General features: G+C 43.0%; 3 protein-coding genes and 1 long non-coding RNA gene across 10 annotated transcripts; 2 read left to right on the plus strand and 2 right to left on the minus strand.

Annotated features, from left to right (window-relative positions):
- Positions 1-15,834: 15,834 nt before the first annotated feature.
- On the minus strand, positions 15,835-26,655 carry LOC125321508. The gene is made up of 2 exons (XR_007201563.1): positions 22,643-26,655; positions 15,835-22,355 (listed from the first exon to the last, which is right to left on the minus strand). It is a non-coding gene; the product is annotated as an uncharacterized LOC125321508 (long non-coding RNA).
- A 139-nt stretch (positions 26,656-26,794) lies between these two features.
- RAB30 (RAB30, member RAS oncogene family) lies at positions 26,795-75,975 on the plus strand. Of its 7 annotated transcripts, none has more exons than XR_007201567.1 (6): positions 26,795-27,330; positions 58,906-59,006; positions 60,420-60,503; positions 65,196-65,379; positions 67,524-74,239; positions 74,906-75,975. XR_007201567.1 is itself a non-coding variant. In XM_048294489.1 (5 exons), the coding sequence occupies exons 2-5, from the start codon at positions 58,914-58,916 to the stop codon at positions 67,772-67,774; spliced, it is 612 nt and encodes a 203-aa protein (XP_048150446.1). In that variant the 5' UTR covers positions 26,795-27,330; positions 58,906-58,913; the 3' UTR covers positions 67,775-75,975. The 7 variants fall into 7 exon arrangements, 1 of the variants encoding a protein (XP_048150446.1); XR_007201566.1 differs by having other exon boundaries at positions 67,524-72,196; positions 74,106-75,975; XR_007201565.1 differs by having other exon boundaries at positions 67,524-71,613; positions 72,113-75,975.
- A 4,612-nt stretch (positions 75,976-80,587) lies between these two features.
- On the minus strand, positions 80,588-89,901 carry DDIAS (DNA damage induced apoptosis suppressor). The gene is made up of 6 exons (XM_048294942.1): positions 89,796-89,901; positions 89,562-89,686; positions 87,492-87,620; positions 86,338-86,499; positions 85,127-85,244; positions 80,588-83,337 (listed from the first exon to the last, which is right to left on the minus strand). The coding sequence occupies exons 3-6, from the start codon at positions 87,602-87,604 to the stop codon at positions 80,848-80,850; spliced, it is 2,883 nt and encodes a 960-aa protein (XP_048150899.1). The 5' UTR covers positions 87,605-87,620; positions 89,562-89,686; positions 89,796-89,901; the 3' UTR covers positions 80,588-80,847.
- Positions 89,902-90,261: 360 nt separating this feature from the next.
- LOC125321511 (prolylcarboxypeptidase) lies at positions 90,262-120,510 on the plus strand. The gene is made up of 9 exons (XM_048294494.1): positions 90,262-90,493; positions 105,961-106,101; positions 107,869-107,970; positions 108,292-108,473; positions 109,201-109,358; positions 109,967-110,139; positions 111,617-111,781; positions 112,924-113,111; positions 117,388-120,510. The coding sequence occupies exons 1-9, from the start codon at positions 90,365-90,367 to the stop codon at positions 117,590-117,592; spliced, it is 1,443 nt and encodes a 480-aa protein (XP_048150451.1). The 5' UTR covers positions 90,262-90,364; the 3' UTR covers positions 117,593-120,510.
- The last annotated feature ends 1,386 nt before the right edge of the window (positions 120,511-121,896 follow it).

Consider the following 121,896-nt stretch of genomic DNA (forward strand, 5'->3'; position numbering starts at 1 on the left):
TGAGAATGCCATGTGGTCCAAGGCCACCCTCAAAACCAGATTTGCTGTTTGCTAATCAGGAAAGGACCGAGCCTGATGTGCAGCAAAGCAGTTTGCTGCCTCCAGAACACAGTCTTCCTGAGACCGAGTACACCCAACATGCCCGAGCAGATCTCGTGTTTTAGGGTAAAATTAGTTTTCCTTCACCAGTCTTCATGTGAAGCCAGTGGTACCTCAGCAATGTCACCAGGTTGGTAGTGAGGAGTTGATCGTGAGGCCCCCATGTGCCAGTGAGTCGTGGGAATACTCTGTGCTCTAAGCAATTTTTGAAACAGCTCATTAAGAATGGCACAAGAATACCCATTGAGTATATCCTGGGGCTCTTTAATGAAAAGTTGTTCATTGGTATGAAATTGTTTATTATTTATGTTATTTACATTTGTTGTTACAGGAATCGTGTGGTACCAGCAGTGTGTGCAGAGTGTGGGTTTCTCTACACCTACAAAAGCACACTTCATACATGTGTTCTTGAACCTCCTATCTAAAGCATAGATTTGCTGAAAGCATCACCTAGAAATGCCTCTGGTGCAGCTGTACTCCACTGCTTCTTATCACAGTTGACATGGCTGTCAGATAAAGTTTGGGTTTTTGGGTCATTTGGGGTTTTTTTATAGATGCAGATATAGGTTCTTCTGGCATAAAACCCGCTAAAAAGCTTCTAAACTAGACCCACATATAGCACACATGACTTGAGAATCACCAGCAACTGATAATTAAGGAAGTTTTGCTGGATAGTTATGAAATTATAGTACTACATAAGAAAACATATCAAGGTAAGACACCTTCCAGGAATTTATTACATTCCGAAACATCTATAGTTGAGAATAGTCATGCTTGTGTTTATGTGTTTGTTATGAGATGAATTTTCTTAGGAAGTTTAATAAAATTCCTTTAAACTGTTTTCAATCTATATGAGGATGGGGGCGGGGGGGGGGAAGGATCTCTAGGCATCCAGAAATGTTCTTGCTGCTTTTCATTCTGGAAAAGTGAAAAAAAAAAAACCTAATTGAAAATGCATCCTTTTTGACATGTCTGGAAGAGGAAAACACAGACACTAGAGAAACAAACACAGTGTCGATTTTTAAATATTGTTTTAATGAGATGTAAATTACCCTCCATGTATGAGCTGAAGTCCTTTGTTCTCCAGCTGAGATTCTTTTAAGGAAGCAGGCCGTGTTTCTCGGTGGGCCTCCCAGACGGTGCGAAGCTTTACACTTTCTTCAAGCCTCTGCTGTCACCAGCCTTGCACTCTCCAGCAGCTGATTTCTGGAACAGCCTTGACTAGAGAGGTTTGCCAATGTAGCTGCAGTAGAAGACCTGGTAAACCCTCCTAGAGACAGGATCCAATTTAAATTGCTTTAGTAACTATCTCTTGTTTATACCAGAACTGCAAAGGGTGTTTTGCTGTTGAAACCACACCTGTGGATTTTTGCTGGCAAAGCTGTATTGATTGGCAAGAGTTGTTACATCCTGCTACTGCTAAATCAGCAAAACTTTTAAATGTAAACCAAGCCCCTGTTGTCTGCCAGCCAGATTACTCCTTCTGTGGGCTACACAGGTGTCAGGCAGCTTCTCTCACTTTTATTCACCTTTAGAGTTGTACCTTGGTGACCTCTATCCAAATAACCACAAGCTTTTTCTAACTGGATTATCTCCTGTTTACAGCTAAGCACCTGGGCTGCTCCAAATGAGGAGAGCCTAGTTTTGTTCACAAGGTCAAAATACAGGAAACACTGGAATTGTGGATTTGCGGAAGCACAAAAAATTGCAGTTTACTTTTCCAGTGAATAGAGGTGAATTGGAGATGCATGATGAAGGAACCCTCTAACATTTCTTTACTTACAAAATTCTAGGTATTGTAACTTTTCTTATATGGTTTGGGTTTCATAGCCTCAAAAATTCTTAAGACATGATAAATATATTTAGTAAAAGATCATTTGCTGGGTTGATTATTAGGAAAAATTCAAATACAGACATACTGAAAAATATGTTTAGTATGTCTAGACAAATATACTAATCTGTATTGCCTTTCACAGCTTTGCAAGACAGTCCTGGCAGCATGTAATCTCTGTAACATTTTCATTGCTATGGGTTCATCTTTACAGGAGAGCAGACAGACCTCAAACAGCAATGAGCCAAGATCAAAGACTAAGGATAGATAGGAAAGAAACTGTAGGATCTAAATATTACTGTCTTTGTCAATCTGCACTAAATACCATGGCAATTAAAAACAAACAAAAAAAGAAAAGTAGATGTCTGAGATATTTTGGACAGTATTATCAAACCTAGTATTTGGTATGTGGATATAACACCCAAAGATGTGACAGTAAGTTTTGTGAAGCACATCTTTATTTATGCTGACTTCAACTATGTGGGCTGCCACTAAAAGCCTGGCCCCAGTGCCTTGTGTTCCTGGTGCTAAAGACTTGCTGTGTTCCCAGGAAGGTTTGTGTAATCTTCGGAAACCCCATGTTGTCACAGCTAGATTGTTACTAGTACCCAAGTTGACATGCCACCCGCTCACCTTCTGAAATGACATCTTGGTGGATATTGGGAGACTGGAGGACTCAAAACCCAGATATATTTTACTCTGGCACATCTGTGTCATTTTCAGCTACCCAGACAGATATTTATTACCATCTTCTTTTAGCTGGGTGACATTTTGCTGGGCAAGGTTCTGGGTTGCTACAGAAACTGTCTCTGCAGATCCATTCAATCAAGCAAGGCTCTAGTGACAAGACTCATGCTTTCAGCAGATACATAAATAATTCACATTTTTGCTGGCCAGCTCTCTGTGCCTTCCCTACAAACAGGCTGGCAGCTCCAAGGAAAGCAGCTGCGATTAGCTGGAACTAATATCTAGAGAGTTAAAGGCATGTTTACTAAAGTATACTGTATTTTGGAAACATTTTGCTTCAGGGCCTAATTTCTTTCTCTTTTTTCTTTTTTCTTTTTTTTTTCTTTTTTTTTTTTTTCTTTTTTTTGAGAAGGGCATCCCCAGCAAGCCTCTCTGCCAACTGTTTTCCAGAAAGATAATGGGGAAGACTCCTCATTTAACTAAATCTGCTCCTATCACTCCCCATCACACTCCCCCAGCTACTCCTCGTGCAGTACAGCTGCCAAGGAGGCAGCTGGCTTTGTCACGTAACACCATGGAATTAACCTGGAAAGGATTCCCTGCTGTTTCAGCTCTGCCTGGCTGTCCCTGCCTACGAGCAGCCATCGGCACAGATAGCACTGGGTACCCACAGCAGTGAGGGACTCACAACATTGAGGCTCTGTTTACACAGGGCACCACAAGTGCTCGTTAAAACTTGGCGTTAAGCTGGATAACTGAAATGCTGCTTCTACACACAAATTCAAGAGGATTCCCTCTGTAAAAGTTGTAAACCCTTGTCACTCTGGCTTCTTCCATCTATGCAAACTATCTGTCCAGTATTTAATCCATCCCCTTCTCAACCACGCTTCTGCTGTTCGGTTCTGAGAGTTCGACTCTTCCTTCTGCTACATCAACATCACCCTTTACAACTATTTTCTATGAATGTGGGATGAATGTCAACAAATATGGGATGGATGTCAAGGAGTAGGGGATAAATGTCAATGAATATTGGATAGATGGAGTCTGCAGCAGTGTTTGGGTGAGCCAAGGTCTCGTCCATCTTCAGCAAGAAGAATTTGCCCAAGAATTTTCTGAGTAAATTCCATGCAGTTAAATAGTATTTGGGTTGTTTTAGTGTTTAATGTGGCTGCAGCTAGCCCAGCCTCTGCTCAAGTCATGGACTGACCTTTTTTTTATTATACAGTGTGGTCTGATAAGAAGTCCTTTAACACTTCAATGTGTGCTGGTTTTGGCAGAGGTAGAGTTAATTTTTTTCACAGTGGCTGGTGTGGGGCTGTGTTTTGTATTTGTGCTGGAAACACTGCTAATAACCCAGGGTTGGTTTCGTTATCCCTGAGCAGCGCTTACACAGAATTAAGGCCTTTTCTCCTCCTCATCCCACCCCAGCAAGGGAGCTGGGGGTGCACAGGAACAGGACACAGTCAGGATAGCTGACCCCAACTGATGCAAGGGATATACCAGGCCATAAGGTGTCATGCTCAGCATATGGAGCTGGGAGAAGAATGAAGGAAGTGGGGATTTTTGGAGTGATGACATTTGCCTTCCCAAGTCACTGTTACCTGTGATGGAGCCCTGCTGTCTTGGGGATGGCTGAATGACTACCTGCCCATGGGAAGGGGGAAATGAATTCCTTGTTTTGCTCCGCTTGTGTGTGCAGCTTTTATTTCACCTGTTAAACTGACTGCATCCCGACCCACAAGATTTCTCACTTTTACCCTTGTGATTCTCTCCCCCATCCCACTGGGGCAGGAGTGTGAGTGAGGGGCTGCATGGGGTTTAGTTGCCATCTGGGGTTAAACCACAACAACATCACGTGTCTTTAGCGGTCACCTGCATCTGCTGACGGTTGTAGGTGCCAGATCACTGTGCTGGGAGCTGCCACCTGAATCACAGCCCCTCCTGCCTCCCCTGTTCTCATCACAGCCGTTTCTGGCTGTGGGATATTCTGGGGGAGGGTTTGAGGCTTCTGTGCATTGCACCAGCTTACTAAATGTTTGAAGTTGGTATGGTAGAATGCATCTGATTTTCCTAGGTCCCTTTTTAGAAATATTCCTAGTCTGCCAACTCTGTGGAATAAAGAGACTGGAAAGCTGTAGACTTCTGGTTGTGGTTTCTACTCCAAACAGCGACAGCACACAGATCCACATGAGAGTAAAGACCTAATGCAGTCATATTCATGCAACTGATATTTCTGCCAAAGACAACAGTTGCAAAGTATGACAGGTGATGGAAGGTGTGTTGTGATTCGTTTTACTTCACAGTTCCTTGAAGATCTGTGAAATTGGGAAAACCAACTGCTCACCAGCTCCTACTCAGCCTATGTGTCCAATTGTTCATGCCTTAGTGTCTGACTTTGTGCTGGTCCCTACTGAGTTGCAGTCCTGAAAAGGTTGCTCTGGTCACTAAGTTTGCTTTGAATTTAAATCCCATCCTTCATTATAACTTCCCAGTAAACTCTCAGTAAACTTCAGGCATGTATTTTCTATTCCATCACCTACATTGTTAGTAAAATATTGCAAAAACTTGGATAGACCCCTGTAGCCACCTTTCTGTGCTGAAACTATATGAAACCAGATTTGTACTGGCCCTGTAGGGCTTTTGGCTAGCTTGTTATGAACATTCACCATGACAAAAATTTCACTGAAGTCCACATATCTGATGATATCTACAGCTTTTTGCTTATTTATGAATCTTGTTAGTCTATCATAGAAAGAAATTTGATTGCAGTTGTTGCTAGATATAATTTATACCTGATGAATCCATGGTAGCTGCTACTCCTCTCTTTGTTATTTTCCAAATGCTTACAAATAACTCTTTATCTACTCCAAATTGAAGGAACTGAAGGTGGCTGGTCTTTAATTTGTTAGTTCCAAAGACCAAACCCATCATATCCTACTTCTTATTGATGGTATTGAAGTTACACACCTTACAGTAACCCACTAGAAATGATAGAATTGATTTATATAATGAATTTACAGCCTGCACCACTGTGTGCTCACAGTGACTGAGGACTTGACTAACAGAGGAGCATCTGATCTTTGCACTAACACTGTAAAAATCAATTGGGAATGAAAAAGACAGTGTAAACAGCAAGCTCTGAAGAGGCAGAGCTACTCCCTTATGGCTTTATGGAAGCGGATCTGAGATGGATGCCTGCAGGTACACATCACTCTGCTCTGACAGTGAATCGCTGATAAATATTTTCTGAGTACAGTTACACAACCAGTTCTGCACCCCTTTAGAAGTTGTAGCTGCTTTGCTTATGGGACTGTTATGTGAGGCAAAAGCCCTACTCAAGTGGACATTTTCAGTGCTTTTTTCCTCTCCAAGAATCTGTTTATCCATGCAGGGTTTGCTATTGGTTTGATAAGATTTTTTTCAGATAAATCAATGTTGCCAATTATTAATGTCTTCGTTATCTACTGTGAAAAAAAAAAGAAATTGAAATGTTGGCAAAGATTTGCAAGACATTCTTTAAAATGTATATTTGTGGGGTTTTTGTTTGGTTGGTGTTTTCTAATTAAAAGTAAAGCTCTAATTTCTCTTTTAACAAAAGAACCCTGTCCATCAGAAAATGCTTCATTTGGCAGTGAGGTGCAAAGTAGTTTTCCCAAAATCAATAGATAAGGTAGGTGGTGTCTTTCTTTTTAGCGCTTCATTTAAATTAGAAGGAACACCTTCTAACTGAATTGAATTTTATACTGCTCCTTGGGCTATTTTTCTGGGAAGAAATGTGATTCTAGGCTAAAAATCTCCTTTCATTTGCCTGAAAGTGTCCATTTTTGGAGTTCAGCTTACACTACTAGCCCAACGATAGCTTTTTATAGTGGTGAAAAATCTTTTTGTGTGTATCGTATTGCAGAAGGTTTCCAGCATTCCTCTTGAAAGCAGAGCAAATCTGGTCTCAGGATAATGTTTTAACTCTTACTTAACACAGCTGTGGTTCCATCTTTAATGGTTCCAACATTAACACCCACGGAACCTTGAGTAGGAGGCAAGACAGGCACCCTCCCTCTCTTTTCCCACTCCCATGATGGATGGCTTGAAATGTTATGCATCTCCCCACTAACACAGCTCTTCCCTCTCTAATTTTCAGCCTGGACAAGAAAACCCATGGATCAGAAAACAAATTATTCTTTCAGTGCCCCCAAGCTCATGTATTCATTAAAATACAACTATCGCTAGTTCAATTGAAGAAACACTTCCCAGAAGCCCTTCTCTCCTTTTCCCATCCTGGACAGCCCCTGAAAAATATCAAACCACAGTGGGCTGGACACCGCTGCCACGGTAACCACATAGAGGGTGGGGAGACTGCAGCATTATCAGGACATTATCTCTTGTTATCCAGAATAGGCTCTTCCCTGATTCTTCAAACAGGATTTTCCTGTTACTGTGTGTGGGCTGGGAGGTTTAACTACATTCTGACACTTCCTATGCTATGCGTGCAATTGTCTCCCAGAAATCTTCAGGGAAACCTTTATGCAAGGAGGCGAGGCGTAAACCTGCTCGGGAGAGTAGTATCAGTACTCGACAAACCCAATCCTTCTAGGAGACAGCTGTCATCATCACAATACAGCCAAGTGAGCAACCACCCCCCTCAACCCTTTACATTAAGGAACAGTTTTTGACTTAAGCCTATTTTGTATCTTGTAAGAAGATTAAAAGAATTAAAGAGAAACCAAGTGACCTGTTCAGTCCATTTAATATTAAGCGTATGACACATAGCTTCATCTTGTACAGGGTCAGAATAAACAGAAGGACTTAATGACTGTGCACATTTTATGCTGCTCTTGAGGACCTCTAAGCTGGAGTACCCTGCCTGCATCCATCTCCAGAGGATCCCCAAAGCCTTGTAGCTGCATACAGATGCCACCAGCCACAGTTCTTGGAAAAACCACCCTATTTTGGTTATAGCAGAGTAATCACTTCAGTATACTGAAAAGGAAAGCTCCCTTGGCTGTGTTGCAAAGGCTTTGTGGAGTTAGAAAGTGGCTGGCGGTGGGTAGGATGGGGCTAAAGTCATGGCACCCCTGCAGACCCTGCCCAAAGGGTCCCACACAAGGTCCACATGAATCAGCACTTTCATCAAAGGTGTGAGTAGACCCTGCTCATCAATTGCATCAGTGCAATGGTAGCACATTAGTGTGGGGGACATGGTGGGGACAGATAATATGGCCTTGAAGCAGAGGCCCTGCAGCAGATCTGTGCCTGCCAGCCCATTCCCCAAGACTGAAAGACAAAGTGATACAAGCACAATGACTTCTTCCGGTACTGGCCATGCCTAAAGCCCTTGCCTGTCCCTCAGTAAATGCCAGACTAAGTGCAGTCATTTTGAGGACTCCATAGGCTCTACAGTAAAACAATTCACTGGCCAACCTAAATGGAATGATTACAGAAGTACTCACAATGTACTTCTTCACAACCATCATAAAAGTCCCGGGCTAATTCCCAACTGGTTTTACAATCTGTTTGCCTGAGTTGCTAGCAGGAAAAAAACTCCAGCTATAGTTTATTTGCATGGTGTAGGAACATACAGCTGCCTAATATCCCTATTTATTTAAGCACTGTGTTTGTTTGATATGTACATACAGTAAATATTGTCAATCATAAACAATCCATAATGAACTAACAAACTGTTGTTTTTACACTGGGAGCAGCTGGTATATTGGGATATACCATGAGAATCAGCATTTGCAGATGTGCCAGCTGAGATAGAATTGAGACAGGTCACTGGCCTCATCACAGCCAGTTGTTGCTTTGAGCTGGGTTTATATATGACAACACTGTGTTTGGGGATCTTAGCACATTTTTAAACATATGAAGACGAAGGTAAAAGTTATGTGTTTATGTGTCTAATTAACCACTTCAGTGCTGTGAAAGGAGACACAATCTAGCCCCATAATAAAACCAACCCACAATAATCCATATATGTATATACCCTACATTTTAAATTATTTAGGCTGCAATTTCACTTAAGTCAATAAATTTGCAGATTTGAATTATCCAGTCACCAAGTAAGTACAGCAAATAAGCAGCATATATACATACTGATGAGCTGGTTATTTACAGCAGAACTCATTAGCAAGCAGACACATTAGTAGGTTGCTCAAATAAAATCTTTTTAGATTTTCTCTATCTGCATTTTCTTCCTGATAGCAGAAATTCTGGCTTCCCCTTTTGTCCTTTCCCCCTTGCTGCTTCCATCAGGAATAAGAAAGTGTAAAGGTACGTATTTGTTTCACTCACACTATGTGAAACACTGCAAAGTGTACACACAGGCTCATAAACAGGTAAATATGCTTTGTTCAAGCTCTGCATCTGTTATAAAGGGCCCCATGGTGCAAAGTGTGCAAAGGCACAAGCATTTATAAGGGCAAAACTCAGACTGATTAATACAGTCCAACAGGGTACATCTGCTGAGGTGCTTTATGAGTCCTTCTCTTTTGCCTTGCCCTTTTATTGCTCTTTACCTCTGAACTCACCTTCTGTAAATGTGAGTGATCAGAAGAACAACTTGATGCTTCCAGGCCAAAGTTTAGCAATGGGTTTACATTCAAATCTTTATGTTCTGCAATTTGCTCTTGTCATGTAAGTGTGCAAATCTACTAAGTGCAAATCCACTAAGCATGGGGCAGAGGAACAGCATCTCCGGCAATTAACTAAGGAATTCACATTATAATCCTGCAAGACACCTTAAGGCAGGCACCTCCTCATTTTGGAGGTAATAAACATATATAATTATACTAGCACTCTGGTGGACTCAGCAGATCTTTGAGGTGGACCTACCTCCAGTTTTCCCTTGAAACAAACATCCCAAAACACAAAGCTCTTAACTTCAGAAATCAGATTTTGTTCAACATGAAGGAATACTTAAAAAAAACCCCAACAACAATAGAGAACTCTTCAAGTTAGGCAGAACAGAAACAGAAACTTTCTAAATTAACTCCTTGTTAATTTAGGTTCTTTCTTTCAAACGCTTCTCTGTTCATCTTATCCCTAAAGTGGTTCACCCAACTCATCATGCTTAACTGCACCAAAGAAAAGCATCTTGTCCCCTCTCCAGGGTTGCAACCACAGCTGCAGCATCCAAGACAGAGGCAGCATCTTTCCCGATGCCAAAACAGCCTGTATGTGTGGGGTATGCCCAGCCCCTGCCCTGGAGAAATCTCTTATCTCAGCAGTCCCCATCACCAGCTATAATATGTATGTTTTATTACACACCATGTTCCAGGGAACACAATAGATGGTGAATACAAAGAGAGCAGGTACTCCCCTTGCAAGCTGCAGAAGGAGGCCTGAAGGCGGTGGCTGCTTTGCCCTGCGGCGGCTGGTTTAGATGCTCTGTAATTGCCTGTTTTGTCCTGTTCCAAACCAGCTGTGTGTCCAGGTAGGTGTTCATTAGAGGTGAAGATATTTGGCAATTTTGTGTCTTGTGTTGACTTAAGCATGTAAATGAAGGCACGTTAGCAAATCCAGAGTGCACAAGCATGTTTATACTCTATATAAACAACTACATTGTCTGTATTGCAAGATAGGTATCTCTTGTGGTCACTTTTATTGGGGATGTAGAGCCTGTGTAATGTCAGGGATGTAGGTAGTCACTTTGGAGATGGGTGCAAGAGGCTGGTGATTTCACCCCAGAGCTGTATGCCCTCACAGACTGTGACCCAGGTTGTGGGCTGATGAAGTAAACACATCTCATGTCCCACGTATGCTTGAATCTCACAAAGCACGTTAACCCAATTTACTTAAAATTTCAACAGACTGATGAAAAACAAAGCAATGACCTATATTTTAGATGATTTAGACCGTGTTTCCAGTTAAATCAATAAATTAGGAGATCCAAATTATCCAGTCACCAAGTTACCACAGCAGATAACCAGGTCACATAATGAAAAAAGTAAAAAAAATTTAAGCTTATCTTGGAATATAATGAAGGTCTAGTTTTCTTTTAACCAGAAAAGCCCAGCTACTCTTTAGCTAATATTTTTTTGACACAGTTAACATGTCACTGGAAGACCCTGTCATTACTGGGCATAGGAGCCTGTGGAATATTAAGTGTATATTTTGGTCTTTGGCCAGTGAAATGATCCAAGCAGACAAGAGCTATACCTGAGCTCAGTTCAACAAGTGCAGTTATACAAATGCTTGTGACACATCCTTAAATCTCTCTGCTTTTACATGTTAGCAGTTTTACATTGTTTTTGCCATCTCTATGCAGTTACAGAGTATTTTAAAGATTTAACATGTAGACAGATGATGGTTGAATCATCTCCAACAGCAGTTTTCACATAGCACTGGCTTCTTCACTGAGAAGAACATACCAGTGGCAGTGTTTTCCTTTTTTAGCAACTGTAAGAGACACAGTTCATCCTCCTCCTCTCTGGCCATGGCTTAATGACACAATAAATCCAACGTCAGGGCCCTCGGCATTGGACCAGCTATACCATAACCTGCTACCCAAGGTGTAGATCCAGCTTTCACTCACACTGTCAGTTAAAATTTCTTTAAAATTTTGCTGATTTCTTACTGACACATTTAATGTGATTACAACTACTGCTCTCTCTGTGCCATTGTCACTTTATGTCAGATTAGATACCAGCTACCAGCTGTTACAAAACTCGTATGAACTCCATACCAGAGATACTTAATTCAATGGCAATGTGGTCGTGTGCCCACACTGAACTGGAACCAAACCCATATGCTTGGAGATCCATCACTGCACACATCCAGTAATAAAAATGATGGAAAGAGTCTCATACACGTACTGCTCACACTACAATTAAGACATCCTTTCGCTGAGAAAAAGTTAAAAAACATGAATGGTTCAAGCAGCTGTTTATTTCTTAGGATCTCTCTCTTTAAAGTCATTTTGGGATTTTACCAAATTAGGTGCTCCTACATAAGGGTGCAAGGCACGGTGTGTAAGGGTCATGGTTGCGAAAACAGCTGTGGCTCCTGGCTCAAACTGCAAATGCAGGACCTCCATCAGTATCAATTTTGTTTTACAGAAATAATCAAAATTTCTTCAGCACAGTATGTCCTTACATTCCTTCTTTTCTTGTCAATCACTGTCATGCTCTCAGCATTTTTAAAGCACTCCAAATTCTTACTGTGGAGGAACAGAAGAAGTAATAAGAGCTCACAGTTCAACTTGTTAGCTTTCGGCCTAAAAAAACCTAGGCCGTTTGGCATTTTGTAAGAGGACATTCCACTCATAGCTAAACAGTTTTCTTGTACCAGTTGTCAAGGGGATTTTAAAAAGCTTCCCATGTTCTCCTCCATGTGTGAATGAATATTGAGGCTTGAGAAGACATGGTGTGCTGTTGGTTTTGGTTGTAGTATTTCAGGGAAAGGTGAGGAGAGAGAAGTGGCATCATCACTGTTTTAAGTTAGTTCTTGAACTCCTGCTTACTTGTGCTTAGTTAGATTTCTGAAAGATAGAACTGCTCTGGGCACTACCTCACATTTTCTGCTGCTTGAAGTTTGATCTTTCAGTATTAAAAAATGGCATTTTTTAACCACTCAAGTTTTGCACTGTTGATTTCTCTCAGGAGAGTGACATGTCTGCCCCACACATGATTGTTGTACCAATATGTCCTTGTTTGCTTTGCCATAGAAGCTGCAGCATGTGTTGATTGAGTAGAAAAACAGACCCTGTAATAACTGTGAAGACTTCTAATCCTTACAGTCTCAGCTTGTTTTAATGCTTGCCTTAGCTTAACTCAATAGAATGACTGGCACTGCAATAGCATGTACAGGGTTGTTGTTTAATAAATCTCTTTCCCTTGGCTTTTCACAAGATGAAGCATCTCCATAGCATTGCTGCAAGGCAGAAACAAGACACATGCAGGAAAGAATAAAGCTTGTTTTGATGATAGGAAACTGCTTTTTGAAAGAGCAGACCCTCCTCTGAGCATGCATTCTCTTCAAACATATCACAACTTCCCTGTTTCTAAAGTCCATCCTGTCAATTCCTTCCTTGTTGATTTTGGCAGAAAGTTCAGACAAATCAATTAACTGGTGACAAATCTCTGCTCTAAGAAAGTAAGATCCCACTGAGAAAGCCAAGTATAGCCATTAAAATGTTCCACAAGAAAATGTATCATGTTGCATCTGTATTTAACTTGTCAAAGACTTTGCAAAATTCTGTGCCTTGATGAAGCAACTGTCAGTTGTCAATATCTAAAGGCATTGCATTTCAAATCTGGAAAACTGTTGGCTCTTTTACTCCACCGATGTAATTTGGCTTGTTCCACCTTCTTTCCTCCTTCTTTATAGGATAATAGCTAAAATGAGCTGCTTCTAGGAAGGCACGATGGCTGTAAACTGGCATATACATTACGCATGAGTTCACACCGGGTCCAGCCATGGGCAGGACCAATAAGTGACTTATGACACTGTCCCAGAGATGAACAGGAATGTCTCTCTGGCAGAAAGGAATTAACAACATAGCCCTGCAATCTCCAGCTATTTGGCAGCACACCCAGCAGTCTGCACAGCTACTAGAAACGCAGCTCTTTAGCAAAGACCTTATGTCAAAGTTAAACTAAAGTTAGCCACTGTAAGTTAGGGCCATCCTAATACCGTCCCTGCCCGGCTCTGTGGGGTCCCGCGTGCCCCCACAGATGCATGGGTGGGTTCAGTATTACAGTCGGTAGCTAAGAGTCGAGCAGGGCATTTACGTGCGTTCCAGCAGGAGCATTTATTGCTGCTACACTGTCGAAAGTAGCAGAAGCAAATACGAAATATGATCCCGAGGTTCACAGTTTTGTCCGGGGGCGGGGAAAAGGCAGGACTACGGAACGGGACCAGTGGGGAACTCTGGGGGAGTGACGATGGGTAGAGGCTGCCAGCCAACCGGGGAATCCAAACTGGGACAGATTAACAAAACAGAACAAGCATCCCGGGAGAAGCCCTTTCTGGTCACCCCAACATAACGTGGTTCCCGTGGTGCTAAGGACCCGTCTTACTGAGAACTCTCTGTCCCTTGTAATGTATGTTCACCGGCCACCACACCATCCAACCTGCTCTACCTAAGCTTCTGCTGTATTCTGTAGAGAAAGGATCAAATACCCAAGGAAATACCTCACGTAAGATTTTGTGTTATGTTTTCAGGCACCTACTCCATTTCATCCTTTGAAGGGACAGATGTCATATTGCTGAGATTTCACTGGCATTAGGGCTTCTCTCCAAAAGGCAGTGAAATATAACCTGGTGGAGCATTTCAGTATGTACTTTCCATCTGAATCCAGAACTTTGTGGACTGCTGGACTCATTACTCTACGGGAGGACAGTTAGGTACATACAGAAAATTCAAGTAATTAATCCCCCAAATCAATAATTCATTCATTCAAACCTAACTACATACAGATGATTTTTCAGTAAGTTATTATAATCAAATCAGCACTGATGTGGATCAAACCTTTTCCCTAGGAAAGAGCAGTAATTCATCCAAAACTGGTAAAACTGGGACCAGTTCAAGGGAAAACAGTTGTCCAGTATCATCAATCCAAATCCCAGGGGACAGGTCGCAAACAACAAAGAACTTGTACAGGGAAGGCTCGAGGGTTAGAGATGACTCAATATTTCACTGCATCATTGCAAACAGGAAGAGGCTATTTTGTAAGTCATGGGTCATTTCCATAACTTGAAAGCCCATCTGTATACAAACAGGTCATTACAGCAAGGAATCACACACAGGATTTTCCATGTTATTAACCTCAAGCAGAGCACAAGTGCTGGGCACGCTTAAATCCTGCAGAAAGCTTTGTATAGTCTGGTGTAGACTGGAAACTTCCAGAAGAACCACAGTGTATGCTGGTGTCATGAATACACCCTTGTGTCTGCAATAACCTTCTCTTATCCTGCTGACCCTTTTCCTCTAATCCCTTAATCATTGTTGTGGCATTTCTCTGTGTTTAAATACATCAAACACACTTCTTGCACCATGGACACAGTTTTGGAAACAGGTTCAAAAGGCTTGATACCTGCAGATGAGGAGGAGGTGAATCCTCTGCATGTTTGGTATTGCCTGTCTTTTGTGGAAGAGAAAGCCAGATGTCATCTGCTGTTTGCAGCCTTTGTGAAGATGCCTCTTCAATTTTTTGCTTGAGTTGGTCCCTAGGTTGCTCTATTTCTGTAAACAGAGAGGAGTTTTACCTACTCTAGTAAATACTAAGGCTGGATCTGTGCTGTTCTTCTGCAATAGTTCAATACCGCTGGTACCCAGGTGTTTGGGTTTTTTAATTAAAGAACTTTAGATAGGAATTCCATTTTGAAAATAATTTCTGAGTGGCAAATAAACTGAAATAAAGGACAGAAATGTTTGAATTTTTGGTCAAATCTTTCAAAACTACTTAAAGGTATATAGGAAAATTCTGAACACAACATCTAATTCAGAATATAAATCACGATATATTAGAACATGAAACATTTTCCATCATCATTTACTACTACTTTTTTGAATAGCTTCTCAACAGGTCTCCAGTCAACAACAGCCTGAACTACTTATTCACTCACACATGGTCCCATGTGGAATTCCACTGATTTCAGAAAAGTTAATGGCTGTCTACTAATTACGTGACTTTAACTGTCACACTTTATTCCCTTATATGTGAAATCAGATCCATAAAATCTATTAAGTGTTGCAGACCTTCAAAGATGAGGCAGAGTATTACCCAATGTTAGCAGCAGCAGCCTGCAGGCACAGCAGCTGAGCTGTATCTCAGCTAGATGTGGAGGTCAGATATCTAACTTTGAGCTAGTCTAACCTCTGCTTCCTCTGTGGTCAACGGAAAGGAACAGACATCTCAAGAGACAAATTAGTCTCCCTGCAATACAGGCACAAGAATTGAGCCCATTCCTACATAAGCTACTCACATAATTAACTATCTAGTCATTAACTGTAGCACGTAGTGGGACTCCATGTGAGAATAATTATGCACACACAAATGCTCTTTGGGCTCAGGCTCCTGCTAGCTTGTGTTCTCTAAACTTTCTTGAATTAGGGTAAGAGGTGCTGAAATCAACCTTGGGATGTGTGCAGTCCTCTCCACAGACTAAAAGGAAAGCCCAGGCACAGACTGGGTATCTGTTAGGTGTCTGAAGTTCAGGGAAACTACTTTGTTCACTACTAGTGTCTTACGTTTCAATCCCTAATAAATGCTAGAGCATTGACAACTTATGCAGTTATTTATTTCAAATACTTTGTTCCTAGGCAGAAGTAGTTCCCAATCAAGACCAACATTATTTCAAACCCATCTTTCTAAATTTGACTATATTTGGTTAGTCTCACCTGGAAGAATAATGCCAGAGGAAAAAAAAAAACCAAAAACAAAACAGTGAGGAAAAGCTGAAACTAAAATCTTTGCTAGACACTTTTTTCTTGTAATTACTAACTAAAGATGAAGTATTAGGAAATAAAGGAAGCACTACAGCCGTCACGCTCAATATTCACACTGTACGGTGTTTAAACATTAAAGCAATACATAAACGGTCTTAGAGCCACCCTCTGCTGGTGGACACCCACCGCTACAGTGGGCCAGCACGAACAGCAGCCTCTCCAGTTTCAGAGCCAGCAGAGATCAACGCCCCCGACGAGCATTTTGCAGCACCCCGTAGTGTTCGGGTACCCTGAAGACCTGAGCAGTGTCTCAGGGGAGCTGAGGGGAGCTGGGAGGGGGAGGGACCGAGGGAGGCCTCTCTGTGCCCGTTCGCGTTACAGGGTGCCTCGGGTTCTGCAGCGGGGAGCTCTGCCGTTCCCTCCCTCCCTTTACAGCTACATCCAGACCGGGTTTCACCTTACAGCCATGTCCCTAGGAGTCTGCCATGGAAGAAGACATGAGCAGGATTTATGACTGCTAACACAAACCGTGCTCTCTTTGCTAGTCTGCAAGCAAAACAGGTGGGCTAGGAAACCACAAACCCTGCCCAAACAAGCCCTGTACTGACTTGCACAACCACCTGCATGCATTCATTTTATTTAAAATAAAATACAAATCTAATGTTTCTGTTTTGAAAATTAGCACTTCTTTTATGTCCTTTACTGTTTTCTAAAGAAATAACACAAAGCCACGTATCTTGGACTCAGAAGTGTGAACACATCTGCTGATGTCAAAATCAGGCCATATGAAAATGGGTGAATAGTTAAAACTGTATCAAGAAGTTGCATTTATCTATGGATGGCTTCCAATATAATCCTTATTAAAGAAGGAGCAGTAGTTGACTATGATTATGAATCATAGAATTAGAGGAACCCTACAGAAGTACTGCTAAGTCTTTGATTCTCCTTGTTAAAATGTGTCAGCAAGCTTTCCAAGGGATAATAGCTTTCAGACAGAACACCGTAGACATAACGAGTACAAAGGGCTGGGTTTGCTCAGCCTGCTGATGGCTTTTTGCACTATTGTATTTCAGCTGTGACAGGTTGGTTCCCAGCAATACAGTGGGTCTGCATCTTCCCTGGGCATCTGCAAAACACCACTTCTGTACTGGAGGTATTTGAGGCAATTGGCTACAGAGATCTGTTTTTATTCAGGTGTAATCAGTTTACGAAATAGAAGGTACTACTTTAAAATTTTAAAATGAAAAGGTTAAAAATATGAAACTCAGCACATGAAGAGCACTTTTGGCCTACTTTTGAAGTGTTATTACATTTCTTTCCCCACCCAGATTCAAGAAGGAGGGCTCTTTCCTCCAAGCGTACTTTTTTCTTTATAATGATGGGATGCTATAGGCAGAATTCTGCAGCCACCAAAATCCCCATCTCCCCACAGCTAACAAATTATTACTATAGGGAATTATCCTAGGGTTTCTCACACACTAAACACTGAGTGCAATGTACTATGTATAGGTGACAAGGAAAAAGTAGAAAAGAAAAAAAAAAAAGGGAGTTGGGAAAACCTGTGTGTTGGCACACACCTACGTATTAGCTAGAAACAAAATGGTGATGAAAACCAAATGCCATCTGTGGATGGTGGATGTGAGCAAAATAATGCCTTGCTTTTCTTGCTATGTCACTGACTGCTGAGCAGTAAATTCAGGAAAGACTGGGATAGCTATCCCCTTACATCCACAGAGGTGAACATTACCTGGAGGTTGCACACATAAAGCACTGCCAGAGCACAGGGAGCATTCAGGGTGCATGTTTCCTTTGGGAGAAATAAGATGATAAATTGACAGTACCCAAAAGGCAGGGCCACTCATACCAGAGAGAATGACTGAGGCAGGCATATTCCAAACCTAGGATCTTGGCTGATGTGATTTGTACCTAAACTTACCTTCAGGTAGCAGAAAACTGACTATAGCAAAAGGCTGGGATATCTGAGGTACCATCAAACCCATGCGAATGAGGCTGCAATGCCACTCAGAATGAACAGTGGCAATGCCACCCATCCCGGAGAGCCACATCACTCAGGTGTTGACAGAAACTTGTGAGAGACCCCTCACATCCTTGCTTTCATGGCCAAGCCTGTCACATGCCTCAGTACTCATGACAAGGTTAATCCACCCTCTCAAGGATGAGAGTTTAAAAGACAGATGTGAGCAGACACTTTAACAAAATAGTTCACGCCAACTGTATCTGTTGGGGACCAGACATTTGCGTTTGATTTGTTATCAAGAGGGAATAGCTTCTCCATCCCATGAATCTGCCAACAACACAAAGCTCCTCTCCTCTTCCATGATTCTCCCAATTTACTAATCTATATTTTAAAAACTGCTAAATTATTAATTAATAATACATAAAACAATGTATACAAATGTATTTAAAATATACATTTTATATACATATATGCCTAGATTTCCAGATATGTAAACAATTTACACTAAAAAAATATGTATTAATTACTATTGTATAAATATTTATAATGAAGAATATTCATTTATTCTCATTTGACCTAGTAAAATAAACTCCATTTCATCACCCCTGTGTTTCCAGGAGGTAGCACTGGGACAGCAGTTGCTCCAGTCACAATCTGCCCTGGAGATGAGAGGAGCTTTCTGTGGGCAGGAATTTTCAAGCGGCCAAATGGACCTCAATGCTATGACTTAGTGAAGTGTGACTGCCCTTCATCCCTGGTGATGCACCGCACCCACCTGGCTGCCAACTCATGTGAGGATTGCACCTGCCTCTACTTCATGTTTGTTTCTCCAGAAAAGTTAACAGCAGCAACAATCTAATTCTTGGGGGACGCAATTACTCTCTTAGCTGGCATCCACTGAGGCAGCACATGTACGGTGAAGCCACCACATCTCTCTTAAACAGCTGCCACCTCATTGTCCTCGTCAGAGGGTAACACTCACCATCATCAGAACAGAAGAGTTCACAGCAGTGCAGCCTTCACTGGTAGCAGGAGCACTGCAAAGATGTTGATAGGGAAAACTGAGATTAGCTTTTCACCTATCATATGTGAAACATTTTAGTACCTCGTTCTCTCTTTTGCCGATCTACTTTGCCATTATTTATAAAATTACATTTGGCTATATGTGTAGGGGTAACATGCAACTCCCTATATGTAAGAATTAGTTCCATCAAAGGAAAATATATTGGTAGTCTCGGTAACAAAACAAAAAACAACCCCAAACTTAAAAGAAAACTGTTCCACATCTTACTCCAGCGCTGTTTGCACAAGGATTTGTCTGGACTACACCGAACAATCTCTCATGCTGCTTACAGACAGCAGCAACTCTTGAGCTACTGCTGCCTGGTCACAAGGCTACACACAGCAAAACCACAAAAAGGCTCTGTCATGAGACCTAAAACAGAAAAACATAGTTAACAAAAGCACCCACGTACACAAGGGACACTGCTGGTCCTCTTCCACAAAATTAACTACATCCTTAGATGCATGATTTAATGAGCCAGACACTTCAGCAACAAGCCCAAGGACTTCGGACTTCTGACTTCTGGCATGCACCCAGGTACCTGTTTTTTGTGCTATGGTGCAAATGCTCTCAACCAGGTCACAAACCCAACTCAGGTTTCATAAAGCCACAGAACTACAAACCTCCTCCGCTTCTACCATGACCCACAGAAAAGCATACCCAGGGCAGGGAGTGTGTGTTAACACCCTGATTAAGACACCGATAGCTCTGCATGCCGCTCCAGGTAGTTGCACTGGCGTGAAAGGGAATGGTGTACTACAGCATGGGAAGGCAAGGGCAGAAGGTAACACCAAACTCCTTAAACTGGCAATGCCACTGCTGCCGCTGCTTCGTGCAACTGCGTTTTTTGAAAGCTCAAAGCAGGAAGCTCAATACACCACCTAGGAATGCATGCCCAAAGAGACCCTACTAGAAACAAAGTAACTGATATGCATGACACCAGAACACGAGGGTAAGATACCTTGAGCAAGGTTGCTTAAGTCATCAGCAACCATCTCTATGCTGGTTTTGAAAAACCTTTCCTGTATTGTGGCATGTCAGCCCTATTAAGACATGAAGAACATAGCCTTCTCACCTCGTGAGCCCTAGGTGTTGTGCATGCAGAACAAGGTTCAGAAATGATTCTGGGTCATGCAACTCAGCAGGTAAAGTGACCAACGCTAACGTGACCATCTTTAAATCTCTGCAAGAGCAGTGTAACATTATCTTTTTCATAAAGTTGTGCATCAGGAAACCAAGTGCTGCAAGAGTAGCCACTGAATTCATGAGGAAGCAGATTTGTGTAAACCTGACCTATGGGACTGCAGCCAAGACATGAAGGTTAGCTCCTCACTAGCAGTCCACTAAACTACATCCTTAGGACACTGCAAGTAAATAACTTGACAGAATGGAGCAAGTGAAATCATGTGACTGGAAACTTGGCTAGGAACCTGAGATACTTACTGTTGCTGCCAGTTTTCCAGGAAGAGGCATTTGCAAAGAAACAGCAAAAAAAGCCCCACTCAAAAAATGAGAGAGTCAACCAGTGGTAATGTACAGAAAAACTAAAAGCTTCGTTGAAGAGTCCAAGGCAAGGAAGAGAGCAAACCAAGGGAACTGTGGCACAGGCAACATGATCAAATGCTGCGGTCCTAGGAGTTGCATGCTTTTTCACAGTGCAGCAGTACTTCCCAGAAGGAAATGGTTTGTGTGCACTGAGGAATGCTCTGACTGCAATACTGTTGTTTAGGTACTCACACTGCCCAAGCTTGTGTTTTAAGCTGAATCATATAGGAAACAACGTGCAATTTTGCACCACTACACTCAAACAGCTGAAGAACCCAAAGACACCTGCACACATGACCAGGGATTCCAGTGTATCAGTTTAGGTGCAGGACTGCCTTTGAAAATTAATAATGGTGCATCACTTCACATAAAAATATAGTTGTTAAAATTAAATTGTAACCTCTGGTTATGGCTTTCACTCTCGCTACATCCAACACTTTTCCCCTACAACCTCACAAAAAAAAAAGGGTCAAGGAATGGTGTTGGAAGCTTGCCATAACCACAGGCTCATATTGCCTTTGTCAAAGGAGGTAATTTCCCAAAACGTATTCCTTCAACAAAGGTACTTAGTGAGCTTTTAATTTCAGTAGAATTTATGTGACTCTTAAAAATCCTCTGCTCTTCCCCCTCCCACCTTTTAAATTTTTTTTATGTTGAAAGAAGTAAAAGCTAGTACCATGCTTGAATATGTCAGCTCATGGGCTGCTCTCCTGGCACAGATAAGCACATCAGCTGAGCAGTATCTATTACCAACTCAGGTTTACCACATCACAACAAAAATAGCCCTTCCCAGGATTAGTGGCAACTGAGTCAGGTACACACCAAGCATAACCTCAGTGTGATACCTCCACTGCTTTATGCAATACAGGGTTTGATCGAGCTTTGTGCTGAAGAGGGCAGTGCACACTCAAAAGTACATGTAAATATGCACTCCAAGTGTTTCTTGTTCTACATGGAAGTGCTTGGGGCACCCATCGTGTATATTAAAGCCAGAACAGTGGCAGCCAGAAGATTTATGCTCAGCCCTGGAGCCCACCTGAGCCATGTTTGTGTGCCATTATCCAGCAATCCAGGGGTGGGAATGCTTATCTTCAGTGCAGAGCTGCAGTCAGCCAGCTGGCTCTGCAGCAGTTAGGTGGACTGAGAAAAGCTGTTGTTCCAGGAACTAAGAGTATTTGACAAAAACTGAAGCTGTTTGGGTGGTTCTGAGCTGGGCAGTGGCATACATCCTTTTAAAAGAAATGTGGTCTGCCTACAGCCTTATGGTCTTCAGTGGTCATGTCAGGGCATCCCACCTTAAGAGATACATCCATGTGTAGCTAACAGCTGCAGAACTTTTGATTCTCCTTGTGTTTAGAAAGTTCTCCCCACTGCTAGTGCACCTTCCCAAAAGGCAGCTTCCCACAACTGGAGTCTCTGAGTCTCCTGTACTTGAGCTACTTGCAGTTTTTCAGTGTCCTGACTAGCACTTTTAAGTTCTGCATAGTGATTATCTTCCCCAGTATCTAAAATAAAATCAGTTTCCTGTTTCAGTATTAGATGAGCTCTCTTTTCAACTCAAAAGGGTTTGAAGTTGTGGAAGCAACAACCTTTTTCTCTCTACTGAGTTCTTTCAGATACCAGATATTAGGAACACAGGGACTTGCAGCAGCCTGCACACCCTTTCCCTTTGTGTAACTGCTATTGAACTGCTGCCATCTCTCAGTTGAAGAACATGTCCGTGCTAAGTTGACTCTTGACTGCTCTTACAGCACTCTTCTTTTTGCTGAAAGACAAAAAAAAAAGGGTAACACTTTATAATTAGTCATTAGAATTATTTCCAGTCGCTTTACGCTCTTTTGGCTATGCACAAATACTAGGCTCTTCCAAATATTGGTTTAACAGCTGCCTCCCCACAATTTCATTGAGAACACTTTAAAAAGGCACAGAAGCCTTCCACTCCCTCCTGTTTTTCCAGGCTCCCCTATCAAAGAACAAAGTAGAGTACACAACGTATTTTTAGCATTATCATTAAGATACTTGGAAACAGTAACATGATATACAAGTACTTACCTGTTCCACCCAGCTGAACTCATCCTCTCACCTTTCCTCTTGCAGCTCCGGAAACTTTTTGGCAAACAGCTCAATGGGAAACAACTAAAATCAACCAACCTTCATCACAGCTTCTTCATCCACTATCATCTGAGCAGTAACTTTAATGTGAAAGAATTTACACCCCTTCCCCCATAGGCTTTGAAATAAGCAGTTGGTCAGTGACACTTCCACTCCTTCCTCCAAGGGGACTGCAGACAACTAAGTTTTAGAGCTGGGGTAATTAAGAAAACACGATATTAAAACAGAATTTATGTGCCAAGACTAGCATAGATGGTATCACCCTTAGAAACCATATTCTACTTTCTGTTTGAAAGCACATGCAAATCTTTTCATCCAGTTAATTTTCCTACCAGGGCTGACATTAGGCCTGGTAGGAAATTTCCAAGAACTGAAACAACCCCAACAGCTCTCTGTGCTGCACTGACACAGACATTGACAGTGACAGCAGACCTATATCACCACACATCTTAAAACTAATGACATGATATATCTGTACACTTCATCTCAAAATCTGTGTTTCTCATGCAGCCTGGCTTTCTATACTACCCAGTAAGTACTCAATTTAGAGCATCCAAATGCTTGAAGTTTCTTTAAGAGGAAACTTGTCAGGACGAGCGCTGAGACACAAAGACAGGTTTCTATGTATGAACTTAGATTTCTTAGACTGAGCATTTTCTTCTTTAGGCAAAGTCATCACACATTCCTACTTATCTTCCTCATCCCTCCTTTGGGATCTTTCAACTGATTCTTCAGGTCAGCAAAAAGGGTGGTTGCTTACCAGAGTTCAGTGACCAGAATCACTTCAGTAGCAACGAGAAGCCATAGGTTTTGCAGTGTAGGATGTCAGCATAGTAAAGTACACACAAACCCATCAGCATCACAGGCTGAGGACCAGACACACACTGGACTAAGTTTTCATTAACAGCATTAAAGCAGAGCACACCAATCTTTAAGAAATGCCAAAGCGGGTTTTCAATGCTACTGTCAGCTTGTACCTCTTCATATGAACTGCAGACACGCCACTTATTTCTTCAATAGGACTGGAAGCTTCTTACAGACATTGCAACTAACGCCTGTTGGGTCAGGATAGATCTGGACAGTAGCACTTTCAGGTGAACAGATTATCCAAGTCTGAGACACTTAACACAGATTTCATCATTAACATCTCTGACACGTTGTGATCAACCTGCCGATCCACACACTGGCAAGTATAAAATCCCCCAAAACTGACCAAAGTGAACAACACACACAAAGAAAACTCTTTTACTTCTCTCTTGCATCAGGTGTTCATTTGAGTAGTTTCTGAAATTGTTTCCTTTTTCCTACCTCAGCTGAGACATCAGTGGCATCTACATCTACAGATAAAGAAGATATAAATAATGAAATACAATTATCTGTAAAGCGGGACGCACAGCATCCCCCCCAGAGCGGCAGCACTGACTGCAGGGGAATGGGGAGGGAGTGAAGGGAACACTGCAGGTAAAACCAATTGTTTCTAAACCAGTTTAAGGGAACATACTGCCATTAGGCCAGCAGACCATCTTGGATGAAGATTTCACATGCACTTTTTCTGGCAGTTATAGAAAAGATAACCAAGCTTGACCCAACTATTCCACTGCAACACTTATCAGCCTTACCAGGTATCAGCTGCAGAGATAAAAAGCATAGGCCTAAAGTCTACAGTGAACAACTGTTGTGACAAGTCATCATTCCAGTGCCCTTTATTTCACCCCCAGTTCACCTAATCTAAAGGTATCTGCGTAGAAAAGAAACAGAATTAGAAAAGAAATAAGAGGGGCTGTACTTATAATTCAGAATTCTCCATATATATGGAACTATTGATGCTATGAATTTTATTAACAGAGCCTTACACCCTCACCATTCATTTTCTTCAGAGAGGAATATGATAAAACAGGAGAACCTGGCTGTGAGGAGAAGCACCCTCAGGACACTGGACTATTTGCAGGACTGCATGCAACCAGTTCAGCTCCTTTAACTAAAGGGAGCTGCATCTAAAGTGATAAAGAACAGCACACATTGCTGTAGTACCAGCAAGTCTTGAAAGGCTGCAATGTTCAGGGGAAGTAACTGCACCAGAGAATATCTCACATCATCCTTTCTCCAACACTTTTGTATCCTGGGGCAAACACGCCATCTCAGTTATTGTGTAGCAATAGTTATTCTGCAGCAATACCCTGAGCAAATGCCTTGTACTTACCTCCAGGAGGAGCCAAAGTATCAAATAAACCCTTGTATCTCCGTTTTACCTGAGCAGTAACACCAGTGGTAGCAGCCAAGACTTCAAGCAAGCCTGCAAAACTCTTCACGACTCTTTTCAATTAAGTGTCTTCCTGGCATAATAAAGTGCTTTATTTCACAAGAATCAGCTGTAACTAGAAACGGTATTATTTCACAAGCTACGCAATACTTTGACCATCTTCCCTTCGGGTTTTGAGCACAGGCCTTCCACACATGGTTTCAGGGAACTCCAGTCACCTTAAGCCTCACAGAGCTTAGATTACTCTCATCTGGTGAACATGTATTTCCCATCCCCCAACACAAAACACTAGAACAAGCAGGGATAACATTCAGTACAAGAAAGCCTAAAACCATTGCTCAAAATTGCATCCTACTTCCTCCATGCCAGCCAGAGGGCTGAAACTAAGACAGCACCTAGTCAGGTGGCTAAGCCATGCCAACCTGAGACAGCAAGCACAAGTAAAATACGGGGGCAGCAAGTTGGCTTGGCTGCTCCCATACCACGCTGAGATGTCTTATACCATCTCGTCTGCCTTCTCAACTTTTTCAAACTTGTTTTATGTGTCTATGGACATAGAATTATACATTTGGGCTAGAAGTAACCTCAAAGATCATCTGGTTCTAACCCTCCCCTGCCATGGGCAGGGACACCTTCCAGTAAACCAAGTTGCCCCGTGCCCCATTCAGCCCGGCCTTGAACACTTCCAGGGATAGGGTGTCCACAGCTTCTCTGGGCAATCCTCACAGTAAAGAATTTCTGCCTTGTATCTAATCGAAACCTACCCTCTTCCAGACATACTAAGGCCTTTAGAAGGAAGCAAAGCTCCTCCTGCTGGTCACACCAAGAAGCATGTCTCTGACACCCAGACACCATTAGTGCAATTATCAGACCTCAGACAGAGCCACCCACAGCCCTTAAAAAAACCACTTAAACCAGCGAAGCGCAGGCTGTCACCTGGCGTACGACAAGGGCATGTCCCAGTCTGCTCCCTGCTGACGGCCACCCCACCAAGGCCAGCCCTGCTCTTTAACCCGCAGTCCGTACTTCGTCCAAGGCCCAGACACCGGAGCTGGTACAGCCCCGCCGGGCCCCTCTCCCCGGAGGAGGAGAGCGGGGGGCCACAGCCCCGAGAGCCACCGGACCCGCCCCAGCTCCTGCGCCACAGAGCGGCCTCCCCGTTCGCACCCAGCACCGCCCCAGCGCCCACACGCCCCGGCAGCCATGACCGGCCGTCGCTGCAAGGCCACGCCGCCCGCTCCTGCCACACTCCCACCGCAGCCGGACGGGCCCCTCCAAGTCCCGGGACAGACTCGCACCCCACGGCCCCGCTCCCACCACAGAGAAGCGCTGCCCCACCCAGAACCAGCAATCACCGAGTGACAATCGGCCGTGTCCTTCAGAGCCCCCCTCCCTACCCGCCGCGGCCCTCCGGCTACTCCTCCTCAGCCTCCCCCTTCTTCCTCAACCGCTCGCACAAGCTCTTTCTTGTCCCTTAAACCAAGACAGAACTACCGCCCTTCCCCCTTTTCCGACATCTTAACCCGGCTCCCCGACCGCTCCTCCCGAGCTAAGCGTCCCACGCCACCAACATGGCGGCCGCGGCCACCTCCTTCCCCACCCCGCTACCCAACGCGGCCGCACCGCACGGGATCTGCCGGGAAATCGAGTCCACGTCCTGAACGCTGCCGCGCTATTGCTATCCGAAGAAAACTACAAGCCCCAGAAACCCCCGCTGCCAAAGGGCGCCAGCCAATGGCGAGACGGCAGCGCGGGCAGTGGCCCCGCCCCGGCGGGCGAGAGGGGTGATGTCATTGCCCAGCGGGGCCGCGGGGGCGCGCCGCGCGCCGCCGCTCATTGTGCTCGGCCGGTGCCGCCTCCGCTGCCGGACACGGCGGGGGGGCCGCGCTCCCGCTCCTGCGCTGCCTGGGGCGGGCGGCCCTGCGCACATCCCCGCAGACTGCTGCCTTGCGCCGAGCCCTGCTGCTCCTGTCCTGGGCGTCCTGGCTCCAGGGTAGCTCGACACCGTTCCGGAGGGCTGCGCTGCTCTGCGCTGCACGGCACGGCACGGCACGGCACGGCACGGGCAGTGGGGACTGAACACCCATTCCCGAGTGGGACTGCCTTGCGCCCAACCCTGCTGCGCCCATCCCGGGGAGCTGCCCTGCGCCGGGAGGGTGGTCAGCACCCATCCCAGTGGAAGTGGGCTGCCGTGCGCTCATCTCCGGGGTCAGCACCTACCCGGGGCGTGCGGGGGCTGCAGCGCCCAGCCCCGCTATCCCCCGCGTGCGGCGGCCCGGGGCTGCCGCTTCTTCCCATCGCCGCTGACCGGCTCCTGGCTCCCGCCTCGTTCTATGGTCGTGGAGAGGGAGGAAAAATCCCAAACCAGGTGAGTTCTGCGCGCATCTTCTCTTTCTGTGTGCTTTTCCTTGTCCTGTTACCCCCTCCCTCCCAGGCCCCCATCTCCCGATGCCCTTCCCCGCACTGTGTGCTCCTCAGCGAGGAGCAGCGCTGCCGAGAGGGACTGCGCTGTCGTTCCCTGGTCCTGCTGAAAAAGGAGGGGCGCAGGGACGGAGGAAGCGGGGAAAAAACCCTAACCCGCTAAATGGTCTCATCCCGCGGAGATGAGTCCCCCTCGCAGCCCTTCGGGCCCGGCGGCAGCTCCGCGGCCGCGCTGCGCGTCGCGGAGCCCCTGGGAAACTCCCGCAACTCCGGGATGCTCCGGGCGCCCCGAAGCCGCGCAGTCCCGAGCCGGCGGGGAGCCGTGTCTGGTTTGGCTCCCTCGCTGGATAAGAGTGGAAAATAAGATGGATTTTGAATTGCTGTCGTTAAGCGCTGCAGAGCCTGCGAGAGCCGGGCTCCTGCAGACAAAATAAATACGAGGTGTGTTTTAGGATGGTTTTTGGGGCGTTGGTGTGCTGTCGTGCGGCTTCGTTGTTTTGACACCGCTATTCCTCCCCCCTTTCAGGGAAACGGGGGACATTTGAATCCAACTGACTCTCGGTCCTGGCTGTGTGCAGTTGGTCCAGGTTTCTTCTCCAAGTCACATCTTGAGTTAGTATCTTAAAAATTCTTGGTTGAGAGCCTGATGTTTTATTTCAGCTTCCAAACTACTGCTCTGATCTTTTTCAGTTTTATCGTAAATATAAGAAATGCCTATATTTTAAACTTTGTAGAAACTTTGTGGTCCAGCAGAGCTTCATTGTCGTGTGGCTTTTTATTCGTTTCACTGTTCCTTTCTGTTTGTGAGGTGAAATTTGGATTTTTACTTGAATAGTGCTAAGATATTAGTGCAACATACAGATAATTTTTCCTTAGTATATAACATCAGAAGGTTTTATCCCCTTTTATAACTGAATTACTTCTGCAGTTGCTAGTGGACTCTAGACTTCTCATTTTGTGCTGGTGGCAATGAAATGTGTGCACACAGAGGGGTCCTGCTTGCTTCAAGTCTGTCAGTATCTTTCAGTGCCCTTTAAAGTTAATCCTCACCAAAGCCCGACTTGGAGGCTGTTCTGAGAGCAGCAAGAGTGTGCAGCTGAGTTGATATTTTTAATTTTTTTTTCCTCCCCTGTGCTTCATATTTGCTTCTGCGCTTCTCTTGTGTAACTGGCGCTGTGTGTCCTCTGGCAGGGCTCTCCCTGGAATTGCAGTGCTGGGGCGTGGGTAACATGAGTGCAGTGGGGACAATGAAACTCCCTGTTTGGTTTGCTCAAAGTGTTTGTAAACACCCGCGCGGTGTTGGGGTGTCCGTGTGCAATGGATGGTGTTTTACAGCTTCCCCTCTTCGAGTGGAATAAATATGCTGCATCCACACCTCCTTGCATTTGTTTTATCTGTGTTTTTTCCTTCCTTCCCCTTTACTACTGACTCAAAGGGGAAGAACAACAGTGCACACAGGCGTTGCCTTTGGTTGGTCTTTTTTTAACATTTTTGTTTCCTGGAATGGCGTTTTCCTCTTTATTTTACAAGCGAGGGAACAGATAATCTAATAGAGGGTTTCCCATATTGGCTGTAAAAGGAGAAGTTTTATAGCACTGATTTTGTTAGCCTGGTATAGAAGGCACTGGATATGAAGTGATAATTTGAAACTGTAGCCTGGGAATTGTTCTGGGAAATACTGCTATAGAAGTTGGTGAGAACAAGCAAGGAATCCATGGCTGGTGATGTCGCATTTAAGTAAGACAATTTTTGTGATGCCCCTCTTTCTTTATCTTGTTTTCATCTTTCTGTATGTATATATCTTGAACAAAACAAGCATAAATAGCAATACATATTTTTATATAGTTCAATATTTATTACATTTGTTGGATTTAGAAATACTTGTGACAATGCATGCTAGCATTTTCAAGCTGTATTATACTATATCAGGAGGTAGATTAAAAATGTACCACAGAAATCTACACTGTATTAATCAGATTAAATTTTGCCTTTCAGCAACTGAAATACAGACACATAAGAAGGGACCAAAAGCTGAAAATCACTCAATCTTTGCTGTGAAAAAACTCAGATGAGCTAGGGGATCCTTCCTCTTGTCCTGCAAAGACCTAAATGCAGTGTATGTGTTTACTCTGATTCAAGAATTCTCTGAAATGCCAGCTGCTGGAAGCAAAGAGAATATCCCAGGAAGGCAGCACTAAATATTTCCTCAGGTCTTTTACTTTTTTTCCCCATTTCTTACTAGTGTCCAGTGTTTGAAGGGAAATTCAGGGTTCGGTGGTCTCATGGTCATATTCTGCAGAGTTTTCTTGCATTTTAGTCCTGTTCCTCATGAAATTGAGTATGATGCCAATTACTGGCTTCTTAGTCAAGCCAGAAATCACACCCTTGCAAATTGGTTTTATGAGTATCACCCGTGTGCCCTGAACTGTGTTAAATTGCCCATCCCAGAACTGTTGCTGCCCTGGGATGTTTGGGTGTCACCCAACCTCATGTACAGGGGAACCCAAAGACTGGTGAGATGAGAGGAACTGGGAAGAGCCAGAGCTGAGCCAGCCTTGCTGACTTTTAAGCTTAACTTTCCTCTTTGCTCCAGAGATGAGCTAGGAGAGGACAGGGATTTCTGTAGCCTGGAGTTGAGATCTGGTGAAAGAGCTGAAGTTCCTGAAGCAAGAGATGGATGGCTGAAGGTGGCTCTCCAGGGAGGAACTGAGCAGTCACTTTCCAAACCGGCAAGGGGAGAAAGGCATCTGCAAGCAAACAACCCCCATTTGTCACCCTGCTGTGAAAGAGCTTTTCTCTGTTGACTGATCTGTGCTGTACTTCCCATCTTCCCAGACCCAGCTGCAGGTGGTAGGTGTTGCTCACAGCCTGAGCTGGAGTGTGGTGGCTCTCTAATGCGAGCTGTGGAGAGCTCCTGGCTTCAGCTCTGGAGCTGTCTCTGTTTGGTCCTTGCTGGGACAGCCAAGCTGGCATCCATCAACTGGCAAACGGAGACACTTGCTCTAAGTTTTGTGGTGTGTCCCAGAGAGGTGTATTCGCAGCTGGGTTTTTTGTGGGTGGTATAGGTTTATTGGCCTTTTCTTATTTTTACATAAAATAGCCAAACAAGGAGTTACAATAGCTGGGAACTAGATTGATTCCGTTTCTCATTTTAAGGCTTATTGCTTTTTTTTCTAAGGACAGGACCAGCAGTTTGAGTGCAAGCCTTGCTCTGTGTGAGTACAGAAGGAGGAATGGGGAATGTGCTAGGTGCTAGTTCATGCATGTTGTCAAATAACCACCCAGGCAGTGAGAAAGTAAGAGAGATTCCTTTCAGCTGTGTGGCTGGCATGGCAGGAGTGTGGAAAGTAGCACAAGATGGGCATACCTTGCAGTAATGAAGCTGTTTAGGTACTGATGCTTGTATGGATGTTTGCAAAACTTTGGAACAGGAGACTTAGGAGTCAGTAAAATAATTTTCTATATTACAGATAGGTTTCTGACACCAAAAACATTGGCCCAGTTGGAGAGGTCTTGGCGCAGAGACGCTCAGCAACAGCTCTGCTTTGGCTGGAGGACAGATGAGATGACCTGAGGCAGTGTTTTGATTGACTTTCTAGTTTCCACAATTTCATTTTGCAGCAAGTCATTTAGCTTCCTGCTCCCTCCCAGTGCTTCTGTCAATAACTAACTAAATTCTCATTTTATTTTTAATGGCTCTTACAGTGGGAAAGAAATAATCTGTCATGTTTGTCATATAATCCTGGTTGGCCTGTGCATAAATCATGAATTTAAAGTGAGGGGAGGGAAGGGGTTGAGTCAAATATTCCTCAGGTGCTAATATGTTGAAATAATTAGGGCAGAACAAGGATCAACTTGTCCCTTAAAATCACTGTCAGCTTTTAAACAGAGTCAAGACCACATTGAAGTCTGCTGCTGTTGCAGTAGTTTTGTGACTAATCTACGCTATTAAACATTGGCCCTGCGTAAGGTATTGGTGAGATTTGTGTTGTAATGTAATTTGATTTCACCTTGCATAGATAAAAATAATTAGAGAGCTTTGTTGCTTTGAGCTGAGGAGAGATATTTAGGCTGTGAACAGCTTGAGACTCACACACCATTTATCATCTTGCCTCTCCTGGAGTTACTGCTCTCACTACACTGCAGAGGTACACTCTTCCCTAATATACTTAAGGCAAAATTTAAACCTATTTAAAACCTATTTAACCTAGCTATTAGTTTCCTGAGAAAATTAGGGAATACCTGTACAAACAGAGGAGGAAACCTTCAGTAAGGTCTCACAAATCTGCTGCCCTTTTAAACATCACAGGATACCCTGTTTATTTTCTTTCCTTTTAGCAGAAATACTGTCTTTTAAGCACTGCTGAACTAAAAGTTAACTGTAACCTTTAAGTATCTGAATAGTGTTTTCTTTTAGATCTTGAAAAGAGTAATGAGAAAAGGGAAGAGAGAAGAGGAAGGGGAGGAAAGGCTGTACCGGCATGAAAAAAGATGAGCTTGTGCATGGTTTCTTAAAAGACTGTATCCTGCAGGCTGAATTTAAAAGAGAAAAAAAAAAAACAAAAAAACCATGTTAGAGTTGCCAAAGTACAGAAGTTGAGCAGTGCTTGGGTTACTGTGTCCTGCTAAAGATGTCCTCCACAGAGAGAGGGACTTCATGCAGGGCCTCAGCAGCCCAACCCACTGCTGCACTGTGCTTCTTCTCCTCTGCAATGAAGGTTCCAAAAACTAAATTCTGCTTTTTCAATTAAGCAAAATCTCAGTTACTCAAAGGGCAGCATGTGTGCATTTAAAGTGGGAGTATTTCTTGATATAAATCCAGGCTGTTGTTTGCAAAAGAGAATTGTCATGGAACTACCATCCTGTAGGCTGGTGCTGAGCCTTGATGCCAATTTTTTTGGAACAGTGCAGAAAATGAATCCGAGTGCATATGAGAGTCTCGCATCCCCCACAGTAACAATCATTTGCATGTGCTTTCCTGAGTGTTTTGGACCAAAATCCTTGCAGCCAAAAAAAACCAAAAAGAGCTTCTATTGCTTTGGCAGGAAGGATTACCCTGTTACCTGGCTCTGGAAGGATGGGACCCCTGTCCAGAGTAATCAAGCAGTTAAGAATAGAATATTTTCTATTCTAAATATTGTTGGAATATTGGAAGTTGAAAGAGACCTACAAGGATCATCTAGTCCAGCTGCCTGAACAATTCAGGGCTGACCATAAACATGTTGTTAAGGGCATTGTCCAAATGTCTCTTGAACACTGACAGGCTGGGGTATCAACCCTCTCTCTAGGAAGCCTGTTGTAGTGTTTTGCCATGCTCTTGGTATAGAAATACTTCCTCATGTCCAGTCTGAACCTCCTCTGGTGCAGTTTTGAACTATTCCTATGCATCCTATCACTGGATACCAGGGGAAAGAGATCAGCACCTCTCTCTCCACTTTCATTCCTCAGGGAGCTGCAGGGAGCAACGAGGTCACCCCTTTTCTCCACACCAGACAAGCCCAAAGCCTTTGCTGCACTTCATAGTGCTCTTGCAGCCCTGATGAAGCTGTGTGGGGTTGTACAGGATGTTTCACTACTCAGTGGGACGTTGCTAAAGAGACAGCACCAGCTCCATGGGACTGCTAATGTTCTTGTTCCCACCTGCTTTCTCCCTGCTTGTTTTCCATCTGCCTGAGCCTCTTGCTCTAGTGCAGCCACCCCAGCTACACTTTTAGGAGCTTGGATACTCCCAGGCTACAGATAATTCTGAGGACTAGGTATAAATGCAGACTCTTAGCTGAAGAAGATGTGATGCCTGTAGGAAACAGATTATTAAAGGTGCTGAGTAGAAGAATTTGTGTCTGGTTAGAAGATCACCCTACCTCTACTCTTACCTGAGACAGGTGAAACTTTAAGCACAGGAGCTTGTCAAACCTTCCTGTCTTTTCAGTGGTCATTCTTTTGCTCCAAATAGTCATTTATCCGTAAATATGAGTGTGATGAGAGATCCAGAAAAATCTGTGCTCCAGAAAAATCCCAGATCCATGCTCGGGATGTAGACTATTAGTTGAGACACGAACACCAGCATTCAGATTTACAACCAATCAAAGAACAACTTAAAGGGATTGCCAGGATTAGAAAAGAGATTTTGGGTTTGCTATGTTGCAAAGAATGCTTTCAATAATGAAAAGCGGACTTGAAAAATAATCATTAGCACTTTTCTGTGATTTAAATTTCATTGCCTGAACTCAGAGAAATGGAAAATAGATCAGTCAAGGCTTTTCATCTAACAAGTTTTTAAAGAAAGCCTGATTTGTGTCTAATTAGTGAGAATTTCTTCATGGTGCTTCTAGGACCTAAAGCATGGTGTTTTCATGACAGCTGTGGCTGCATGGGAATATTTACTGAAGATAACACCCTTACTTGAAAATGTAGTGAGACAGCCTTGTATAACCTGATTTGACATCAAGAAATCCACTATGGCATCTCCATCCTGTGTGCTCTTATTTTCCTGTTGCTTTCTGATGGTAGGAGGGAGTTGTAAATTCCATCTTCTCCAACACTGGAGATTGAAACTTATTATAATACCTACTGAACTTGATTAACTGAGAGAGGGGACAACTGCCATTTAAAAAAATAATTATTTTTCTATTGTTCTTGCATTACATCTATTAATGCAAATACCTGAAAAGTAAATGCAGGCTTGAAAAATCTTTCCTGGCTCATTTGGTATCCCTGCTAGTCCTCTGGAGACATCAGACTATTCCACCCTGTGACGAGTAATCTCTAGACGCGAGAATCAGATAGCCTGAAATTGTGGTGGGGGTGTCAGCTTATTTTGGCATATTGAGAAGAAGGTTGAGAGAAGTAACATTAGCCTTTTTATTCTTGCATCCCCCACCCTGAAGTTCATGGTACAGCATGTCCTGTGGAGAAAAGGTATAAATTCATATAAACCTGTGGTAATGAGTTTAATTAAACCCCAGCAAAGACTGGAGAAATCTCTAGCTTTCACAAAAAGGTAAGGGCAGGTTTGGGGTGTCCCTGTATCTATGGACTGCTGAGGACCTCAGAATAGTTGAGTATCTGGTTCACTGGAGATACAGCAGCAAGTTTAACCTGTGTGATAATGGCTTTGGGCTCTGCTGTTCTTCTCTGTAATCCCTTTTTCTGTGGAATAATTACAGAAAGTGCTGTTACTCTGAAGGGGGTGTTTTAACACAGTTTGCAGCTAATTCCATTTTTTTCTGTCTAAAATATACTCAAGTGCAGTGAGTATCTGCACCATTGCAATTACTCCAGCCTTGTTGGCAATAGCTGTCTCCTGCCTGTAGCCAACAGAAGATTGTGGCACCCTCTGATTTCTCACATATAAAAATCCTCACTGTAAATATTTGCTCTTTGTGTTAGGTGGTTATGGGGGGATTTTTTAACAATGTTGGGTCTATTGAAAAAACCAAACATGTAAAGACTGCGTCAGAGCTGCATGTACCAGCAGCTTGAAACTGTAGAAGCAGAGTCGGTGCCTGATTTCTCTATTGCATTTGTCCTTGTTCTGAACAATTTGTTCCTTCTAAAAAGGGAACTGTGCCCATTCCCTTCAAGTCAGCAGTATTCACATTTCTAAAATGTGGTAGTAGCATTTTGCTTGGATTGATGTGTTTGTGGACACATAGAAACCCCCCAGATAAACACAGGTTTCTGTTAACTCTTTAATTTCAGCAGGCAAACAGGAGTCTAAAGTTGAACTCTTTAACTGCAGGATAATGGATTTCTGCTCGACTTATTTGGGAGAAGGAGGCATGAACATAGGACTCAGATGGAAATTGCTGTGTGGGATCTGTAGGAATGAAGTCTCATCTTGTGTTGTGACCTGCTGTCAGCATGCCCATAGCACCTTGTGCAGGGATGTAGTGCATGTTCAGTGCAGAAACAATCAGTGTCTTTTAGCAGTTGTTAGCTCCAAATTCTGTCTTTTGCCTACTACCCAAAATTGGAAAATAAACTTAAATATATCCATATCGTAATCCTGAGTATGATTCTCAGTATTTCCATTATGTTTGTAAATGACTTTTGCTAATGTAGAGTGTTTCCCTCTTCTAGGAAATATTTTTTTCCTTTTATTTTAAGTAGCAGTTCTGTTGTCACAATTCTGCAGGAAAGCTGTGTCTTGGTGCACTTGCACTTAGCTATGCAGGTCACTGGTCCCTATGTGTCACTAGGAAGCACCAGCAAAATGGTCTTGAAAAGCATGGCTTGTGAGAAGTGTCTGCTGGGTCACATTGAACATCCCTGTGCTGGAGATGCTTGAGATTGCCCTGTCCTGTGCCATAATACATGGTTGTTATGGACCACTCCTGAATTTTCTACTGCAGATGTGAATGTAGTATGGGGAACTTGTAAAGCTCTTTCTCAAGCTGCTGTCTGGCCTTTGTGCGTGCTTCCATCATGAGTAACTTCACCTTGCTCATTGTGAATGTTCAGTCTTTTGTCAAGGACTGTCACATATATATCAGTGTTGTCTCTAATCTATTGTGCCTCTGGATTGGGAAACTGCTTGAATAAGTCAGTCTTAAAATTAATCTTTTTTGTTAGGTTAACTTTTTGGGATAGTGTCCTCGGGCTGATTCATTTTCCAGCCATGTGGGTGGTTAGCTCGTATTTAATAATAATAAATAAAGGCACGTTTAAAACAAATCCCCCCTCGTTTAGAATTCGCAACTGAAGAAATTCAAAATAAATTGAGTATTGATTTGCACAATGAAATAACCAAGGAAAACATTCATTGTGGGCTGAAGCTAATTCTGTTAGAGTAAAGGAGGCTGATTGTGAAATAAATATTAAATAAAGTATCTCATTAAGTTCTGCAGTTTTGCAAAAGCTGTTGCCACAGGGAGGAAGAACCTGGCGTGAATGATTGTTTGTTTACTGCAGCTGTCAGTCATTGCGGGGGTGAGTGTGTTGCATCAATTTGTGGAGTAGCCACTAGTAACCAGGTCATTCTGCTTAAATGTCAGGCTTCTTGCTGGAAAATGTGTGAAGCTACATAAAAATTCTTTCCATCATCTTAGCACATCTCTCACAATATTTCTCATTTTGCTTGATGACATCAGTTCTTGGAGATACAGAGGAAGGTTTTAAAAATATCTCCTGGGCAATGCTGGGTGATGCTTAGCTAATGAATTTATTGATGTCTGTCTGATACTCCGGAGGGTTGGTCCATTTCTCGTTCTTCCTCTGATGCACTTTTTGAGTCATTAATCTCTTTATGACTGCTCCTGTATTGTGTGTATAGATTGGGTTTTATTATCCATGATAAGGTCTTTGGGATAGAACTTCTCTCTGTTAGTCCCCACTTTCTACAGTGAAAAATCTGCAGTTCTGTGCAGTCTGTAGGTGTTACTGTAATGTGAGTAACCAGTGCTGTAACTTGGGTGGGAATAGCCATTAGTGGTTTTGGGGAAAGACAGTCTCCTTAATTTCATTGCAAATCAATTTATATAATTCACAGTTTCCTCTAGTAATTACATATTTTGTACTTTGAAGGCAAGACAATTGAATTCTGCATCTCTCTTGTGTTTATTGGCAAGTTCCTTCTAAACTTTCTGTTTCTTGGTTGCCTTGATGCATAAAATCAAGATAACCTCAGAGGGATGCCTTGAATATGCACCAATTATTTATTGTATGCCACTGAAGAAAAGTGTTGCCAGCAATGCTAATGAACTTTATTACTCAGCCCCTCTGCTGCACATTGATTGGTATTTCAAAGATCTGCAGTCTCCACAGTGAGCTCGAGCAAATTCTTGACTGGACTTAGCCTGTAGATGACACTAATAACTTTGATTTATGTGGGGCTTTCCCTTTGGAAGAGCTCCAAAGAATTTTATAAACTGCAATGCAAGCCATAGTGTAAATATTGCCTTAGCAGCCACCAGCTATCAGAGGGTGCTGTGTGATAGATATCGCAGTGCAGCTGGCAGCTGGATGTGAGGGGATAGCAAGGAGGAAAAGGAATTCTGCAAGTGTTGGAGATGATATAGGGAGAGAATTAAGAAAAGAAGCAGGCACTACCTGAATTCTGATTTTTATCTTTGATGTGACCAATTCGTAGAGATCAAGGGACTCTCATGTGGAACACGGCATTTTTGTCACAGCCTCATGGTGCTGTGATACTGGTTCAGTTCAAGTCGAGCAGAAAGAGCCTTGCTAGCAACCAGGGTTTTCTTTCCATGCCGTGAAAAAAACCATGTGTGTTTCTGGATGTCTTAATTAAGATACTGGGGTGCAACAATGTGGTTCTTCAGGCTGGTGTGGTTGGCTCTGTGATGTCCTCTCTTGCAGAGGCAAAAAGCACAGTTGCTTGGAGTTTGCCGTGTATACGATCCAAAAGACTTGAAAGCATACCCTCTTACTCTTAAGCTGACGTCCCATTAACCCTAAATCCTTTTAGAAAGCGTAAATAATTTTGCAAAGATGTTGGGTTAGAATTTGCTGCGTTCAGTTGGATTTGTTCACTGAACGGTGGAGCCTTGGCTTCTCCCCTGAATCATAGGTGCCCAAGTTGTGTTGTCTAAATAACATTGTTGTTGTTTTAGGTCCCAGACACCATCACTGGAGAGAGATAGCAGAGTCAGAAGTGAGTCATTTTGGTTAATTCCTCAAAGGTGGGTGAGACAAAACAGTGCCACCCTGTACAATGTGATCTGCCAGACCAGTTAGGGTTTTAGTGAAACTAGGCACAGGGCTCAAGGTGTCAGATCACTCATTAGTAAAGGGGTGGTTCAGCTTTTGTGTCCCATGCAGGAGCATCTCTTTTAGAAAGGTTTTGAGCACTTTCCACTCTGGTAGCTGAGTGCTGCAGCTTCAAGGGCTCAGAAGCAGTAGACAGAGGCCCAGAAACTGGATAGCACAAATGAGTTGCTAGACTTGGAAGCTATGATTGGAACTGTTGGAGAAGAAATGCATAAGTGTGCAGTGTGGCTGCTAAGTGTGCTCTTGGTTGACAGGCATCAGTGTCCTAAACCACCAGGCAGCTGTAGCCAAACAAAAAATGGCAAGACCAGAAGTCAGCCCAATAGTGACAGGGTGGATGCTGATTCTGGCCTCATCCCAGCCACCTGGAGATCAAAAGAATTGCATAAATTATATTGTTCTTTGTAATTTTGCCAAAACACTCTTTCCTTCAATAACTTTTAGGTCTGTTGGCCAGGTTAGATGATAGCAAAAGCTTGTTTTCCTTAGAAAACAGGGCTAAAGTGTGTGTAATGCTTTGAGGAGCAGGAAGCTTGTTGAATTCGGATGCTTGTTTGGCAGTGCTTGTCCAAAGCTTGCCTGGCATGGAGAAGAGGTTGCACTGTATCATGTTTAGGCTTGGTCTGGGCAAATGAGTATTTCTGTTGGAACACCTAATGGAGACCTCAGCAGTCAACAGAGCACAGTTTGTGGCTTGGCTTTCTGCCTGGCTATAGGCTTACACCAATCTTCACAACAAGAACAAAATGTGAAGTGTAATTATAGCCTGATGGATGAATTTATATTTTTGGTATATTCTGTTTCTGGGACTATTTTAATGCCTCAGTGTCCAAGATTCTGGTCTTTCTAGATATTTAGTTCTGTATTTTCCTAGGCCATACCTTTATATATATATATAGATAACAGTCAATGAGTGCAGTACATTTAATTCAGTACATTTTTCAGTTTTAGGATCCCATTCATCCATATTGCTGTAATCGATTCCTCCTGGAAATGCTGTGGTAATTAGAGGAGAGAATGATTTGCAAGCAGTACTGTGACATGTGTAACCAACCTGTCTTGTTTAGAGCCTTTCATTATCTTAGCTTATGACTATAATTGTGTACCATCTCAAGGAGGAGTGTGAACTTTTCATTTGCATGTTAATGGCACTTTGTCTGGGAAGGTGCTACAGGGATTCCAGCAGTGCTATGCGGAAAAAATAACGTGTCCAGTAAGCAAATAATTTTGATGGTTAGTGGTTCAGACATTGCTAATAAATAAGGGTCTTTTTTTCTTCTGATGTAGCAAATGCATCTTTCAAATGGGCAAGGCAATTGGTATGGTTTAGGAAGAGAATTGTTACGGAGAACTCCTTCCTGTAATCGGCATCTGTCTCTTCTTAGGAAAGAAGAAAGTGCTCATTACTTGTGTACCCTTTTGAAAGGGAGAGTGTATTAATTGAGTCTTAATATGTGTTGTGATACACAGAGATACATTGGGATGAGCTGTGTGCTGAAACTCATTGGCTTTCTCATGTGCAAGAGATGTGAACCTTGTTTGGCATTTCAGGGCTTTGTCCCAGGCTCTGACATTTTGTTCTCCAACTTCTAGTTTTAAAAAGGAACATATGTGACTTTATCCTAAGCCTGAAGTGGGTTCCAGTGTGCCTCAGTGTGTGATTGAGGTTGCTTGTCCTCTTGCAAAGAACAGGCTCATAATGGCTATTTTGGTGTTCCTGGGAAAGTAGACTCTCCATCACACTTCTGCTTTTGCGTGGGAAGGGCTCCCTCTGAATAGTCACAGAAACCCCTGTAAATATCAAAAATGCATCTTGTGTCACATTTCAAATCCTTTATAATTCCCTACTCTCCTGCTGTTTGCAAGAAACCTGAGCCACATGCTTTCATCTCACCATCACCTCTCAGCCTGATGGATCCAGTAGGAATTGCTATTCTCTGTAGGTCAGACCTGGAGGAAAATGGGTAACATGGGTGTAACAGCTTAACATTTCCATTTAGGAACAGTTGGATAAGCCTCAAGAGGGGAAACCTGCTGCTTTACATTAAGAGTGACCACTCAAGCAAGATTTCTTCTGCCTCCTGCCACTGTGTGTTGCTGCAGCATCCCGTGGTCCATCGCTGCATCCTGAGTAACTGTCAATGGCAAAATGCACTTTCCACCTGGCAGAGCTCAGTGCTTTCTGATGGGTGACTACAGGTTATGATCAGTAACAGGTAGGGAAAGGCCAAATAACAGCAGTATTTTTGAGCAGGGGAAAGCTCAGTGAGTGTTTTCAAAGAGACCTGACCAGCTGTGAGGGAGAGCATGGTTGACAGGGCTGCTTTTGCTTTAAGAATAATTAGTGGGATGTAGGCTAGGCAGTAAAATGAATGTGAAAAGTAATAACAAGGAGTTGGAGCCATAGAAGAAAAACTGGAAACCCTGAAGATACAAATTAAGCAAATTGTGCTTTAACAGGATCTCATTTTTTGGGGGTTTTTTTTGAGTGGGGATGCCAGTGATGCAAGATGAGATCTATCAAGGCTAGAAAAGTACAATTGCAATAACTGAGATGTGAGAGGATGCTGGGTAGGATTAATCCTGAAGGAACTTTTTTTTTCTTTTTGGAAGGCTTCACTGCTGTACTTCTGCAGGAAATAACTCTCTTGCCGGCTGAGATTAAACCAGTTCTTCACATGAATGACCTGTGTGAACAGTGAAGTTGCAGGTTGGTGAGGCTTTGGTTGGCAAGGGAAGGGTTGTTCTGTGAGCAGAGGGAGGAGAGGGTTTAAGAGAAGGTGGGTGGTGTCTGTTTTAAGCTGGAAATCTGAAATCTTCTTAGGTAAGTATCAGCTACTTGAGAACTGCATCAACCAGTTCAGTTGATGCATGTAGAATGTTAAATTAGGGTAGGGAGCATTTCTGTTGGAGTCTGGGGACAGAGGTGGCACTAAGGCACTAGTGGCTAGGAGAGGATTTGGACAATTGCAGAGCAATGGGATGTGGCCTGTCTGCATGGAGAAATGGTGATGACCCCAAGAAAGGCTGGGCCGTCATGGGTGGCCTGTCCTCCAGCACCTAGGAGTGAGTGGGAAGAGAAGGTAGAAGAAAGTATTGTCTTCTCTATTTTGGTAGCTCTAGTTTTTATACAAAACTTTGTTAAAAGGGGAAATTTCCTGAATATGGCACAAAAATAGTTCCCATAGTAAAATACCATCCCTCTTACAACTTCCTTGGCAGACAGACAAAAATGCGCATAGACAGCATGATACCAGGGCAGAGGAAAGTCGGTATTGAGACTGCAGAGTGAAAAGATGATCATCAATGATAGTAAAGAAAAGCAAAGCAGAGTTGGGGACGTCAGCGGGGAAAGAGGCTGGAGAGGTAAAATAGTTCAACAAAGATAATATGAGGCACAGGTCTGGTTTACATGGGGTTATTCCTGAGTTCCTCTCTTTGGACAAGTCACCTGATCTGCTACTTTTTCCCCATTTTGCCTGTGTGTACAGAGTGCTCAGAGATTGACAATAATTCTTAGTAAGGCATTTTTCTATAGCACAGAGTATAGCCAGGCAACCAGCCTCTAATAAAAGTTTTATCATGGTACAGGCTTGAAGTTACTGTTAATGATGAGGAAAGGGGAAATATGTATGTACTGTCTATGTGCAACTTGCTCTCCCTTTAAAATTTAAAGGATGTACGAGGGGGTAGTGTGAGGTGGAAAGTGTGCTCTCAGTAGTTAAATGTTGAGTGAAGCTTTTGACCTCAACCTTTTAAAAATGCCACAAGCTTCTTTCAGTGTGATAGACCAAACAAAAGTAATATATTCCCTCAAAGCACAACTCACATATATGTTGTTGGAGTCAATACAACCTTCTGTGCAACCTAGTGTAAAGAAAACTCGTGTCATTAACAAAAAGGAGCAAATAACAAAAGGGAGAACAGTCTAAGGAAGTGTGTGAAGCAGACACACCACACAAATAGGGTCTGTAACACTCCTCTGGTGCTCTTACATAACTCAGCTAATGTTCAACTTAGTTTCAGGTTCAAAGTGTTGTTTGTTGTAATGAATGAAGGAATACCTTACCTTTATTCTATATTACTTATTTAATTGTGGCTTCCTAATTCTTATGTGCTTATCACAGCCAGGCTCTGGATCTGTCCAGGAGTGTATTTGTGTTGAGGTTGAAGGGGATCATGTTTGTAACCATGCTGAGGCTTTATTTTGCTGGCTTTGGGGCAGACATGAGTGGACGCAGACCTGCTCTAAAAAGCACACACTGTCTTCACTGACTTTGTAAGTGTAATTAACGTACAAAAAAAAGCAAACATGGTGCTTTCCATGTGACTCCCATTATCTGCAACTCTTGTGCTGTACCTGGGAAGTCTCCCTTGGTGCTTGTGCAATTTTGTGGGAAGGGAGAGAAGAGGTTAATAGTTGCCAAGAAAAGAGACCCAAATCAATTTCAGGGAGCACTTGGAGCCGCTGGCTGTAACTTTGGGCAGTATGTGAGGCTCCTGCAGAGCAGCGTTGAACGAGCTGTGAACCAAAGCATGGGGTTAGCAAGCCCACAGTGAAAACTTCTATCTCCCCACTGGAGGGGAAGTTCTTCACTCCAAATGCTACATAGACTTTTTTGGATGTGGAACACTTGTCTTTGCCATGAGCCCACCTACGTGTCTATGCCAAAATGATACTCAAATCTGTCCCCTTGCATTGCACCACAAATGGGATACTTGACCTTTAATGCCTAATATTCCCCGATTGTCTTGGATTGTTTGGTGCTGCTGACAGCAAACCAAAAGCCTGTTTGTGACTTACAAATGCATGTTCTGTTACAGATGGATGTGTTAGCTGGGGCTGTAATGACTGTTGTTCAGGCTGGCACTGAGATTTGCATTGGAACCTGATTTGTGCTCAGGGTTTGAATTTGGATTCCCAGATCCAACACACAGTCTTGCTAGGATATGCACCTCCTTTGCAATCTTAAAAGCAGAGGGTGTTCTAACTTTTGGCAGCGGTAACCCCATTGCTTTTATCTCTGTAGGTAGCTGGCAGGTGTCATTCCAGAGTTAGGGATAGTTTTTGCCATGTGTTCTTCCCATCTTCCCCTCTGGGCAGTATTTTTCCTGCCCTTTTTTGCTGTGCTGGGCAGGGATACTCCTCTCTGCAGTGCAGCTGGCTGGGCTCATGTCTTGGTCCTCCAGGAGCATCTGCCTAGACATCCTTAGCCCAGATTCATCCCATATTATTCTGTTCTTCCTGTTTCCCCTGTCTTTTAAACCGATAAATTTTATTTCTTCCTTTTATAATCATAACCTAAAATTGCCTCATGGGTTTTTTAAACCACCTTTTTTTTTTTCTATTTAAACCTAGATTTTTACAGCTGTAGCATGTTTCCTTTCACCATCATGTGTAGCAATTGAGAGTACTGCCAGCTAAGCAAATATCTCAATCCAGATGAAGCCAGTTTCACAAGCCTTGTTACCCTGCCTGGATTCTTTACCACCACAGCAGCTTCTCTGTTGCTTTTTATCATACATGTATCCAGTAGTTCAAGTTGCCTCCATTTAGGTTGCTTTTCACGTTACTATTGCAGAGACACTGGGGTGCTTTGGCTACAAGGGCGCAGCAGCACACGTTAAGAGGGAAGGTTTTTTTTTTCCTTTGGAGAGAAGCTAAATAGGTTGGAGGACAGAGTAGTTTTAAAAGGTGGTTCAAAGCTCGAATTCTTATGTTCTTGCTGGAGTTAAATGACTGGAATAAAATTGTGCAAGTCTTTGTAAACCCTCTGTTTTCAGAGAGAAAACCAGTGATTTTTAATAAATCTGCTTTTAAAGTTTAAATGTAATATAATGCTTCTGTACAAGTTCCTTGCACAGAGCTTTGCAGGATGGGTAGATTTGGGCTTGCAGTGCCATTTCAGGACAGTGCTGATGACTGTTGCCTTGGAAAGAGTAAAATCTAAAGTGTCGTATAGGACCTGTCCTGCAAGCAGTCATCAGCAGAGCCAAAAATCATCTTATATTCTGACTTGTGGCCTTGGCCTTCACCTCTTTTACCTGCTAAGAGGATAAATATGCACCAAAGAAAACCCCAAAAAACCAAACCCAAAACTATTCTGTTCTCTGCATATCCAATTTCAGTCACATGTAGTATAGAAATACATAGAGAAGGAACTGGAAATAAATATAGAGCTTCTACAGAAGTCTTGTCTTTGGTTTACACAGGCTCTGTTAGACATGAAATCTCTTTAACTTGTGGCAATTTGCTGTGCAATAGGAGCTGTTTTTCGTGCATCGCTTTACACTTGGTGGGAGCATGCTGTGCTGGGGGGCAGCGAGACTGTGCTTGTGTTTGAGGGGATAAATGGCAAACTGAAACATGATGTGAGGGAATTCTTTATTTTGCTAAATAAAAATGCCTTATGTTGAGTTTTGAATTACAAGTAGTATTTTTGGCTAGACTGCCCATTTTGTTAAAGAACAAATGGTGCTAGTCCAAATAGTTTTGTGCAAATTTGGGAAAATGCAAGGGATGAACAAATGTGAAATGTGCCTTACCCCCATAAGCACAGTCTGTCTGGCTCATACCATCTCAATTGTCAAGCTCTGTCCTAAAGGAGAATGTGTAAGTATATAAGTATTTTAGAAGCTGAAAATGCAGTCTTTTTTGTGACTGAAGCACTTTTCTTCCAGGGCTGTGTGTCAAGATCTTGAACACCTGAGTGTAACTAGCTGTAGCCTAACTAAGTCTCCTAGTCAGGATGGAAAATATTTGCTTTGTCACATCCTTTCAACTTAAAGCAGTAAAACTGTGTGGTGTCCAATAGTGCCAGCCTGCTCTGCTGTAATACCCAGAGAGAATTATTCTTGCTTGGTTTTGGTTTTCTGTTTCCCTTTTTCTTTCGCAGCCTGCCTTCTAATTTCCTTTTGGCCCATGCTCTCTCCCTTGCCCATTCATTCCTGCATCCACCCATGTGCACAGCAATCCAGAAACACCCTGGACCCTGAACCACCAGGGGACTGAGTGTGCAAGCCAACAACCCTTGCAGGGAGGGGATGCTGCAGGACCAGTGTGATGAGGGGTAGTCTGGCTGGAGTCTTCCATGGAAAAATCATGTTTTCTGTGTATTTGACTTACTGGATGGGTGAAAGAGCCGAGTTCTTACATCCCTTGGCTTGTGATTGCACTCCCAGTAACTTCAGTAACCTGAATGTTTCATCTCCGTGGTGTGGGTAAGGGTGAATGTACCAGGCTTGTGATACAATTCAGTGTTGCAGCTGAAGTTATTGTGGTAATCTATTTATCTCACAGTTGATACAAAGTGACCTCGTTTTGGTACATGCAGGCTGTAAATGAAGGGGGGTGTCTCACCCGCAGTCCTGCAGGAGCGGCCTGGCTGGGGAGGAAGGACGATGATGTCTTGCCTTCCTTCTGCCTTGTAACCAAAAGATAATGGATCCAAATTAGTTATGCATGCGTTATCTCATTACCTTTAGCTTATTTGTATGGGCATCCCTGATTATGGATGTGATTTGTGCAGGAGCATGGTTTAGCTGTTGCTAAACATCCAAACATGGATGTGGTTTGTGCAGGAGCATGGTTTAGCTGTTGCAATGAAGGCTCTGCAGTGCAAAGTCACTGAGGCTGGGGACCTTGGGAGGATGTGGCCCTCAGTGTACGTACACAGCCAGAGTTGGAGTGCCGTGGTGCAGGTTGACACAGAGCTGCTTTGTTGGGAAGATAAGGGAAACAGCTTGTGGCTTTCCTTAGAGGAGGGGCTGCTTTCCAGGCAGCTGCCCGTCCATGGTGGTGCAACTTCTGGTCCCACCCCACAGTGGATGGGGGTGTTGGAAAAAACCTAACCCACAGGGGAGCACTGCTTACCGCACTGTACAATAAACGTTATTCCTTGGGGTCCTGTTGTTCCTTCTAGACAAAAGTACTGCACTGAAGACCAGGAGGGAAGAGCGATTTGCAGGAGAGGAAGGGCTGGAGACAGACCAATGAACTAAAACCTGGTAGTGAAATGAGTGATGTAAATCTGCTGTGGGGCTATTCTCAGCCTCCCGGATTTTTAGCATGCAGCCAAAAACAAAAGGCAGTGTGACTGGAAGGTGCAGGCTCTCTGGGGACCTGCTCTTGAAGTTACAGCCAAATTATCTCCCTATATTTAGAAAACCTACTGTAATGAAAGATGTGTGATGCTGGTCATGCAGGCAGGGTGCAAGGTGCTTTGGATTGCCTGGGTGGGAGCAAACACCGGGGTGTCTTTTCTGCTGTTACCTGTCTGGCAGATTAAAACTCGCACAAATATCCATGGCTCTGTCTTGCTTTGAGAACGCAGGAAATGACACCCATTGTTGGACGTGTGGCAAGAAATGGCAGGGTGATGCTGAGTGTGGGAGCAGAGGAGGGGGCTCACGCTGCTGCCAGCTTCTCCTGGCCATGCTGTGCTGGCAGCCTCCCCTGGGCGCTGGTGGCTGAGCCCTCGTGGAGCTGAGACCCCCCTTGCAGCTAGTTCAGGCTCCTTTTGGCAGGCAAGAAGTCACCACATACAAGAGCACATGATTTTCATTACCCACGCCTGAATGTCTGCTGGGGCTGAATTGCCTGGATCCCCGAGAGCTGCTCAGTAAGAAACAGCAAACATTTTCCCTGAGAAGGAGCAGCTGTTTATATATAGTGTGCAGTGGGTTCATGAGTGATTATTAGGAAAACATTCCTTTCTAGTCATAAAAAAGGGCATTTTTGTTGTCTCCTTTCCTCTAAAACAGGCAAGTTGGAGAGTCAGGGATTTTCATTTGCCATGACAACCAATGAAACTGCCAAGCCATATGATATCTTTATCCTTCCTATGATTAAACCTTTTTCTTTTTTTTTTTTTTTTAATTTTTAAGGCCATGTTGCTAACAGTTGGGAAACATCAGGTGTTATTTGCTTTTCTCATGTAGATTAGTCAGGATTTAATTTGCATGTTTTTATTTAAGAGCTGTAGAGAGCTGGGGGATATTGATATTTCCATGATTTATGGTAAGGGCGGTATCTTAGTTCAGAATTGCTGTATTGTACTGAAGTCTTCCCCCCTCTGCCCCTCTCCCCCTTTGAGACAGGACCACTCAGCTACAGCACTGTCTCCCACAGGACAAAAATTATCGTGGGACCCATCAGTGGTGCTGAACAGTGATGAGGCTCAGAGCCTTGGAGATGTTGGTTTACATAGGACACAAATGGCTTAGAGACTTTATGAGCCAATAAATCTTTTCCTGTTCTTATGCCAGGGCAAGGTATTGCAAAGGCAGAAATTGTGAGGGATATGACTCTTGATGCTTGGTCCACGTGAGGGCTTCCCTTGGCTCCCGGTCTGAGCACTTCACACTCCAAGAGCCAAGAGCCTGGTGTTGGTGTTGCTGTCAGCAAAGCTGAGTGCCAGCATTTATCCTCCCTTTTAAAAATTGCTATCTTCTGTTTAGGAATTTCCTCAGGGTGCCAAATATAGATTCAACACACAAAAGAAAGTCCCACAAACTCAAAGCCCAACCCCAAAAGCTGCTCTGTTGCTAAGGAATAAAAATAGATGGTCACAAACACGGTGTTGACGTGCCAAGTTGTGTCCCCATGACCATGCAGCTGTGAGTGCAAAGGTCCCTGTCCCAGTGGCAGCACTGCCCAGGCTGCACACGTCATGTTGGCGTCAGTGTCTACGAAGGACTGGCTGCTGCTTGCTTTAAGTGAGCAAGAGGAAGTAACTTTGTTTCCTAATCTTAGTCCCAAAGAGGTAAAAACTTCAGAGGGCTGCTGCCAGGAGATAGTAATTATAGAGGAAAATATATATATTATATTTTTGGGTGCTATTATCTATAATACAGCTATGTCTATACTGGAAGAGCCCTGGGAGATGGGACCAGATTTTTGAACAAAAGCCCCATTCTTTGGGAGATCCTGGGCTGTGTCACAGAGTTGCTGGTCATTGGTGACATCAAAAGGGTGAATATCGGTGCCGCAGAAGCTGCAGTTGTGCCTTCACCTTCTCCCCAAATGCAAATCTCTCTCTGCAGATCTCTGCAATAATGTATTAACCCATGTGGCTGGAGATGGGGAGTAGCTGAGCTGGGTGTGGAGGTGTGCAGAGGTGAAGACATGATTTATCTGGGCTGGAGAGCTGCTGTGACCAATGCCATCTTTTAATATGTGTGTGCATGCACATGCGGTGCTTGGTTTTGTGAGGCCCTGTCTGCTTAGTCCTTAAGGTACTGCTTGCTGCATCAGCTCTAAACAGTAAATCTCAAAGACCCTGGAACACAATTTTTTAAATTATGTTTTCAGATTTTGTACTTTTAGGTAAGCTATTTGAGTAATATCCCTGCAGTGGTAGGAGGCCTGGAGCAGAAAGCTTCTGCTAAAGAGCTGCTTTTTTTGTGTTTAAGGCTTTGTTTTAGTGCCAAATTTTCCCTGTGCAGTTTCTTGAATTGCAGCTGGTCCAAAGCTGAGATGAGGTTTTAACAGCAGTTAGCTGCCCTAGAAGACTAACTGCACATTTGCAGTGGTTTAGGGCAAATAAAAAGTACTGTAACCACCTGAAACTATAAGGGGAACTGAAAACAGGCTACGTGTTAATGTGTGAGCTAAAATGTAACCAAGACATGAAAACTGTTCCTTACCTTCTAAGAGACCTGTGATATCATCATAGAGATCTTACTTGGGAGCCATGATATGAAGTTACTGTTACTGAGATACTCGAGATAGTAAACATACTTCTTTACAAAGTTAAATTCTGTAGCCCAGGCTGTAATATCTAATTCTGCTGCCCCACCCTCGGGTTTTTTTTCCCATCTGGCTTGGGTCCCTCCTGCAGATGTCTGGAGCAGGCACGGCTGGAAGCCTTCCCTTTGGAGACATCATCTTAAGCCAGTCCTGAAGCTACACGCAAGTCTCTATTGTTTCTTCTTTCTTCCCTCTCTGAACAATTTGTTTTCCTGAAACATCTGCTGCTCTGGCAGATACCCACAGTTAAAGCTGTACCGCAGTGTTTCTTTGCAGAAATGCAAAGAATACTCCCTGCCAGCTCAGTCACTTGCCAGACAGGATGGCTGATCCCGGCTGAGGGGTTTCCATCAGATGAGGCCATTTTTAGAGGGGAAAACTTCTTAGAGGGCACACACAGTGCTTGTGCTGGTAGTGTAGTTCCATTAGGAAGCTGAAGCATATGTGCTTGTGTGCCACGAGCATGAGTGTTACAGGTAAAATGTGCTTCCCACCTGGAAATAGGAGGTGGTAAATTGAGGGGCAATAATCAGCCTAGGAATAGCTGAGAACTTATCACCCCAAACTTGACTTTAGTGGCAGAGAGGGATTCCGAGCTCATCTTTGGAGGCAAAAGCCTGTAACACTCAACTGTGTTTTATTCCTCCTATCCTATCACTTCATGTTCAAAAATGCTACCACTTCTAGATAGGAATCCTTCCTTTAAAAGGCATAACAGAGGCAGAAGTTCTTCTGAAGTGCAAACGTGCTGTGGCAAAGTGCTGCCTTTCCTATTGTGGTGGCATGGATGCGATGCACAGCTCACATATGGCTCACACACGATGTTGCATGTGTGCTTGTAAAAAAGGAGCCTCCAGCCGAAACACAGGGTCGCTTTTTAATTTCCTCATGTAAGTTGAAAAACAACCACAACAAAGAACCCTTTTCTCTTAACAATCCAACTCTGTAGTAGTAGGCTTGCACTTGAATTAGGGGGCATGCCTGAAAGTTTTGTCTGGGAGTGACAGCCACCTTCTTGAGTCACCAGGAAGAAGCTGCCCCTGTAACCCAAATGCAGATGCCTGACTGAAGGTGGGTTACTTGAACTTTGCAAATTAATGCCCTGATAATTTTTTGTGCTTGTTCCTGGGTAAAGTTCTTTTAAGCAATTGTCTTGAGGGGGCTGCATCACTGCACTTCACGCCGTAACAAAATGTATGAGAGGAGCTGTTTAGGGGTTGACCTCCTCTCAATGAAGTGTTATTGTAGAATCCTAGAATGGTTTGGGTTGGAAGGGACCTTAAAGATTAGCTGGTTCCAGCTCCCATGTTATGGGCAGGGAATCTTCCACTAGATCGGATTACTCAAAGTCTCATGCAACCTGGCCATGAACATTTCCAGGGATGATTTTCACAGGTCCCTTCTAACCCAAACTATTGTATGGATCTATGATTTTTATCTTTCTTTTTGCCTCTTCCTCTGCTGCTGGTATTGCTAATTTATTAATATTTAAATTACATATTTATGATATATATAAAATATGTACTATATATTTAAATATATATATATAATGTATTTTGGAATATATTTATATATTTTATATTCAGACTTTAGGTATGATATATCTGTCCTGAGCCAAAAGCGGTTTTTTTAGCTTTTTGATTGCTATTCCAGGATGCTGTTGAGTAGGCACAACCTGGCTTTCACCAGTGGTATGGCATTGGCATGGCATGGCAGAGGAGCATCATGCACAGGGCTGCATGGAGCCCACAGCCCCAAGCTGTGAGGTACCAAGCGCAGCCCAGACCTCAGACACCTGAAAGTGCAATTAGCTGAGGTTTAATTACTTGTTACTTCTAATAGGTTTGATGGAGAAGTGATGTAAATCCCAGTAAATCACAAGCTTACTTAAGCAGAAGTGAAGAGATGGAAATAATGGCTTATTTTTTCAATTAAAAAGCATTCTTGCTAAATAAAACCTTATCGAGCTTTTTTTTATTTTGTTCATACCCCAGTCTCTGACACAATGAAAACAAGAAGGTCAACAGCAGTAAGATATGCCACTGCAGTTAAAACTCAAGAAAATTTTCTTGGGTAGGCTGGCTTATGAAAGTGTGTCTAAGGCTCATATTCATATTTTACAATACGTTTATGATTCTTATGTCACTGCTAAATGGCGTAGTTACACTTGTGCTAATTCTGCACTTGCAACCTCATTTGAGTCACGATGTTCCTGTAAATACTTTATTGAAATTCCTTGGTTATGATAGCTTTTCTCATCTATTTTCAAAAATGATGGTGTCAGTCTGTCGAATCTTGCCAGTTTTTTAGCAGAGTCTTGTCACCTAGTTTCAAAACTTCTCCGTGTATGATCATGATGCCACTCAAACCCATGCCAGCCCAGCAAACTAATGCATCAGGAGACTTCTTTGCTTTTTATATATTTGACATGCACAAGCCTTTCTTCTAAACTGAGGATTGGTTTCTCCACTGGCTTTGCCTCCTTGCGAGTTGGGTGCTTCGCTGCTTGTAGGTGCACTGTCCCCAGGAACCTCGTGGGAGACACCTGGGGTTCAGCCTGATCCTGCACCTGGTTTCTAAGGACACAAAATCTCATGTAAGTTGCTGATGGGTTCCCCATTTTGGTGGGTCATGTCTTGGTGTGGGAGCTTCATTTCACATAGAGAGCTGGATTTAGTAAGCTTTCCTGGCTTTCCCATGCAAGATGTGTTTCAGTTACCTCTTGGCTGTAGCTTAAAAAAATAATTCTGTTGGGGTTTTTTTTTGGTTTTTTTTCCCTTTGGGAAGAGGCTGTTGTTTTTGAGTGGATGAAACAGCATTTTTTGGCTGGATTTCTGGCAATGCAGTTTTTTCCACACTTGGAAGTCAGCCTGTCTGCTGTGCTGGCTGAGTGTGACTGCTTCAACACACAAAAACATGTTGCTTCAGAGCGTACAGCTTGGTGGTCGGATGATGTGCTAAAATGTGGCCAAGACCAAGGGAGTGTTGTTTTGAGCATGCAGTGCTGTCTCCATCTCCAAGCATGTCTTAAAAGGTGTTTATAAAAGCATGTGTTAATATTGCACCAACTTTTTTTGCAGTGAAAACTCAGATTCTGACAGTAAATGGAGTGTCAGGCTGTTCTCATGCTTCTGAAGCTGGTGTGTGTCCTGGGGGTGCTGGTGTGTGGTTTGGTCAGACACTGTTGAGGCATTGTGGCTGTGCATATCAGCAGGATTTTTTTTTAATCCTAAAGAAATTAATTTTCTATTTATCATTTTGTAACTACGGCGTGTACCTCATTATTCCTATGCAACACAGAAATCTGATTAGTTTATCTGTGCGAGGAGAATTATCATTGATTAACAGTTCAGTCCTCAGATGTGTTTGATGGAATATAACTTGCTGTCTGCATGTGATATTTAGCACTTCCATGGCCGCTCCCAATGCTGACGTGCACAAATGTCAATGACTCCCCTTTCCCTCCAGGAGGTGAGAAAGTTAGATGAGGACACTGCACCAGGCAAGCTCTGAGTTGCCTGATCTCTCCTGAAGGATCTTTGGTGGTGCTGATCCTCGAGGATGTGTCCAACCCAAACACATCTTTCCACCATCCAACCAAAAAGGATTAATCCTGTGTGCTAATGCCGCTCTTGACACCAGCAGTACCAAAGCCCCCCAGAGGACTTTGCCCAGAAGTGGACAGACTGGACACGAAGCCTTTTCCCTATCAGGGGATGTCAGTAATATGTGAAAATCCAACGATTGCTCCTGAATGTGAGATCTGTAACCTCTAGTGTTAAGCAAAGCAGGCAGATGGAGAGGGCAGTCTGCAGGCAGTTACGTCTGGTGTCCAGCCAGAGGTAAGGCTGGCGCGTCTCATGGTAAGTGTGAGCACCACAGCAGAGCATCCTGTTCTCTGGAGCTCTGGCTCCAGGCTCTTCTTGGGGATGATATTGGTGCTGGATTTACCTGCTTGTTCCATGGTGAAGCAGCTGTAGTTGCTGGTCAGTGGGTTCCTCTGTAGAACTTGCACAAGCTCCTGGAGGCCAACTCATGTGTGAACCATGACCTGAGCAAAGTAGTCCAGTGAGCTGCAAATTTTCCATGGTGGCAAAAGAGGTAAGGGCTGTGTGATCTGTATGGTCATTGATCTAAAGCTTCAGCTTTTCTTTTATTTATAAAAATGTGTCTGTGGGATAGAACATACATCTGATACATGACAAGTTGTACCTACTCAACCTGCTTGGTTGCTGTAAGAGAAACATCCTGAGCAAAGTGTTGAGGAGCAGGAATCTCTCCATATAGGGTAGGGCTGAGGTTTTTGTGATAAGCTGGTTTTTTTTCCAGATGCACTTTTTAAAATGTGTCCAGACTTTTCAATGATCAGGAGCTCATCAGCCAGTGTTGCTGGGCCTGCTGTGCACGGGGAAGCCCCATGCCTTCCTACACTATGTGCATAGTTACTTGATGCCTCCTGGAAGTGTTGGATGGCTTTACTGAGCACTGTTTGGACCTTCTCCCTTCCTTGAAGAGGTATGTTTAGGATTGCCGGAGCACAGGCAACTGGATTTAGCTCACCTGCAATGGCAAGTGTGATGGGGGAGGAGTTGAGAGATGTCAAGCTCTGCAACCCCAAGTGCCTACAATACATCTTCCTCCTTTGATTTTGGAGAAGACATTCCCGGAGTTTTAATGTTGCACCACGCTGAGAGTGTGGATCCCATGCATTTGTGGCTTTGTCACCATCAGCACAGAGGCGTGCATGATCCAGACTTTCTTGGGAATTAAATCCCTCTTAATTTTTCTAGTGTGAATGGAAGTGAAATTTAACCCCGTGGAGATGAGGAGTGAGGAATATGGGCAGGGAAGCAGAGGGAAATCCAGGCTGCTCGAGGGGCATGAGCTGGGCTCATGCTTGCTGAGTGCAGGAGCCTGCTTGGGTTGGCAGGTGCTTTGGAAACTAAAATATTTTATCCTGAGTTACGTAATGCAGCAGCATGTCCAGACCTGAATTCCCTGCGATTTTCTGGCCTGCAAGGAATAATTTTCTGCTTGAAATATTAGCCTTAGCTTTGAATTTTGTGGCTCATATGGCATATGCAGTCAATGTAATATCTATATACACAACTGCTGCTCTTTGAACTTGAGATGTTTGGGTAAATTTGTTTTTGTTTATAGCTGTTGGATGATGAAAGACAGAAAAGACTTGTTTCTTGAGAACTGTATAAATACATCAAAACCTGCCCTGGCCTACTGGTTAGATCCAACAGGTGAAGAGGCTGCCGATCCTTCTGTGTCTAATTGCAGCAGTAGGTTGTAATGGGATTTTGAGGTGGGATAGAGCTGAGGTGCAAGTTATCAGTATTCCTGGCTTGATATGGTATTGGTATTAATCCTTAAATGTGGAGAAACCTTTGCAACTGTGGATAGTTTGGTTTTAGTTCTGTTTTTCATCCAGCTCTTTACTGGGAAAAAACTGGCTGGATGTCTGAGCCCAGTGAGAGGTGGTGAATGGAGTTGCATCCAGCTGGAAGCTGGTCCCAAGTGGTGTTCCCAAGGGCTCAGTTTTGGGGACACTTCTGTTTAATATCTTTATCAATGGTCTGGAGAGAGGATCAAGGGCACCCTCAGTCAGGTGGCAGATCACACCAAGTGGAGTGGGAGTGTTGATCTACTGGATGGCAGGAAGGCTCTGCAGAGGGATCTGGACAGGCTGGATCTGAGGCAAAGCTGGATCTGAACCTCTGTGTGAGGTTCAACAAGGCAAAGTGCTGGGTCCTGCATTTGGATTGCAGCAACCCAGGCAGCACCACAAAGTGGGGGCAGAGTGGTTGGAAAGCTGCCCGGTGGAAAAGGACCGGGGGGTGCTGGTCAACAGCAGCTGAACATGAGCATGGGAAAAGCAGCCCACAGCTTCTGCATTCCTTTTTCAGGTGTCTCTGTGGGAGCAGGAGCTTGTTTGTACAAGCTTGGGTGAGAGAAGGAGAGGTGAAAGCCCCTGGTCCCCGTGCTTTTGGTTTGGGTGGATCTCACCAGTCTTTTGGTTGAATTGGAATTAATAACTGAAGAACACCAAGAGCATTTATTGCACTGTCTTGCCCAAATGGAGAAACACTGAGGTTCTGGAGCATGTCCTGAGAAGGGCAACAGAACTGATGAGGGAGCACAAGTCTGATGAGAAGTGGCTGAGGGAGCTGGGGGTGTTTAGCCTGGAGAAAAGGAGGCTCAGGGAGACCTTCTCACTCAACAACTGCCTGAAAGGAGGCTATAGTGAAGTAGGGGTCAGTCTCTTCTCACATGTGAAAAGCAGTAGGATGAGAGGAAGCATGAAGTTGCATCGGGGAGAATTAGATTGGGTATTAGGAAAAATTTCCTCATAGAAGGGTGATGAAGCACTGGAACGGGCTGCCCAGGGAAGTAGTGGAGGCACTGTTCCTGGAAGTGTTTGGAAAACATGTAGATGTGTCAGGGAAATGCTGTAGTGGTGGACTTGGCAGTGCTGAACTTGATGATCTTAGAGATCTTTTCCAACCTTAATGATTCTTTGAATCTGTGAAAACTAGCTAAGTCTAAAACATGTCCAGCTGTCCTTCAGTTGCATTCCCACTGACAGACCACCTCTCCAGGTGGTCACCCTGCTTCAATTTATCCCTCTTGTTCTGTCCAGAGTCACCATGTGCGGGGTTGCATGATGGAGTGAAGCAGAGCAGTGACACAAATGAAATAAAACCCCGCAAAACGGATCCCTTGTGAGGCTGGCAGGAACAGCCCATGGAGGCTGGTTGGGATGCCAGCTGCATAAACTGACTTGGGGAAAAACAGCTGTGAAACCAAATTTTCTGCCCTGCTGCCAGCCTTGGGCTCTACTCCTGCTTCATCTCATGACAGGGCATGTCTCTGTGCTGCAGTGTTTGTGATTGAAGTTAATGTGGTGAGGGGTGGCTGAGGCGTGGACTGGCATCCCATCCCCTGCCCTCACTGCAGGGTCTTGTCTCCTCCAGAGGGTGGGACAGGCAGCTGCATCCTGAACAGTTTAAATCACTGCAGGGATGCGAGGCAGAGCCCTGCACCTGCAAACACAAGAAAAGAGAGGGGAAGAAAAAACACAAACCCACACCAAAAAAACCCAAGAAAACAAAAAACAAATAGAAAAGTTGTGCTCTGCATTTGTTTTGGGTTTTTCTTTTTAAGCATATAATTCAGTGTGCTGTATTGCTGAGATGCACATTCCCCAGCTGTGGCCAGTGGGGGAGAGGTTGAGACACATCTTCTCTGGGGAGAGGGGAGGGGAATGTGAGCCTGAGTCAGCAGCAAAGGTCACTTGGCTGCAAGGCTGGGCGTGTGGCCGAGGCTGTGCCTGTGTGTCCAGCATCAGTGCTGGGGTGGTGTGTGTGCACTCAGAGGGAGAAACACCAGCTGGGGTGGCAGGGCAGGGATGGTCAGCTTCACCTGCCCACTCTGCCCCACAAAGCACTTAGCACTCTTCTGTGCTGCTTCCTTTGCTTGCTCCCTTCCCATGCCCTGACTGCTTGTATCTCATCATTGCATGGTTTGTTTTATGGTCTTGGCTCATCTTTCAGTTCCCATTTGGGGTCATTATCACATGTGATTAGTCCTAGAGCCTAATGAACGGGATCAGACATAACTCTAGGGTATGTCTGAGCCATTTAGCATTTCTGACCTCTAAGATCTGCAGAGAAAGTTTATTTTTAAGCTTCCTAAGAAGATAAATTTGAATTTTGGATTGTTTAGGGTTCAAGTAATGGAACTGATATCTCTCCAGGGGGAGCATACTCTCTGGCATATGAAGAATCCTAGGAATAATTATGCGGTGCTGCGTGAGTATCATTAGCCTTGAAATAGTTTTTAGTGGATGATCACATTTTTCTTCATGGAAGAAGCTAGTGTGAAACCTTGTATTAACATTTAGTCTTCATTTAAGAGCACTGTCAACATGTGTTTAATATGCTGTTGTTATCCATTCCCACTCTGGGAAAGCCAGACACAGAGATAAGAAATTATTACACAAAATAAGAACCCCAGAAAATAAAACACTGTGCTTTTTTTTTTGGCTATCCTTTAAGGTCCCACTCTTTCACTCTGCTGAGAGGAAGGATCTGCAAGGACATGTGTGTTGGAACAAGGTGAAGTCAGAGCATCCTCAGGACACCTCCAGCTGCTACTGCTTGGTGGCACTTTGCTGCACTGTGTCCCTGACCTGGTGAAGTGACACGTCTATGCAGTGACTCAGCCGTGTTCCTACTAATCATCTGCTGATGTGATGCAGCTCATTAGTCACTAACTGGTGTGGTTACCCTTTTTTCAGGCTGTTGGAAAGGCCAAGGGCCACATAGATGTGAAGGAGCTGAGTCAGTCTTCTACCTCTTTTGCCCTCAGATCCACCAGACTCTTGGTGGTGCTTGGAGAGCTGTTTCAATGTGCCCTGCCCGGCAGAAACAGACTGTCTCAGCTTTATCTTGTGTTCTCTGGTTGCTTGACTATAAGCCTATCACAGCTGTTTGGTGGGACTGTAGCTGGAGCCTTCTGGTGTGTGTTGTAGTGAACCCTCCAAAGGAAGGACCTCTGAAGGCACTGGGAGACAGCACCCTGGCTTTAGACTGAGCGTGAGAAGCTGGTTTCACCCAGGCTGCATTTGCTCCCTTCATCAGCTCTGTAAAAATCCTCTAAGTTATCTGGGGATTTGCTGAGGATAGGACTTTCATAATACATTTTTTCCCCCCATTCCCCACCTATCTGCCCCATACTTCTGCTGCACTTACCATCTTTGACTCTATCACCTCACTCTTTACCTAGTCTATAGGTACTGGTGGGTTAGGTACTGATGTTTTGGTTTTGCCTTACATGGTATCCAAACTTTACATGGCATGTAAATCTGTCTCTTTTCTGTTCTCTTGAGGACAGGTCTTTGGTGCCATGTGTAATAGCTGGATCCTCCTGGATGTAGCTGGGTTTGGACACTGCCCTTCTGCTCCCTTGTCTCTGAGTTTTTCTTTCTGCCTAAAGTCTCCAGCTGAATCTCTTCTGGCTGTTGTTGCTTTCCTGGAAGGTTACAGACCCCTTCTCTGGCACAGTGTTGGCAGCATCCTTGGGAGCACTGGAGATGGAAGCGTGGATGCTCATCCCTCATGACTTGCTCAGCTGCAGCAAACTCTGCATTTGTCTTTTTGGTCCTCCCTGTGCTGTGAGTGGTGTAGGAAGCTGTGTGGGTCTTCCCCCATGCAGGCAACCCTGCCCATCTCCTGTGACATTGCTGAAATATCACTCTCTGCATCCTGCCAAGGAGCTTGGATTTGGGCATGGAGTATGCTGGATAGTTCCTAAGCACCTCTCTGTTCACTTCCCATTTGAGAAATCTAAATATTCCTCACAAAACTAAAGAAAATTATCATAGTGTAATGTTTCTATTAGTGTCCATTATTTCTTCTCTTCTAAAAACCTCTTGTACTTCAGCTAAACTATTGCCCCACTTTTCATACACTTTTAGCACATGAACTCTTCCTGTTTTTAAGGCAAACACTGCTGCTTTTGCTTAAAAATGAAGTCCCTTACCTGTTCTGCCCTCATGTGTGCCCAATCTCTGCTCTGTGTGCACCCAGTGTGCTCCTGGAGGAGCTCATGATGAGGTTTGGGATATTTCCCTAACAGGAGTAAATTACATGATCCTCAGAAAGTGTGACAAAGTCCATGCTGTCCTTTGGAGCTGGTGTAGTTAAAAGCAAAACAAACATTTGGGAACATCTGGGAATCACTGTCTCAGGTTTGTGGAGCACTGCTTGGAAAGCTGACAACCAGCATCTCTAATTTGTTGGCAGCCAGGTGAGAACCAAAATGAGGCCAAGGTTTCACTGCAGCTGACTTTGACTATGTGGATGCCCCGGCTCAGAGTGAAAAGTGCTCTTCTCTCTTATCTGAGGAGCCATGTGTGTGCCAAGAGACCTTTGTTCTGAATATTTGGAATAATAAAGTTCAGCAGGGATAAAAGGGCATGTCCCCACTGACTTGGTTCACACAGTGGTATGCTCTCTGTCTCTCTTGCAGCTGCGTAAATGAGTATGGAAGATTATGATTTCCTCTTCAAAATTGTTTTAATCGGCAACGCCGGTGTGGGGAAGACCTGCTTAGTCCGTCGCTTTACTCAGGTAAGGCTGGCCACCTCTTGGGTTGTGGAATGTTGGGATGGTGGGGACAGCACAGGGATGGGAGCATGGAGCCTGTGGCTCTACACTGAGAGCTCTGCCAGCATTGCAGGTCCGAAGCATTTTGTTGTTCGCACCCTTGGTGCATTCATCACATACAGTGACATACTGGCACAAGCAGCACTTCTGTGTCTAATGCTGCACCTGGCCCTGTTCTGGATTTTGTGCTGGAGAAAGCTCATTCGTCTCTGAAGGTGGAAAGTCCCCTCTGAAAGCCACTGGGACAACTCTTCCTATTTTGGTGGTGTTCTGGACCAGTACAATGGACCAACAAATTGCCTGGTCTCCCCAGCCTTTGCTGCACAGAGTTCTCCCTTTACTTGCCATTAGTAAATAGATAATCTGGGTCCTGAGCTGTCAGTCCAATGTCTTTTTTTTGTGGCAGAATAGCAGGGAAAAGACCATGCTTCTGTGATCTAGGGGAAGGGAAGGCTTTACGTGATGCATCATAAAGCACAAGTTGCAGGGTTTTGGTTGCACTCTCCACTAGGAATTGTCAGCAATTTTCTTCTTCACTGTTAATTTTAGTTTTAAAGCTATAGTGATTTTAGATGCTCTCCAAAAACATGTGGCAGTCAGTGGCACTAAAGCTAGTCAAACCCAAAAGGTTAACAGCAAAAATCTTTGGCCACTTCTGCTGCTTATTTGGTAGCACAGCTGCTGTAGGGGGTAGATGTGTCCCAAAATCAGCATGACTTGGTAGACCAGAAATCAAAAACTCCAACTCTCATTTCGTTTGCTGCTGCTCCTTTCTGATGGTGCTGCAATCAAATACCACCAGCATTGTGCTGTCCCTTGCCATGACTGTGGCACTGGTGATGGCTGGCTCTGTGCTTCACTCCTGAGATGCTGTGCAGAGATTGACCCTGTTGTTGAGAGCTGCCAGAAATGCCTGTCGGTGCCATGGGGTGCTGTGGAGGGAAGAGGGAAAAAGTGCTGTGGAGGTTGCAAAAGGTTGCAAATGCATCTCATCCCACACAGATGTTCACACGTCTTTCAGTGCATTGGGAAGTAGGATGGAAGGTCCTCACCCTTCCCCTGCCTCTTCCAACTGCACAGAAGTAGAAGGGCTTTTCCTCTCTCTTTTTTCCTTCTTTTCCTGTGTTCTTACCTCTGAAGTCAATGACTTGCTGCATAACTAGGGGTGTATTAGGCAGGGAAAACACAACAGGGTTGAATTTATGGTAACCTTCATGCTGGGGAAATGTCACACTCTAAATGTGATGGAAATAAGTGTCATGGGAAGGGGACAACGGATGAATAGTTTTGAAGATGGAAAAGGGTGGGGATTGACACTCAGTGAGAGTTTTGTCTTGCTGTAGACATAAGTTTAATCAAACTCTTGTTTTCTTCCAGGGGCTTTTCCCACCAGGGCAAGGAGCCACGATTGGGGTTGACTTTATGATTAAAACTGTGGAGATAAACGGTGAAAAAGTAAAGGTAGGAGCCTGATGACTTTAAGTGGAAATTCATGTGGCAGTACTAGAGGCGAGGTTTCTTGCTGCAGCCTTTCCACTGCTGGAAGACACTCAAGGAAGTGCAGAACTGTCTGGCGTGGCTTAGGCAATGCAGGGTCTAACAATCTGTATGCCCCTCTCCACCATTACCATCAGGATTGTAACAGTGAACCTACTGGAGGGGAGAAAATGGAACAGGGAGATCTTGCAAAGCTCTTGTCCTTGCTTAGGACACGGTAAGGTCATGCCTGGCTGGAGGTGAGGAAGCCCGAAGTGTTTCAGTGCAGCATCTGCTCACTGTGTTTCTGGTAGGCAGAAACTGGGCTGTGCTTGAGGAAAGTCTTCTCCTGTGAGCTCCAAGATGGCCATTGGGGAGAACAGGCTTCTTGTATGGTTCTGCACAACAAAGGCTCATCTTCCACTTCTGCCAAGTTATGGATTTGGGAGAAGCAGAGATGATTACAGTACTTGTATTTCAGCCAACAGGTTGAGCTGCAAAGGGCAAAGTTCTCCATATTTTTAACTCTTTCACCCTCTAAAATAGGGTGGTTGCAATCAAACCACTGCTGGGAAACTGTCCTTGTCCTGAGCTAATTCCCAAACTGAGCCTGAGCATCACTTGGCAGAGGACTACTTTGCCTGGGCCAAAACACACTGGGGACCAATCTCATGCTTTAATGGGATCCATGGTTGGGTTCCAGAGCCCAGAAGTGTTGGCTGCTACCACTTTGCTCATTAGAAGAGGTTTCACTTGAACTACTGTGGTGTCTGAGATGAGAGAAGAGTATGGTTGTTTGAGCCTCTAATATCAAGGTGTCCACGGTCCCTGACCTGCTCCTGGATTTACTCTGCCTGCATGAAATTCAGGGGTATCAAAGTGAAAACCAGCAGTTTTCCCCTTGCTGCCTATATCAAACCCAATGTGAGAGTGGCACCAGTGTGACAGTGGCTGGGTGTGCCATTGAGACCTGTTTTTTAGGCTTGTGTAAGTAATGGGATGGAAACAGTGCCCTTGGGCAGTTTTTCAGCCCTGGGGTTTTTTTAACCTGTAACACAGCACCACAGAGGGTTTTTAAGAAGAAAATGGGGTGTTGTGTTGCTAAGTTTAGGACATATTTTAAGAGCCATGGTCACATCAGCAGGCTGCCACTCTGCTGAATGAGGACCTTACAAACCTATGGGAAGTGGTGGTGTGTCACCAGGAGACCTTCCCACCTGAGGAGGTGAAGGACAAGATGTAGAAATCCCTCACTGGGTAAAGACCAAGTTGATACTCAGCACATGGCTGTGCAGGTGGGTCAGAGCAGCAGGCAGGGAAGCAGTGAGGATCACGTGTAGCCCCTGCAGTGCTGGTGCTCAGCTTGGTGGTTGTGATTAGCAGGGCTGGCCAGGACACGAATGCTGCTTGTCCCAAGCTCATAGACAGCAGAGATGTTTCTCTCAGCCAAACCCAGTTCCAGTGAAGCAACTCAGAGGATCTGAGCTGGTAAATGGCTTAATCACTGCACTGGAGGTGGAATTCATTCTTTTCCCTTATATACATAGTTTAAACCAGCAGTCTCAAGACTGTCTTGATCATTAGAGGCAGAAAGGAAGTCCTGGAGGACATGAATCCCATCTACTTCAGGTATCTCTCCTTTTCAAGCATCTGGCTGGAGCCTTAAGAACATCACTTGTACATGAGGTCTGGGGTTTGTACTGGTGAACTTGCCCTAAGGATTTGTCTGTGTTTGAAGTGTTGCTCCTGTGATATAATCCTGTTTTAAGACTAATTTGGACTGAGGGTGCAGAGTTCCTCAGAGAGTATTGGCAGTAGTTGTGCCAGTGTGGGCTGTCCCAGGGGCATGGATGAAAAGCTACATGAAAAGTCCCTGCTGCCCTGCAGATGTCTGATGAATGCACAAGTGTCCTCTCTGAATCACCTTGGGGCAGGATTGTGTGTCACAGAGCCTCAGCAAGTGCTAGCTGGTGTATCAGCTGTAGTTCGCATGGCAAATACTGGGTTCCTAAAGTCCCTGTCCTGCCCCTGCCAGTGCTGTAAATTGGAGTTGCTGGAGCTCAGTTTCAGTGACCAAGACTTAATAGGAGCTTAGTATGATACATCTGGGCACTGGAATGAGCCTTCTGGTGTCTGGAAGGCAAACAGATTTCTTTCAGTGGTCTTGTAGCTGAAACTTTTTGAGTAAGCAGTGCTTGTGAGAATAAACATTTAATGAGAGGGAAAAGCAGAAAGGAGTCAGAGCAGAGCTGCTCTGGCTGTCAGCTCATTTAGCACTGCCCAAGCCATGACTCTTGCCTCTGTTCTGGGCAGCCTCCCCTGCATGTCTGCTGAGATCCAGAATGAGGGAGCAGAGCTGTTTACCAAAAAAGTTTTCAGACTTGAAAATAAATTATGGATTTCTGGGGAAAAATACTTTCCAGCTTTCAAAACAGCATTATACAGTCAGTGGAGAGGAACTTCCTAGTATGAAAGCTGTGTGCCAGCTCCTCCAGATATGAGCAGCTACCAAAGCTGACTGCCCAATGAGCTGAGAGAGCACTGTGCAGTTGTGGGGGATTTTGATCTGCCTGGCTTCTTCTAATAAACTCCAAGAATGTGCACAGCACTTGTACCAAGAGAGCCCACAAATTGAAGCAAAGCAGATAGCAGTTACTGTGCTGGTCAAAGCTAAGCACCATCAGTGCTGCAAGCAGGGGGCTGTGCTATATGGACCAGTGATCTCGTTAGTGGAAAGTTAAATGTGTGTGCAAGTGTTGGGAGGGCAGGAAGCATCGGCTGACACCAAGAAAAATAAACATCTAGATTTTCTTCAGGCTGAGTCAGACACTGTCTTTGCTTATTCTAGGGAAAAAATACTGTACAAATAAAATAAGTGCTGTGAAATATTTTATTTGATGGAAATGACCAGTGAGGGAAAGTGTGAGATGGGTATTTTGTGTGCAGGAAGAGTTTATCAGTGACTGTAAGACTGGGGGCTCTTCTCTGTCTTCTGCACCCAGCTCACAGGTGGACTCATGTCTGCTCTCCCCAGCACAATCTCTTCTGCTTTCAATGTCTTAGGTTAAAGCAATGGAAGAACACATTCACATCAAATTTTTATCAATTTAGAGGTCATCTCAGTACAGGCAGAGCATATATAGGCTGGAGTTAGCCAGTAGACAGTGATTAAATGTTTTTCCCGGGAAACAGCTGAGTAACAACAGAATTATCTGTATCTTTCCATCTGCCAGAGTTTGGAGGCTGGTTTGTTTTAAGGAGGACTCATTCATTATCTGGTTTTCATGTGCAAGTGATTTCACTTACGGTTTTGTGTGTCACTTTACAGATACCAGATTCAGCCATTTAAGTACAACTATGCCAACAGATTAAAAGCACAAAGGTGCCCAGGAGCTGTGAGCCAGCCACAATTACTTTCTCTGAAAAAAAAAGTGGGCTTTTTTTTCAAAATTATACGCCACATCTAAAAGCTGCTACTGAGAGCTCTCGTTTCAAACTAACATATTTATGATGATTGGCTGGCATAGCTCAGCTTTGGAACTGGGCAAGAATAAGTTTTTCTCTGTACAGGCTGCTGAATATATGGAAAAAATCTTAAATACTTTACCTTTTTCGTCCCAAAGTACACAGGATTTTGGCTAGAAATCATCCTTCCACATATTTAATTCCAGGGAGAGGTGCTTTAAAAAAATAAAAGCTGAAGCAGAGAAATAATCTTTTATCTTGAAATTATGTTAATCATGGGTGTTTGTTTCTTGGACTTCCTTTTTGAAGAATTGAGGTTTTGGTGACCCACCAAAAACTGTCAGATGGTTAAAATATAAAACCAGTATAAGTCTAGTTTGTATTGGGAAATATATGTTGTCTTTGTGGATCCAGAGGGTTTGGCAAAAATTCATGAGTTCTTTGATGGTGGTGAGACACAGGAACAGGCTGTCCAGAGAAGCTGTGGATGCCCCATCCCTGGAAGTGTTCAAGGCCAGGCTGGATGAGGCTTTGAACAACCTGGTCTAGTGGAAGGTGTTCTGCCCATGGCTGGGGGGCTGGAACCCAAACCATTTTAGGATTCTTTGATGTAGTTAAGGACATGTCAGCCAATTCTACATGTTGGGAAGGCAAACAGTGAGCAGCTGGATGAGATGGCTGAAGCTGTAGAGAGGAAATGTGTTACCAACCTTAGATAAGCCTTCAGCTGAGCTCCTTGTTCAGTCCTGTGCTTTCCATCCATCACTGCATTGTCTCTGGATAACTGTAACCAGATCTGTGGGCTAGAGGAGAGGCATTCCTATTCCTTCTTGGGAATGGAAGCTGCTGTTGTTGGACTTCAGGGGTGGGAGAAGTGACTTTCTCCCTCTAGCCCCTCCAGGCTGGCAGTTCTGCCCTCTGCAGAGGGAGATGCTAGAAGTTGCATGGAAGCTGACAGACCTGCAGCATCCAGGGCTGTCGGCCTCAGTGCCAGCTGACTTTGTGCCTTGCATTTCAATCCACAAGTGCAGGAACAGAAACAAATAATATTGGGGGAAGGGAAGCTGAAGGGAGAAGAGCTAAGTGCTTTCCCAGGATTGGTTTTGCCCTGAAGGGGATTTTTTTAGGTCAAAATGGTGCTGCTATCAAATAAAAAAAATGTAATTAACTTTTTCTTTTGCCTTTTGCTGCCCTTCCTTGCCATGGCAAAAGCTGCAGATCTGGGACACGGCAGGCCAGGAGCGGTTCCGGTCCATCACGCAGAGTTACTATCGCAGCGCCAACGCGCTCATCCTGACCTATGACATCACCTGCGAGGAGTCCTTCCGCTGCCTGCCCGAGTGGCTGCGGGAAATCGAGCAGTATGCCAGCAACAAGGTCATCACCGTGCTCGTGGGTAAGCACCACGGCCCCTCACCACCAGGAGGTGTGCGAGGGGGCGAGCTGTGCGTGCCTGGCGTGGGGGGCAGGTGGAGATGTTAGCAGGAGGAAGACCTGGCATCTCTGTCCCCTGGTGGTGCAGGGTGCTTGGACTGGTGTGCTGGATCTTGTTGCCAACCGGTTGTAACTGCAGTGGGCACAGTGTGCGGCCTTGAACCCAGTGCTTGGAGCGTTCCTTCTGTAAATAACCCCAGGATGCTGGTAGTGGTGTTCAGGATGCCATGGCCACTTCTTAAAATGTGGTCCTGTTCTGGGTCTAAGGCTACTGCCTGCAGAGGGGGATGGGACCACCAGTTGGTCCCATAAAGGACTGAAGTGTAGATGGTGCAGCTATCACTGAGCTAAGAATAGAGCAGTTCCCCTTGTGACTCCAGGATCAGATCTCTACAAATATGTGAGGATCTGCTCGAGCTGGTGATGTCTGCAGGTTGCTATAGCCCATAGGTATGGAACAACCAGTCTTGGCTTAAGTGGTAAGGATCTGTGAACCACATCAGGATGCGATGGTTGTGTGGATCATAGCATTCATAGGTGGGGCAGAGCTGGAAAACTGGATGTTCTTGCATGGGTTTTAGGGAAACTAAAAATAAATAACTGAATGTTATATTAATCTATAGAGCTTCAACTCAAGGCAAAACAGACCTCAGGCCATCTGTCTGCTACAAGCAAGGGGAAGGTTATTTTGCCTACCAGTGCTTTTCCATGCTCTGTTTTCAGCATCTGATAGTTGGGACTTGGCTTTTAAAGGTCCAAGAATATATAAAGAACAGTGGAAAAATAACTTGGGGAAAGCTAAGAAGTTTCCTGCTACAGTGTGACCTTTAATAGTTTGCTATTTAAATGAAAAAATCTAGGTCATTGTAAGAAGTGTCTAAAAGTGTATTTAAAAAAAAAAAATCTTTTGAGTTTTATATGCCCCAGTGCTACTTCAAGTGAGCTGTCGGTTTTATAGAGCTTCCATACAAGAAACTCATACTCCTTGAGTATGGCCTGGGTACAAATGATTAATACAAATTAGTACAAATAATTAATAAGTGACTAACAAATGCATATTAAAATTTTCAGTGAACATTAAGCTAATTGCTAGCATCTACAGCACAACATATAAATCATATTTTAGTCATAACGCACACTTCGAAGATGGTGACACCCATAAATCACTTCTGTTGAGTGATAGTCTGTTTAGAAGGGTAACTTCAGTGCATGCAGTGGGTCCAAGACACTGCTTTACTGGGAAAGAAAGATATCTTGGATCTCCTTGGATCCCTCTTGGATAAGGGGAAGGCAATGAGACAAGGCTTGCCAATGGAAACACCACCTTTTCCCACGAACTCTCACAAAATTGCTGGTAGGAGTGGGGCCGGGAGATGTTTCCTCCTGAGCCTGCTAAGTCCGGGGGCAGAGCTGCCTGTTATTGCAGGTCCTGGTCTGTTACCTTTGCTGTGAGATTAATTTATGGCAGAAACACCATGTTTGAAGTTAAGTGGCCAGCAATAGGGTATAATCATATCAGATGCTTGCTTGAAGCTTTAATCAACTCTCTGCTAAAGAGATCTCTCTGAACCAAGGGGTTGGTTTCTCACCCCGCCTTGCTGTGCAAGTGCCCTCCAAGCCCATCCATCTTCCAGCCTGCACAGCCAAATCCTATACTGGAATATTGAAGTAGGGAAGCTTCCTTCCATGCCAGGCTTTTTTAAAAGGTTGTAACAACATGATGAATATCACATTTAGTGTCTCATATGCTATAATTGACATTTTAAGTGCTCCTCAGAGCAAGCACAGGAGAATTTTCAATAGATGCTAGAATGGAAATCCTTTAATGTTGGTTGATAGCAGCAAACAGATGCACTGGTACTAAATTAAAGCAAACTGACTTGGATGCTCACAGGGCATATTTCATTAAATGAGCTGATATTAAGTGGACTTGGGTGTTTCAGGGAATCCATTATTTAGAGGGGAAAGCAAGCACTGGGAGTTTCATATCCAAACCACTGTCCATACATATATTGAACCAAACTCTTATTTATCCTTTATAGACCTCAGTTTCTCTTGGTTTTGAAATCAAATTAACTCCTTTTCTAAAATATTTTATCAATGCAGGTAATAAGATTGATTTAGCTGATAAGAGGGAAGTCTCCCAGCAAAGAGCTGCAGAGTTTTCTGAAGCACAGGACATGTACTATCTGGAAACGTCAGCAAAAGAATCGGATAATGTGGAAAAACTCTTCCTGGACTTGGCCTGCCGGTTGATCAGCGAGGCACGACAGAACACCCTTGTGAACAATGTCTCATCCCCCTTACCAGGAGAGGGGAAAAGTATCAGCTACTTGACTTGCTGTAATTTTAATTAAAGAGCTGGCTTGTGATTGCCCCTTCTGCCATGGGCCAAGTGGATTTTTTTTTTTTTTCCTATGCTGGGATTTATCTACTTGAAGGAATTCCTGCCAATCTGACCCATCTGGTTTACTCAGAGTCAGGTTACAGTTCTGGAAACATGGCAGGCTGATGGCTCCAGCTGCATGGCAATGTAGCAGAATACAATAGGGTTTAAATTTCATTTTTCTTGCAGTCTGTGGAGCAAGTCAGAAAAGGAAGAGTTACATGAAGCACAAGTGCTTCATGTAATGCAGAACAGGAGCTGTTTTGTTTCCTTCTGGGGGAGAGTAGACCAGCCTTTCTTGAAGATACTGAAGAGATCAAAATCTCTCTTGCAGAACAATGTGTTTTGATCCTTTTTAAAGTAAAACAAAGTAAGAAAAAACGCAACAATGAACACTGACTTTGGACTACACTGGCGATCTCCTGGGCTGTCAGCGAGCAAGCTCTTAGGACGTGTACATAACGTCTGCCCCTGCGTCCTCACGGAGGACTCTGGTGTTTGAAATAGTGTTATGTCTCTCATCTACCGGCACTTTCATGAACGTGGAAGAAACAAAAAAGTTACAGACAGCAACATTTTCAAGATTGAAGAAGACATGGATACAGCTCAGTTGCTCCCTTTGGTGCTAGCAGTTCAGCAAATATTCCATAGGCCAAATGTAGTCTTACCACATTACTGTCTTCTGAATGTGTAACTTAGACTGGTTAGGAAAAAACACTAATTAGCACTGTTCATAAAAATAAAAAAAATGTCATTACCTCTTTTTCTAGGCCTGAACATAGTGGGAAAGGACTGTGTGCTTCTTTGATATCCAACAAAGGATAAAAAGACTTTCCAGAAATAAAAATAAATAAATAAATAAATTAACCATTCCTCCTCTACTTAGTCATGTCCTGATGTAAAAAGTTAGCCTTGGGAAAGATTATTGGTGGACTTGGCAAAAGTGCACCAGACATGACCAAAGTCTTGTGCGTGCATGGATTGTGTATAAGGGTTCAAAGGAAGCACGGTGTGAACTGGCAATCTGCAATATGTCCAGCTGAAAAACAAAGCTTGTAGATACAGCTCTTGTTGACAGGCAGGAGTACAAATCTGCAGAGGGTTTGACAGTAAGTGGGAATAGCACTGGGTTGCAAGTGGTGTCATTCCATGTCTGACCAATCCAGCTCTCACCATGTGGAACTGCTCTCAAAGATGCTCTTGAAGGTCTCTTCTTGGCATCTAGTCTCTCTGCTAGGGTAGCTTATAGGTTCAGGGCTGTAGAGTCATTCTGTTTACCTGATGCTTGCACCCTTAATCCCAAACTCTGGTACACGTAACTGTTTAGGCAACTTCTTCCTGCAGAACCCCTGAAATGGAAGCACCCTGGAGTTTGTGATGTTACTCCACCTCTAGTGCCATACAACGCATTGGAAATTTACACGTTGGCATGGAAGCGAAATCAGAAGATAGTGAATGTGCACATAATTATATTTAGGAGTTTGAGTTCAGTTTAGCTAATCTGGATAAATCTCTCCTGGCAATTACATGGCTATGATATGCTGCAATTTAGAGGTAATCAATTTAATATTATTTGGCTTTTACTGAAGATTATAACAGAGCTTTTATATTGACATAAAAAGCTGCCAGTAAGTACATCTTGAAAAAAAATAGCAATTGAAAAAAAGAGGCATTTTGAAATGCTTTTTTTGTTTCCTGGAAAGATTTCTTTGGGCTGTATCATATTGTGCCTTTGATATGTAACGGGGAGTTGACTGTGTCAGAGAGAGGGGGGATTGGTTTGTCATATGGCCATTTTTAATATTTTCTTGTTATTTTTAGGTCATTTTCATGACTAGTGGTAAAAGGAAGATGTAGAAGTTGTGGTATGAAGTTTGTCATTTAGGTAACATTTAGCAAAGAACTTCTGTAAGTGTGAGAAGTTGGGGAACATGTCAGCTGCTGCTCTGCTCGGGTTCTTTTCAGTCTCTGCTCATGTTGTAATCTGGAGGATTTGGAAATGTGTGGGACTTGGTGGCTTCTGCTGTGCTGGACCATGTGATACAGCCTATGCTGAAGAGCAGTATCTTTCTTCTTGAGCATTCCCTAAATCACCAAATGCAGCTTAATTTGAGCTTGTGAGGAGCACCCAACTGCAAGATAGCTGATTCTGCACAGCTCTTAAGTAGTTCTCTAGAGCTGGGCTCAGGGTGTTCCATGGCAGGTAGCACTCAAGTTAAAAATCAATACCACGTGTATTTAATTTGTAGTAGCCCTTACTCCCCAAAGCTGGACATGTCAGCACATAATTGATAACAAATAGGGCAGGGCTCTTTGATCAGCTTAATCAGGGAGGAAGGAGACTGCCAAATAAAAAACCCATGGGTTACTCAGCCTGGTTTCCAAAAAGATCAAAGCTGGGCAGGTATTCTTCATCCCTGCCAAGTGTACTATAAATGCATTTTAAAGTGCTCCTTGCATCACTTCTGGAAGTGGAACTCTGATGCATCAACATGACTGAACAAACTGAGCTGGTCAAATAGCAGAAACTGCTAACTTTATTTTCTTGGATATTTACTTTGAGATTTCTAGAAGCCTAAATCTTTTCCCAGTGCTTTCCTAATCTGTAGGTGACTGTTTTGGAGACTAGCTGCCTACTAGCAACCTCAAAGCACTGGTTCTTTTTATTGCTAGGGAATCTTTGTGTAAGGACTCCATCTCCAGACAGTGATGTGCTTTTGTGGCGGGGTGGAGTGCTGTGGTTGGGCTGATGTTCAAGTGAATTACCTGACTTCTCCAGTCAAATTTGAACTGATTTCTTTCAGTGTTTATTCTGTGGAGACTTAAAAAGTTGAAAGGAAACAATGGTGGTATGTGCAATTTTTACAAGGTCATAAACCAAAGCTGTAGTTTTGTACACCTCTGAATATCTCTGTAGTGCATGCAGCCAAACTTTCCTTGTAGCACTGAGGGCTTATCTTCTCTTCTACAGTCTGATCTACTGCTGAAGGCTTCCCAGCTGGAAGAGGAACTTTATCAACTGCAGAGTCTTGAAAAATAAAAAGACATAAAATAAGTACAAATTCCAATTATGTGATAATCAGCTCTCCAACTGAACACTTTTCTAGATTTTTGAGAGAACTGTCAGTAAAAGCCTTGTGATGCTTGCTGGATAAAGTATCAAAAACCCATGCAGAATTGATATAATGGGGCCAAATTTGACTGGGAATGTTCTCTACTATCATGAGAGCCAAGCTTTTAGTGTGGTTGCTGGATTTGAATGTGTTTTGATGATGGTGATATATTCACAGCCATGGAGTAATCTTATTTCTGGCTGAATGTTAATTTTTGTTGTAGTCCTGTAATGAGGCCCTTTCTTGACATTTTTAGCGCAATGATTATGTCCAAACAGAAGCCAATACTGGATGATCAGCAGATGTTTGCTTAATCTAGCAAGCCTGTTTGCAGAGATTAGTAAGAGCATCTCTGAAAACTGGATGGTCTAAACTCTGATTTCCAGTGGGAGTCACTGATTCAGTCAGGCTGATCTTGAGTAAACCACCAAACATTCAGTGCTTCAGATCATGGGTGTGAAGTACTCGCTGTGAAATTTTGCATTGGGTGTTGACACCGAGTGTTTGCTGACACAAGCCATGACTCCTTTCTGTCCATACTTGTGTTCCCCCATGAAAGGGAAAAAAACTCAAATAAAAAAAACTCTTCAGGTCAAAGAAATAAGATGGAAAAAGTGAAATTAGGAGCTCTGTAATGAAAGAGTGTGCTGGGTGCCTCTTCCTACCTGGACCCCTGAAGTCTTGATTTGACCTCCAGGTAAGCTGCTTGAGCGTGTAGTCAGATACGTGTTTGTGCTGAATGCTAAATGGCCCTGTGATCATTATTTAATGAAAACCACACATGACAAATTGTCAGGCAATACTTTGTTCTTTGCTGTGGAGCACGTGAAACAGCCCTTAAAATCTGTCAGCCTGCTGGTGCTGTTTGTGATTTTTTGGAAATGGCTGTATTGGTAACAGTTGGCTCCCGCTAGTCTAGGTTTAGCAGTTAATGGCTATCCAATTCCTTCAGCACCAGTAATAACAGCAGCAGACTGAGGCTGACACAGGAGACAGTGATTTGAAAAGCAGGAAAGTCAAAGTTAATGATGGCAGAAGCACGGTGGGGGCACGCACATGGGACAACAGGCTTTCCAGAGCTTTTGCTGACAAGGGATGCAATTAGTTAGAGTCAAATCCACTGGGTTTTGCCTTGTTTGTTATCCCTAAGGACCACTGTTTGTTCAACTGCTTTTCCACTTGTCTTCTCTTTTCAGTATGAAGGACTGTCTGTAAATCAGGCTGAAATGTTGAGCTGGCATGATTCCTGCGGTCAGAGGCTGAATTCAGTTGGAAAATAGGTGAAGTTCTCCAGCTATTAAAGTAGGCTGAGCAAACATGCAGGATATGCTGCCCTTTGGGAACCTGTGGTGCCATCGGGGTCAGATATGGTTGGAGACACTGTCACAGAAACCCTCTCCTGGCTGTGGGGCAGAATGAATGCTACAGCCCTTTGTGCAAGGGAAAGATGACTCTGGAGTAGAAAATGCAAGTAAAGTGATGGTTCCACATGCTCAGGATTTTCTCCATACCATCCTCTTTTAAAATTGCATCTATGGATTCGATATTAATTGCTCTGGGCTTTCGTAAGGGTTTGCTTTGAAATTTAGTCAGAAATTCTGCATTCTTTTACTTTTAGAGTCAAAGCACCCAGTATCCTCATGTGTTCGGCTCCTACCAACAAAGTCCTTTTTGAATTAATTCAGTTAGAAAAAGGTGTTTCTAGAGGATACTTTGTGAATTCCCAGTGAGCAATTATGGAAACTCTTCATCCTTTTAAAAATGTCTTTGTACATAAGGGCTCACCTCTGGAGCCAAAGGAAATAACTAATCAATTCTAGTAGCGAAAACCCAGTTAAATCAAAACCTTTTCTTCCTCTTTTTATAAACTTTGTTATCTCAACAAGTTTGGGGTTTGACATCACCCTTTTTCCTTGCATCAGTTCTGTCTTCTTGTTGCTGTGGGTAAGAATTGTAGCTGCTGTTGGCAAGCAGCAAAGGATCATCATTTTGAAGGACAGTCTTGTCTTATGATGATGAATGGTGGGGAAACAATAGCTTGATTTCTTATAAGCAAGTAGTGCATCCTAAGCAGAGCAGCCTCAACTGGAACCGGTGATGTCTTTAAAATGCAATCATCCACTTGAGCAGTAGCTAAATGTACCATAAATGTTACTGATCTCACATCTGCCTCAGTTCAGGATTTAGCTTGGCTATGAAAGCAGACAGCAGGGTAGTCATCCTCACCATGATGCAGGGCTCCCAAAGCAGCACGCTGCCTTGCTCTGACTTACCCCTCTGATCACCACTTCACTCACCTGACCCAAAGTCACCTTTGCTGTACTAAACCATATCCAGCTGGGATAGAGCACCAGCTGTCATCACTCACAGATGCCATCACAACCTTCCCCCTCATGTAAGTGAGCTGTAACTTAAACCAGAAGTAAAAACTATGCCATGTGAGTCACAGGTGTTTGTTTCTTTCCGAGTGGGAGCCACATATCCAGAAAAAACCCCCGTATCTCTAAAGCTTGCTCCTTCAAATACAGTCAATGGAATAACAGGGGGAAGATAACCCAGACAGAGCAGAAAATGAGATGGCAATGAGTGTAATTTTGACTGTAAACATTGTCAGTGAAAAATTAGACTGGTTTTAAGAGCACAGACAGGGTCAACAGCTCAGCTTATCTGTCTGGATGAACAGGAGCTGGGTTAACAATACTTGGACATTGTCTCTCTTTTCACATTAATAACTTGCAATTAGGACTTGGTGGATGTGACCACATTTTTTGAACCAGTTATCCTTTTCCAGTAAGCTCGATAATTTTAGCTCTGGTTAGTGCTACAATATTACTCAAAAACAGATGCCAGCTTTACATTTGCACTTTTGCTTTTTCCACTTCTGCTTATCTTGGGATAACATTCTCAAGGACCTGCACATTTGTGAGTACACTGTGGTGGTGTCCCTGGTGAGCATTTTCTGAATGCCTGGTCCTCAGGCAAAAAATGACATGGCCAAAACCTGTGTCAGTCATGGTTTTAGCTTTGCATGGTTCCCTGGGGCAGAGGGGATGTTAAAAGTATTCTAATGTTTTCATGGGCAGCAGTCAAGGGCTCGGGAGTGTCTGGTGTCATATGAATGCAAACCTTGGCACTTTTCAAAGCTTGATTCCTCTAATACCTCTCATCAATGAATCTGCTCTTCTCTAGTTACTGTTCATGCCTCAAGCACTGTGGAGGGATGATCTGATTGCATGAACCACTGGATCTGACTCCTGCTTTAGTTAGAAAGAAGAGCATCAGAGGCTCATCTTCTGTGCCACCTCAAGCTTCTTACAAACTCAGTAAGTCCTTTCCAGCCAGGACACCCTGTAAGGAATACTTCCCTTCTTACAGGATCAATACAAGAGATTCAGACATTAAGGATTGATGGGAGTTTGGTGCAAATGAGTTGCTCTCCAGTGAGTAGGTGGGTGCTGCTCTCCATCCAGTGAGACTTGGGGCAGTGTGGAGGAGGAGCTGTCACTGGGGGATGCTGTGAATGTCTCCGAGGGCCGGGGTTGCATCACTGGCACAGAGCTGTAGTAAATGTAGTATCCTGCAGTGTCTCAGCAGCTGAGTCTTACAGAAGGGCAAGCAGAGGAGAGAGAATGCCATTTTTAAATTTTAATAGAGGGGGAATAAAATACCTGGTCTATGGTGGAGAGAGCTGCTATGATTTCAGGCACTACCATTGCCTCAGCTCTTGCAGCCTGTTGGGAAGAAAGGGTTACTATTCATCCTCACACACAGCCAGCACTGAAGGGGGAAAAACTAACTTCTGAAGCCAACATTTTAGTGGAGAAAAGGCCCTCTAATGAGAGTATGGAGCAAGCCCAGTGCTTGTTACTATGCTGATTTGGAGTGACAAGTATATCTCTGGATATTAGGGAAGTAGTTTAAAATATGCCATAGTTTTTAGCATAATAAGATGCACTGCAGATATGTCACATCCATTTTATTCTCCACAGCTGTTTACAAAAGGAAAAAACCCCAAAACCCTGAGACTGGAGCAGCTGCAGTCACTCAGCTGTCAATATAGGACAAGGCTCTTTCTGCTCTTTTATTTCCACTTCACTCTGTTCTGCTGCACATATTTGGCTGTTCTGTGAATTTGCAGATCATGAGATTTTTTTTCAAACTGCCTTTGATCTATACAGAAAGACTCACCCAGTTCTCATTTGAATTCATTAATACTTTGAGTAGGCATTTTGATTTTATGTTTACTGGCTTGTTTCCCTTTGTAATGTTATCTAACTGACAAGTTTGTCGTGCTCTGCATTACCTTTAGACTTTTGAATCTAAAACATTTCCTCTTTCCTGAAAGCTATGATAATTTTTAGAGATGCTACAAAGGCATCTTCATTTCCTCAGGAGAAAACCTGAATTACCCTCAGCTTTGATTACTATCAAATCAACATTGAAGCACGTAATTTCTTTTACAGTGTGAACAAAGTATGTTTTATACCATCAACTATAGTTTGAATTGTAGTTTAAAAATCTGCTTAAGCACTAACAGCAGCATTTTGTTTGTGATTTCCATGCCAGGGAAGTCACAGCATTAAAGGAATTTCCTGTGTTGGAGTTTTTCCCCACAAAAGTCTGTTGTCTTTTCCCCAACAATTGTGAATTTAGCACAATGTACAGAATTTTAGCAAGAACTCTGATTCCTAGACATGTGGCCAGAAGGATGAGGAGAGGATGTGGTTTTTGTTGATCAAGCACAACCATTTCAGTGGAAAAAATGCACTACAGCTGGTCAGACCATTGATCTCGTTACTGGGGTAGTGCTGTCTTTGGGGACAGTATAGGTGTTAGAAAATCACCAAACTGTGAATCATTCACTGTCAGAAGCATTTGGCTTGTCTCTTCTTTAAGTTCTTGTGGTCAAGTTTGGTACAGTGGGCTTGAGAAAGGAATGTGTTTTGGATGACCAGGATGATGAATGTATGATGCTTCATGTTTATTTGTAATGTCCTTTTTATACTTAGAAATTGCTTACATGTGTATCTGTATGTAAATAAATGTTTAATCCTTTCCACTTGGTGTTTAAAGTGTTTGATTTTTTTTTCAATTTGGACTGCAAAGCAAAGTTGCCTTAAATACAAGGCCTTCAACTGACATATTTGATAGTAGACCAGCAAATGAATGGGTGCTAAGGATTTGCTGCTTGGGCTGAGAATACTGAGGCTCTCACAGCACTGAGACCTCACAAGAAGAGCAGATGTAGAGCTGCTGCCCATGGGAGCAATGTCCCTTTGTACTAGAAGAGAAAAAAAAATATTCAAAGCAGGAGAAATTACAGAGGTTTGAAATGCCAAAGAAATGCCAGCATCGGGCACTAGAGGGTGGCCTTTGACAGAGGCACCATCCACTCACTGACCTTGCAAACCTGTGGCAGGTTGAACTCTTGTCCTAGCAAGCTGCTGGGTTTGTGTAGGATAAATGCTGGATGATGGTTGGATGCTTCGGTTGTCTTTTATTCTTTGACCCAGTCACTTTTTTTTTTTTTTTAATGCTATTCCTTCTGTTCAGCCTTCAACTTGCTGTTTTCATTCTCATTGAACTCCACTGGAGTTCCCTAATGACCCGCCTTCCTCAAGGCCTAGAATCCTTTTGGACAAGATCTCCCATTTTAGGCCTTTTGTCTTTTGGTAAATATATAAAGTTTGTGCTCTGACTCATTCTGGGGATCAGCTTTCCTCCCCTGTGCTCTGCTCCACATCAAAGATGACTCCTGTTAACACACTGAGAAACGAGCTGTGAAGCTTGAAGACACCATGTGTCTTTTATTGCCTTTTCTACTGACCTTGAAGCTCCTTCCTTGGTAAATGTCTGACATGAGGGCTGGGCCATCTGCTCTTCCTTCCCCAGGAAGCTGGCAATTTGAGTCAGTGAGAGAACAGAGAGGTATTTGGATAGGGAAAAGTCCCTGTATGCTTCTAGGTAGGAACAAGGCAAAAGGAGAGGAAGGAAACATCCTTCAGATGCTCAGACCACTTGGGAAGTGAGGGCTGGAGTGTGTTGCTTTTGGGGGTGAAGGCTGGAGGAAATGGACCAAGCTGTTCCTGAGGAAAGGTAAGGGGCAAGTGTAGAGTAGCAGCTCTTCCTTGCAAGGAGCATGTATCCAGTGGGATGTGCACCTCTTGTTCAGCAGGTGTAGCAGCAAGGGTACAGCCTGTGCCAGGCTTTGCTGAGGGTGAAAGGAATGTGAGCACACAAAGGCTTCCTGCAAAAAGGGAACAAGCTACCCAGGGGAAGAAATGCAAGGCTGACTGACTACAGGAGCAAAAGCAAGAGAGCTTTTTCTGCCTCTCTTCCATCTTCTCATGGTCAAAATCTCCCTACTGAGCATGTGGGGAGCTCTGCCCAGAAGGTGTCATCCTGCTGACAGGGGCCTGTCACACAACAATACTTTTTGCTCTCTGTGTGCAGTCCTCTTGCACAAAGCACAGGAGATCTGAGTGTCCTGCTTTAATTTCAATGGTATGGCACAGACAGTCCTGCCTAATTTAAAATCTAGTCTTGATTTATGGATTTCTATGCATAGGGAATCAATCACAGACCCAGTATGCATTTTCAGGAGTTTTATTACCCTCAGAATTAAACATGCTGAGCTTTAGTCTTTTTGTACAAGCTTATAATTATAATCACATCAGCCTGCACCAAAGCTATCACTTACCGTAGTATGTGAATGAATTGTCTGCTGAATAAAATCACTCATGCTGGACCAAACGCTTCATGTCAAGATGCTGTCAGGTATATGATGTAGAAGCTCTGGCAGTGTTTCATAGCTAGCTGCATCAAATCTCTGGTGTCTCACTTGGGTCAGGTCTAACTCCTGGTGATAGAGTGGGTGTCTGTCCAGTTCATCACAAGGGAGTGCTTAAAGAGCCAATGATAACTGCAGTACCCTATTATGTGCTTCAGTAGAAAAAAACCTAGTTTCAAGTGTTATAATGTCTTAAAACCTTTTCTGTATTGCCTTCCTTATGCACAGTGCTTTAGGTGTGAGTAATGCTGTCTTTCCCTTCATTTCTTCTACAAGAACTATACATGCAGATTTATAATTTCCAGGCAGGCAACATTTCCTACTCCTTTTCCACTTGCCCCAAGGGTTCATCAAGTAGGATTTTATTTGCAAGATATAAAATCTTTTCAATAGGCACAGCACTTGGCAAATGCAGGCACAAGCCCAGGTCTTTTCACTTGGCCTCATGCTGGAGTCCTGCCCTATCCTGACTGAAGCAGCCCTGGTGTGGTTTTGGTGCACTGATTTGCTGGGCTAAAGCTCAGCTGGGCAACTCAGCAGCAGCTTGCAAAGCCCATACGGCTTCTGCTCTTACCTCCTGCCCCTTTGGCTGTGCCAGGAAGCCTCGCACAGGGAGCTCTGTGACCTTTACAGCAGAGCCCTGCCATGTTCTGCGACAGTGCTGTCACTGGCACCACACTTAGCAAGTGACTCCATCCGCAGGTTACTTTGGTCACAGAACCACGGAATGGTTTGGGGTTGCAAGGGACTTTAAAGATCTTGTTCCAAACCCCTGCCATGGGCAGGGACACCTTCCACCAGACCAGGTTGCTCAGAGCCCCATCCAACCTGGCCTTGAACACTTCCAGGGTCGGGACATCCACAGCTTCTCTGGGCAACCTGTGCCAGTGCCTCACCACCCTCACAGTGAAGAATATTTTCTGCGTATCTAACCTAAATTTCCCCTCTCCCAGTTGAAAAACATCATCATCTTATCAATTAAACGTTGTTAAAAATTGTGATGTCTAATTCTGCTCTTTTTCTGTCTCTTTCTTTGCTCTAACAAGATGTTCCTTTTTCCTCTGTTTATGTCTAGGGTTCAGGGACTGCAGGGCTCTAGGCTTGGACCTGTCAGAAGAAATCTTGCACCTCTTTCCACTGCCATCTGCTGTTGCAGGATCCTTAGACACCAGGAAGAACTTTTGCAGTGTGCTTGAGTATCTTGCTGGGGACAGCAAGAAGAGATGGTTTGCTGGTTAAGGTCTTTCAGTGATCTTCAGAGCAGTGCTCCATGTCCTTTCAAAGTCAGGCAAGCCTTTGAACCTGTGCCAGGATTTCAACTGTAAATGAGGAGGGGGAAAAAAAAGAACCAAACCAACCAAGGCTGACTTGGAAAAGTTTCTTTGTAGAGGGACTTTACCTGTGCAGACCTGCTGCACAGCCACGTGTAACTTTTTCCTGGGTCAGCCTGCTGGAATACCTGCAGCCTCAGCACATCCACACCCTTGGCAGGAGAGTCCATATCCCATTTATACCCTGCTCAGCCACAGGAGAAGCTTGTTTGATGCCAAGTACTCTTCTCTCCCGCATCCATCAAAGGGAAATGCATTTGATTAGAAGGTGCAGAACTTAGGCTAGAGACTGAGAAACTCAAAAAGTTTACCTGTATGTTCTGTGATAGAGATCCATGCTAAAAATCATGGATAAGGAACAAGGTGGTGAGAGTAAATGCCTTCATTCCTGAGTTTCCTGAAATTTACGAGCAGGTACATAATTATTTTGTAGAAGATATATGAAGACATGCAGATTACAGCTCAAATTCTAAAGGTGTTTTTTTCATCCACCCCGAACATGGTTTCTGTTGGCTGCCTTAGGAAGGTCCTGCCTGCTGGTCTGTGTGGGTGCCCCACTGAGGCACCTATTGTGGGACCGAGGGACTGTGAGGTTAGAGAAGCCTTTCAGTCACACAAGAAGCCCTTCTAGCCCTGACTCCAACAATGATCAACAACATATAGTGAGTAAAATGCACAGGAACAAGATCAGCACCAAATGATACATTCCCACAATGCTCCTTTAACTTGCAGCAACTTCTGCCTCTCAGGTTTCCTACAGAAGAAGTGGCGTCTTTATAACCTGAAAGCCCTTTAGACATCAGTATTGATACAACTTGTTCCTTGCATGCTGAGACATAAAACTCTTCTGAACATAGAGTGAGGCTTAACGAGGTGCTGTGGAAATTATATGAGGCCTCAAACATAGGAAGATAAAAATATCCACCTTGCAGCTGAGAATGAGTCAAGTAACCCCTCCCTGTCACCAGTCACAATGCAAATGGTGCATATTCATTTTATACCCCAAAAGGAAAAAAAAAGTCACAGCAGGTACTTTTAGGTTTGTTTCTGGTTCTACAAGTGTGGTGGTGCATCCCCTCTACCCCCTCAGGCCACACTGTAACCTTAAAAACACTCACAAGAAAATGTCAGCATTTTCAGGCTGCTCAGATACTGTGCCACCAGATTCCCACATCCTTCTGCAGGGCCTGCCTTACAACTTACAGCAGCAGATCCAAGATTTCTCTGTTCAATGATCCTAAATGCAGCTGTTTTGGATTGGGGATACGGAAGACGTTAAAGCAAGGAGAGGAAAGACACTGTCAGGAATCTGCCACTAGCAGTCTTTAATTTGAAAAAGCCTATAGGAAAACTGGGAGCTGCTACCAAGCTCTTGGCTCCCTTCACCCAACCCAAGGCTGTGACAGGATCCCAAATGGGCTCAGATAGAAGACACCATCAAATCTTTAATGAAAACTTGGCCCTTCTCCCCAGAGTCATCAGGCAAGAATCTGGAGTGGACGTGGATTCCAGTGCTGCTCTTGTGATGAAAAGACAACAGTGAACATTAAAACACTTCACCTACTTGTACTTTATTAAGTGAGATCTATTCAATACTCACACATTTACGAAAGTGTTTATTGCACATCCTAATTAATTTTCAATAAAATATAGTAAACTGCTGGTTCTGATTTCCAAAACTCCTCTTAGCAAGACATATGCCAACAGGTGTATACAATTTAACTTTTAACTAGATCTTTTCTTTCACTGGCTCCTCCCCAAAAGTTTAAAAAGATATTTAAAAATAACACAGCATAGAAATGTATCATTTTTAGTGTTTTGGCTTACTGGAAAAAGGGGTCCGTGCTTGGAAGAACAGCTCAGGAGACCAGACAGTTGGCCCTTCCAATACTACCCCTGAATGATTTCCACGTGAGAGGTGATTCTTGCCTTCTGAAGGGGAACAAGTTTCCAGGATTTTATCATTTAAAAACGAGGTCTTGGTGACACTTGCAGATACAGGAGTTGTTAGAATCCTAGCTCTATCCCCAGGGCTTATTCTCTCATTTTGGATGAGATTTTCATCATTTTCACTGTTCTTTCTGCTTTCAGGAGTAGGGTTCCTGCCAGTGTGCCCACAGGTGGATTGCAAGTCAGCAGCCCAGCTAACTGTTTTTAAATTTGAAGATGCAGTTGGTTTCAGCCTCTTCTTTGAAGATGGAGGGATCCACTCCTCAAAGCTGGCAGGCACGTGGCTGTTAAAGAACTGCTGTGAAACGGGGCTACCACTTTCTTTGTCTTCTCTGTTCCTTGGCCTCCCATGTTTCACTAACTTGCTGGTAAGCTGCTGCAGCAGAGTGTTCTGAAAGGAAGACCTAGATCGCTTGCATTTGGAATGGATTTTAGTAGGATTTTTAGGGGTGAAGATGGTGACAAAAGAACTTCTTTCCCTAAGAGGCCAGAGTTTCTGCAGAGGTTTTGTCATAGGGGTTGACTGTGAATAAGGAACAAAGTCCTGAGCACAAACTGAACTGCATTCTGAATCACAAAAGGAGTAAGCTACAGGTGTGCTGTGCTTGCTAAAAGCATGAGGGGATGTGTGTAGGGATGAGCTCAGTTTTGAACTGTTACAAGGAACACCTCCAGCAGAAAGTATCAATTCAGTTGTGACCTTCTCCATCAAAGTATCTTCCTGTATTAAAGAATTACATGATTTATTTAAGAATTCCACAGGTTTTGCTACCTCTCTTACACTTGCATCAAAGAGATCAGCAGAAGCATTGTAGCTGCCTTCAGCGGAGATGATGTTCCACTGCAGCTCTTTCCTCCTCCCAAAACTTTTGAAGGTATTATCTGACAGTTCTGTCAATGGTTTTAATTCTCTCTTATATATCCTTCTTGCCTTGTTGGGAGTTGGTGGATCAGAGACCCAGGCCCCTGTAAGATCTGTTTTTTGGCTTGTTACAGAATAATTTTCTTTATTTTCACAACCGGCTAAACAGCTTTCATGTGCAGAATGCACACAGGTGGCTGTCTTGCTCTTATTTAAACAGGAGGTTTCTCCATGCAGCCTAATAAAAGACCAAGAAGAATTTGCAGGGTCACTATTTGCTTCTTTGGACTGCACACATATGCTCTGAGAAACAGAAGGCTCTGGTGTAACTGGCAAGGATGCCCCACATTCCTTGAGCGTTGAAGATAAATCACTAGGGGAAGACTCACATTGTGACACATCACTCAGAGGGTCTGCATTTGACTGAAGACAAGCAAACACTGTGTTCTCTGAACTATTGTTCTCTGCTGGCAGCGAGAGCCTCCCTGAGACACTGGCTGCAGGCAAATCAGGCGGGGCTTGCCTGGGATGCGATTCGTTAGGATTTACACCCAACTTGCTGCTTTCAAGATGCACACATTTGCCTGCATCAAGGCCGGGTGATGCTACAACACTCCTGCCCTCCTCTATTCTGGCTAACAATTGATTCAGGCTTTCTGAGAATGGGAGCTCTTCCCAAAGCATAGAGTCCATCTGAGACACTCCAGCTACATTTACGTGATTAGGAGCTGAGGCATCTCTCTTGCAAACAAGGGAGTTGTGGGATTTTTCTGGGTAACAATAATTTATACTATTAATTTTTGGGTAAATGTTTTTTATCTCAGATTCCAAGGGATGTTGTAACAACTTAGAAGTGTTTCCACGTGAACATTCGCTGCTTGAAGAGGATGCTCTCTCCAATTTATCAGTTGCAGAGGTACCGTCAGTCTGACTAAGCTGTGAACTCAATTCATTACCCTTCTCTTTATCCCCTTCCTTCACAGATGAGATGAGAAACTGTGAGTCCCAAAGAGTTTGATTGTTGAGGCTTACACTACCCAGTTCTGCAGAGACAGGCCTCTCCTCTTGTTCATGCTGTTCACTCACCAGCTTTCCCACTTCCAGAGTGGGAAAGTCTTCCGCTGTTACCCAAGCAACAGATGAAGTCAGACTGAAGGACTGCTGCCAGCACCCTAAAAAACTTTCCCTGCCACTAGACTGAACAAAACAGGAGCTCCTGCTCAGGCTAGACAAGCTGCTGAGCTCACTGAGAGGTTCATCTATGGGAGTTGATGACGCATCAGGTAAATATGAGCTGTTATTACAGCTACTGAATTTTGCCGACTGCAGGAGACGATCTAAGTAGCTGATAACAGTAAAGCCAGTAACAGCAGCATTTGGCAGGAAGATCTGGCAAGCTACAAGGTTTTTCATACTTCTATTAATTCTGGAACGCTTCTGCAGGATGCTGCTGGCAGCAGAATGCCCTCCATCTTCCCTTGTACAACCCTGGGGGGGGGGGGGGGAAGAAAACAAAAAAACAACCAACTTAGAGAAAAAAAAAAAATTAACACGTCTTCTAAGTCAGGCGTAAATTTAGGACTCACTTTTTGTCAGGATCTGCAAGGAAGAGAATACAAAACAGTCTGTCACACAAGGCAGTCCCTGGGAAATAAGCCCTGGCAAGGGCTATAAAGGGCATCACAGTGAGAGGTTCTTTGCTTGTTGCAATTACAGAGTTTTGGAGCTGGAAAAACAACCAAGAACTCTGAGAAAGGACTTCACAGAAAATGTCTTCCTCCCTTTAGGGCACTGGATGCTTCCGGGCTTCCTCTGGAGCAGTTCAGTGTGAATGGCTGGCAGCCTAAGGCCAGTGCTTCTCTTTCATCCAGGAGGCACTGGGCAGCACTTGAAGCAAAGCACTCTGGTACCAGCTACTTGACTTGGCAGCTCAGCTACCAAAGCCAGCACAGTACTTTCTGTGCACTACATCTGTGAAAGGGAAATAAGCTACAACTGTTATCTGCTCAGATTTTTTTTAGAGAGCAGTGTTTCAAAGGAGCTTCAACTGCAATTCTTTATAAAACCTGCTTCTCTCTACATAGAAATTACAGGTGAAAAATGATGTTAAATGGAGAGGGAATTAGCTAATATTTTAAGAAGTGGATAAACTCTTTCTCACCTACCCCTTAAGGTCTGGCAAAGCCAGAGTGGCCAAAAAGCAGATATAGTTATCTCCAACAACCCTCCTCCTCCCTGAGTCTTTGCAAGGGTTGAGGCTGAAGGCTGTTAGCCAAGGACAACACCCTTCTAAGTAAGTCTTTAAAAAGTGTGTTATGCTGATTCTGAGGAGGGTACAACTGTATACACAGCTGAACACAACTATACAGAAATGTCTACAGCCAAGGGCTGAACAAAGAGTCTTTGAATGTGTGTTCAGCCCTTGTGTGTGCAGGAGCAGCCACAAGGCTGGTGATATCTAGGATTAGTTATCCTTGTCAAGGCATCAGGCCCACAGACCTGGTCAAAGGTTCCAGGTAAGTAAAGTTAATCCATTAAGTCCTCCACGTTCCATTACTTAAGATGCTGTACATCAGGAAAAATCTCAGTTCAGATACAAACCTCATCGTACCTATGGGAGAGGCAAAACACCTGCCAGGTAGGGTTTAGTTCACAGATTTCATAATATGAAAGGCTCACATAAGCACCACTTGAAGAGAACCTTGAAGACTGTTTGTATAGAAATATTGCTAAGAACTAATATTTAAAAGTGTGTTAAACACATAAAAGAGCCACCAATGCAGATATTGAACAGCTGTACTTAAACAACATTTAAGAGCATTTTGAAAATGCTCTTAAATCCAGAAATATTAAAATGCTACAAGGGTTATGTGCTTCTTGTTACATTTCAGACTGGAGAGGAGACTACACAGCATGGGAAAGGTAGGGCAGTGCTTGGAAAGAGAGTCTGTTTCTTGCTCCAACCGTACATGGTTTTTTTTACAGACTCCAAGCTGTTACTGACATGCACAGGAGCTGGCATTGCTCAGGCTCTCCAAAAAGCACCCTGACAATCTGTTAAGATGACTACTGCCATTCAAGATGATTTCTGGATGTGACTCATTTAAAAAAACCCACAGGAGTCTTGGGGGAAAGAAGCAGAATCCTTCTCAGGTCCCAGCCTTAAATTTTCTCAAATTTCCAAAAAATGTTGTACATGAAGCTTTGATAGCTCAGTCTATACCCCTAACTGGCTATAAAAACTCACTAAAAGGCCATGATGTGGATTAAAAGTTACCTTCACTCCAAATATGAACCTTCTTCCAATGAAACAGATTTCCACTGCTTGAACTAACGCTCTTGTAGATGACTCTGTGTTTGTTTCTCCTGACAGCTGATTGAAGTCTTGAATATACCTTGAATAAAAACATACAGAAGTATTGGACCAACAGAGGAAGCCTTACATAGCATTTTAGCTGTAGTACAGTGCTAATGAGGACACATGTTAAGGAAAAGATTTTGTGGTAGCTTCAACTAAACATAGAATGAAAGCAGTAAACCATGAACCTATAAATTCAATTCTTTAGTTCACCTAATTTGTTAGTGAGATAAAGTAAACAAAACAACCACTCTGAACAGGTTTAATACACACACAACTTTCAGGCGTTCCCCACGTGGTTGTGATTTTTCTGCCAAACCCAGTGACTGTACAATGATGTCAATATGCTCCTATTCCTTACACATCCTTCCTGCCCAGGCCTTTACAGCACAGTAGTATCCACGTGAGACATGGAAATAACTGCTTTTCATGGCTGACAGCAGTACAGCAATGTAGGGCAGAAGGCCTGTCATGACCAGGTTATTAATGCTGCTAATATGGCATTAAAAACGATTCATCTTTGAGCCAGTGATAACACAAGGCATTGGAAAATTATAGACTAGAGAAAGAAGCAGGGAATCTATCTGAATATCCCATCCTGGCAGTTTCACATTTCAGAAAATCTGAAGCCTATAATGTGGGTGGTCAGGCTCTGAGGACTGACAGAACTTTCTCAGAAATCCCTTCTTTCTTCAGGAAAATTTGGTCATATTGAAAAAAATCACAAGGTGCATTCAAACTGTTAAAAAAGAAAACTCAGAGGCTCTATCTGGAAAAGCCAACTTACTTACACAAAGGAAATTCAATCATCTCCAAAAAAAAAAGGAGAAAGGATATGAGGAAGAAGCCAAACCAACCAACCAGTGAAGCTCACTTAACAGGTAGTAGCTGCCTTCAATAGACAAGTGGAGCATTTCTTCTACTACCTAGAAGTAATCCATCTCAAAGCATCAAGATTTCAAGAAGAAACAAATTTTGGCATTTTCTCAAGGTGAGGGGTACCAAGGAAATGCTGGAAGGAAGCACTTTAGCAGTTACTTCCCACTCATCTTCCAACCATCTAGGCTCATTTCAGTTTTTTAGGCTGAATAAACAGCAGCAGCTATATGGTCAGACAATCTATTCCTTACCTCTGCAGATTTTCTGCAGTGACCCCAAAGAATGGATCTAAGCAACTTCCAAAAACAGTGATGTCAAACAAATCATTAGTGTCAGCAATCTTTAGGGACAATCTGTATCTGTAGCTTGCATCTTTAGCTTCACCTGTGCAGCCACATTTTAGACAGTTGAAGCTGAAAAAAGACAGAAAAAGGATAAAAAAGATTGAATACACAAGCTTCTGTTAATCACTGCTGAGGTAAGAACTTATCTGCAGTCATAAGTATTACTACCATAATGTATCAAATATTCCATAAAAAACTGTAAGATCTTTTTCTTATTCTTTATTCCTTGAGGCATTAATCTTACCAAAGGCTCAGAGCAAGATGTGTATATTATGACAATGCCTCTGGCTCCTTTTACTGATTTATTAAATGCTAGCCTGTTGTGAAATTGAAGGGACAGTGGGCTTTGAGAGATGGTTCAGGTGCAAGTTTGAATTCCCTGCACCCATTTTTTTCATGTTTCATTCTGGTTTGGGATTTTTCTTCCTGCAGCTTGAGTACAAATACCTAGGTTCAAAAAAATAATCAGGAAAAAGCACTGTTATCTTGTAGTTCAGCATTTGAAACAACAGATATCCTTGTTTTACAAAGTCAGCTCCTTCCATTTAGTGCTGACATTCATTGATTTACTGTTCTTCTGTGTGTCAGAGATTTCACCCACCACTGCAATTAAAAAGGAAAGCTCATGCATTTCTGGACATGCACTCACTGAAGAGTCATACAGGACTTCCAGGTGTGCCACACATGTAGAATGAGATGAAAAAAAATAAAATCAGGGTTTGATCTGGAGGGGCTTTCAGACAATGTCTTCCAACTTAGGAACAGCACTGAGGGACTGGGTGGACCGCAGGGGATGCACTTGGAAGCTCTAACACGCATCATTTGTTCTGCTAAACCATTTATTGCTATTGCATAACACTGAACACAAGAGAACTCTCGATGCATAATGACCTCCAAGCTGCTCCTGGAATACAGAGATCTAAACAGGCATAAGTAACATAAGATCTGAAATTAACACTTAGTTCTACAGTGGCTGGATTTTCACTGTTTTGTTTTGTGTTCAGCTAACAGAGATCCCAAGTGAATGGAAATCAGTAAATGATCCCCAAAACAGGACGTACCTCCTGGAATCCAGGATCAGCCTAGAAAAGCAGTTTTGACAGGCAGGATAGGTGAAGCAGGAATTCTGGATGGAAATCACAGAGGCAGCCAAGAGTCCCTGCACACTATTCATGTGCTCACCGCATCACCTGAAACGAGTAAGTCAAAATGGTTCAAAGAGTTCTCATTCCATGAGATGTTAATATTAACTGCTTTCAGTTGGGTTATTTTAACATTTTGAACAGCAGTCTTCAGGAAATGATGATCTCTGTTTGAAAATAGAAATTCTATTAATTAACTCTTTAAAAAGGAAAAAAAAAAGGATGAAGTTATACAATAAGAAGGAAGTGTTCCTGGCATTTGCACACCATTGCAGACAGATCATGCAAATTCTCACTTGCATTTACGGAATCTTTATTAGAATTATTCTTGGGTGCAGCACTACAGCAAATTGCTTTCTGATTCTTTTCCTTAATTTAGAGTGAAGTCAACACAGGGTTAAAAACTGAAATGATTCTGCACTTGTAATTCTGCAAATGCTTCAACATCAATGACTTGCAAAGGATACTCAGAAAATCTCGAAGAAGGCTCACAATAGCAACTATATTCCTCTTATATCATGCTCTTTGAGCTAAAGAGGCGGCTCCAGGTGTTTACTGCTGATTTCAACAGAGGCTGTATGGATTTGACAAATAAATGATGAACTAAACATTTAAATAAATAGGAATGAATTAATTTTTATTCAGTATTACTTTCCTGCATATTTATTTTGGCTTTATTATACTACACTGCCCAAAACATCAAGTTTTAGGAAACTTCCCCTATTTTAGATAGACAACTTTTTTCTCAGGAGATGTTAGAAACAAGTAGCCAACAATCATAGAATCCTAGAGTGGTCTGGGTTGGAAGGGACCTTAAATATCACCTAGTTCCAGCCCTCCTTCCATGGGCAGGGACACCTTCCCCTAGACCAAGTTGCTTGGAGCCTCAGCCAATACCTCAAATCACAGAGTTCCAACTTAAATGACCAAAATGTTCTCTACAGCTGAATTAAATGACTCCTTAAAAGTCCATACTTGCAAAAGCTCTTTTATCATGGTCATAGCTAAATATAAATCTCTCTTCACTATAAGCTGCAGAATAAATTCAGAATAGGAAGTGAATTCCATATCTTTATCCCAAAGCTCTCTCAAAGGGGCAAAAGACCAAACAGACAAAGGAGACTCAAGTCTCCTTTTTTTTTTTTTTCAGGTTTTATAGGTTAAAACCGCCCCACACTCAGTAATCAACAATTACGTTTTGTTACACTTACAGGCTACTATTCCTTTGCCCTTTGGGACACCTTTCTCAGCATTTTGGTAAAAACAAGATCGTAGCAGTGAGTACTAGAAAAATGTGAGTGACTAAATTCATTACTCTGAGTAGCTCATATGTTAAAAAAAAAATCCCAATATTTCCTACATCTGGAAAAGAGAGGTAGGGAAAGGGGAAAGCTTTTACAGAGGGCCAAACAAAATGAGAAAAAATCATGTCTTCAGAACACACATATTAACAGAGACTCATTTGACTCAGTAAATTGAATGGTGCATGCCTTCAACTCTTGCCAAAAGGGAACTATTTTGTTCTAGTACAGTACAAGATAACAGTAAAAAGTACATGGAAAACACATCAATATATAGAAAAGGAGTAATAAAGTTAAGTCTGATTTTTTTATTGCCCAGAAAGGTGGGTTTGGAGAAACTAGCAGGTGCTTCACATTCCCACCTGTTTTCAACTCAGAACTCTAGAAACAAAGCTTACATAGTTTGTGTTATCCGCACTTTTAAAAGACATTAACAAAACAAAAAAAACCCAAAAGCACACCCCAGAAAACACAGAACACTGCAAGTATTCAACTGAAATATGGAAGATAAAGCACAGCATCTAAGTGCTCACACAGGTTCTGGCAAGAGCAAACAGACTCAAGATCTACACCTCTGCTTCTCTTTGGAAGAAACACAGAACTCGCTATCCGGCCGCAGACTGAAAGAAGACAGCACGAACAGCTCTGTTTTACTTGAACTTTTTGTAATAAACAAAACAACCCAAACCTCAGCGCCCGGCCGGGGAATCGCACAGCCCTGGAGATGCGCTCGCTGCCTTTCAGCGGCCCGGCTGCCGGCGCCGTTCCTATCGGTGCCTGGTGCGCTCTGGTGATCCCGCTGCCTCGCTCTCCCTGACGAAAAGCAAAGCACGAGTCGTTAACACATCTCACACCCGAGTTTTCACCTCTGAGCCTCCCCGAGGCCGACAGCGAGCGGCCGGGCCGATCCGGTCCGACTCACCCGGGCGCGGGCTGCGCTCGGTGCCCTCAGGCCGGGCCGGGGCAGCAGCGGGGGCTCGGCCGGCGGCGGCTCTGGCAGCCCGAGGGCCGAGCGGAAGGGCGGAAGTGCGGCTGCTGAGGGCCGCCGCGGGGGCGGGACGAGGCGGCGCTCAGCCAATCGCCAGGCAGTCCGGGGGGGAGCGCCGCCCCGCTTGCCCAATCACAAAGCGAGCACGTCGGCCGCGCCCCGCACGGAGCGGAGAGGCGACGCGGGAGGGTCACGTGCTTCGAGCAGCCAATCGCTGCCTCCCCGCGGGAGGCCGAGCGGCCGAAGCACCTATGGAAGCCGCCTCAGCCAACGGCGAAGGCGCGCGCGAGCTGACCTCCGACCGGCAGCCAATCGGAAGGTGCCGCTGCTTAGGCCCCGCCCCTCCACGTGTGGGGCTGGCCCTGCCCCCAGGGTCCCGCCGCTGCCCGCGGGGCCGCGCGGGGCAGCCCCGGGCGGGGGAGCCGGGCTCGTATAAAGCGGCGGGGCCGGCGCCCCTCCTGCTCCTCCTCCTCCTGCTCCTCCTGCTCCTGCTGCCCGCGGCGATGCTGCGGCTCCTCCTGCTTCTGCCGCTCCTCGGCGCGGCCGGCGCCCTGCCCTCACCGCTCCTCCGCCGCCGCCGCAGCGCCTCGCTGCCCGTCGGTCCCTACCTGACACGCTACCTGAGCCAGCAGGTGGGAGCCGGTTGGGGAGGGAGGGAGCTTCCCTGGGGAGTTGGGGGGTATTTTCCGCTGTCATTAGCCTCACTCGAGCCACAGGCGGGACAGGACTACCCGCAGGTTTTTAGAAAGACACTCAGTTCGTTTGGTAAAACGTTCCAAGCCTTGAGTGTTCCGGTTATCTGCAGCTGTTTAACCTGTCAGGTCGTCGGCTCTCTTTGGTGTCCGTGCACTGAATCCTGGCCCTGGAGTCCGTATTCCCGCACACGCTGCACGGCGTGTCAGCAGCGAGGGGCCGCGCTCCGCGGCTGCACCCTGACCGTGTTTGCAAACAGCAGCTGCGGGACTTTTTTGTTCGTTTGTTTGATCACGGAGTGGTTTGGGCTGAGAGGGACCTTAAAGATCGTCTAGTTCCACCTTCCCCGCAGCCATGGGCAGGCACACCGTCCCCTGGATGGAACAGGGAACAGATTTCTGTTATACTAACTTGAGCTTTGTCATTCTGTCTTCTTCAACAATTCGTTGGTGAAATCCATGGCATGTGGATAGAATGGAGGGTTCTGCAGTGTTGTCTTTAAGTGTTGGTGTGGTTTCCTTGCATATGACTTGAAACTCCCCATGTTCATGGGTTTTCATAAAAACAGTCAGTAATTCCTTTGGTGTGTTGGGGAGTGTCTGCATCATCGCGGTTCTGTACCTGAGTTTCTCAGGGGAGGCAATGGCTCTTTTTACTGGGAGGCATAGTAAGGGAGGAGGACGTTTTTCTAGTGTTCTCTTGGTTTGTTTAGAATCAGGCTTTTAGCATGCATCTGAATTTAATGCCCTGGTCTACATAGGGAGTGATGGGAAGAAGGTGTTTAGTTTACAGGCATAGAATTGTTTAGGTTGGAAAAGACTCTTCAGATCATCGAGTTCAACCTTTAACCCAGTACTGCCAAGTGCACCACTAAACAATGTTCCCAAGTGCCACGTCTACACCTCTTTTAAACACCTCCAGGGCTGTTGATTCGACCACTTCCTGAGCAGCCTGTTCCAATGCTTGATAACTGTCAGTGAATATATTTTTTTTTGTTAATGTCCTATCTAAACGTCTCTTGGTGCAACTTGTGGTTGGGCATCTTGGATGATATGAGGATTTAATATCTCCTGTTTCAGCTTTGTACAAGGTGGAGTTATGAGGGAGTGAGCAAAATGGGAAGATTATGCTGACAGAGAGAATAGCTGTAAAGAAAACAGATTACCCTTGTAAGATTATCCTGAATAGCTATGGAATAATTTTAGGGTCAGGGTCCCTGTCATTTGAGGTGAGAGATTGGGAAGGATTTTAGTGAGAAATCCATCCACTGAGATTACAATCTTCTGCAGATAGTGTTACTGGTTTGGAAATGCTCCTGTTCCAGGGGTCTCCCTACATAAATAATGAAATTCCTGCGTCTTGAAAACATCTCTGCCTAATGTTCACTCGGGTAATGATTTGTGATTTGTGTCCCTGCGTCAACTCCTTTAACAGCTCTGGAGCTTGTTTTGTGAGCATAGTGCGGATACTTTCCACAGTGTGTGGCCAGCATTGGCCAGGATATCGCTCCTGCAGTAGTGGTGTAATTAACCCTAATTGTTGTGGTACACTGGTTGTTACACATTGTTATCATAGTATCAGTGATACTAATTCTGTGCTGTGGTCTGAACCACCCTTTGTCAACATCTGTTGCACCTCTGTCGTCATCTCCTCCCGGGGCTGTAGTGTCGCCTGGCTTTCCTCCTCAGCTCTGGCACAGACAGCCCAGGTGCCATCCAGCTGCCAGCAAAGCAGCAGAGCTGCTGTGTGGTTGAGATCTGTGGATTTTGGGATGTAGATAGGTGTTGAGAGAAGGAAGAGTCACAGTAACATCCTATTGTAAATACTGATGCCACATCTTGTTCTCTTCTGTCTCTTATATGTTCTCTTCCTCTCATACATACAAAGAAAAATCACATTGGCTGAGAGTGGCTGCTCCAGGAAAGAGGGAGCCCATTCACAGGCCTTGAAATCCTTGCTTTCCTTATCCAAAGACTTACTAATATTGTTGAAGAGAGTGTGAGAGGTGTGTTCATCAAAGATTTGAATGCTGCTGCCTGGCACTTGAAAGATAGAGGTAGCATGGGAGGTCTAATCACACAGAGAACATAGGACATGCTATCAGTAGCACAGTGTGTAGAACTGATAGCATTCAGCCCTCATGAAACATGCACTCAGTGCTGTTGTCTGGCAATTTGTAATTGCATTGTTATTCTGTAGTGCAACATAAAAACGATGATTAACATGTTAAATATGGGCAGCGATACTTTGCCACCTCTCAAGATTGTTGAAGTTTAATTACTTACATTATATTTACTTATGACATGGATTATCTGCTTGTGTTCCTTGCAGCCAAGACTTTCTTCTTAGCTAAGGTTCCTGTTTTCTTGTTTCTCTCTTATGGTTTTCATCATAAGCTGAAATAATTTATATAAAAGCATTCAATATAAAAAAATACTTTATAATATGGCAAAATATTATGCTGTCAGAAAGGAAACAGTTTTACACCTATTAATATTAAAAATCTCTTTAAATAGAGCCTTTAATATTTATTGGTTGTACAGAAGAAAACTTTGAAAGTGTAAATAGATTCCTTATGTGATTTGTTGCCTAAAAAGTTACTTCTTGATCACTGTGAATAATTTATTACTGCTGCACATTGGAACATCTAGGCATGACAATCTATAGATACGTAACATTGTTTGAGGGTTTTAGTGTCAGCTTTTACTGTGAATTAGCAACATTTAAGTCTGTTTTCATAAAAATGGAGAAATAACAGGGTCAGAGTTCAGTGCAATGCTCGTTTGCATTAAACTTCCTCCTGTTTACCATTTTAAGTGTCAGACATCCACGATGATGGGGCTAAAGTCTAGAATATTGAGAAATCAGTCAAGCAATGCCTGTGTCAGTGTGACTAGCATCTTAGCTTGTTTGCTGACCTGTCTGTGTATTTAATAACTATTATTTCGTCTTGGAGGTGTGATTTTTTTTTTCCCTCTCTCTTCAAAAGTAACTGATGTCTTTCAGCCCTCTACCTTTCCTATGTATGAGTGAAATTACCACAGTGAAAAGGTACCTCATTCAGACCGAGAAGAGTAGATGGCCCTTGAAGCAAAACTGTCATCAGCCACATCTTTACATCAACAAATTTTATCTATTTAGGGGATGATTTTAGGGGTCTCCTTTATAGTTTTTCTGATGTACTAATGTGACTTTTGTAGGCAAGTCCACAGTAATTTGCTTGCCTGCTAAGTGGTTTGTTGTGATTTGTGTGTTAAATTAATCCATCCAAAATGGAACTTTACAGAGAGAATGATGTGGAGAATGTATAGAGCTGTATCAGGATCACCACTGTTGGGATGGCTTCTTTGTAAGCAGCTGTGTCTGTGACCACAGTTCAAATTCATTGGAATGACTTGGTGAGGCATCCAAGATCCATCTAGTTCTCTTTATCCAAGTAGAAATAATCTTACAGCATACTGGGGAGAGTCTGGAGTCAGTCAGTTCTGACCTTTGGGGAGCCTTGTCTTGTACCTCTGTATCTCTGTCATTGGCACACGAACCAGTGTTACAAAAACCGTAGCCTGAGAACTTGTTGTGCTTTATGTGCAGTACTGCTGAGAGCATGATGTCTTAAAATTCCTGATATTTGAAAGCTTCTCAGTGATCAACTGTTGTCTTAGAGAGTGGGTGTGGTGTCTCTTCACTCAGTTTGATAATTGCTGGCTGTGTGAGGGTCAATGTGCTGGTGAACCCTTCACTTGTGAACTGCTATGAGTTTGTCTAAGAACCAATGTAACAAGTACAAATTAATTTTTGTTCGGCAACTTACTGAGCCTGGTCCTTCAATCAGCTTGTCTTTTGATTTAATACATGTCAATTGTGTCACCCCTTCCAAAAGAAGGATTCTGATTGCATTTAATAACTTTCTAGGTTTCACACCTCTGTAATTATTTCATAGTAAATTCACATGCAAGTGTTCATGCTCTGAAATGCATCCACACTTCGTATTGTGTGTACATAAAAGGAAGATATGTTGAAGCTTCAAAGTGATGAAGTTTAAAAAGTAACGCAATTTGATCATTTCTGGCTTTATCAGGATTCTTTAATACCCTATTTTGTATTACAGACTGAAATTCTGAAGTGTAGAAAATAAAAGCCCTGATTGAAAATGTAAAAATTAGAATGTAAGTTTCAAGCCAGAAAAGAATTTGAGAAGAACTGCAAAGAGGAAGTGAGAACATATATATTTTTTAGACATGATTCTCTCTGTTTTACAGAAAAGATCTATGAAAGAGGAAGCAAGCGAATACAAGAATGTAATGCTTTAATTGTAAATCAGTACTACATCAAAAACCTATCTGACTTCTGTCAGCTTACTTCATGAATGTGCAGAGTAGAGAAAAGTGTGGTGAAGAGCTTGGCTCACATTTTTATGACAATGTTGTCCTAATTTATCAAATTAGTCAAAACTAAGGGTGCAGTTTTGCTCTTAAATGCTGCATCTCTTGAACTCACAAGAAGGAAGTTTCGTTTGTGGAGCAAGGTATCTTTAATCCAATTCCGCATTTTTCAGTATTTTAAATTTTTACTGTTGTATGTAAATGAGTGTCACTAAAAACCTGTATACAACAGTCACATATGGAGGTCTTTTAAACCTAATGAAGTAGTTTTCAATCATGAGTCTAAAACTGGCTTAGGAAGACAGAGATGGATTGAGGTTATAATTTTTAATTGTGGTTAGCATCTCATTTAGCATCTTATTGTGACTCAAGTTGGTGTCTCAGAATAGTAACAGATGTTGGGAATGGTTAAGATGGGTTGTTTTTGATGCATAATATAATAGCACTCTTGGCTTCTGGTGAAGGAAAAAACAAAGTACTTTTTACAGAGCCCCTTGGTACCAATTAGAAGTTACCGGTGTTTAGAGAAGTGATGCTGATGTTTGTCTCTGAGGTGAATTACTTGGAATATGTTTTACTCATCAAGTAGTACAGGAATACTTGGCAGCTCTTACTCTGTGATTTCATAGCATGGTTTAAAATGGGAACTGTAAGCTATAAACCAGGTCCACACGCAGGAACAATAGCTCTTTTTCAGTGGACAGGAAAACGGGGAAGTACTTGTTAAAGCTTGTCAGTGAATTTTTATTTTTATGCACTACTTATCTGCGAGGTCACAATGCAGATATCAGCTTCTCAAATTAAGCAGGAAACAATTTCCTCACAACTTGCAACCTCTTCCTTCAAGTGAGCAGTTAATACTAGTGACTCAAAAAACATCAATGATCACTACTACTCCCTCACTGAAAGTGAGCATTTCATATCTCACTAGCTTTAATCATTAAAAGCTGTAATAGGCCACTGACAGATTTCTGATAGACTGTCTAGATTAATAAAAGTCTAAAGAACAAAACATTGAGCAGAACTGCATATGGTTGAAGTAGCAAGCTGATCACAAGCCAGATGTGCATGAGAACTCCATTAACTTCATTGAATTTGACTTGTACCATGAGCTTCTACAAGTTGAGGCAAAGTCTTAAAGCTGATTTTTTTTGTTTGGTTTTTTTTTTTTGTGGAGGGGATTGGGTGGGGAGATATGGAGGAAAATGAAGTTCAAAATGAAATTTTATGCTGATGAGTTCTGTATCTATTTCTTCATCTGACTTTGGGGCGATCAAGTGGTTTGAGTTGTTGTAGATTGTGCAGATAATTTGTGGCATTTTGCCAAGTTGGTGAGAGACCAGAAGTCAAACTTGATCATTTTATTTTAAGCTTTCAAAAACGGAATACCTTAATTTATTTCATCCATCCTGTCATATTTGGATTGTGTATCTAAAGCAGTGAAGATTATAAGAAATTTAGTGGGGTAAACCGGGCTGTACTGGGCCATCTTACTAATACTTGCAAAATGGTTAATTTCTTTGTTTGTTAATTCAGAGAATTAAACAAAGACAGAAGAATGGGAATTGTGTTTCTTTTAAGCACAGTGGTGTAATGGGATAATTTTCTTTTTTTTTATTTAAAATTTCTATTTGCTGTCTCCTATGCTTTAGTTCAGCTCTAGCACGCATGTAGTATGTTCTGACACTCAGAGCTGTTTTAGTGCTACTGTCAGCTGTGCTGTGTGTGGTTGTTGTTCTCTAAACACACAGAGCAAAGAACAAAACTTCTGATCCTCGTGGGTTGTTGTTTCTAACTTTAAATTGATGTAACAGCTTTTTCCATTATTTGTGCCCGCAGCCAAGACACAGTTTATATACAAGTTCACCTTTGTGTCAGGCTTAAAGCCAAAGTGATTATGTGAAGATTAGCTGGAAAAGGTGCTTGTAGAGTGAAATTTGAGATGTGTCTCTTTCCTGAAGAGGAGATGGCTCACTGAAAAGCCTACCTGCATGGGATAGCAGGGAGCTATGATACTGTGTGATGTCCTTTCCCTCTGATTACTGATATGGACACATTTGGTGGTACAGGGAGCCACAGATGATATTTCCCTGAATGCTGCTGATTTCCCCATCACCCTGTCTACCAATATCTTGCAGCCCTGCAAGCAGAAGTTGTTCCTTGGTGTTGCAAGCTTGCCAAAGTAGCAGTTGCTGTGGTATTTTTGCTATTGCATCAGGGCTGTAGAAGTAATTGCTGCTTTGATGCTTTGTGTTCTGAAGTTTTCTCTCCCGCCACCTCGATGCTCATCAAATTTGGTGGCTGTTAAATACATGATCCACAGTGGCACATGTAAAATACTTAGCCTTTCAATACTGATAAACTGCCATCCCTGCTCTGAGCTGTGTCATTTTGTCTGTGCTCTGCCTAATTAGAAGATTATCTGGATAGATGACAGGACAGCTTTCCTGTTTGCTGTCACTGTTCATCTCTACTTCCTTGGATCCTCTGTCTTTTGTAGGATTAGCAATAAAAAATAAAATACAAGTAATAGTGGTTGAACTAAGGCTGCGAGAATGATAAAGCAAATTTAATTGTAGTTCTGAAAACCTGGCAAATAAAACAATATGCAACCTGAATTAAACCTTTTAAAAATATTTAGCAAAGTAGACAGTTCTAGACCTTTTTGGGGTAGGGGTAGATCTGGTTTAAATATTTAATTTGACTAAATATTCTCTTGGATCTGAAATGCTTTTATTCCCCTTGTCTTTGTTTAAAAAGAAGAGTTGAAGTCTTTCAAATGAAAACTCTGTTCATCAGAGAAGATGAAACTTCGCAAATTCTTTTGCTTAAACAATTAGTCCTACACAGAACTTTAGTTCAGTCCTAAAACAGCCTGGCATGTTTTTATGCTGCTTAATCTGTGACATATTGATATTTCACATCCAATTTTTTCCTCTCCTCTGAAGTTAATCCTCTGAATGTGATGGATTTGTAATTCAATCTGGCAGGCACATGGAAAAAATTAGTGGCCTTTGCCTGTTAGGGGTCTGAGAGACCTTGCACAAGGGTAAGTTTGCTCTTGCTGATTTAGTGCATCTGTGTGCTTTTTTCAGCCTTGTGAAATCACACCTCATGAAGTACAGCTCTGAGCTGGTTGTTCCCTATGCTTCGCCCCATCCCTTGTCCTGAGGAAGAATTTCACCAGGAAAATAATGCCTTGGATGAAAACAGCAGTGGTGTGAACATTTGGGGTGTTTATTGCCGTATTGTTATGGAGTTATGTAGCTGGTGGAGTCTGAGCAGCACGAGCCTCTTCATTTCTCTGAGAGGAACTGGGTGGCAGGAGAATGGAGACTGTGGTTTAAGGAGTGTCAGCAGTAAAGCAGATTGAATAGATTCTTGCCTTGGTCAACCATTCTCCCCCTTGTGCTGGAGCTTTGTGGCTCTCAAGTCCGGGACAGAAAATGTTGAGAATGCCTGTGGTACTTCTCCTTCCAAATGGAGGAGTTTTAACGAGGAATAGCATCTTCACTGTGTCTGCTGGAGGGCTTTACACCTAAGTAGTTAAAGCCTAAATGTGTTTATGGAGTTCATTTTTACATGATAAGCAGAATCTGGAGATTCAATTGCAGCACAAAACTGTTAATGGTTTGTGGAAGTTGAAATCAATTTGTTTGTGTTCTTATTAGCCAGTTGGGCTTCCGACGTAAAAATAACCTTTCATCATGTACTGTTTGTGTCTAACAAGGTCTGACCTGAGTACCCTGGTGCTTTCCTACAGCATATCCTGTAGCTTTTTAAATGTTCTTTGGTCTTTTCAAGTGCCTGTCCAAACTGTGTGACTCAGGGCAGGGGTAGATTTCCTGTCTGAAGTTTTTCTTGTCCATGTCTTTTAATCAGTGAAGAGATAAATCAGTGATAAAAATCAGACTTCCTTAAACAGCATCACCAAGAGAAGGTGCTGTGATTTCTGCAGCCTAAGAGAAGCTTCAGAAAGATACATGAAGTGTAGAATCATAGACACAACTGGGGTGGAAAAGACCTTTAAGATCATCAAGTCCATCTGTAATGTAACACTGCCAGGTTTATCACTAACCCGTGTGCCTCGTCAAAGGCCAGTGTATTCTCAAGGACACAGTTGAAATGATAGATCCTTTCTATTACAAGGATCCTAAGCTTGCATTGGCTTTGGGGGCATATTTGGCTGGAAGCTCATTACAGTCAAGGAAAACTTGATAACAGGTGCTCTAGACTACATCAGTAGTTGAATAGAAGTTGGAAACAGTAAATGATCAAAAATCATGTGTGTTATTATCTGTATGGTTTGGTAAATGTGATGGATTAACAAATAAAATTAAATCTGGTGAACAAAACCTTGGAATTATGGAGCTTGTGGAAGATGACAATGACAGAGTCAGTCTTGGCTTGGATGCGCGTACTCTTTGCTGGGTAGAAAACTGGCTGGATAGCTAAGCCCAGAGAGTGGTGGTGAGTGGAGTTAAATCCAGCTGCTGGTCTTCTGGAGGGCAGGAAGGCTCTGCAGAGGGATCTGTACAGGCTGAATCAATGGGCTGAGGCCAACTGTGTGAGGTTCAACAAGACAAAGTGCTCAGTCCTGCCCTTGGGTCACAACAACCCCAGGCAGCACTTGGGGAAGAATGGCTGGAAAGCTGCCCAGGATAAAAGGATCTGGGAGTGCTGGTCAACAGCAGCTGAACATGAGCCAAGGTGTGCCCAGGTGGCCAAGAAGGCCAGTGGCACCTGGCCTGTATCAGCAATAGTGTGGCCAGCAGGACAAGGGAAGTGATTGTCCCCTATACTCAGCACTGGTGAGGCCACACCTCCAATCCTGTGTTCAGTTCTGGGCCCCTCACTACCAGAAGGACATTGAGGGGCTGGAGCATGTCCAGAGAAGGGCAACGGATCTGGGGAAGGGTCTGGAGCACAAATCTGATGAGGAGTGGCAGAGAGAACTGAGGTGTTTAGTCTGGAGAGGAGGAAGCTGAGGAGAGACCTTAATGTTCTCTACAGCTCCCTGAAAGGAGATTGTAGGGAGGTGGGTTTCTGTCTCTTAGGTAACAAGCAATGGAATGAGAAGAAATGGCCTCATTTTGCAGCAGGGGAGGTTTACATTGGATAGTAGGAAATCTTCCTTCACTGAAAGGCTTGTCAAGCACTGAAACATGATGCCCAGGGAAGTGGTGGCATTGCCATCTCTGGAAGTGTTCAAAAGGCGTGTGGATGAGGCACGTGGGGATGTGGTTTAGGGGTGGGCTTCTCAGTGCTGGATTAATGGTTGGACTCAGTCTTGAAGGTGGTGTTCCAGCCTAAGCAGTTCCATTATTCTAATCTGTGATTCTGTCTCTTTTAAATCTTTGGTATTACTTAAGTCTAAGACTTTCCAGTTAGTGGGTTACACAGCCTGATGCAAGAAGGTGCAGTTTACATCTCCCTGCTCTTCCGCAGAGCTCCAAATGATTATGCATTTCAACAGATGGGCACAAGTCTTCAATCTCTGCTGTCCCTTGCACAACTATCAGCCTTGAAAGCAAGGAAACACCTCATTACTTGCATTTAAAATGGAAAAGATGAAACAAAGCTAAGCTTGATTTTCTTGTCTTTTTTTTTTTCCCCTCCCTTTTCTGCACTAAGTGAGCAGGGACAAATAGAATCTCAGCAGGTACTGGTGGGATGAAACCTCAGTCCTGGCAGGCTCAACAAAATCTGCCCCCCAGCCTCTTCCCCTTTGAACATGGTGTTATACAAAGATGACAAGAAAGTCGCTGCCTTTGTGAACTTCAAATTTGAATAGAGGAAGCAAAGGTTATAAGAGGAAACAAAACTAATAGGGCCCACAGCCCATCAGGAGTAAAAGCAGGAATAGAAATACATCAGTGAAATCCCAAGGAGGCTAAGGTCCACACTGCCATTCACACAGGAGGATATCCTCAGGCTATCCTGTATCTTCCTGTCCTCAGGAAATAATTCAGACAGGATGAGCACTCAAAACAACTCCATGGACATGTGGAGAGTAAAGCATGACTTAAGGTCCCCTGGCTTCTCACCAGTAAAACAACTGGTTTGATTTCACATGGAATATCCAATTTGGGAAAATAAAGCTATCACGTAGTGGATTGAAATTCAAGGCATCACAGAAAGGCGTTCAGACGCTCACAGTCTTGCCAGAAACTTAAAAGCATAAAACCATCAGGTGCTGATTTATCACCTCAAATGGTATTAGATGCTTTTGGTTAGAAACTGCCCAGTGAATTACAGTTTTTTTGGAAAAGGCTTGGCTTTGCTGCCCAGTCCCTGTAGTCACTGATGACCTTACGGTGCTGCTGAGAAGGAAGTGGGTTTTAGCCCACATATCCTGTTTTGTATTTGTACTCTACTCATTGCCCAAGTTCCTGAAGTACATTAAGCAGACTAACATCTGTACAATAACTAACATCTCTTGTGCCTTTTTTGTCTCCTCCCCAGGGGAGATGTGTGGCAGAGTGGCTTGTTTTATTTTAAATGGACTTTTAAAATAACAAAAAAGCACATTACAAAAAAACTACCATGAGATAAGTAATCTTTGAGAGCTCAACAAAAGCACATGGTACATGTGCATAAATAAGATAAAGATACAGAAAGGTGCTGTATAGTTCAAACAGAAGGCACCAAGGTGGGGTTTGGCCCTTCTTCCCAGTGTGAGTTTGTTCAGTAAACCAGTCTGGGGAAGGTCCCTTGCACTGAGCTGATGAGCTGCACTTCCCTGTGGAAAGTTCCTCTGAGCTGAAGGATTAAAGCTGCTGACTTGAGCCTTCAGTCTGATGCTCTCATCAGCCTCGTGGGCTCATTGCCTTGTGCTGCCCACTGATGTTTGTCATCCAGCTCAGGGAGTTCAGTTCCCAGTAGCCATGCCATGGGTAGTGGTTACCGTCTTCCATCAGAGCTGCCTGCCTCTCAAGCCATCTGCTAAATGTATGGTTTTATTTTGCCCAAATGCTTTGTGAGTCTTTGGACTCAAAGATGTGCAGGAAAATACAAGGCTTTCTTAATTGAACAATGTTCACAAAGGTTTTCGTATGTGCAACTCAAATTTTGTTGCTCCTTTTGCCATCCTGCCTGCCTCAGCTGACAAGAGTTTCTCTTAAAAACTTACTCATAACTTATGACTTTCAGTGCTGCTTTTTCTAATTTTGTCCTTCCTCTTACTAGTATCAGAATGACTGTTCCTGTGTCAATAGATCATACTTTGATCTGTAAAACATTTCTGTTGCATTACTGATGATGACTGTGTTATTTTTTATCAAACCTGCTGCATAGTCCTCTTTGCAGAAGCTTAGAACTTTGGTAACTGGTTTGCATTAATTCTAGAATAGTTTTGTTTTAGAAGGGAACTTTGCCATCATCTCATCAAAACTCCCACTCAAAGCAGGGCCAATTTCAAAATTGTGTTGGACAGCTCAGGACCTTGTACTCACTGCTGACATCCTGGCCGCAGTTGTAATTATGAAAATTTTAATTGGAAAAACCACGTATCTGTTAGTATACCATTACCATTGTTTTAACCAGCAGTTAAGGTATTTTAAATGTGTAATAAACTGACTTTTTCTTTTTGTTGTTGTGGTCTGTTCTAATCAAGTCTGATTGTAAAAGTCATTGCTTTTACCTTACTCCTTTTGCATAAGCATGGGGAAAATCCCTTTCTGGTTCAACTTTTTAATGACATTAAGGGAAAAAAGCTGCAAAAATACCTGGTTAATTTGAGTTGTACAGTATGCTTCACACGGTTGCTGGGGTTTATTACTTGTTTGCATACCTGTTCTGTAAAGAATGGTGAAATAAAGCAATTGTTTGAATGAGACCCAGCAGCTCCTGTGCACAGACCTGCACACTCCTGCTGCACACTTTGGCTACACAACAGCTCCATCTGCTGTTCCTGAACTGCAGCTTTCCCTCTGTGTCCAAACCTTTCACTTCACGATTTTATGTTGATTCTTGGGCTTCTTCCCTCTGGCTTGACACATTTTCGCAGAGTTTTTACTGTTGTGAGAAGATACTCCTTGGGACACCTCCACACTGTGTTTTGATGTTCTGGTTTTAGAATGTCTTTGAATTTCTTTGAAATAACCAGCATTTGTGACACTTTCTTCTCTGACTGCTTTACAAACATTAGGTGTTGTTTTGGTTTGGATTTCTGTTTTTACTCCTCTTGTATGTCATACCCTTGCAAAGACAAGTTGCTACAAGGTATGAAGCCCCACCATCTAGTAATAAAGGAATTTCTGCTCTTCAGCTGAGTAATAGCTACTTGTGATTTTTTTTTTTTTTTCTGGAGAAGTCTGGACTTGTCCGTTCTTCCTGGGATCTTGCACTTGCCCATGGTTGGATGTGCTATGAATACGATGAACAGAGGTGATTAAGTTGTTGTGGGACTATCAAATTTCTACAGATTGAGGGAGGAATAGGAAAGAATAACATGGCTGATGGCAGTGAAGGGGGTGTACAGCATGTCAGAGTCAAGACAGAGAATCATGTCACTTTGATCAACATGGTTACTAAAACCACCAAAAGAGAACTTAAATGCCTGTATTTTTCTCCCTCTTGGTTTTGAGAGACAGACTCACTAGAGCATTGTGATGTTGTGGTTTGTTTTGGGGAAGTGGATTTGCAGATCAAATGAGGAAAACTGTGGTGAATCACGTCTCCAAAGAAAACTAGCCATAATTTGGGAAAATATATGCATGTTGGAGTATCAGTATCCTAATTTTCTAACTTCTGTGAAAGAGGAACAGTAAGATGGGCCTTAGAATCTGTTCTGCACAATACTCCATTGGATAAGCTCAGCCTGGTGTCAAAGTTTTTCTCTGGTTTTTTTTGTTTGCTTGGGATTTTGTTTTTGCTTAGTTTTCCCTCTGTGCTCTTTTTTGTCTGTTGCATGTTAAGCTGCCTGCACTGGTATATATCTTTGTAGTTAGGAAGGTTGAATACTTTTTGGGGTGTAGTCCTCTAGTTGTCACTCTGGCTTCAGGCAAGAAGGATGCAGAATCAAGCTCTAAATCTAAGTGTTTAATTTTAGGTGATTCCATAAAAGACAAACCAGACACATGGGCCTGTTTTTCCTGTCTGTGACAAGCAGCCTAACCAAAAATTTTAAAAAGAGAAAGAATTTCTCCCATTTACAAACAGACATGGAACAAAAGATGTATTAGTTGTATTTTTCAATAGTGTTGGAGTTTTTTAAACTATACTGTGACTTTTTAGATGTGCCTTAACTGATCCTTCTCTTTAATTGTCCCAAGATCATATGACCAAAGACTCTTTCAGTTGCTGAGCTTTTTCTGCCTTTCTACATTTAATCACTCTTAATAGGTGAAACTAAAATTAATAACTGCAGATGAAAAAAAAGCAGGTGAGTTATCAGTGTCAAACAAGCCCAGCATGTGCTGTCAGTACTGAAGTTCAGTGAAAGAGCCCTTAAATATGCACATGACATCACCATGTGCTTATGAGTAAGGAGCAAATGGCCTCCCTGAGGAAAACTGTGAAAGTACCTAGAATAGTTTTATTTGGGTCTGGAAGCAGTCACTGAAGTTACTTATTGAAGGCAAAGACCTTGTCTCTGCCCACACCATGCCCAGACCTCCTCCTGCTCCTGCTGTTGTAGCAGTGAGCTGCAGCACACACATTCTCCCACTAGAGTCCAAGAGGGAGTAACCTTTGAGAGAGTTCAGAAAAGACATTTTGCAGCAGATTGTATATCTGAAATAAGTTCCTGTGCTCTCTTTGACCCAAAGCAAATATGAGTAGCTGGATCCTGCAGGTCAAGAGTTAGGCTTTTCTGAGGTGCCTAAAGGAATCTGCCTAGCAGATGTTACTGTGATAACAGCAAGTGCTTGGATTTGTGTGTGATCTGATGTTTTTCAACAAACTTGCAGATGTTCCCAAAATAGGGAATGTGAAAGTTTGGTTCCTGTAGCATCTGAGAGGTGTGGCAGAGTTTTGGGTGTAGAGGCAGATGGATGGGTGAGCAGAGATCCTCAAGCCAGCAGATGTCAGGCTGTTACCACCAGCAGGAGCTATGAAAGGAAAGGTGAATTGATGCGCTGATGAAAGTCAAAATTGGGAAGCTACAGGTTGTCTTCAGCTGACGAATAGAAATAATGAAGAACTGTGAATACATGGTAATTAAGTAGGATAGGTCTTCTGGGGTAATTCTGTGGTTTGGTTTGATTTTTTATATTTCATAATAAAAGCCTGCATGGGTATTCAAAAATAAGATTATGTCTATGCAGGGAGATACTTGTAAAAGCAATTGATAAACTTTCCAGTGTGGATGAATTCTAGGGGAAGGGTTGAGGTGGATAGTGAATACAAAGCAGTGTGAGTAAAAGCTGGAAAAAAATGACCTTAGGAAGTGAATTTCTAGTGAGGGAATAAATCTAACACTGTGGAGTTTGGGTTAAGGGGTATGATGTATAGGCTGGCAATATTTGTAGAGCAGTAGAAAGCAATAAAAACCCACTTTCTAACAAGAATCTGTTTAAATTTAATTCTTATGCCAGAAGGAGGAGAGAAAGAAGAGGTGGGGGTTTTGTTGATTTTAGTTTTAGAGTTCTTTTTTGTTTAGTTTGCTGGTTTTTTCAGTTTTTTTAATAACAAGGCTAGTAAGGTTTTCCTAAGACTCAAAACATCTTGTAATGACTCTTTTTACTTGTTGATACAGTTTCATTGCATGAGATACTTTGTGGCCTCTCAGCAGGTTTGTCTGACTTCCTAAATATATTTAAAATATCTGATGTGAAGTAGGATGCTATAAAAAGGGCAGGGATGTTTTTTCTTAATGGCTGAAAATAGCATTTCTCCTTCAGTATATACACCTGTAATTTTGACTTTTTTTTTTTCCACAAAGCAGAAATAATGTGATGAATTAGGAAGGTAAATTAATGATTTTTTTTTTTTTTTATCTGCAAAGTAACTGTCAGCACTCCCAGTGGACTCCAGGATCAGTTCTAGCTTTCTGAACACGTTGCTGTTCCTTGTTCTTACAGATTGATCACTTTGGATTTGATGAAAATCGTACCTTCCAGCAGCGGTATCTGGTAGCAGATCAGAACTGGAAGAAGGACAATGGACCAATACTGTTTTATACAGGCAATGAGGGAGACATCACGTGGTTCTGCAACAACACGGTATGTGGGAAATAGGGGAATTACAATCCTACCTGCCAGGAATGACATACTGAACAAGTGAGGAGGAACAAGAAGACAGTCTCAGAAGGTTGTTGAAAGATAAGTTTGTAATGATGGTTATAGGAGGAAGAGGAAGATGAACAAAAGCGCAGAAAAAGTTTAAGGTGGTTCAGGGTCCTGTTTGAAGCCCAAACAAACCAAAGGGATATACTTGTATTAAGTTCCTGGAGCAGTGAAGAAAATTTCTAGAGGAAACACCATAAGGCGCCTTGAACTAACAATTCAGAATTTTGGACCAAATTAAACTTTTCCTGGTATGTTAGGTTCCTCGAGTAAAATGGGAGGTTTTCAGGTTTGGATTTTTGTTTCTCTGTTAAGAAAAATATGAAGGGAGCTGGAAATCAAAGCTAGATAATTCTTGTTCTATGCAATAGCTGTGGAAGTTTTTGCTTCCCTGACTGATAGAAATGCAGAATGGAGTGTGCTTATTTTTCAGCCATTTCAATACAAAGTCCAGTAACACACCAGGAGGTGGCTTGTGCTGAGCTCGAAGCCACCAAGGACTGCTTGTATGCTTTCTGCTGCCAGCAGATGATCTCTGTCTGCTTCATTCCACAGCTGGTGGTGTTGAGCTTTTGATGGGATACCCTTCCTTTTTGGACGAGGGTGAAAGAGCAGAGGAGGCTGCTGTCATTTCATAGTTCTTCATTTCATAGTCTCATAGCTTTCTGAAGGCAGAGTTTGAAGGGGTTACACGATAAGGCCAAGCAGTAGCAGCAGCAGGCAAACAGCAAGTAGTAAACAGCTTCTTCCATTATCTAAATTTACAGAAGTGTGGATTATATTTGTTAACTGACCAATAAGATTAACACATGATTCCAGTTTTCCTTTTCTTAACCTGTCCTGGTCTAATTCTAACAGTTGTAAGCCTTACACAAGTGTTACATAGGTATTACACAGATTTGCGTGCACAGTTTCTGTCAGCTCTTGTTGTTTATGTGAACACTCTATCTAAAAAAATGTGAACAGTGTAGTTCTATCCATATGTTTTGTCTAAAGAAATTCTGTGAAAAGGTAACACTGCTGCAGTAAGAACTGTGTTTAAGGTCCCTTTGCTGCAGCTTTTCAATGTTCAAAGCATATTTCTACTAAAAGTTAAAAATCTATATTTCTGTTTCACTTTAGTGTGACTTCATGTATCTCAGCTTGTCCAAAGGTTTTAATTCAACCCCTGTGATTTGGCTTCCCTCTGGGCCTGGGTCCAGAGGAGCTTTCACTCCAACATGGTGGTAACAAACTGTTATCAACAAGTAATAACAAGTTGTACTTACTTGTTAGTTGAAAATAACTGTATTGCAATGCTCTAGGTTATTGCTTATTGCCAAACAAGTTTTGTGTTTTCTGTTATGTAGTCCTAGCTCAAATGCATGCTTTTCACCTGTAGCCTTTTTTATTTCCTGTGGATTAAACTCCTTGTGCCATAGGAGTTCTCTTACAATTGCCTGTGTGTAGTCACAAAACAAGGATATTTTGCAGCGTTAAAATGCACATACTGTCTTTGTATGTATCACCTTCTCTGGGTCGATAGATGTTTCGTGTGTTTTCTTACTTCAGTGATACTTTAAAAGCAAATTGCATTCTGTCTTTCTAGTGGCATTTTGATAGTGATATCCTTCTAATCAAAGACTTGGAATACACTAGACTGAAAGTAGAGGCTTTTAAACAAGTTGAGTCAATTACTTTCAGTGTCTGTTTTCCTCCAACCAGGGTTTTATGTGGGATGTGGCTGAAGAACTTAATGCCATGTTGGTATTTGCTGAACATAGATATTATGGAGAATCTTTGCCCTTTGGGAATGAGTCTTTCAGTGTAAGTGTCATCTTTTGTCTTCCTAATAAATGTATTCCATGCAAACACAATTCTGTGTATTTTAATTCTTGCCAGGGCAATGAGTGTTGAGTAAGATGTAACCTTTTTGTAACTATCAATTCTAGGGTAAAAAAAAAAGCCTAGAGTTTTTTTAAGTGCTTCAAGGGACACCTGCAAAGAATGTTTCATTTGTTCTCAGGCACAGATTCAGACCTGTGATTTTAGCTGTAGACCTGGTTTTAGCTGTAGCTACTGTGGGGAATAGAAAGACCCCTGCTGGAAATCACTCATGCTGTCCATAACCTGCCTTCTTTCTCTCAGGATTCCAAGCATCTAAATTACCTGACATCAGAACAAGCTCTAGCAGACTTTGCAGTACTTGTTGAGTACTTGAAGATGACCATTGCAGGAGCCCAGCACAGTCCAGTCATAGCTATAGGAGGATCTTATGGAGGAATGCTTGCAGCCTGGTTTAGGATGAAGTATCCCCATGTGGTGGTTGGGTGAGTGTGCTCATCCTGCTTAAACAGAGCAGGCATTTGTTACTTCCCTGCTATAAATATTACAGCTCTGGGAGAAGTACCATAATTCAAGCTGGCTTGAATTTTTCGGTACTGGGAGAAGGAATCAAGTTACTTTGAATTTTGGAAGAAGCACCTAATAAAGGCAACTGTAGGTCAGCAGGTACTGGATGGTGTATTTTGTCAGAGTTACCTGTTAGATTTGTGAAAGCAGCATGTGAACACTGCCTTGGCACCTAATTTTTTTAGGGTCTCCAAACTTCCTGATGACTTTAGGCAGGTCTTTAATCTCTTCAATGCCCTAGTTACTCTCTTGGAAACAAGAATAGTAATTCCCCTGCCTTTGTCTGCTGGAGAGTATATTTCTGTGGACCAGGGCTCTCTTCATTAGATTTCACACAATGCCTAGTGAGAAAGACCTAATTGATAGACAAGAATGAAAAACAATTAAGTAATCGTCTGAATTTCTACTTCCTGTATTTGCTGATACTGTTTTACTAGTGTCCAAGACTTGTATCCTCAGCAGCGTCTGCCTGCAGCCTCGTGGAATAATTTTGCAACATTGTGGTTAGTTCACCTAGAGCTGTGTCCTAGAGCTTGTTCACGTAGAGCACAGTGTCCAAGCTGAATTATAAATGCTGCTTAGATAGTGGCTGTGGGGTGGAAGTTCACTTTGCAGGGGTTCAGGATCTCTTATGTCCCTTTGCAGAGCTCTGGCAGCCTCCGCCCCAATCTGGCAGTTTGGTGATTTGGTTCCATGTGGCACATTTTTCAGCATAGTGACCAATGATTTCAAAAAGAGTGGCACGGGCTGCTCAGAGAGCATTCGAAATTCCTGGGATGCTATTAACCACCTTTCCTCAACAGGTAAGACCTCACCAATGTGTTTTCAAAGAATAGTAATGATCAACACTGTGTTATGACTTCCACCTCTGTATGTATTGGGTTTTTTGAAACCCTACTCCTGATATTGAAAACTGCTAAGTGAACGTAGCACTATGTTTAAATGCCTGTTTGGTTGTATCACAAACTTCTTTCAGGCCTGGTGGGATGCAGAATCCAGGTCCAAACATCCCTAAGGTTAAATAAGAAGAGGCTTCAGATCAGAACCTCAAAGCTTATATTCCTTCTGACCAAATAGGCCAGATAGTCATTACTATAAAAAGAATACTTTGTTTGCCAACTGAGGCATTCAGGAAAAGAAAATTACTGTAATCATTATGAACTCAGTGATAGGAACTCAGTTGGCCTTGAGGAGCTTTTCTAATCTAAGTGATTCTGTGATTATACAACTACCTGAAAAAAAGGTTGTTGTGAGGTGCTGACTAAAATTTGATCTGCTGTGCTTATATGTATGTGGAATAGTTTCACTAAATTAGGCTAAGCAAAAGTATTTTTTAGTAGCAGCACAACTGACCTATGTGTTAATGGTACAATGCACTAAGTATTGTTTTATCCATTTATTTTTATTAAAGATACAGGTTTGCAGTGGCTTTCCAACACATTTCATTTGTGCAGCCCTTTAAAAAATCTTCAGGATGCTGCTGTATTGAAAAACTGGCTGAGTGAAACATGGGTAAATCTGGCTATGGTGAATTATCCCTATAAAGCTGACTTCTTGCAGCCTCTGCCAGCTTGGCCTATACAGGTAATTTAAAACTAATATCTTGTAATATCTTGACCATTTGGTTTAATAATTCCTCTCCTAGCTTGCACCTTTCCTTTTATTTTCTCGGTTCCGTTGAACCAATGTGACTGAGAAAAGACAATCAAGATAATATCGTGTGCATGAGCTGGTTTGTTGCCCCACTGCCACTTGTAGGTATAGTAGGTTATATCAAGAGCCCAGGAGAAGAAAAGTGCCAGGGATGACTGAGAAACCTCAGCTGTCCTGCAGAGCTGTTCTTGAGCAGTAGAAATACTGCACAAAATTTAGAGTTTCTGATGTGAGACTTAGCTGACAGAGCTTGCAACTGAAAAAGTTTTGAGCCTATGTCCTTTTTGATGTGGGAAAACTAGTGAGAGAGAAAATGTGGATTTTCACAAACATATTCCTTGCAGGGTCCCTTCTCAAAGCAGAACCTCTTTTTATGCTTGCAAGTCTTCCTTGTGCAGTTCTGTTTATCCACAGTGCTTTCTCCAAGGTTTCTATTTCCTTGGAGTGTTTTTATTCTTTTAAATACTCTGGCTGAATTTCCCTGCTGGACTTTGGGTTACTGTGTAAGGTAGGTGAGGCAGATAAAATATAAGTATTTTAGGCAGTAGTTAATTATAAACCAAAGTTTTTCCCTTGTGTAGAGCTGCCTGTTGGAGGAGAGAGGGAAATTCATTTGTCCTATGTGGCTGTCTGCAAAGAGCAGTATGAACACATTGAAAATTATTTCTGATTTTTTATCAGTCTGAAAGAACCCAAGAAACCCAAGCTCACCTCCACCACTGTCCATGTTACCTGTTTGACTGAGGTATAACCCTAACCTAGAAAAAGCCACTACCCATCTGGACAAAAGCCACTACCCATCTGATGTATGAAATCTGATTTATATAAGCTGTTAAGATACTTTCTTTTCTGAAACAGAAGCTCTAATACAGCTCTGAGGGTGAGAAAGGGAGGAAGATGTGGACTTGATGATCTTGGAGGTCTTTTTCCAACCTTAATGAGTAGCTGGATAGATATATATATGTATGTATGTAGTTTAATCTGTTCTCTGTTGTGAGTTGCCACATCAAACTGCAGGGAACCCCAGTCTATACGTGGAATGTCTCTGTTATATATCTGTATATGCTGTCTTCAATTACAGAGGTACTAAATACTATTTATTAAATATAATCTATTTTAAAGTATGGGAGATGGATTGAAAAATTTGGTGAATGAAACATTAAGGTGGCACTGTTGGGTTTGTTAAATTTTTTTTTGACCAGGAAATATAAAGTTTCAGGTTCATCATAGTAGCATGCACCACACACATGTAATACTACTTTTTGTGATAATCAGGATATATCATTTCATAGACACTTTCTGGAAGTGGTCCAACTGTACTTGGAAAAGAAATTAATATCTTACCAGGTATCATGTATTAATATTTAATTCCTATAGATTTAGACATCTCCTTCTCTTTTCATTGCAGGAAGTCTGCAAGTTCTTGAAGGATCCCAGTCTCTCTGAAAAATTGTTGCTGCAGAATGTTTTCCAGGCAGTAAATTTATATTACAATTATACAGGAGAAGCCCCATGCTTAGATGTGTCGCAGACTGCAACAAAGAGTCTGGGTGAAATGGGTTGGTACTACCAGGTATGCACACTAATCTTTATAAATTGCAAGTCAGTGAGGGTTTTTTGATCTAGAGCTGATGAGAACTGTCATTTATCTGTCAATATATTGTGTCAGATGTATTGCTGTACTGATGACAGATGTAGTCACAAACTAAGTATGATTGTAGTGCGGAAGGCAAGGAGAAAAGAGAAGCAGCTTTCCCAGGAGGTTTAGGTTGTATCTTCATTATCTAGCTAATTGTTGAGTTTTACCTCTTCATATAGACTGGAAAATGATGTACAGCAAGCAGTTGTAAATTATCTACAGCAGTCAATTGTATGAGGTTTAACAAGGCCAAGTGGTGTGCCCTGCACTTGGGTCACAACAACCCCATGCAGGGCTAGAGGCTGGGGGCAGAGTGGCTGGAAACCTGCCTGGTGGAAAAGGACCTGGGGTTGCTGGCTGACAGCAGCTGAACATGATCCAGCAGAGTGCCCAGGTGGCCAAGAAGGCCAATGGCACCTGGCCTGTATCAGCAATAGTGTGGCCAGCAGGATCAGGGCAGTGACTGTCCCCCTGTACTCAGCACTGGTGAGGCCACACCTCAACTCCTGTGTTCAGTTCTGGGCCCCTCACTGCAAGAAGGACATTGAGGGGCTGGAGCGTGTCCAGAGAAGGGTCTGGAGCACAAGTCTGGTGGGGAGTGGCTGAGAGAGCCTGGGGTGTTTAGTCTGGAGAGAAGGAGGAGGCTGAGGAAAGACCTTAATGTTCTCTACAGCTCCCTGAAAGGAGATTGTAGGGAGGTGGGTTTCTGTCTCTTAGGTAACAAGCAACAGAATAAGAAGAAATGGCCCCAGGCTGTACCGGGGAAGGTTTAGATTGAATATTAGGAAAAAGGTCAAGCACTGAAACAGGCTGCAAAGGGAAATGGTGGAGTCCCCATCCTTGGAGTATTTTAAAAGACACTATTCACTTTGGTGCACATTTAGCAGTGGACTTGGCAGTTTAGGTTTATGGTTGGGCTTGATCTTAAAAGATCTTTTCCAGACTGAATGATTCTTTAATAATTTGGTGGTAATTACTGATTAAATGCTGTTTGAACTTTCTTTTTAAAATACTGCAGTAACAGCTATTGGATGTTCTTCTGGGAATACTTCTTACTGACCTGCCCTTTCTTTCAGGCTTGCACTGAGATGGTGATGCCTTTATGCACAGATGGTGTCCATGACATGTTTGAGCCTCAGAAGTGGGACTTTGATGCACTTTCAGAAGAGTGTTACAGGATGTGGGGAGTGAGGCCTCGCCTCTCTTGGATTCTTTCTATGTACGGAGGAAAAAACATCAGTTCACACAGCAACATCATCTTCAGGTGAGCTTTGTTTCAGCTGATAGTGTAGAGGCTTCCACCAGTTTGGGTTGTCAGTGCAGAGAATCTGCCCCAAGTGGTAAAGGGATCTGTCTCCAGCATTCCAGCTGAATAAATGATGGGCATACTTTGTGTTGCTGTTGAGAGTAAAATGATCAGTCTGCAGTGGCCAACAATGCCAACTGTTCTGTTACTGCCTGTGTGACTGTAAAAGAAGAATCTGGGCTGGGATTCTGCCAAACATCTTTCCAAGTGGATTCCTTCTTATCTTGTGGCCAAAATCCAGGTTTCCCATGCTGGTAAATTCCTACTTTTATGAACCCAAAGCACTGTTCCTTACATGTAAAAGGAGAGTCTAAATGAGCTCTAGCTATGACACAGAATCTTGGTCACCAAAATTATTGCTCTGAGTGATAGCCTTGTGAAGGGGCTGGCATGGCATTCCTTTTTCCCTTTTGATACAGAAAAGAGAGGGAATTGACTTCGGGAGTTTTTCTATTACTGCCAACAGCCCTTTTTCTTTCAGTGGCATTTAGGCAAGTTTCAGCAAACTTGTATAAGATCCAAATACAAAGATGTTTCTATTTTGGTAAGGAATACTGGTATTAAAACAAAAGTTTGTCTGAAACACCTTTGTGTGTGGACAAAAAGTGAAAGAAATGCTTCAGTCTAACACAAGAAACTAGTGCATGCTGCTTGCTCTCTTTTCAGCCTGCCCTTACATTTAAGATTAAACTCTTTAAAGGGAGGTTCATGTAGTTGTACTTATGCTGGGAGGTGATCCAGGTGAGTACTCTGTCCACCAAGTTCTTATGTGGAAGGGAGGTGTTCCACACACCCATTGAGGCCTCAGGAGTCCTGACTTGCTGTACCTGTTGCCCACTGTGGGAAGCTCCTGGATATATATTCCTCTGTGTTCTGGTTTAAATTGTTCAAGGCCTTTTTATAAAACACCTTGCCACTTCTACAAACCAGCTCAGAATTAGTCTTTTAGATGTGGTAGATAGGTGTGCATTTCAAAAGTAGAAAGTTCTCACTTGATTTGGGGATTATTTTCTGGATTGCAGCTGTTAGTGTCGGTCTGGTTGGCTGCAAAGGCCTGTTGCTTTCCTCGTTTGCCTCTTGCTGTTTCTATCCCAGCAGGATATCTACTCTGAAGTGAGAAATCACACCCTTTTTTGGAAAACTTGTAAATAAAAAAAATTTGTTGGTTTCACTTAGTTTCTGCAGAGTGTTGCTTATTTCCAAGGCTGCACAGCTCTGTACAGTAGAAATCCGCTTTGTAAGCGATACAAAGCAAACAAATCTAAATAAGTGTTTAAGAATTTATGCCAGCTGAAGGAGCTGGAAATGAGAAAAGCCTGAAAGCAACCAAATGAATGTTAAAGTAGTGCTGTACACACAAAGCTTTTGGATCTCAAGCTGGGATGTTTCTCTTCAAACAAATACATTGTCAACACTGTACATTTTATATAAGAGCCTTTTATCCTCAAACACTGCAGAGTGCTTTACAAAAAACATCCCAATGTTTACCAGGGGATGCGGCTCCCTGTGGGGTGAAAAGGACTGTGTTTCAAGTGACAGGCAACTTGCACAACAGTGTAGTGCAGGAAGGGAAAAGTGCTCCATCTAAAGAGAACCACTGTAGGGTGGATTTTTCCAGACGCAGTAGGATTTGGCCCAGATGCTTAAACTGGTGCTGCTGCTTCTCCCTCTGCGAGCAGTGCATCACTCTGCACAGTCTCACTGTTGTTTGTACTGTGTGGCATTAATGCAGGGAATTCCATTGCCCCTCTGGTACCTTCCTGGAGTTGTGTAGTGTGTGAGTGGTTACTTAGGCTGTGAGCAGGTGGTAATTGCCTGTCCTGGGCAGTACGTCTTTATTAAAACTAGTTTGAGGAAATTAGGGATTTCAGACCACTGTTTCCCTTTTCTCTTCCAGCACTCCTCTTTTCACTCCTCTTACTGGAGCACTTGGTGTGGAAGTGCTGCACGGTGGTGGGAAGTGACATTTTAACACTGTTCATGCGTGTGGTAGCAGCTGTAGTGTCTCATCATCAGTGTGCTATGGTAGTCAAAACCAGCCCAGGTTATATCAGACAGTATGAAATTTGGTGTGCACAGTCCAAAAATGGGTATTTTTCATTCTCAATGAATCACATCTAGGTTGTAGGCTTCTGAGTCAGGGCAGCCACATATCCAGTTCTGCACTGGCAGGGGAAAGGCAGAAAGTGAAGGCTCTGTTTTAAGAGATTCTGGTGCTCTGTGCAGAAGGGGGAACTGTAAGCACTAAAGAAGGGAGTGGTGGCAAAGAAGAGAAGGCACAATGATGCCTGGCTGAAGAGAAAAGGTGAGAGAAAAAAGCTAATAACAGGAAACATGACGGTTGTGGAGAGTGGTCATGTTAAAAAGAGGATGCACAGACAGGGCTGCTAAGATTGTGTAAAACTTCTGGGCAGGGCAGGAGGGCTGAGGAGATTGAAGAGAATATAGGAGAGGGAACTCTGTGCTGTGGGGTGGGCAGAACCTTATGTATGCTGTCAAGGAAGTATATGAATTGAAAACAGGACTTGCATGCTGATTTTTGCATTGGTTTTTTTCTGAAGTCCTGCTTGCCTGGCCACTGCAAAAAAAGTCTGACTTTTATTCTTTCTCTTCTTCTGCTTCTTTGGTTTATGCTGGGAAATTCCTGTCCTGTGAGATGGGCAACTGAATACTTAAATGCATGCTTAGTTTTAACACATAAATAATTCATTCCAGTTGGAATGATCTTAAATCTGCAAAAACTGTCAAGATTCATGGTTTTGTGGTGAGCCCTCCATCCCCCCTACCTTCAAGTTTCACTTCCCAAACTGCGTCAGCACCTCTGGTGCCATCCTTTGGCAGGAGATACAGAGGATGCAGCCAGAAGCTCACAGAAAAGCCTGTGGCATGCTTAGTTTCCACATGGCTAGGACCAAAAGATCCAAATTCATGTGCATCATGGGTCTCTCAGCAACTCATCCCCCTGTTGCCAAGGTGCTCTGCTGATTCAGGTGACCTTTTAAATCCAATGCTTTTGGCTTATTGGGCAGCTCTCTATGCTTTTTGTTTTGTGGATACAAAATGTTTCTCTTGTTCTAAGTCATATTTAGAATCACTGAAAGTAAAGAACTACTAGTCGGATTTTTTTTTTCAGTGGTGAAACAAATGAAATATTAGTTCAGACCCCATCAGGTTTTTACTCTTGGTTATTTCTAAAAAAGCTCTTGTTTTTATTTGCTATTTTTCTGTTATTTCATGGTGCTGCCATTGTGGTATTTTTCTAGCTCCAAATCTGTGCCCAAGGATGTTTTAATTTCTTAGATCCCTCTAGAAATTTACCCTCTCATAGCATAGGTCATCTCTGACATTTCCTTTTGTGGGCAGGTCCAGTGTTTTAAGTGAGGAACAGATCTAGGTTTGTGTAGTTCCACAAGTATATGTTTGTTTTCTTTGTGCAGAAAGATGGGCCCTGTGTGGGAAGGGCATTGCAATAAAGGAAAATACGATGTTGTAGAGGTTATTGGGTCAAGTCCAAAGCTAGGAATGAGAGATGGAAAGCTCTCTCCCAGCTGAGCCATTGGCTTGCTCTATGGACTATTATTTGGAGCCATATCTATAGTGTAAGGAATTCTTTTAATTGATTTGGGGTGAGAGAGGAGGGGGAGTAAATGGCATTAAATTGTCCTTTCACAGTGGAAGAGTAATTTTAGACAGTTTTTTAAGGGGTAAAATCTTCATTTTCCTATGGTTGTTATTAAAGTCAGCAGGCTAATCCAAGCATTTCTTTGCAAAACCAGGTTGGCACTCAGCTGAGACAGCAAAAGGTAGAACTTCCTGAAAATTCAGCTCTAAAGGGTCCAGTGAGTGATTTTTTTATGGCAGGCTGCAAAGAACAAAAGTGAAGTGCTTTGATTTGGGAATTTGGACATGTTTTGGTAGAGGGAAACCTGAAACTTTTATGACAATTACAGGTAGCAGCAGATTTCTCTTCAGAGGCTTTTGCACTGTTACAGGTTATTATCTGAATTAGCAGATAACTAATGAGAAGTGTAGCCTTGCTTAAGCTGATGATAGCTCCATACCTCTGTCAAGATGACTCCTCTCAGCAGAGGGGTGGGCACAAGACATTAAGACAGGGCTGAGGTCTGTTTCTGTTGCTGGCATGTGCAAAACTAGTAGCAATGTTGATGTGAGCTACAGCCTCACTGCTGACTGCTGTGCACATGTACCCTAATGAAATAGTCTTTCCTTCCAGCAATGGTGGCCTGGATCCGTGGTCTGCAGGTGGGGTGACCCAGAACATCACCAACTCCCTCGTGGCAGTTGTGATCCCAGATGGAGCCCACCACCTGGACCTACGCAGCCGTAACCCTTTGGACCCCAAGTCTGTACAGCAAGCTCGAGCCTTGGAGATCTGCCTCATGAAGCAGTGGATTGAAAAGGCCAGGCACAGCCACTGAAGTGGCACTGCAGCAACTGTGGCCATTACACCTCTCTTGGCTTTGCTGGGAGTAGGGCCAGGCCTCGTGATATGGTCATTGGAGCATTTCCCTCCTGCTTCCTCACCTGCACTGCAGTGGTCATCATTGCTTGTGTCCACGAGAGAGGCAGGCAGCAGATGGATGGAGAGCATTCTCAGATGATGAACTCCAGTCAAAGTGCAAAGGATTGAGCTGCCTGCTCTGGTTTGCTTTCCTCTTCTGCTCTTCTCAAATGCTGTACTTTACCACATAGTAATGGGTTCCTGTTCTAGGATTGTTGCCCTTCTCCTTGCTGTGCTGAGTGATTGTCCCACGTGGGATGTGGCAGTACTGTTGATGGTGAAACTCCTGCTGCCTCCAATGTGATTGAATTTCAGACATCCTCTGCTGGTGGAGATAATGAGGGAACAGAAATCACATCTTACTGTGATGTTTGGTGGAGAGGTAGGGAAGGGCTGGGAAAGCTGGCTGTGCTGTTTGTAAGGAAACTAAACAGCCCTTACCCTTTGTAATGAGTATTGGAAAAGAAATAAATATACAACTTTTTTTCTACCTAGTTTTCCTGCAGCTTATTAATTGGTGGATTTTTGTATTCTGTGCTGTATTGAATGGTCAGGGCTGGGCCCAGACTCTATTGATAACTGGCTGAGCATGCACAATATGCATCAGGATTTTATTTCTTCTTTTGCTATGTCTCCTAATTCTGAGAGATGTCGCTATCTGTGATGATGGTTACCAAAGAAAATGGGTATATTTTGTGTGTGTATGTGTGTGTATCCCTCACAAACACTTAGCTTTTTAAAATCAGGAAGCTTTTGAAGCTATTCTCTTGAAGAGCAAGTGTGACACTTGTGGTGGCTGGATCTTATGAAGTGACAAATAATTGGGGCTGTGCCTTGTGTGGGTTCTTCCCTCCCCTCCATTCTGTGTATTGTTCAAATTCTGCATGATCTGTTTGCTGATGGCTCTTCAATAAAAGCCTTTTAAAAAAAATTGTTTGCTAGACAAACTATTGAAAACACAGAATGCAGCTATTCCCTTGGATCAGCCTAAAGCCTGATGCTGAGCTCACCAAGCCAGGTGCACTGGGCTTTCTGTAAGGCTTCCAAACCAGACAAACTGCCCTGATTCATGAGACAGCATATTTGACATTAATAAATGGCTGGGGCAGTCCCCTTGTTTTCCAGCTTTGGCTTCATTCACACTGCAGCCCTTCTTCAGAAAGGATTCTTTGCAGTTTAAAGGACAACTCCATTTTAGAATGACTCAGGCAAGTCTTCGTGTCCCCAGACTCTTTAAATTCCATCTATGTTGAAAAGTTTTCTCAGCTTTGATGATATGCCTGATAGTTGAGTATTTTCCTAAAATCCCAGGTGGCCTTTTCTGTTTCCAGTCTTGTCCTGTCCTCTGGGAACAAGGCGAGCCCAACACTGAATTTTTATCTTTTGAAACACTCTTACGTATCTTCTTTCCAATAGATTGTCTTTTTCCTCATCCAGTGTTAAACATGGCATTTATGTTCAGACTGCAATCGGAACCTCCCATGCTTTTGAGCAAGGTAATTTCTTACAGAGACTTCAGAGAACAAGACCAGAACTACAGGGCTAAAGGATAAGCTGTGTAGGATTTGCCTGAAACCTGTTGACTGAAAGCTGTTAGTGTTCCCCTTTTCCAATAGTTCCAGTTTTAGCTGTAAATATACTCCAGACTCTCACTTACAGACTTTATAATAACATGTCCTTGATTCTTTTGAAACAAATAAAATGTTATTTTTTCATCAGTTATGTTACAGCAGAGTTTTTAGAAATTCTGTTGTATCTTCTTACATGTTAATTGATGTGTGGTTATGTCCTGGTTTACTGCAGGGCAAAGAATGAAACCTATAAGAGTTAATATAAATTTGGGGATCAGAAATGGTTTAATTGAGCAAACAAGATCCTGGTCCCGTTGCTCCCACTCGCCCACTGATTGCTCAGGATGCTACTCAAAGTGAAAATTTTAGGATAAGCATTTCTGTGTTGTATGGATAAAGATATGAACAGCCCAAATTAACAGCTACTGTATATTATTAGTCAGCTTGTGTCTCCTCTCTCTCCCCTGCTAGTGAACTTGCTGTCTCAAGAAACAGCTGCTGCTTTGTTGTATGGAAAACACTTTTTAGTTTCAAGCAGCATAAGTAATTTAAAGTTTCATTTCTCTTTTTACTCCTTTCATAAGTAGAAAAAAATTACCTTCAATAACATTTAAAACAACATACAATTTTTAAACTTTAAGATTTGTAAAATGCCACTTAAAATTTTTTTTCAGAGGGGTTTTGTTTGTGCTTTTTGTTTATTCGTGGGGGGTTGTTTAATAATCTCACTATTCCATTCAGTTTCTGTCTGTGAGACTGATTCAAGTTGACTTTGGATCAGGTTCTTACTGGTTGGACCAGCTTATGAATTTATGTGACTTGTTTTTACGTGATTTTTAATTGATGTTACTTTTTACTGTTTTCCCATCAAGCTGAGTAGTTGAAACTTTAGGTCTTACTTATCTCAAACATTTAGACTTCATCTTAAAATCCATTTACACATCTCTGAATGCTACCCAAGGGAGTGTCTTGTGGTTTGGCTACCTCATCTAAATGTTGGCTCTCCTGTGTGTTTCATACAGGTGAGAATGAGTTGGGCCATAACAAATGGTTGATTTATCTTTCCAGGCATATGATGGTGGGCCATACTTCATCTCAGGCTTATGTAAGTCCTTGGCGTGTGTCAGAAATTACTGGAATTTAAAACTGTATGTTTCTTGCTCACTGGGAAAAATGCAGCTGGAAAAAGAATTAATGTTTTCCCCAAAGCATGAATCTTAGAGGTGAACCTGCAGTTTGTATCAATAAAAATGCATTAAAATAATGTTGAGTTTCTGGAACTGGATTTTGTTTTGGAGGGACATGAATCTTTATCCTTTGGCAGATTCCAAGTTCTGCAAGTGATACTGTCTTGTTTGTACTTGTCTCTTGAGGAGTGAGAGGAAAACTGGTTACAGGAATCCTCGAGTCACATGCACGGATGACAGATGGTGAGTCTGCACTCCTTTGGGAGTTTCTCTCTTCAGAGCTTTGGCTGTGGTGCAGAGCAGGTGTACGGGCTGGTTGTTCTCTGTAGGTGACCACACTGAATGCAGTCAAGCTACCTATAATGGGGAAAGTCCATTTTCCTTTTGAAAGCTTTCCCAGGCAAAAACACACTTCCCACACGTCAGTAATGAGGAAGGCTGTGAGGACAGATCTGTAAGTCCCCTGACCTGGCAAGGGGAGGTTTTTACCAAATAGTTAATACGGCAGAGCTAAGGCTGCAGAGTCTTGGGAAGGAGGTAAATAGGTTCTGCAACTCATTTTGTTTGTAAGGTAATTTTAATTTTGAAGATGATCAAATATTTAATCATCAAAGGAGTGTATAGAAAGGGAAGTCCCTCCTGGAGCATGGATTCTACATCACAGTAAAAGTGAGAATTTTTGTCTCCCATGCTGTCTGCCCACCAAGGATATTGCAAAAAATGTTATTATGCTTTAAATAAAGGGATTTGTTTTTCTATCTGTGCTCTTAAAAAGGGTATTTAGTTGTTGTGAATCGAATCTCTAAGGAATCATGAGTGACCTAAAGAGCTTTATGTAGATTAAAGACTGCACATAGACACTTGGGTATTTTAGCTCCTTGCCGGACTAAGGGTGGAATCGTTGTGTCTTTCTGGCAGTCAGGAGGACACTATAAAACCACTAAACATGGGATGAAAGAATACAGGGGATTGTGTACTTCAAACCTCCATTTTTAGTTCTCCCCCGTTGATTCAGAGCATCATTGTTATGCTGTAACTGGTGTCCTACTGGGTGTTACTACTGTAGCCTCTAGGATTTGGGGTTTTTTTTAATAGTCTAACCTCTCTGTGTGTTTTTAAAGTAAAGCCTTGGTCTTACAGAGATGACTTTGCAAATCGATGGTTTTTTAAGACTGTCCCTGTTAAAAAACCTGAAATGATTTGTTTTAGCAGTGCAGGTTAGCAGAAAATGTGCAGCGAAGCAGTGGCAAAAGATATGAATTGAAGATATTTGTGGTAAATTAACGGTGCTTAAGTACTTTTTAATTTTCTCCTTCTATTGTTAAAAAAAAGATGGCTTTTATCATTTAAAGATGCTGGGCATTGGAGCTTCCACTGGTGTGAGAAGACTCGTGCTCCTATATTATTTTGATTCCTTGATTTCCCAGCACTGCCTCCAGCTGCAGGAATATAAGCCTTTCTTT

This window comes from Corvus hawaiiensis, chromosome 2 (assembly GCF_020740725.1).
Source record: "Corvus hawaiiensis isolate bCorHaw1 chromosome 2, bCorHaw1.pri.cur, whole genome shotgun sequence".
Classification (NCBI taxonomy): domain Eukaryota; kingdom Metazoa; phylum Chordata; class Aves; order Passeriformes; family Corvidae; genus Corvus; species Corvus hawaiiensis.

Bases quoted from the DNA above. Each gene is read 5' to 3' on its own strand.
- DDIAS (XM_048294942.1), bottom strand. From the start codon at position 87,604: ATGAATAGTGTGCAGGGACTCTTGGCTGCCTCTGTGATTTCCATCCAG. The intron at 86,500-87,491 runs GTACGTCCTGTT...GTCTTTTTTCAG, and splicing joins CTGATCCTGGATTCCAGGAG to CTTCAACTGTCTAAAATGTG. The intron at 83,338-85,126 runs GTAACTTTTAAT...CCCCCCCCCCAG, and splicing joins GGTTCATATTTGGAGTGAAG to GGTTGTACAAGGGAAGATGG.
- RAB30 (XM_048294489.1), top strand. From the start codon at position 58,914: ATGAGTATGGAAGATTATGATTTCCTCTTCAAAATTGTTTTAATCGGC. The intron at 59,007-60,419 runs GTAAGGCTGGCC...GTTTTCTTCCAG, and splicing joins TAGTCCGTCGCTTTACTCAG to GGGCTTTTCCCACCAGGGCA. The intron at 65,380-67,523 runs GTAAGCACCACG...TTATCAATGCAG, and splicing joins GGTCATCACCGTGCTCGTGG to GTAATAAGATTGATTTAGCT.
- LOC125321511 (XM_048294494.1), top strand. From the start codon at position 90,365: ATGCTGCGGCTCCTCCTGCTTCTGCCGCTCCTCGGCGCGGCCGGCGCC. The intron at 109,359-109,966 runs GTAAGACCTCAC...TTTTTATTAAAG, and splicing joins TAACCACCTTTCCTCAACAG to ATACAGGTTTGCAGTGGCTT. The intron at 111,782-112,923 runs GTATGCACACTA...CCTTTCTTTCAG, and splicing joins AAATGGGTTGGTACTACCAG to GCTTGCACTGAGATGGTGAT.